Genomic DNA, 144,179 nt, shown 5'->3' with positions numbered 1-144,179 from the left:
GTGAAGGTGAAAGGGGCATCAGGCCATGTGCAAGATGCAAATGTATCTCTTTTAATTTATTTATTTATTTTGAGGCTGTAAGCTTAATAGTTGATCATAAATGTCAATAAAACTGAAACAAATAATTGAAGACAAAGATGGAAATCAATGAAAATGTGTTAACCCTTCTCAACATGAAAAATTCTCATGAGTCTTGTTCCATTTTAAGTTGTAAATATGAATCTTTGAGGTGATTTGATGTCTTTTTTTTCTTTTACTGAAACTACAATGTTTTCCAGAACTGAGTTCGCTGGACACAAATGCCTTCAGGTTCAGAGACACAGACAGCGGTGCCAGTGCCAATGCCCTGTGACTATAGCCTGGTGCCCAGCACTACTCTTCCCTGCTGCCTATTTGATGTGCCTCATCCTCCAAGTTTTTTCAGCTCTCCTAAAGAAATGGCCATGGTTAAGGGCATGTTTTCAGCAGGCCATTTGGGCACACACTACTCCCACTGCCCTCCAGATTTCTCCATCCCTTGCTCTTTGTTCAGTCAGATACCTCCCAATTATCTGTCTGATTTCTGACTTTCAGGGGGATTACTGGAATTTGTTCCATCTCCCCAAAGTCTGATGGAATGTGTTGTCAACTCCTTCACTGTGATTTGATCTATCCCTTCCTATCTATTCTTTTTCTTTTTCTTCTTATACTTTTTCTTTTTCTCAATCACTGTCTCTTTTTTATTAAGGCACGAAGTCTGAAAGATGTTCATTAATGTCAGTAAAAGTGAAAAACAGAGTTGGAGACAAAGATATAAATCAATGAGAATGTGTTAACCCATCTCAATGTGTGAAATACTCACAAGTCCTGATCAATTTTAAGTTGATACCTCTCAACTACCTGGCTGATCTATCTCAGGAAGATTACTGGAATTTGCTCCATCTACCAGAGTCTGATGGCCTCTCTGTGATTCAATCTATCCTATCCTACCTCAGAATAAATCATTTCTTTTAAAAGTATTCCATATGAAAGACAAACTTCAATAGATGCCGCTTGAACATGGCATGCAGTTGATCACTGTGTTTTACTGTTCATTCAATTGCATCACCTTTCTTTCCATTTGCTGGCCAGATAAAAAAGAGAAATCTTTCCTTTTCCATGTGTAGCTGGTTCTCTGAGGAAAGCCAGTGGGAGTTGGTGCAAAGCAGTTTTAACACTGAGCGGATGAATGCAGAGGAGAAGAGTGATGTGAAGAAAAGTGATGCAAGTCCCATAGGTCCAGTGTGAGCAGAAATTGGGTGGGGAGGTTGAGAAGGACCTTTGTCAACACAGTAACAGTACAGAACTCATTGGGACAACCTGGATTGGTATCAGTTGCACAGTGCTGCTTTAATGTCTTCTTTAAACCCAACTATAAATAAATAGACAATAAATTTATACTGGATTCTTTAAGCTCTCTCCAGATATCCCTCCTTTTTGCTGAACAAGTTCTGATAACTTGAAGAAGATAACAAGATGGCATAAGGCACAGGAGATTCTTTAGGTTATAATGGGCCCCAGGGTGCATTTGATGCTGAGTTCATCAGCCTCTAGTGAAGAGAGAAGTTTGCACAAAGTGCTCAACAAGACAAAGTCAGAAGTAACAGTGAAGTTTCTTGGAGTATTAATGGGCCCACTGAGGGCCATTACCAAGTAAGCTTCCCAAGGGACTTGTTAGAGAAGATAACTGGAAGCCATGACTACAGGCAGGCAAAGGCACTGGCATGCTAAGAAACCTCTCCTTTGCCTTACGAAGCAGACAGGTCAAGCCCTGATTGCAAGACCAGTGGTAGAGAGATCCTGTATCTCATGTTGGCTCCTGGCATTTCCTGGGGCAATGGGTTGGAGGTCCGTATGATGTTAAATGAAAGACATGGGGACAGAAGATCCCAGGCTCTACATGTGGTGCAAGGACGCTGTGAGGTTCATGTCCCATATGAGACCTATGTTTCATTGCAGGATGTGAGAAGGGATGTGAGAAGGGCCCAGTCTGAACAAGCAGTCAATCCCTGTGAAACTCTGAACTTCAGATCTCTCGGTTCCAGTGCCCTCGTTTGCACATTCTCCCAGAGTTTGATGTCCTTTATGTTCTGCGGTGCACAATCAGGCACTTGTTCTTGTTATACGTTATGCACTTGGTGCTTAGTACCAACTGGTACCCACTTCTCTGACTTGTCCACATCTCTCTGCAAGTCCTCTCCACCCTCAGTCGAGGCAACAGCACCTCCTCATCTGGTCTCATCAGCAAACTTGCTCAGAACATCTTCTAGTCCTGCATTCAAGTCATCTGCATAAACATGAAAGGAAAGTGGCCCCAAAATGGAACCCTGGGGACCCCGACAGTGACCATCTACCAGCCTGATGAAAAAAACTGACTATAATCCTTTGGGACTGACCTACTGGCCAACTGCTCACCCACCACATTGTGTTTCTGTCTAGCCATATGCAGAACATTCTGTCCAGAAGGTTGTTGTGAGAAACAGTATCAAAATCTCCACTGAAATCCTCAAGGATTACATCAACTGGCTTCCCTTGGTCAACTAAACGGATAACTGTGTCACAGAATGAGCTTAAATTAAACAGGACCTTTGCCTCACAAACTTGTGTTGGCTGCGACCAATGACAGAATTGTCCTTCAGCTGTTTTTCCATAACTCCCACCATCATTTTCTCCATAATTTTACCAGGCTCTGGACTGACAGGTCCATAATTGCCCATGTCATCTTTCTTGCTCTTCCTTACAATGAGACAACATTTGCCAGCTTCCTGTCAGCTGGCATGACCCTAGACTTCTTTAGATGCAATTGAAATGAGAGCCCAGAGCACACTAAGTTTTCATCATTGAAAGAAAGTAGATGTGCCATAGCTTTGCAATGCCTTGAACTCCAGAGTATGCCACAGATGGAGCAGAGGGGAAGATTTGCCTCTTCTGTAGTGAACTCATTCATTTGGTAAGCAGAATAACACTACCTGATACATGGGGACTGTGTCTCTGCTCTGCTCTACTCAGCTCACAGGGCAGCGGTGCAGGGCGTTGCTCTCATGTCAGTGCAGGTAAACTCGCTTTAACCCTTTTTCCTCTGTAAATGCTTCCTCTGTTTGTATGCTCAGATACACTTCCACATTCCCTCAAGTACACTTTCATATATCATTAACAATTACACTTTCTTATACCATCAAAACAGTTCGTCAAACAATAGTTCTTCAGTTCACATAAACTGCCTTAATACAGTCTGTATTCTTCAGTTATAAACACTGTGCCACAGAACCAGCACTGATTGAACCACCTCCCTCACACACTTCCTCGCAAGCAGTACATAGTATTACATAAATGGGTTGACACTCATTGGTCGGGTGGAATGTACACCTCTCCTCAGGACAATCTTACTAATCTACAGAGTACAAACTCCTGTCTTCTTACATACAAGCAGAAAGTACTTATGAGTGGACACACAACACAGTCTTTCACTTTGTCCGTGTCCGGCCATTTCCCTCACAGGAGGAAGGAAACACGGGTCGGGACTCGGCACTCACCCTGCAGCTGTTCTGTGTCTCACTCACACCACACTCACTCTGACATTTAGATCAAAAATCATGGTTTATTCATACTACACAATGCTGACAACGTTTTCTAGCTGGAATCTTAATAACACTCATACTCTGGTCGACCAGTTGCAAACGTTAATGTTTTTCCCAGAGTCGGCTTGACACACGGTACCAAACACTTAAAGCAGATGATAATATTGAACATACAACCTATAAGCCCCACGATTACACCTTGGAGAACCCAGGCTACCATTTGACAGGCTATCCATTATATCCCATACCCGTAGGAGAGACCAACCTAGGTCCCTCCTATTGCCAACCACCTGGGAGAGAGTATTTGTTCTTGTTTCCATTCATATGACATACAGTTCCCTTTCATAGGAACTCACCCAAGGAGTCTTCCTACCCAGCTGGCAACCAAAGCCATGAGCTCACCTCCCTGGGAGCAGCACGTATGGCTGTAAACTGTGTAGGATGTCTCCTCAAGACATATGGGCTCCACTTACCATACACATACCTGGTCCACCTATGGGTGGTCCTTGTCTGTCCCTGCAGTGATCAGGTGAGGAAGGGAGTCCTTCAGAGAAATCTCAGGGTGCGCCAAAAGTGTCTCCCTCTCAGCTGGTCCTGCAGCGAACAGAGCTGGTCCCACCTGGGCCGCCAAATTGACTACAGGAATTGAACTCTATAACCTCTATAACTGATACAGTCTCCCATGACATACTTATACCAAAGCTGAGGAAGTATGGGATAGGTGAGTGGACAGTGAAGTGGGTCGAGAATTGGCTGACTGGCAGAGTGCAGAGGGTTGTCGTTGGCGGTGCAGTGTCTGGCTGCAGGGCTGTAACTAGCAGCGTCCCCCAGGGGTCTGTGCTGGGTCCGGTCTTGTTCAACATCTTCATCAATGACCACCCTCAGCAAGTTTGCTGATGACACAAAGTTGGGAGGATTGGCTGACACACCTGAAGGCTGTGATGCCATTCAGCGAGACCTGGACAGGCTGGAGAGCTGGGCAGTAAGAAACCGGATGAGGTTTAACAAAAGCAAGTGTAGAGTCTTGCACCTGGCTAGAAATAATTGCATGCACCAGTACAGGCTGGGGGATGAGCTGCTGGAGAGGAGCTCTGCTGAGAGGGACCTGGGCGTCCTGGTGGACGACAGATTAACCATGAGCCAGCAGTGTGCCCTTGTAGCCAAAAAAGCCAATGGCATCCTGGGGTGCATTAAAAAGAGCGTGTCCAGCAGGTCGAAGGAGGTGATCCTCCCCCTCTACTCTGCCCTGGTGAGGCCTCATCTGGAATACTGTGTCCAGTTCTGAGCACCCTAGTACAAAAAAGACAGGGATCTCTTAGAAAGAGTCCAGTGGAGGGCCACAAAGATGGTGAAGGGCCTGGAGCATCTCCCCTATGAGGAGAGACTTAGGGAACTGGGTCTGTTTAGCCTTGAGAAAAGAAGGCTGAGAGGGGACCTGATCCAGGTCTATAAATATTTGAGGTGTGGGGGGCAAAGTGGTGAGGCCAGACTCTTTTCAGCAGTGTGTGGAGACGGGACAAGGGGAAACAGACAGAAACTGGACCATAGGAAATTCTGCACTAATGTGTGCAATAACTTCTTTATGGTGAGAGTGACAGAGCACTGGAACAGGCTGCCCAGGGTGGTTGTGGAATCTCCTTCTCTGGAGATATTCAAGACCTGCCTGGATGCTGAGCTGTGCAACGTGGTGTAGGGAGCCTGCTTTGGCAGGGGGGTTGGACTCAATGGTCTCTGGAGGTCCCTTCCAACCCCTACAATTCTGTGATTCTGTGAATATCATGGGGTGGTTTGGATGGGGAAAGACTACCCCTTTGAATGACCTTTTGTCAGGGCATGTCCTGGGATTCCTAGGATCCTCAAAATGCAGCATTGCTTCTGTCACTGAAAAATGGGGCCCTGTGTGGGACGGAGGGAGGGTCCATGAGTCCCTGGCCCACCTGACTGAGTATTTCCATGGTCTTAGCAAAGACATACTTACAACTTGATAATGACAGTTAGCTGCGTTCATGGTGGCATGGCCGCTGCTGATGGCCTTGAACTGTCTGAACATAACTGAAGAGGCTCAGGCTGATGCAAATCAGCTATTGAATGACAGTGTTGAAAAACTGGAAAGACAGGTGGCAGTTTTGATGGGAAAAAAACCTAATTCAATCATTCTCCTATGGAAGATCAGTAACAACTCTCTGGAGGACCATGGGGGCCCTGTACAAGGGAATCTGTATAAAATGGACTCTGTAAATGAAGGCACTAAAAGGTCAGATTTTGAGGTTCCATTTGGACTAGATCTATTTGAGATCTGACTGATTGTAACCCAAAAATGAAAAAAAAAAATTACAGGATAGGTTGGTGGGAGTGCCCTGACCAGTGTCCAACCCCCCAAACCCTGCTGCCCATAATACAGCAGCTGAACTGATGGATATAGTACAGTGGTTTAGACAGAAACCAAGAGAGCATGCCAGCATAGCTGCTCTGGTTATGGGACATGGAGACAGAAAGCGCTGTGGTGAATGGACTGGAAATTTCAAAACTGACATCCATTACTACTAACCCTGCCCTCAGGCAAAGACTTTATGCTCTTGTCTGGAGGGCTTATCGCAATAAAGATTGGCGGATTTGCTGCGTAGACCGGTCAGAACTCAGATCTGCGTTGTGCTTCCTGCGGCACCAAACGCCCAACAGTGGCAGTTCCGTGTATTGGCCAGCAGGTGGCAGCAGAGACCACGGAAAGAACGTCTGCGGGACAGACCCTGGGGATCCGTTCTTTTGATTATAGGGGAAGAACACAGAGATGGAAGAGGAGGGAAGGGGGAAAAAAAAAAGAAAAAAAGAAAAAACCAAACCACAGCAAACAAATAAAACTTCTCCAAACGTAGCAAACGTGAATCTCTGTCAATAAATAAATGAGTAATTGAATTGATGTCCCTTTCCTACCCCCCCCCCCCCCCCCCAACTTCTGAGATGAAAAAAAACCACCTGGTATCAATTGGACAGATGCACACAGTGAAGCCAGGGATGGTCTGAAACGCAAAGCAGCTGAGCAGCTTTTAGAAGAAAACAGAGTAGTAACAACTTCTGTACCTACATTCACCACTCTGAGATCCTGTCTGGGTCACCCAAGGCTTGTAAATAACCACTGGGTCGGTTCTGATGTCGAGTGATTTGTTGTCAGTTCTCTCATGGTTCTCCGGTCAGTTCTCCGGTGCCAGGATCTGCCACAGGGCATTCTGACCACGGGCATCATGTTTCTACGCTGCCGCCTGCATTTAACAGGCAATGGGACTGCCCAGCATGTGCAAGGCAGCACCTCTTTCACACCACCACAATGTTTAAGGCTGTTGGGATTGTTGTTAGCGTCCCATTAACACTGAGGCTAGAGATACCCTTAGGATTGACATTACTATTAGCATTACTTTGATGGTGCCCTATCTGGGTCATTTCCAGGGGATGTCAGGAGTAAGGCACAGTGTCAGGAGAAAAAGAACAGACTCTGTTACTTTATAAAAGTGATAATAGAGAGAGTTCATTGGAAAAAATACAACTCTTAAATAATACAAAGCATGCTTCTGATTGGATGCAGGCATCATCTGGGCTCTGATTAATATTACTCTTAAGGTAAAGATTATTGTTACCATAATGATTTTTTTTTTGGATTATGATCAGGGTAAAGGTTCCTTTTGCTACAAACTTCTAGCATCATTTTTGTTGTTACATTTGGAGTTAGGGACGATTTTAGAATCAGGGTAAGGGTTAGGATTAGAGTTACATTGCGGGTTAATGCTGTTATCTTTACAGCTCCTGTGAGGGTTGGGGTCTGGGTCAGGTGTTTAAAAAATGAAATGAAAAAAGCATAAAAAAAATATATTGAAAGCTTCAGATTTCCTTAATCTTTGTGGAAATCATATAATGTGCAACTCAGATCTACCTCTTCGTGCAGTGACTGCCTGTAAATTTGCTAGAGCCTAATATAATATGGCCTTGTGCTTTCCAGTAACTCACCTTCATTTCATTTTCATTACATTTGCTTGGTAGTCAGATTTTGGTGTGTGGATATTTTAAAACAATCTAACTGACATTGGCAAAAAATTAAAAATAAAGAAATAAATGCACGACAGCATCAATTGTATCAATTTTTATAGATAAGAAGAGCAGTTTTCCTTAGTTTTCTGTGCCTCTTTACTTTCTTACCCTCTCCCCTTGTGTGAGAAACTCTCAAAGTCAAAGATTTCTAGTTAGGCAAAGATGGCAGCGATAGCAGCAGTGCTTATTCATTATTGCAATACTGCGCGCACATCCCCTGTTGGCAAGGGAGAAATTGCACACCAGTCATTGAAATCAATTCTGTTCTATGCCCTAAACCCAATGCAGGTGATGCTCTCATGGCTCTCATTGGTTGAGCATCTCAGGCTCACACACTCCTCAAGACTGTTGCTAGGATTCATTTCCATAGAAGGTCAATTACCAACCTCTTGTTTTTAGGTTTGCCTTGTACTTTTCTGCGGACAGAGAAGGGCAATGTTTCCAAAAGTCAGTACATTCATTCTGTCCTGTGCTGGGCTCTACCCACCCTGTATTTATCTTGTGCTTGTCTCAATTCTCCCCATGTCAGAACGCCCCCAGTCTGAACTTAACTCTGTTCAGCAACTTTCTTGGTGGAAAAACTACTTATACAGCTGTTTTACAAGAGGGTTATACATTCAGTTAGGGCCTACACTATGTACTGAAAATACTGGAAACTTCCACTGCAAAAACACAATCTACCTCTCCCATCTGTGCAGCCTTGCAGACCCAGAGCATGCCAGGTTATTTCTGCTTTCATAGCATTTGCATGCTGTAGGGTGAGCACAAGGTTCTGCTGCTTGATTCTTCTGCAAGAGCTGCCTACCGGCAAATGGTTGCAGGGATGGAGGATGTGACAGAAAGCATTTGTCTCCACAAGAGCAGAGTTACATTCAGTGCAGAGTGTGAGAGTCAGGTTGGTGTGGAAAAGCACTGACACGCTGGGGATGATGCAGTGCTCACATGTCTAACACTCACAGACATTACTGTCAGAAGGATGGTGCTGTGTTGTGCTTCTACCTTTGGCAGCCCCTGGAGAAATGCTGTGGCACACAGAACACCTTTGTATTGCACTGACTGCTGCCATTCAGCATGGATTTAACACACCAAATCCAGAGGAGCATGACTGCATCTAACTGCCCTGAGAAAAACTACTGTAGCTGAAGAGATGAGGAGGCAGCTGCTCATCTGCAGAACAAGCAGCACTGCCAGACATTGGGCCAGGTGAGCACCTCCTGCTGCAGCGTGATGATGACAGGGCTGGAGATGATCTGCAAAGCCAGCTTAAAAGTGGGAGACGTGAGTCAACACGGCAGGAGGACAGAGGTGTTAGGGAGCAGCCAATGCATCAAAGAGTATCAAAAGGCTTTGAAAGGTATCACAAAGTGACAGCCAGGAAGACTGGGATTATCATGAGCAGCAACCTGGATGCTAGAGATTATTTGCTCCCATACAAAATGGTAGAGATCTTGCTGCAGACATCCCAAAGCCAGGCAAAATGGGAACCCAGAGCTCTGCCTGCACGAACCCCACAGCCAGAGTGTTGCAAGCTGAGCTGCCTTGCTGTTTGTTGCATTCATTGCAATCCCTGTGAATGAAGACTCGGAATGCAGTCAAGGCGATGATTGAGCATGAGAGTGACTTTATTCAATAAAAGACAGGAGGGCTTGAGAGGTCAAGGGTGAAGATGGGACCCCTCTTGTCAAGATGAGAGTGGCTCAGAGCTTGTGCTGCTGCCTGGTGCCTGGGACTGGCAGTCTGACTCTAAGTCCCCATCTAAGATGCTCAGCTTCACCTCACTGATGCTGACCTGCTCCTGCATGGTGGTGCTGCTGTTGGGGCACTCGGGCTGTGCTTGGGATGGGCAGCACTGCAAAGGCGCTGGGTCACAATCCAGGCAGGTGACTGCTGTGTCTGGCAGGCTCAGGTCAGGAGCTTCAGCAGAGCCAGGAGATATGAGAGCATGAACGTGGATGAGCCCCTTGTGTCCATCACTGTTACCATGTGGAAGGCTGTCATCCGAATTGCAGCAATTTGTGCTTAATAAGAACTCTCCATTGATGGAAACACACTGCACATCACTACTTGGTTTGGATCTTTGGGGTTGACAAGGGCTCAAATCACCTAGGAAGGCATAGAAACACAAGGTTTAGTGTCAAACGTTTGCAAGTTGAATCATGAAAGAGGCTGTTGATACTTGGTAATAGAGTGGCGGCAGGAAGAAGCAAATAGGCTTCAAGCAACAGAGCCACTGTCTTGAAAGTGATCCTCATGCAGGTCCAGCTCGTGTGTTGTTTCACTGTAATCCGCTTCTTTGGGTCTACCTAGTGGGCAGCAGCACTCGAGCTGTTACTGATATCATTGAAAAGAAATGGAGACAATTGTTCTATTCCTAAGAGCTTCAAGGTGCCTAGAAGCACAAATAGAAACCAGCAGGATTTCATCACTTCACCAAAAGGAAGGTCAAACACCTGAGCTGTGAAGAGCAGTTACAGAACCTATGCATAAGATCACACCAGACATACTTTGTTCTAACAACAGTTATGGCACATAGTCCATTTCCTTCAATATTCCTAAAATGAAATGATGTGGAGCATTACAGGGAAAGAAACACTGCACACAGACACTATGACCCTGATTATACTCAAGCAGCAGACTTAAAACAAGTCAGAGTTTTAGATTCCAGGATATTTCAGGACCTATCATGTGTGAAATTCAGTTACACAACAGTGCCTAAGTGCCTGCGTTTCAAGCTACTTTCAGATCACAGCCATGTAAAATAAAAACAAATTCAGTGCAGAAATAGCAAGCCTGTACCTTAATACTCATGAGATTATCCATTTTTTACAGCACTCTGACTAAGTTCTAAAACTTGCTCATCCCAGTTCACTTCAACAAGTTCCACCAGTTCAAGCAACGCAGTTCTGAGATCCTGTGTATGTTGTGCAGATAGAATTGAACAGTGCAGAAATAATCTCTGACAGCTTTAAGAGCTCCGTTCTGCTTACAAACTCTCAGTCCAAAATTATTCGCAGTTTTAAGGAAATGAACACCTGAAGCAGTTGGATCATCTGCCATTTGCTGCATTCTGCTTCTTGGCATCATGATTAGCACAAAGGGTTTTCTGCTGTCCTGCAGAGATGGACGAAGTCCTGCTTACAAATGGACCAAGTTCCAGTGTACAGCAGAGATTTTACCAGACTAACAAACCACGTCATTCAATTCATTTGCTCAGGTTGTTATGCACTCAGAAAGGAAACAGAACTAACTGTTGAATTCTGAAGGTAATCTGTGGGGTCCTGTAGAGAGTGTTTTTTACAGCTAGTTAGCTGAGAAGGGTCGTAAACACGGTGCGGTTAATCAAGCAGCCATAACACCTGCAAGGACAGTGAGAACATCAGTATGCCTTATGATGGTGAGAAACTAGCCATGGTTCTGGGAACTCAGCAAGGGAGTATCTTTCAGTTGATAACAACAAGCTGTTAAGATACTCGGGGATGGTATGTAATTGGGAACCAATGATGAGCTCCACTTTTGCAATATGTATGAGCTAATTATCCGTATTATAAAGGTACACGCAGCCAAGGAATAAACGAGATTCACTGATCATGTCAATGACAGGTGTGGTCGTCTGCTTTTCTCCCGCCGTTCTGCAACATCGTTGTTGTTTAGTGTCACTGGGTTTGTTAAACTGCTGTTCATTCTCAGATCGTTGGGTTTTTTTCATTTTTTCCCTCCTAGACCCACTCGCAATCTTACTTCCCTTCCCCTCTCGGCCGCGCCGCACCGCGCTGTTAGAGAGGGGAGGTTCTTTGTTCCTTCTCTCCCTGGGTTTGTTCCCTCTGTCACCGAGTGAGCTCTAGAGAGAACTCCGTGACACAAACTCATTGCAAAGTCTAAGCTAGAAGAAGCGTCACCTCAGTGTATCCCAGAAAAAGAACAGCGTTGAGATTTTAATTGGTTTTGGTTTTTTGTTTTATTGGGGGTGGGTTGTTTTTTGTTGGTTTTTTAGGGTTTATTTTTGTTTTTTTTTTCTTTTTTTTTTTTTTGGGGGGGGGGGGGGGGGGGGAGGGGTGGAGGGGTGCAAGGGGAAGGGAGAGGGAGGGGACAGTTGTTTGGTTATTTTTAATATACAATAAAGCTCTGCAGTTCCGCTGTCAGTCGCCTCAGAGAGTTCCCGAAGGAGCTCAACCACGTTCTGCTCAACATCGAGTTGTTCCATTGAGTGGAGCAATGGTAGTCTTGCAGATGGAGCAATGCAGGAATTCTGACAGGATCTCCAGGTGTATCCAGTTCATCAACTGAAAGCTCCGCAACCAAATTGGAAGGGACCAGTCCTCTTGTGCCATCTGTCAGCTCTCCCTGAAACCAGCCATTCTCACCCACATCTCCAAAGACATTACGTTTTGTCCGGCAGTCAGAGGAAGCTCGTTTTCTGGGTCCTCATTAGGACCCTCAACAGGAATGTAGCTGTGTCGAGCTAAGAATCTTCAAACTGCTGGTGATACCTGTCCTGGAGTATGCAGGATGAAGGACAAAAGCTCTGCTCTCACATTCAGGGCCATCCTCTGACAGAAGGCAGCACTCAGGACTGTTCCCAAGGATCTCTTTCATGGCTTTCAGTTCAAGCTCCTGGTCTTCCAGATGACCTTGAAGACTTCGGGCCTCTTCAATGGCAGAATGGAACGGACTGGAGCTATTACGGAGATTCTTGTTTGACTGGGTCAGAGTCTGTCTCGTTGCCTTCCCCAGCTCCATCTGCTGCTTCTGCTGCTCTCTTTTCCCTCTTGCGTGCTCTGTGAGAATGAGTTTCAGAAAGCACTACTCAGTGACAGGAAATAAGGGGAAACTTGAAAGACTTTGCAACCTAAGTCCTGGCAGTGTACTGCCAGCGGCTGATTTGGCCATCCAGGATCCTGGCACCACAAATGCTTCATTGCCAAATGCAGCAATAAGGTGTTCTGGGGAAAGGCCAACTCACAGGTAGTTTTTGAGCACCCATATCACAGTACCAACAGCCAGCACCAGCGCAGGCAGCAGCATCACTGAGACCGTCATCGGAATGCGGCGCTTCCGCACAGATGTGTGAGCAGCATCCTCTGTGCTTTTGCCTGTGTTCATCCCTGGAAGAAATGAGACAATGTCCCACGTTACCTTCAGCTGCGCTACAGATAATCTCTCAGTGTGCTTCATGGACCCAAGAGGTCATTTTGTCAGTGGGTGCCTCCGTCTCTGGTGCCGAAGCACCGGAGGACAAGAAGGATTGCTTCCACCTCTCGTTGGGTATGGAGAGGCTGCACAGGCACTACCCGTGTCCTCCTCTGGGCCGAGAGCTGGGGCTGTACTCTGGGGTCTGGGCTTGGTCCGTGGGGAGAGCTACAGAGCAGAATCCCTCACACTTTTCCCGGCATGTGTGTCCTGAGCTCCCCCTGTGGGACGCCCCCCAGGCTGAAGGTCAGGCTTCAGCCAGCACAGGGCACAGCCAGAGCCAGCCCAGGGGAGAAACACTCCTGCAGGCTCCTACCACACAAGACCCTGCTCATCACCCTCAGGTGGCTTCGTTCCAAAAGGGCAAACTCTGCGATCTGGGAGCGGTGGGAACTGAGCAGGGTCACAGAGGTCTGCAAGTACCTTCCCTGGCACATTGCTGGAACAACTCTCCACACCCCACGAAGGCCAGCCATTTTCAGAGAGCCACCCCTGGCTTCTTTTACATGTGCTCTATGCTCACATGCTCAGGTCTGGCTGCTGACCTGGTGTGCAAGAGCTGGCAGCAAGAGCCTGCAGGCACGCAGTGACTCTGGTTCGTGACACCGTATGATCATAGGACAGAAATTACCTGGCATGCCGGTTGGTGCTGCCTGCATTCCTCTGTCTGGGACAGGCAGTGTGGGATATCCGCCTTCCTGCAGCACATCCGGGACCGGCAGTGTGGGATATCCGCCTTCCTGGAGTGCATCCCTCTCACTTTGTTGGTCCGTTCCTTTAGAAAGAAAGCAGGGCAGTAGGATTGGGATGTCACGTGCCCTCATCGAAAACTGAGCTTCTCCAATCCCGAGCTCAGGTAAAGTCCAGGCCCCCCCCCAAGTACACTGTGAGCCCCTCTGTTACCCAAGGTCATTTGGGCCCTCCCAGCTATTGGACAATGCTGACTCCCTCACACCTCTTGAGAAATCAGCTCCTGTGCAAGGCCCTCACATACTGTGCTGTCACCAGCCCGTCACAGCCAGGTAGCTGCAGGCTGAAATCCAAGATCTAACACACAGTCCAAGCCTTCAGAATTAGCATCTCCACCTCATTTCCAGCATTAGCAAAGGCAGCCAACCCTGCTTAGGACGCTCCTCCTGCCTTGAACTTGCTCAGCTGCACGGAGGGCTTTGGATGAACAGAAGCACAGCGCTTGCCACTTTGCCACTTGCTGCCATCTGGGTGCCAATGACTGCACAAAGCAGCTCTGACAAGTAATGGTTGTGCTGGGGGAGCAGCTGCCTCTGGGTCTTGGCTGGATGCAGACCATCTGGCAGCAGACCAGCTCTGGTGCTTGACAGCACCTGCAAGGTGATACACGGAACACGGCTGCAGCACGGCTCTGACCCATCCCTTCCTGCTGTGCAGGCTACAGCCTGCCCACACCTCTATATCACACCTCAGCTTCCCAGGTCCCACAGTGAACAGACTGAAGTATACCCACCACGCTCTGCCTTCTCCATTTCCTTCAGCAGTCGCTTCAGGAGACGGGATGAGCCCTGAGAGTATTTTCCTCGATTGGATTCATCCTCTTCTCTTTCCGGACCTTAACAGAATGTATGAAGTTAAATATCATGTGCATGAAGATCTGAAGATCAGCGGCGAGTCAGCCAAGTCAGTGAAGACAGAGTACTCACTGCTGGGATTCCAGCTGGGCTCCAGCACAGGAGGAAACCGATGACCAGGCAAGGCCCACACTGGGGGCACTTCTGCAACCAAAGACCCATGAAAAGTTTTAGTCACACACTACAGCATCAACTGAGTAGCAGAGCATACAGGGGACAGGGCCTGCAGACACAAGTGTGATCAGACACAGGTGAGGAGAGCTTCCGGCACATGTGGGGGCCTCCTTTTCCCTGAGTGACCTGTAGGGTCTGGCGGTGGTTGGGGAATGCCACAGCCCAAATACAAAGGTCTGGGCTCCCTCAGCTGCAGAGGGGCAGCGGTAACCTTCCCACTGAAATGTTGCAGCTCTCCGAGAGAAAAAATACTCATGGCTCATCTGTGCAAACCCTTCCGGGCACAAACAGGCTTGGAAGACCTGGAGAGGATCTCCAGTAAAATTGCACCCAGGTAAACCATGAGAGCATGAACGTTTCAGCCTCCAAGGAAACAGACACTCACAACTTACCCCTGGGTTGTCCCCCAGGCACAGGCATGAAGTCCGGATCCAAAGGAGCATCCGGAAAGGGAGCACGAAGCTCATCATCTAGAATCAAGAACAGATGAGAGAAGTTCCCACTTATATGCACTATATGGTGTGATCTCCTTCTCCCTCAGTAACTGGATGTGGAGAATAACTCAGGTCATGATTTCCAAAGTTGCAGGGTGGACGGGATGACCCGTAGGCTGGCACCTAGCAGCGTATCTCCGGGCCACGTGCCACATCTCTCACAGATTACGTGGAAGAAGATGCCCATCACCCCTTACCCAGCAACACCCCCATGGAAGGCAGGCCCCAGGCAAGTGTACTACAGGGCCGTGGGGACACAGCCTGACTTCTTGCTCCCAGCGCTGCTCAGTTTGGGTCCCATCTCTACCCACTCACCTGCTCCCCGTGCTCGCCACGGAGCAGCACAGCTCTCCTGAAAACTCATGGCCACCAATAGGAGGAAGAGGACAAGGCGGGCAGGGTCCATGGCCACCCCCACACTTGCACCACGCTTCCAACACCACCGCTGCAGCCACAGTGAGTGTCGCACTGAGCCAAGCCTGCGGCCAGGCCTTGTGAGCTCATGACGGAGCTCAGCACAGTCATAGGATGGGGCATTGTGACCTCACATCTCTGTGATTCCGGGTGGCGGCTCCCCGCAGGCTGCTGCTCTTGTGATGCACTGCACCAGGGCTGTGTGGGGCTGGTGCTTACATCATAGAAATGCAGAATCATAGAATGGCTTGGCTTGCAAGGGACAGTGAAGAACTCAGAACCCCAGCCCCACTGCCTCGGGCAGAGATGCCACCCACAGAGTCTTGCTGCCCAGAGCTCCATCCAGCCTGGCCTTGAACACCTCCAGGGATGGAGCATCCACAACTTTGCTTGGCAAACTTTTGCAGAGCTTCAACAACCCCAAGAAGGCATTATTTCCAGCCTGGTGCACCACCTCAGGCCACAGAGGTAGTGACGCAATATGCACAGGTTATCCACGCGTGTGAAACGTGCTGCAATTAAGCAAGCCAAGCGGATAAATCCTCTCCAGTGTGGAGGATGATGGCTGAAATACAAACACGGAGAAGCTGACCTTCCCACAGACCCACCAAGTCAAGTGTCACGTGCTTACATTTTTGTTGATAGATCTGCAGTTTCATCTTTTTTTGATGGCTAAGGAAATCCCCTTTCCTGCACCAAGTGTATTTCCCACGTGTAACGTGCTTCCAAGTCTGATTTTAGTAGCAGATATTGAAGGCTTGCTAGTTGGCACCTCCCATCCCCAAAGTCCCAGTGAACTCACCCACTGCTGGCAACTGGATGCTTGGTGGCGAGAGAACCATCACCTATAGGATCCCACCTGGGTTTCCAGAAACTGTTGCACCTTTGGATACATGGCGATAAATACTGTGTCCATACAACACCCTCATTGAATCAGAGCCTGCCACCTTCCCTACAACCAGGCAAAGGGCGCAAAGGAAGCTGAACTGCTGAACCAGGCACCAATGGGGCTTACGTGTTTGCATCAAAAGACAAAATACCAAGCAGAGAGCATGGGAATCAGATGTTGTTTCTGGAGCAGAATTAAGATTAAAAAAATTGATTTCACAGTCTGACATCAACCCTCCTCCACCCCTCCAATTCCCCCCCCCCAGCGCACCCCTCCCTTCCTTCCCTCTTTGTTTAACAAAGACTTTGAATAAAATCATCATATCAATACTACAATTGCTGGCCTGGGATTATTATCACCTCTTTCGGGTTCCTGGACAGGAGAGGTGCACCCCACTGATTTCAGCGGTCCTGCCTGGGTGGTGAGGTGACTTCACAGAATCACAGAATCACAGAATCACAGAATCACAGAATCACAGAATCACAGAATCACAGAATCACAGAATTGTAGGGGTTGGAAGGGACCTCTAGAGATCATCGAGTCCAACCCCCCTGCCAAAGCAGGCTCCCTACACCACGTTGCACAGCTCGGCATCCAGGCGGGTCTTAAATATCTCCAGAGAAGGAGACTCCACCACCTCCCTGGGCAGCCTGTTCCAGTGCTCCGTCACCCTCACTGTAAAGAAGTTCTTGTACACATTCGTGTGGAACTTCCTATGCTGTACTTTCATCCCATTACCCCTAGTCCTATCCCCACGCACTACTGAAAAGAGACCAGCCTCACCACTATGGCTCCCACACCTCAAATATTTATAGACCTGGATCAAGTCCCCTCTCAGCCTTCTTTTTTCAAGGCTAAACAGACCCAGTTCCCTAAGTCTCTCCTCATAGGGGAGATGCTCCAGGCCCTTCACCATCTTAGTGGCCCTCCGCCGGACTCTTTCCAAGAGATCCCTGTCTTTTTTGTACTGGGGAGCCCAGAACTGGACACAATATTCCAGATGAGGCCTCACCAGGGCAGAGTAGAGGGGGAGGATCACCTCTTTCGACCTGCTGGACACGCTCTTTTTAATGCACCCCAGGATGCCATTGGCTTTTTTGGCTACAAGGGCACACTGCTGGCTCATGGTCAATCTGTCGTCCACCAGGACGCTCAGGTCCCTCTCTGCAGAGCTCCTCTCCAGCAGGTCTTCCCCCAGCCTGTACTGGTGCATGCAATTATTTCTAGCCAGGTGCAAGACTCTACACTTGCTTTTGTTAAACCTCATCCGGTTTCTTACTGCCCAGCTCTCCAGCCTGTCCAGGTCTCGCTGAATGGCATCACAGCCTTCAGGTGTATCAGCCAATCCTCCCAACTTCGTGTCATCAGCAAACTTGCTGAGGGTGGTCACTATCCCCTCATCAAGGTCGTTGATGAAGATGTTGAACAAGACCGGACCCAGCACAGACCCCTGGGGGATGCCGCTAGTTACAGGCCTCCAGCCAGACACCGCACCGCCAACGACAACCCTCTGCACTCTGCCAGTCAGCCAATTCTCGACCCACTTCACCGTCCACTCATCTATCCCATACTTCCTCAGCTTTGTTATAAGGATGTCATGGGGGACAGCATCAAAAGCCTTACTGAAATCAAGGTAGACTACATCTACCGCCCCGCCCCCTGTCCACCCAGCTAGTGACATCTTCATAAAAGGCCACCAGGTTGGTCGAGCATGACCTCCCCTTGGTGAACCCATGCTGAGGACTGCTGATAACCTCCTTATCACCCAGTTGTCTGGAGATGGCATCCAGAACAAGCTGTTCCATCACCTTCCCTGGGACAGAGGTGAGGCTGACCGGCCTATAATTACCCGGGTCTTCCTTCTTGCCCTTTTTGAAGACTGGACTGACACTGGCCGTCCTCCAGTCTTCAGGCACCTCCCCAGTTCTCCAAGACCTCTGATAGATTACAGAGAGCGGCTCAGCAACGACCTCCGCCAGCTCTCTCAGCACCCGCGGATGCACCCCATCAGGTCCCATGGATTTATGGACCTTAATGTTTCCTAGGCACTCACAGACCACCTCTTCCCCGACTAAAGGGAAATCTCCCATTCCCCGGACTCTCTCATCAACCTCCAGGGTCTGGGATTGCTGAGGGAGAGTCCTTTCACTAAAGACAGAAGCAGATGACCCTGCGGGGTAAAAGCCCACAAAAGGCAAACCACAATTAGTACCGAGACCCTGTTGCTTTTGTTGTAGAAAATACAGCGGTTTAAATGTGATAATGATCCAGATTAGAGAAACAATAGGGTTGTGTTACCTCCGCTTTAACATGTTAACTTTACAAAATTTGTTTTTGAACATTTGCTCCCCCTCCTCGTGTGTGTAGGAACATAAGGGAAAGAGATACCTAAGAAAATCTCTTAGGATGTACATTGGCATATCAGAGGGATATTGCTGGGGAACCGGGAGGGACTCTAAGCAAGAACACCCTCATCTAATAATGTAATCATTGGTGGTTAGTATATAAGTTGGAGGACGGGTTAAAATGATCCCAAAACCAGGAAAAAGGATAGAGAAAAGATGTTTAAATATTGTGTTAGATATGGCCTAGAGATCCACTACAGGGAAAATCAATATTTGGCCAAAATATGGATCTGATGAAGGTTGGGTTTGTCAGATCTCGAATTTATATGTAAAGAACAAAACCCCTTTTCAAAGGAGGAATCAGAATATGCTGCCTGTTGGATACAAGAAATCAGCCTGTTATTAGTAAAAAGAAAAAGGCCCGGACCAGGAAGGAGAGGAATTAGAAAAAGGAACTAATCAATGGGACCCTCCTGAGAATCTCCCCCCCATATAACCCCAATGTAGCACAAAGGGAGACAGGCACTGCCCCAGTAAGAGGAAATGGTAAAGCACACAGGGACATTTCACAGAAAAGAGGGGCATGCTGGGCTCAGGAGAGAATTAAAACAATGTAAAAGGGACATAAAAATTTCTCCTTTCCCAGACACTAGCTGTACCAGCACCTCAGTGTACCCCTTATGGGAGGTCCCATTGGGACAAGGACAAATATGCTATGTAAACTCCCCACTCACTAGTGGAGAAATTAGAAATTTTAAGAAGGAAATGAAATCTTTAATTGAAGATTCTATAAGAGTAGCAGAACAATTAGATCAATTTCTGGGGCTTTCAAAACTTTGGTCCCATCAGGACCCCCTGGTAAATATAAAAGTGGGACCTGAGGGGGAAGAAGTTGTGGTTTTAGTTGATACTGGGACAGCTCGTTCATCACTGGCCCGTAAGGTGTCAGGACTCAAATTAACAAATGAGGCCTTAAAGATAACAGGGGTAGAGAGAACTGGGATGACAGTACCACTTTTTGAGAATACTGTATTAAAACTAGGGGATAAAGATGAAATTGGGAATCAAGAAAAACATGAAATAAGGCCATAAAGATAAGGGTGGAACAGCCCAAGGAACTGAATGATATGGATTGCTAAGGGAAAGTTATATGGTATTAAGGGTGTTTGTGGAAACTGAAAAATTGTACTGTTTGATCTGCGGGTTTTGAAGGGAATGGGACAAACTGCTTTGATGGTATAAGAAAGTGTAATTGCTATTGGTATACAGAAAGTATAATTGAGGGTGTGTCAAAGTGTAACTGAAGGTACAAATAGTGAAATTGTGTACAAAGGAAAAAGGGTTAAAGAGAAAGTGAGTTTATGTGTGCTGGTATGAGAGCAACCCCCTGAATTGTTTCCCCCCCCCTTGCAAGAACTCTTGGAGTGAGAGAGAGCCGGGTACAGAGACTGTTGCTGTAAGCAGCAAAGGGGGGAGGTGGGGAGGAGGGAGCAATGGAAGTGAGAATAGCCTTCATGTGCAGAGATGTAGGAAACCTGAAATCCCAGTGTTAGCACTGGACACCTGGAGAGAAGGAGGTGAAACTGAAATAGGATGTTAGTAGTTTTTGTAATGATGAGAGTTTGGAAAGTGAGAAAGTTTGGGACAGACACAGGCTGGAGGAGTAAGGACTGGCAAGGTATAACAGGGATGTCAGGACTGAAAAGAGGTGAACGATATGAAAACAAAACAAAACTGATTGACAAACAGATAGTAAGGGAATTGGTGATAATAACAGCTGTTACTGTTGTGGTGCCAGAATAGGGCCGTAGGACCCAGAGATCCCCTCAGGGAGAGGTGGGGGGAGTGGGGGCTTGAAGTGCCCAGGGAGGGCTCCACCCCACTGAAAGGAAAGCAGTGTGCAAACTGCAACGGGAAATTGCATCTAGGAAAGCAGGATAAAGAGATTTATTTTCTGGTGGATATGGGTGCTTCTTACTACTCATAGATGGCTTTGTAACAGTAATAGAAGCTACTGCCCAACAAGAAAAGGTTTACGGTTTTTTTTGGATTAATTAAATATAAACTAAGTAGGAATACAGAAATTCTTGTACCTGCCAGGTTGCTCTGGCAAGAAATTTAATAAAACTGGAGCTAAGGGTCCAACAATATTGACTGTTTAAAAACTGTAAGTCTGGCATTAGCACAAATGGGGAAAAACAATGTTGTACCCCAGGAGTCACAGCAATATCAAACATGATGCACTTAGGGGTGTGGGCATCAGGGCCAAACATGAAGCCCTGAATAGAAGTTAAAAGCAAGAGATTGCCCAGTCAGGGTAAAGTGGTACCCTATAAGGATACATAACTGTAGAAGGATAGAAGACTTTCTGGAGTTTGAACTCCAATTTTGCAAAAATTTTTGATAGCAAGTGCTGTAGTTTGGTACAACACTTGAAGGCAAGTAATAGAATTGTTGAATGCATACACTCAGTGGTGGCAAATCCATGCACTTTATTAACCCAGTTAAGGAATGAATAGGTGGAGTTTACCTTCTGGATTTGAAGGATGTTTCTTCTGCCTGCTTTCTGTATCATGGCTTTACAAGTCGGTGTGCAGGTTTGGAGGAGCTATCCCCCTTGCACCCGGCGCTGCGCAACGCTGGAATAAACATACCTGCTTTACAACCCATCTCTGGATTATAGAGTTTGATTCCGCAAGTCAGCTAAACATTTGTGGTTGGTTTTTCTTTTCCCTAAACAAAGCAACCTGTTTTCTGCACTTGCTGTGCCTTACGAAAATGCACAGGAATTAGGCAAGCCTGAGACTCACCAAACACCACATGTGACATTTTGTAAAAGGTCAGTTTTGCAGCAGAGAACCACATATAATTATACCAAGTGTGCAACTACTTTTCCCATGCAGCAGCAGGCAGCAATGAGGCTGTTCTCATAATAAAAATACCATTTGAAAAGTAGTGTAATTAAGTGTATATCATGATGTACCCAGTAGCAACGAGAGCTCTGTTAACAGCTTCTGGAACAAGTAGATCACTCCCATCCCCTGCAATGACTTTGCCTCCAATATCGCATGGCTGATAAATTGCAGTCTTCTGGATATGAAATATTTGCAAGTAATTTGCAAACTGCAGCTAATCAGAACCGTCTTCCATATTGTCACCAACCACTTCAGGCAGCACTGTTCCATTTTGACATCTGGCTATGAGGCATTCATGCACGGCATTCACATACATAGGTCAATAAATAGGAGGGAGGGTGACTTCAAGTACTTATGCTTCCATCAGTTTCTTCTGTGTACCTGTGCAGTAGCTGCCCATCTCACCTGGTAGGTACGAATGCTGTTTTCTACTCCAGGTCAATAAAAGCCTCCATGTTGACATCCACATGCAGATTTGTCCAGATAACACCATGGAGAAAAGCTTCTAAAAGTCAGTTCAAGTTTTTAATGAGATTGCTGAGCATAAAACCACATGATTCCCATGATTTTTCACAGATTGTTTTCTGCAAACCTGGATCTCACAAGCCTACAAGCAAGGAGAAAGCTTATCGGCACAGCAACAAATAGTACGATTGTGGGTTTTTTTAAATACAATCAGTATATTGTTCTATCACCAGCTGCTTTTAAGGCAATTCACTCCCATCAAACTCTCAAATATTCACCCAAGTCGGCTTTCATCCATGTTTTTACCTCCTGAGCAATTGAATCTATAGGAACTATTGGACTTGGAGACAACACAAGGACATACTGCCAGCTGAGAACCTTTCAGCTAATTCATCCAACAGCATCTAAAGGTTCGAAGCTCACTGAGGGGGAGAACAGTATTTGGGATATTAGAATTCCCCCCAAATGTATTGGGTTTATTTTTCTAAGTTTATTAATTTAAAGCTGAACTTGCACAAGTGAGGGAAAGCACCTTTCTTCCACACTGAGGAATTGGCACCATCTTCTCTCCAAAGAAAATTCTTTAAAAAGGCCCAAAAATTAAGTATACATAAATATTAATGTGTATTCATGCTCTTCTCTCTGCCAGAGTTCTGCTAAGTACACCAGTCACGTGAAAAAAGCAAGCCAGGCCATCCTGAACAAGTACAGTTATTACTGCACAATGGGTAAATAGCAATCAGTCCTAGAGATACTGTTCCTATACAGGGGAGGCAAGACAAAAATAAATAAACCCTTAACCACAATAAAATCCAAACCCAGTTTAAGAAAGCTTGTATTTATTTCAGCCTCAGTGGAGTCAGTTTGAAACTGTCAGAGAGACACTGTACACCTATATACAAATTTAAGAACACAACGGAGTAACTGTTACTGTTTATTAACAACCAGTTTTAATAATACGATAAAAGTATGTCCTGAGAAAGGGGAACAAACACGCTTCTTCAAGGTTTTTTAGCTGTTCTGGATCTCAGCCGTCGCTTGATGATCAGATGATCACTTTCCTTCTTTTGTTCCTCAGATTCCTGAAGAAAACATTTCAAAAGTTACTCATCTTTTCACACAAGACTGATAAGCTCTTCTTGACCCACGCAAACATATTTCTTCCCCTAAATGGATTTCAGAATGGAATTTGCTTATTATATTTTATTCAGAAAACTATGGGATACCGAGATCATTTTAATGCAGCTTAATCACAAGGAACAAATATGGAGAATGTACAAAATCCTGTTTATCTTAAAAAAGCACACACATCTGAGGAAAGCCTGAAGGCAGCTTTCATTTTGAAATACTTGTTTTCAAAAGAGTATTATAATACTTGTTTTGTGAAACATGAAGCGTTCAGAAAACATTTTTAGCCTCAATCCCTGTAGCTATGACTTGCCCAGAATTTCAGTTCTCGGTTCAGTTCCATGTTCTCAGAACTACAGTGAGAAAAGAAATTGTCTCATCTTCTTCATCCTCTAACAAAAAAAATATAACATTTTGGTTTCTGCCCCTATCATTCGTCAAATCATCAAAAAATTCAGAGGGATATTACAGTATGGGCAAATGATCACTTTGCTGAACAGAAAAAGGACTCTAATATAATTAAAAGATGCAGTTCCAACAGAGCAAGAATGTTCTTAGCACAATAGCTGCCGACAGAGTCATGAAACTGGCACATCAAATCCTTTGCAAGTTGGCTTAGACAGGAGATCATAGTTTAAGCATACCTAAAAAGCTGTCTAAGTTGTGCTCTAGAAAAGCGTGTAGTAGAATAATCCCACTCCAACACACTGAAATTATCTATGATTCCAAATTAGAAGACATCTCCATGATTGCTACATCACCTACTTAGTAAACTGTAAGCCAGCCAAACACAGAGATCTTTGAGGACAAAATAAAACAGAACAGCAGGAAGACCAACAAGAATGACTTGGTAGAATAAAGAAATACCTCAGTACTTTCAACCTCCCCCTGCAAATAGATGAAACCTCCAGTCTGTTTGGACTCCTTAGTAGTTTATTTTAAGCCAAGACTACAGTATAATCGCTTACCGAAGAAGCAGGTATATCTAGAGGGCCAGAAACGACAGTGGAATACAGCTTCCTTTTGCATCGTTTTGGCTTGGTCTCTCCTTCTTCGAGACTTTCAGATTCGTTTGATTTAGGAGAACTTACTGCTGACATCAGCTTCTTGGCTAGAAGAAATTTGTTTTGATACATAAACCAATCAACTTACTGGTTTTGTGAGTCTTTAAATCGCTGAATGCAAAAAAAGCTTCGTAACAAACTTGGTTTATAAATGACACCTAAAATTTAAGTGAAAATACTCAGAAATTGTATTTGTTCATCGAGGTTCTTTATTGCTTCTATAGCTGAAACAGTTTATAGGTTCAGGTACGGCAGCTTAAAGCACGCATTAAAATGGAGTATGAAAGACAATCATGGCTCAGAAGTCGCTGGAAGTCAGAAACTTCAGCAGGAGTTAAACAACAGGCCTAACTTTCGTGCTGACAGAAGCACAAGACAGAACCAACTTTCTCTGTATACTTGTAGGTTTTCACAAATGTAATAATGAATCTCTGAAGAGACGAATGAATGCATTTACTTCATAAATCAAAGGACAACTTAGCATGGCAGACAAGTCTAAGAACACATACATTAATAGCCTAGAGCAGAAACAAGCCATTCTACAATGTCTAGAAAACATGGAATAAAACTTATTCTACACCAACCTTTAGAGTGTATAATAGAAGTAGAGCTTTGAATAAAATCTCCAACTTTTTGCAGTGTTTCATCCTTCTTTTTAGTCAGTCTTGAAGCATGTACTCGCTTTCTCAGGAAGTAGTCTTTTCCGGATTTCTGTTCAACAGAGATGTGAACATGTGAAACAAGAGCATTGTTTAAACTTCATTTTAGTTCAACGTTATTTTAAGTTGACATTTTGAGCTTTACTACTGACACCTCTGTTCATTATGCTGATGATACCACAACGGCAAGTAATGTAGACAATTTTATACCCTTTAAGGAGTTGTCAAAATCTCAGCTATTTCAAGGCATACGTTTCTGAAAGTTTCTTAATAAGGCAGTAGTTTCTTTAAAAGTAGCTCCCAAGCTGTGGAGTTGTTTCTTACATAAGCTGTTCTAATTACATAAAATAAACAAACATACAAAACAGAAGACAACAGATGGGAAAAATCTACTACTCATACTCTGACCATGCCAAGGATACTGCTATCACATGTGAACATCTGTTTTTAATAACTGCCATGCATATTAATGATACGAACCTTAGTTTAATACAAGGGCTTCACTTACAAAAGCACACGATAATACACTAAAGCTTCTCTTCCCAACTATTCAGTGTGCAATATCCTTCCCTCCAAATCATTACACAGTACAGCCATTACACGCTCTGGGGACAGACTGACTTGCCCTTTGGTTAGCTTATGGAATTTAATAGGAAGAGCTCATAAGCATGTAAGATTCCCATTCAGGTATACACATAAGGATAAGACACTGCTTCTTTCGTGTGACCACACAATTACAGGAAGTCCGAAGCGAGCTTCAAAACTAGAACAAAAACCAACCATTTTCTCGTCACTTGCAGAGGGTGAATTAAAAGCCATGACAGATTTTGTATTTTTCGTGTTCTCACTTTTCACAAAATCCTGGGAAAATAAGACAAGTTTCAGCCATGATTCTTTTGGAAAGAACAATTGATGTCACAAAAGTGAACACTTTAAACACCTTTGCTAATAGTAGGGAAGAATTTGCTAGTGGTAACTATTCCACTGTAAATCAAATAATAAATAAGCATTCAATTATAAAAACAGGACATTAAGATATCAGTATTAGACACCTCATGATGTCTAAAAAGCTGGTTTATGTCTACAGGTTTCAAAGAAAATACACAATGGAGTTAAGAGAAATTCCCTTCTCTTAAACCATTATCACTGAGGTTGGCTATTAGTTTTGTTCATTAAAGCAGTTCATTAATTAAATTCTTCAACTACTTTACTGAGGTAGAAATAGCATTTTTTAATGCTTGTTTTTAATGCTTTTTTTAATTGTAGAAAGACAAAAAGTAGTCAGAGCCACTTTATCAGGCTCTGCTAAGAATCTGAATGGAGTATCACCACCCACTGTATTTCCAAGAATTAAGTTGGTTAATAAATACTTTGTTTTTAAAATATATGTAACTGCTATTTTATGAAAGTTAGCAATTAAAAACTTATATAGGAATGATTAACATCATCTGCTAACAAAACAATATCCAGAAATCCTGCAGAGGAAGAAAATAAATTCAATTTGCTGTGCCCGTTTCAGTGGCTCCATGAATTTTTTCCAAGTAACTTATCTAATCATGAGCCACTTCATAAGCATTAACATGAGGAGAGTTTTCAACAGCACCTGACAAAAATTCATCACACAATTGTTTCAACAGCTTTTATTCCTATCAAAGGCTATAAAAACAGGTGATCTGATCACCTTGAAAGGGATAAATAAATTAAAACTTGGGAATTGTTTAGAGAACATGAGATCTTTTCCTACTCATTCCTTATCAAAAGCAATACAATCACAACATTTTCAGATCTGAAGTTTCATACTAACCTCAGATTCATTTAATGAAGTGAGGCTCCTAGCACATCGACGTGACAAATAATTGTCTTCAGCTTTGCATCTTAATGGAATACTTTCTCCAGTTTTAGTTTTGCTTTGTTGTTTCCTAGGCTGTAAATATTTAAAAGGAGTAAAGATTAGGCTATGCATTAGACCTCCAAAATATCTCGAGTTTTCTAAAGTTACAGTGTAAAACCTCAAGCTCAGACGCCACATGAACACGTAAGCTGAAACACAGCACAAGTGTGGGAAGGTAGTAACATCTATTCATTGTGTGATCTTCAGATACACCCTACTGGGTCTCACTAACAGTCTCAGGCAGTATTCTGCCTCCAAAAGAGAGAAAGCGAGACATTATTTAGGGACAAAATCTGTAACGCTGGTCATTTTGTCATCCATTCCCCCCATACTCTGCACGCTCACAGCTGCTATGTTAGAACACCAAAGGCTAAACCTCTGCCTAATCTTCAGCATCCACATACGAATACATGGAAAACTGCATGGAAAAGTTCCATAATGTACACAGAGAGATGGTGTTCTAGTAAATAAAATAGTTTTGAGAAGATGAGAGCTCATGTTTGAGTGGAAGACAAAAAGAACCAACAAGTACTCATCACTGAATATGTAGTTAAAGGACTATATGCTAAGAAAAATGATTCCAGCTCCAGTATCTCCTAGGAAAACAGAAGAACAAAAAGGGGTTAACAAGATGTTAAGTACTGACTTTCTATAAATATAATCATACCTTTTCATTTACAGAGTCATTCCTTCTACTTTGTCTTTCTTCAAGTAAAGGTATTTCTGGCAAAGTCTGAGGGCTACTGTGGTTAATGCGTTGTTTTAATTCCTTTATAAAGTCATGTTTGTCAGCCAGTTCTTTTCTTAACTCTTCTATCACAGTTGCATTATCCTAATAAACAGTAAAAACTGCTGAGTTGTGGGATTGGCAAAAGGAATTAACACACACAAGCAGTATTGCAATTACTTAGTAGCATCAGTTTTAGAATTGCAGGCTAGAACACTTAACTATTCAAGAACAGTAACATTTCACGGATTTGTACGGTCACTGTTACAAGTGCAGTAGTCACAGAATTGCCTGGGAAGTTGTAATACAATATATTTTGATTCTTCTATTTTACTTATGTGCTTCAGCCTTCATCTCCCTTAAGATATAATAACCCGAGCTTTTATTTGTTCCCAAATCCTCGGTACTGTGAGAAAGTCGGCAGTTGTAGGGGAAGTTTTGCTATGAGAACATCTTTCTTCTCAGAGAAAGTGAATCCAAACATTCTCAAAGAAGCACAACTCATTTAGTCTTCTGTTTAGCTTCTGAAATTCTATGCTACGGCTTAGATTGGCTATCCTGATTAAAAGCTGGATGTTGAAATAAGAAATGCAACTTCCACAGATCATCCCCCCTCTGCTTTTTGATGCTTCCCTTAATCTCTCTCCACGTCCCCTTCTGTCTTTTCATGCCATTGTAGATACTACCTCAGAGAAAGCAAAGAAAGTAAGAAACCTGAGACAGAACTACTGTCTGAGTATTGAGCCTAGCTTGGGATCCGGAAATGCTGTGAATTATCGGAAAAAGCTACAGATGTCCAGTCTGACTGTAGGATCATAAGCATCAAACTGACATCTGCTTATCTGAACTACTGAAAAAATTGAAATTTTAGTAATTAACAGAAATTCTGTTTCTGAAGAACAAAAATAAAAGCTGGTGCTTTTTTTGGTTAGTTGCACATGATGTCAGTACAACAGTGTTCAAGAACAGAAGCACACCCAGAATACAAAGAGCAGGTACAGGAGTCTTACAGAATTTATGGGTAGCTAATCAGGTAGGAGGAAAGGAGAGCTGACCTTGCTTGAATCCTTTAAGGCAGATTGTCTCAGTTCTGCTATTTCTGTCTCTTTTTGTATGGCATTAGAAGCCAAAGTTTTGAGCTGTTTTTCCAAAGCTTCAACTAACTGATCTCTCTCCTCACGCCACTTTTGAAGATTATGGTCCCTTTCCTCCAGCTCCTATATTTCATGTTGAAAGAAAAGCATACACAGTAGAAACAAGCAGAATCTTTAAGACAGCCTAGAATTAATAAGTTTTTCATATAGCATAAATAAGGACTCAAGCTGATAGAAAGAGTTTATGGTAAGACATTTCAATTAACATATCGTGATGTCACTCAACAAGATCAGGTTACATGCATGTATTACATATGTATTTACTATGCAGATTATTGTATTTAAAGCAATCTGCCAGTGCTCTGTAGTGACTAATTATTTGAATATCTTTCATGGTCTACCGCTAATTTCAGTTGGCCACTATCATTTTGCTCCAATTTTTTTTTTTTTTTTGACCTTTTTCCTGTTGCTTGGAAAACCTGCATCATTCATTTAATAAAAATTAAGAGCAAGAAAAATACCTGTTTAAGTTGTTGGATAGTATAGTCTTTATAATCCAGCTCATCCTTAAACTGATTACTAATCCTTTCAAGTTCATCCATCCTGTTCCTGAGGGATTCCTCCACAGAACGCATCGTGGACACCTGTAATGTAAGCACAGCTCACGGTTCATTAAAAGACTTCTGTAATCCAACCTGGCCAAATACTTCTTTGTTAAATAAAGAGGAATTCACAAACAAGTGCTGAGTAGGAAAACGACAGCAAGTGCAAGGTTACCAAGGAAGACATGAATTCATTTTTAAGCTTCAATTTTCCACCCCAAGCACACCCAATAAACTTTCAGACTAAGATCCTGCAAAATGGGTTTTAAAATATCTTCTTGTTTAATAATTAAATTTTAAGTATTAACATCACTGAAGCTGAAATAGAAGAAAAAAAATATACATGCTTATATTAAAGAGCCTCTGGAAATTAGTCTATTTCTCTTCAAGTAAATAGCATTCCTCTTCCCAGTTATCAGCGTTTTTTCACAAGACTTAGGTTTTAGGCTTTGGAGTTACCACGGATACCAATGGCAAGTCACCAGTAACTTAGAGATAATAACAAGTCCCCTCCAGAGGCAGATTAGCTATTCTCTTCACAAACCTTATTCTAGACTACCAACCAACTTTACTTTCTTCTGTTCATTATCTATGTGAAACCATGTTTTAACTTCTGGTCCCCTCTAGAGCTTCAATGGCAACTTTACCTAAGATTTGCTGCTAGCCACACTAGTGTGAAATTTCCAGCTTCATAGTTAAAGTTTGAGAAGTTTTAACAGCAGAAAGCCAAGCATAATCTTACAGAAAAAAATAGCTCAGTTGACTACAAACCTCGCTTTGTACTTGCTGAATTTGTTTCTCGGCATCAGAATGTTTGTCTTTTAGATCTGCATACTCTTCTTCTTTCTGCTGCAAATCTTTTTTCAAATTCAGTACAAGGGCAGAACTCTCAGAAAGAATATTTTCTAGCCTTATGTTAAAAATAAAGACACAAAGAACATTACTGTTACACATCTCATGGAAACAGCAATTACAGCTTAATCCATGCCCTGCCTGTTGGTTTCTATTTGTAAATAGACTCTTAAATCTATCTAGACCAATGACAAGATTTAAACAATTACTTTTGAATTTCAGCTTGCTTCTCATAATCAGATGCTGAAGCAATAAATTATTCAGATGCTATTCTGAGGGATGTACAACAAAACCACCAGAAATCCCCATATTATTCTTTATTTCCTTGCACACTCCTGTTTTCCCTTGGAACTCAAGTAGCATACCAAAGCATCCTAAAGTAGTAGTTTGGCCATTGATAAGCATGCAGATGCATTAAGTCGAAGGGATGTTCCCATTAACTATTTTTAACTCTAGTTCATTCTCAAAGGGCTCTAAGTTAACTCAGTGGTTACTTACGATTCTATACGTTGCACTTTCTCCATTTCACTCTTTTCCTTTTCCCGAAGAGAGTGTTTCATCTGCTCCAAGCTGTTTTTCAGCTGCATAACTTCTTGAATCAGATTTGCTTCTTTGCTACTTAACTCTTCAACCTTTTTGTCTGCATTTGCAGACTTCTCCTGCAGAGTTGCTGTAACTGTCTCCAGATTAACAATAATAGATTCTTTTTCTTTAAGTAATTCATTGAGTTTTGACACATTGTCTTCCATTGTCTTGTAAGCCTCCAGGCGATATTCAAGCTCTCTTATTTTTACCTCACAGTTGGCAACTTCCTCCTGAAATTGTGCAATCACTCTCTGATCTTCTGCAGTCTTTTCTTCAAAGTCCTGAGTTTTCTTTTCTATTTGCTCATGTAACTGATTCACAAGATCATCTTCCTGACTAGTGTGAGTTGTAATCTCACATAGCTTCATTACAAGTTGACGATTATGATTTTCAGCATTATTCAGTCCCGCCTTTAGGTTTTCATTGTCTTGAAGCAGTGCTTTGATGTGCTGACTTTTTTGTGAGGAAACATCAACAATACTTCTGCATACTTCCCAAATCCTTTCAAGACTATAGTTAAAGGAGAGGTCCTGCACAAGATCTGAGATGGAAGAAGTCTGTGACTGAATGCATGCAGAACTAATTTGAGATGTCCCTGTCTCATCTTTTTCAGAGTCTGAGGAATCCTTTACACTGACAAAGTCAGTACCGATGGCGTGAAACTCTAAGTGACATTTGTATAATTCATCTAATTTGGTCCGCATTTCTTTTACTTGTGACACTTTATCAATTATACATTCTTTGGCAACTTCTATGTTGTTAGTTAGTTGGGCATTTTTGTCTTCTAGTGTCATATTTATAGATTTCTGTTCATCCAGTTCAGAAGCAATTTCCCGATAGTCAGCTTGACCCTGCAGAATTTGTTCACGGAGGGCATCAGCTGTTTCTTCAGAAAAAGAAAGCTCAATACGCAGGCTTGTTACCTGCTTACTGAAATCTTCTTTTTTATTTTGTTCTCTTCTGCATTGTTCTTCAAGCAGAGCTAAATGACGTTCCAAGATTTCAGTTCTTTCCCTCAGTGCTAGTACTTCCTGTCGGTACGTGGAGCACTTTTGTTTCATGTGTTCAATTGTCCTTTGCTCTACAGTGTTCTTTTTCTTTCTCTCATTTACAACTACGGTAAAACAAACAAACAAACAAACAAAAAGGGAAAAGGAATGTAGCTCAGATTGATTAAAATCATTATTACATAGCAGTTCACAACACCAAGTAGCAATTTCTAAGTGAAAAACTGTCGTAATATGCAAGCCATGCCCTCACATCACATAGTATTTGATACTAGTGAAGGAATTAAAGTCCTCTGAACACGTAATCAGGTGCCTCAGATTTCTATACAGAATTAACAGCAAAAGGTTTTCTGTCTGGAAGAACACTTTTACCATGGCACTACTCAAACCTTCCACTCCACACCAGTAGAAAATCTAATTAGATTTAAGAAACATGGGAACGAGATAGATAATTCACAGCTATATTCTTTCTATCTTCCCTGCTTCAGCAATCCCTATAAGGCAGCCAGGAATCACTCCATCTACATCTAAATGGTAGATAAACAGTTCTCTAAGAAATTTCATTCCAACTCACAGTCCTCTTACTTTCAAAAGAAAGATAAAACCCTGGACAAGTTGATCACTTAAGTGTTGATATCTGTCTCTCTTATTCAGTTGATCTCTAAACAAAATATGAGGATTCCTACTTCTGTCCACACTTACTCTTTTGCATATAAAGTTCACTCATAAAATGTACAAATTTGCAGATTCAAGTTTCCATAAATATTCCATTAGCTTGGGGCTGTTTTTTCTTTAACTGGTGAGCAATTAGCTAAAATCACATGCATTTTCTTTCTATCAAAAGCGACTTCTGCTGTATTTCATCATTGCTTTAGAATCCAGTTATGTCCATTCCATAATATGCATACTTTAAGTATTAGAAAAATAAATATAAGTCAAGACTTACTAGGGATTGTGTCACCACAACAATATATTCCATGGTGATTCTTGTACAGTCCTTTTATTACTACAACTACAGAAATGCAGAATTTTATAGTGCCCACGTGCAGCCTGCATTACATACAGATTCACATGTACTGCATGGAAACAGCCTCTTAACTCATCTAAGGAGTTTTATATACAGCCCTCAACTGATTTAAAAGTCATACTGAAGAAACAGCAGTGGCATATTCCACCCCAAACCAGGTTTTGGGTTTGATTGCTGCTCCCAGCAACACTAGTGAGGGGAATATGATTTATAAGTAATCTAAACACTTTATGCTGAAAACAACAAGCAAGCACTAAAGCAAGATAAATAAGACTAGGGAGAAGATGTGTAATGTTCAGTCTAGAAGCTCCTTACACAGGAAGTAGGGAAAAAGCATTATTACAGAGCATAGGAAACAAGACCTAAAAGCTCAGAGAATGGTGTAAATACCCTGAACTTGAAGCTGAGATAACCTAGCATCGCCTAAAACACTTTTGCTCGTGCTACTTATATAACTAATTCTACAAAAGAACCAGCACAACATACCTGTGCTCATTGTTCTACTGTGTATATTTAACATAGCTAAAGAATATATATTAAGCAGTTTTTGAAATTGGATGCTATTAATACTCACAAATAGAAGAAAATTTTAACATGATTGAATACTCAGTACTTCTTAACAGAAAACTTCACGCTGACATTGTGACTATCAGCTACCCATTTTAATTCCTATGTGGAGCATTGCTGTCATTAATTTTTAAATGAGAGCTTTGGTCATATGATTAGAACAAACCCACTACTATTTGGAGTATGGAGGAGTCCACATCCCTCCCTCAGTCTCTGGTAAGATGCTTATATGTGAAGCCATTCAGTGGTCACATTAGGATTCAATATTTATGCCAAATAAAGGCAGCAGGGACAAATCATCCAAGAACAGTATCTCATCCAAAGAAGGCCTTGACTTTCTCCCTTGCACATATTTTGCAAGAGGAATACAAGAAAGGAAGGGACTACAGCTAAGTTTTAGATTTTCCCTTCTACATTGTATATGCCTTCCGTAATTCTAGGAACACTGATGCTCAGCTGTGCCCAGAAGTGAAGTTAAATGCATCAGAGCTTATCCAAACCATTTTGCTCAAATATTGCCCATGAGCGAGCAATTGGCAGGTCGTCAACAATTTTGATAGTTGCTTCAGGAAAAACAAAACAAACAAACAAAAAAAGGCACTTGAGCAGCCGATGCTACTCAGAAGATCAGCAACAGCAGTTGAAACAATCCTAAAGAAACTGCTTTAAAACTATTACCAAATCTGCAAGTGCATCAACAGATGAGGAAAAAGCAGCAAAAAGGAAAAAAATAGTGCAAAAAACTTTTATTCTTAAGCATTCAAAAATGAACAGCATAGGACCTTCTGAAAAAGGGATATTTACATAACAGTTACTTCTATTTACAGTTTAACACAGTGGCTTTTCTCCTTATATCATAAGGTACGCGCTTCACAGCCTTTTGCTTCCTATCCGGAATAGGAAGCAATTTATTGTTTTGGAAGACACCCTGTTCAACGATGGAAGAAACTGTACCTTTCTTTGAAGGTGGCTCTTCCACAGTAGGCTTATCCTCGTCAGTACTGTGCTTTCTTCCCACTTCCAACTCAGTTTTCTCTTGTTTCAGTGCTTTAACTGAAAGCACTGAAAATTGGCTGCTTTCAGTTCCTTTATTAGTGTTCTCTTCTGCCGGTTCTGCTTTAATGGTAGTTAAATGGTAGGCAGTCTTTTCCTGTATTGATATAAGATCAGTTACATTGAAGCTTAACAAAAGGAGCACTTAAGTCTCAGTAATCTTCTGTAGGCAAATATTTACACAAAACCATACAGCTAAAATATTTACCCGGTGACTCTATAGACATCAGTTACAAATTTCAATAGCAGACAGAACAAGTACACCTTCAGATAATGACAAGTGCAATACTCGGTAGAGTATACAAGGGAAAGCAAGAGCCTAGCAGGTTACAAAGTAAAAGACTTGCACACAATCAAGAGTTTACCAGTTTATCAAAGAATTTCCTGTTTCCAAGAAGTCAACAAAATTACAAACATGGTCAAAGAGCAAATGGTCAGCTCTCATACAAGTTCATCACATCACACTTCTGCTAAGCTGCTAAAATCACTTTCATCGTGACAGATATAATCCAACCTTAAAGCTTAGTCAGCTCTGTCACGCATATTTTAGATTGTGTCCTTGACCACAAGTGAAGCTTCCTTACTTACAAGATGACGATTGTTAAGCCATGCTGGCACTGCCAAGGACTGATTATTCATCTTTAGTAGCTTATGAAAAGAAAAGCCTCAGAAGTGTTCAGGCCACACAATCTCACAGATAGAGTTGGAGCCTTGTTCTTGGAAGAAGTAATAGGTGAGGACATGACTACTCATCACAGTCAGCTTTAATACCATGGAAATACTAAGTTGCAGTGATGCAGACAGTCAAAGATTAAGAAGGGTCAAGTTGCTAAGCTTACAAGGTTAGAGATCTGAGTGACAGAATTAACTATAAATGTTTTCAGAGCTACTTCAGGCTACCAAACATCAAAAAATGAACAAAAACCACCAGAAGTGGTATGCACACATACTTAATCAAGCTAGTCTTCACATATTCAGTAGCTGGCAGTACATTAGTCAGGATAAAGTTTTATGGACTGCATAGAACGTGTAGATATCCTGACCATTCATACTCGTACTTCCAACTCTACTCAACATACTTTTACTGTTGCTCTTCCTCTGATGTAGGAGTGTGAGGCAGGAGTTAGTGGAACACACTGATATTTTTGTTGTTTGTGTTAACAACAACTACCTTCAGATAAATTTGAATTGCTTACAATTTCAAGCGAGTACCAGCTACATACAGAAAATCAGTTTTCCAAAAATGTGTTGATTACAAGCATAGAATTAGTGTTTTTCTTTTTTTGTATAAGGATACGGAGATGTGTAAAACTCACATAATCTTTTACTTTTTCTTCTAAATGAGATTTTAAGTCTTGTAGCTCTGTAATAATGTCATCTTTCTGCACCACGATGTCCATTAGCTCTCGAATCCTTTCATTTTGTGCATTCATTTTCTTGGAAATAAAAAATAAAAAAAAATCAGTCATCAGTTTCTAATGTAGTGTTAAGTAGCTGAATTACACAATGCATTAAAGGCAAATTCAGTTAATCTAAGCTCGGTAAGAAATCTATTAATGGAGCCTACTGGAATAGCATTTTAAGCTACCACAAGTTGGTATTAAAACAATTTTACACAACATCTTCTTGATAAAGTTACCTCAGTTGCTTCTTTAAGTTGCTCAACAGACTCATCCAATTTAATCACCTGCATTTCAAAGTCTGTAACACACAGAAAAGGTTGTATTACATAAGTAGCCAATAAATAGTTTATTAAGTAATCAATTTTTCCAGATATTCTAATGTTTAGGTAGCTTTTGAACAGATTAATTAATTTGCATGTGGTCTTCACTTATTGGGAGTGATTCAAAAGTTTTCTAAATTTCTTGGAACGAAAACATTGCATCAACAAGACATAAAGAAGAGTAGAGATTACAATATAAAAGTAAAAATCAAGATATAGATATATAAGATATATTTAACCCCATACTTACGAAAGCGTAAAGCTGCTAGTTGCAGTTTAAAGGAGAGGGGGGAAAAAAGAAAAGAAATAACCAAAAACCGTGGAATTGCTGAACCTGAATATACACAAGGAACAAACTATCACTTATCTACAGGCTATGGTTCCAAAGGTAGAACATCTCCTCTAATTCCTACTCAAACTGGTTATTTCTCTTTTAGATTAATGAACTATTTCTGTCTTCTACCTTTCACATCGCATAACTCACCTTTGTTCTTCTGCATCAGCTCTTCTTCAGTTTTAAGTAGTTTGGTGTTTTTCTCTGTTAGCTCTTCTTTGGTCTCCATCAGTTCAAAGTTAGTTTTCTCCAGCTGCTTTTCAAACCAGCCAGTATCTTCCTTCGGGTCCCCCAGGGATACAATGGAACTATGTGCTGCCTCAGCTTGCTCTTTAATATCCATGACATCATAATGCACAGAATCAAGAATGCCCTCAGGATCAACACAAGTGTCAGGCACTATGCTATGTTCTCCACCCTGAAACGTAATTTATAATCAGTTAAAACTGGTGAATAGCTGACTACATAATAGCTGTTATTTCTACAGATAGTCTGGATAGCCTCTATGAAGACAGCCATACAAGAAGTTTTTAATTTCAGCTTCAAAACCCACCTCACAAATTCACATACAACATAACAGTGATTCCTATGGGGGGAAGATAAGTGGCATTCTAGTAACAGCTAATATATTTTATAGTATTTGATGACCACGCTCCCTTTTTTTTTTTTTTTTTTTTTTAAATATTACCCCAGATTGATCTCCTTCAAATTTAACGTACAAGTTCGGACTCCCCTTTTCTTTGTATACAGCGTAAATTTTCATTTTGTGTTGCAGAAACAAGGAAAATGCCCAAATTCCCAAAGCTTTCTGAAACTGTTCTTAAGGCTCAGCAACTATTCCTGCTAGATGAAGAATAGATGTATCTTGCTCATCATACAGCAACACAGCATGCACTTCTTTGTAAACAGCCTTGTGTTTCTACAAGATGTGCCCATAACATTGAAATAGTAAAAAGGAAAATATTTAAGAAAAAAAAAAGAAAAATACCAGGGTGTCATGGTTTAATAATTTTGTAATTTTGCTATCAGTATTCCACATCATAACGTCATATAAAGCATGAATAATTTTACTGCTCCCGAACACTTGCAGTATATTGATGATATTGTCGTGTGGGGCCATACAGCAGCAGAGATTGTCAAGAAAAGAAAACAGATAGTCCAAATTCTTTTGCAAGCTGGTTTTGCCATTAAGCGCAGCAAGGTGAAGGGGTCTGCACAGGAAATCCAGTTCTTAGGTGTAAAATGGCAAGATGGGCATCGACACATCCCAGCAGATGTGATTGAAAAAATCACTGCTATGTCTCCTCCCACCAACAAGACAGAGACCCAATCTTTTCTGGGAGTAGTGGGCTTTTGGAGAATGCATGTCCCAAACTACAGCCACATAGTAAGCCCCCTCTATCAGGTAACACGGAAGAAGAATAATTTCTCATGGGGTCCTAAGCAGCAGCAGGCTTTTGAGCAGAGAAAACAAGAGATAGCCCGTGCCGTGGCCTTGGGGCCAGTACGGACGGGACAGGATGTAAAGAACATCCTCTACACTGCTGCTGGAGAGAAAGGTCCCACTTGGAGTTTGTGGCAAAGAGCTTTAGGAGAAACCCAAGGCCAACCCCCGGGACTTTGGAGTTGAGCATATAAAGGGTCTGAGGAGTGCTACACTCCAACTGAGAAGGAGATCTTAGCCGTGTACGAGGGGGTTTGGGCTGCTTCTGAAGTAGTTGGGACAGAGGTTCAGCTCCTTCTAGCACCTCACTTGCCTGTGGGCCCCCCTGTCACGGACACAGGTAGATTTTTGTTTAAACCGTGACAACTACCCAGAATGCAGCATAAGGGAATTTTTGCCTAGAACTCTGGAGGACTATTTTTAACTCAGAAAGGTCAGAGATAGAAAGTTCACACTGATTTCTGGGTCACCAGCCTCACCGTACATCAGCATTTTTGGTTTTTAAATGATACATAAAGTTCTCAATAGCACTGCTCTAGTCGGTAGTTCTTTCCCTTTCCGTGCAGCTTGCTCTGTGCATGGCTTGTGAACCACTATTCAGGCCAGACAGCTGCAGCCCCAAAGACCTGCCATAAATGTACAAATTCTACCAGGATAATGTCTTGGTAGTGGAGAAACAGGATGCGCAGTCATATGGCTCTCACACATACCTTGTACAACCAGCTTGGCTCTGGACTGGGCATCACCAATGTCACAGGTGTACACGTCACTGTCACTTTTCTCCAGATTTTTTATGCTCAGCTGCAGGTCTCGTCCTTTCTGTGCCCTCTTGTATTTCCTGCCAGGCCTGAGCTCAGCAATGCCTTTCCTCCATATGACGAAGGATGCGGCTTTCTCGCTCTGACATGTAAAAATTGCACTTCCACTTTCTTCAATTTTCACATCTGAAAGTTCCTTGATAAAGTAATTAGGTTTTTCTGGAAGGAAAAAAAAAAGGATGAGGGTGTAGGACAAAGGGATTTGTTACCACAACAAGTCCCAAGCATACAGAGGTGTCCTGAATCTCATTTGCCCTCATTTCAGAATATCACATAGAGATGCAAAGAGTCTAAGAAGACCACAGAGTCCACCCATTTACATAGGTTTGATAATTCCAGTAGGTATCTGGAAAGTTCAATACCATTATACATGCGCTGGTAGGATATCATCTGATAAACTGCATATAGTTTTGATTACACATATTCAATAGAGACTAATTCAGATTGACATCTTTTCTTGGCTCACTAACAACCAAGATCATAGAACCATAGAATGATCACAGAATCATAGAGTGGCCTGAGTAGGAAAGGACCTCAAAGAGCTTCTAGTTTTAAACCCCCTGTCAAGGGGCCACCAACCACTAGACCAGGCTGCCCAGATCCACATCACACTGGAGAATCATTCGGTTTCCAGATTATTTTAAGGAAAAGATTTTAATCCACTGTATTTTCTGAAAACTAAGAATTGATCCTGCTCAAGGAAACAGAAGAGAAAAACATCACCCACAGGCTGCAGATATTTACCTCGACTTCTCTACATGCCATCCCCAGTGTGCTTTTCAACTCACCTTGCACAGTGACCCTGGCTTTTGTTTCAGAGTCCTCTGTCTCACAGGGGTACACCCCACTGTCCTTGGCAGTAGAGTCATGGATGATCAGAATGGTCCCACTTCCCTCCTGCTGCAAGTCGTACTTCTGGCTTTTTCTGATTGCTTTGCCATCCTTGTACCACCTGATGTTCAAATCCGGTTTTGACAGCTCACAGCTCAGGCTGATGTCCTGCCCTGCTGCTGCTGTCTTATCCTCCAGCTGTTTTGAAACCTCAGTAGGTTTTCCTGGAAGAAAACATGCTTTTTGAGTAACATACACTTAGGGTAGGATGCCTCTCTCAAAATACATGCATCTACATGCTGGAGATAAGTTAGAGAGGCACTTGCAACAGACGCCATCCTACAGCCAGCAGTAATCTGCAAAGTACAGACAATAGAATTCCAGGCAGCATTTATTCTCTCTTAAATCTACCCAATTGAGGATGATGAACCATGTCTGAAAACTGCCTCTTTCTTCTCTCCACTCATCACACTGGGAGCCTCGGATGATGCTCTCAGATGCACATGCTCTAGATAGGAATTTGTTGTACAGCTAGATGATGTGAAGGCCATCCCTTCAGCTTATACTTAGAGGATATTTGCTCCCACAGTTCCCTCAACAGATCATTCCTGATTTACTGGTAATGGAACAAGCTGTAGCGAGATGCCCATTTCCAACACTACCCCAGTGCTTTGGGTAGTTCTCACATTTGTGTAAAATGTTTTGTCATTTTACTTATTTTTAAGAGAAATTCTCAGTGCTTCGAGGTTCAAGTAGAAGGTTGCTATTCACTTTAACCATATTATGAGTTAGCTCTCACGACAATCTTATCAGAAGACAGTTGAAGGAATCAGACCCCAGAATCTCTCCCATCTCATTACCTTTCACAGACAGAGAGGCTTTGGAGGTTAGACCACGGGCAGTAAAAACGACTTCCCCAGTGTCAGTAGGAGTCACACTTTTGATAATGAGAGTATATTTCCGACTCACGTTAGAAGCTTTAAATCGCCCACCACTTTCCACTCTGCTTCCATTCAGTGTCCAGTTGAACTCATCAATGCTTTCATGGGACAGAATGCATTCAAAAGTACAATCTTCTCCCTCCTGGATTTCAGTGGTTTTCAGCCGTTTGGTAATGCCACTATTCAGCTCTGGAAGGTAAGAGATAGGTTAGTATGAGGTTTATATGGAGAAAAGGCATTTGTGACATATGTGAGTAGCAGCACTGGTGTTTTAACTCAGGATTTGCAGAACATGGCTGCATTCCTTACTGATGTATTCTCTAAGACATTCTCCACTCAGAATTACCAGAAAGCTATAAAAAAAAAAGAGACGTGAATCTCTTGTCTTTGCTCTGGAAGAACTACAAGGCGAGCAGCTCAGTCCATGGAGCAGAATGAAGATTCAATGAGCTACAGAGGGAACAACCTAACAGAGAGGACAACTCTAGGATGCTGCGTGAGAAAAAGGGTTTTGCCTATGACAAGAAATTGAATGTTTCTATTAGCTAATTTGTTACCATCCTACCCCTACTGGTGTTCAAACCATTTCTCCATTTTAGGGATGTTTAGAAAGGAAATATTTCCAGGACATTCTTGATGTGTTTGGTGATTTTCATGGCAAAATGAGATACATTTACATCAAAAGCAATGGGAATTTTCCAGACATCACTGTGCTAAATTGCAGTAATACACTTCTATTGTAGAAACTATTAAGGCTCGTGGGGGAATAGGTGTAAGACATAGTGACCACACTGAATGTGCTTTCAGCACTCCTTTACTTTCCACAGTACTTACCCTGAATGCCGACCTTTGATTTGGCAACATCACTGCCAATATCACAGGTATAGAAACCTGCATCTGACTTCTCGAAGTCATGGATAAGGGGACATAGGGTCTTCCCAGACTGTACCAGCTCATACTTGTTGCCAGAAGTGAGCAGAACACCGTCCTTCTTCCACACTGGTTTGACCTTCTCTTTAGAGACTTCGCATTCCAATTTAATCACACCCCGCTCCTCAACAAAAACATCATCCAAGGACTTCACGAAGACAGCAGGCTTCTCTGCAATTAAAAGGGCAAAACAGAACAATGTGATACAGAAGTTGAGACATTTCCAGTTGCTTTCAGATTTTTAAAGAGGGATAAATAAATCTTTACCAGCACTGACGACACCAATATAGAACATAAATCGGTTTCATGTGTGTTGACTGAATGCACTTTATGGAATTCTGAACTAATCAGTAGGAGAATACAGGGAACAGGAGGGACAGCCTGCATTGCCTTGGGTGGGACTGATATCATATGAAGTAATTGGGATGCAGCTCTTCTAAAGCTGGAGAGCTGGCATTGCCCTCACATGGAGCAGAGCTCATACAGCAGGCCACAGGATTAAGAGGATAAGCTGCTGAACACTTTTGATTTTCCTGTTTTATTGACTCCTTTTATCTATCTTCTACTTCACACATCAGATGTTTATACTAGGGAAAAAACTTCCACCAAATGCAAAAGAAAGGAGAAAGAGGAAATCCTTCAAACTCTGAGCGCACAGAGTAAAAGAGCTTAATTGCTGGGGAGAGCAGATTAGAATCACAGTACCCTTAGAATTGGAAGAGACCCTTAAAGGCCATCTAGCCCAGCTCCCCTGCAATAAAAAGGGACATTCACAGCTAGATCAGGTTGCTCACAGCCTGGTCATTAGTCATCCCAGAGGCAAAACACACACTGAATGATCTCTCCCTGCAGTCATAAATCCTTGGAGACAACAGCATTGACACTGCATGGCACTGAAGCAGTAAAAGAAATTGCTCTTGTAACTCTTCTTGTGTTAAGTAAAATGATGATAAAAAGCAATGGAATGCTTTGGCAGGACACCAAAACCATCCTCCTTCGTTGATATCTGCTGCAATGGAACCTTCCACTGGAAGAAAGCCTCTGATGACTTTTCACCCCAGAGAGGTGAGCTTTAGAAGCAGGATTGCTGCACAATAGAATGAACTGGAGCTCCTTAGCATCTCTTACATCCAGGAGGGGTGTGATCAGACCCACCTATCACCTTCAGGCACGCGCTTTCTGACACCTTGTCTGACTTCACTGTCACTGTGCCAGCATCCTCAGGCTTAACCTGCTTCATTGTCAGTGTGCAGCAATTGCCAACGTTCTTGATGTCATTGTAATTGTTGGTGTAAAGGAGGTTGCCATTCAGGAACCATTCCACGTCCTCGTCATTATGGGACAGCTCGCAGGAGAAGACAGCAGAGCTCTCTTCTTCAATTTCCACATCCTGCAGGTGCTTCGTTACTTCTACATTGCGGGCTGTGGGGAAACAAGGTGAACTGTTACCACTGTTACTATAAATCATACTGGGATGTGGTAGAATGGTTGGACTAGATGATCTTTGTGTAATCTTCTCAGTGGAGATTATACATTTATAAAGTTAGCAGGAGAGAACGGCAGAAATCAACCTCAAGAAGAGAAATCTGAGGTGAAATAGGACATGGAAGAGGCCACCCTCCCTGCTCATACCTTCAGCTGTCAGCGTGGCCTCAGTCTCTGCAATTCCTGCCTTGCACTTGTACACACCAGCATCATCGGGCTTCAGCTTCAGAATCATGAGCTCTGCTGAATGCTTATCCCTCTTGATCTTGTACTTCTCAGAGGGCTTGATGAGTGTGTAGCCCTTGAACCATTTCACAACCTTTGGAGAAGGCCTGAAGTCACAGGACAGGATGACAGAATGATGTTCCAAAGCTGTCTTGTCCTCCAACTTCCTGGTGATTTCTATATGGTAATCTGCAAAGCAGGGGTGGAAGAGAAGAAAGGATGAGGACAATTGGAAGAAGAGGAAAGTCTCTTGCATGTATTCCATTCCAATTAATGTCAAGTTCACAATGGTTCTTTGAACGACTCTAAAAATAAAACAAACGATTGTCTATAGGGAATGCCATTGACTACATTTCTATAAAGTAATGCTGTATATTATCTACCAAATGCAAGGTCCAGCTCTTGTTCTGTGCTTATTAAATTGCTCCCAATTGTTGAGGCTTTTATTCAAATAAGAGTGAGTTTAAAATATAACAAGTACTTTAGGATGTGAATGGAGACTCTTATGCTGGGGACAACAGCAGATAAAAAGCCTGGAATTTTCTTTCAGGTGAAATCAATGACAAACTGCATCAAATTTAGGTGCTACCAAACTCAAACTTGTCTACTTCAGAAATACAATTAATTTCACCTGATTTGACTTCTTTGGTATAGCCAAGGACAAAACCTCAGCTCTGTAAATCTGAATAGTAAGCACATCACAACTATTCAAACAGATCTTTTACTGAGATGCAGCTGTCTCATTTAGTGTCCAACGACTTTGAACTGGAAATGGAGCAGACCCTCCAGACACACACACAATATTTCAAAGACCCCAGTGAAGGAAGGCTGTACGTTAATTAATTCTTCATCTTCATGATGTAAACCAAGCCTGGATATGTTACCTCTGACAAGCAGATTGGCTGTGGATTTGGATTTGCCAATTGAGAACTGAATGGTGCTTGTCATATCAGTGGTGGTTTTCGGTATGGTCAGCTGGTGGATGGTGCCTTCTTGCTGCATAATCAAGTTTCTGCCAGCCTGTAAGACTTCCCCACGTAGGAATACCACTTGGGAGGTTTCACAGAAGGAATGGATAACTCGCATTCAAATTTGGCTTTTTCAGTCTCAGTCACATAGTCATCACACAGCTCCTTTACTAGATTAATGGATTGCTCTTTAAGAAGGATGGAACAAGAGAAAGCAGAGATTTAGAAGGAATGTAAAAAACCCTTACATTATCACCCCACTTACTCACGTCAGCATTACTGCACATGAACACTACACCTATCAGCTCAGAATGCCTTGAAACAACATTAAAAAATAATAGAAAGAAAAGAATGTTGTTAAGAAGTCAGACAATAAGACTGACAATCTGAAAAGAGCCCAGATCTTCTGATTCCCAGTCCAACATCTAAATCAAACCATGACCTTCCCATCCCGATATCAAACTCCTCGCATTACGAAATGGAAAAGAGGTTCATTGAAACACGGACATTGATAATTACTTTGGTTAAATACAGCAACTTAGCTCTGAACAACAAGTTTTCACCTAGTAAAGGTCTCTGTAGCTCAAATGTAATGACTCTACTTAGGAGAAATTCATTTTCCAGGATTTTCTTGCCCTTATAATGGTAACAGTGGCAAAGCTGGGGACTGAACTCTTGAGTAGTGTGCTAACTCAAATGTCTCCCTTTTCTTTATCACACTTAACATCATATATATACCCTAACATTGTATATATTAAAAAAAAAAACCAAAACCCTGTGTTCTTTTCAAACAGCAAGAGAAAATGAAGAAAAGGTCAAGCTATGTTTTTTATCCCTCAACGTTCAAACACAAATCTGAAGTCTAAACGTAGAAAATCAACCTCCTAAGAAAATAATCTGTTTTACTTAGCAAAAGTAAATTCCAAAAGAGAAGCTGGATATTTTGTGGGCAGAAAGGTAGGTAGGTAGGAGTTTTTATTTCTGTGAAAGGTCCTGGTGGTGTTTAACTTCCTTGACATTAAAGCAAAGGATGTTAGCTCGTTTATAACATAAGATAATTTAATCAAAATCGTCATCAGAAGCATAATTACCTTTAACTGTAAGATGGGCACGAGATTCTGCCTTTTCTGCTACAGATTTTATTTCTGCTGCATCCTTGACTTGGACACGTGTGTAAGTCAGCGAGTAGCTCTTTCCTGAAGCAGAGAACCACAGAGTCACTAAGGCTGGAAAAGACCACTAAGGTCATCTAGTCCAGCCACCAACTCATCCCTACCAAACTGTGCTCTTGAGAGCAAACCCACAACTACACTTGGCTTCCTTGAGCAAAGAGCTCTGAGGCACATAGCCAGGCTGAGCATCATCCATCTGGTTTCACAGCATCACTGCCTGTTCTCTCATGTCAATGAAACCACCCATTCCCCCACGTCCACATCCCCACCAAAGCGTAATCTAAACATGGCTTCTACAAGGACTGACCGAATGTGGCTGTCGTCACCTTCAAAGTACCTGATACAGAAGGATCACACTCACTGTCAGACAAAACCTCTTTGGAGAGGTGAACTGACTGCTCTGTTCACCCACACTTTGGAAATAACTGTACTCATTTCCTACCTGCTCCCAGCAGTGTGGGATGGTGGGATAGCATCACACTTCCCACACTAAGCATCCCACCATGTCACTTGTTCCACCTAAACCTCAGTGCCAAAACAAAAGGGGAACTCGCTTCTGAACCCTCTTCATTTCAGATGTCTTATATGCTTGATCTCCAACCCACCCCCCACTCAGGAGAAAGATCCCCCTCTTACACCCTACCATCTTGCTGCATTCTAATGTTGTCATCAGCCTTCAGCTTGTTGTCATCTTTGTACCACTGGGTCTGAACCTCATCGTGTGAAATCTCACAGACAAAAGATGCACTCCCATATTCATTCACTTCCACATCTTCCAGTGCTTTAACAATCTTGATATCTCCAGCTGTGAAACAGTAGAGATATATTTGTCAGGGTATTTCCAGAACTGAGTGCAGCATCTTTTCCTTACACATATTTGCATAGAAAATAAGTAGGATTATGTTTTATTCTAAACCATCATCCATTCCTGAGTCATTTCTCTCTTCAACACAGTCAATGCATTATTGCCCTTGAACTTAAAGATAGACTTACTAGCTACAATGGAGCTCCCTGCAAACAGTTTTCATGGAAACCAGAATCTCATTTATTCTAAAACCTTTCAAGCAAAATTAAGTATAGAAAAACAATAGAACTGACTGAATCTTTAAGGTCATTTTGTTCCAGTCCCCCTGCTATAGGCAGGGACACCTCCCTCCACACCAACTCTTCTCCTCAGGGTCAAGGCTTCTCTCAAATCATTCTCCTCTAAGCCTGTGCCTGTGCTTGGGATTGCCCTGACCCAGGTGCAGGGCCTTGTACTTGGCCACACTCAAGTTCATGAGGCTGCCAAGGGCCCACCTCTCCAGCCTGTCCAGGTCCCTCTGGGTAGCATCCCTTCCCTCTAGCACATCAACAGCACCGCTCAGCTTGGTGTCATCTGTAGACTTGCTGAGGGTTCATTTGATTCCACTGTCCATGTTGCCTACAAAAATATTAAATAACACTGGTCCCAACACCACCCTCCACCTGGACACTGAGCTATTGACTGCTGCTCTCTGAGTGTGACCATCCAGACAGTTCCCTATCCTGCAACTGGTCCATCCATCAAAACCATTTTTCTCCAGTTTGGTGACCAGGATGTCATGCAGGACGGGATCAAATGCTCTGCACAAGTCCAAGTAGATGATGTCAGTTGCTCTCCCATTATCCACTGATGCTGTTACTCCATCATGAAAGGCCACCAAGTTTGTCAGGCATGGCTTGACCTTGAGGAAGCCATATTGGTTACCACCATCACCTCATCTTCATTTTCCAAACTATGCCAAGGAGAACTAGACAGAACTCTACAATGCCGTGTCACTACAAACCTGTCTGAACCATTGGCTTCTCTGCATGCTCATCACTAGTCTCTCCTTAGCTTGTGTGCCCACAATGTTCGGGGATTGTCAGCCACAAATCTTACCTAGGGGACATCTTTGCTTCAAAGTCCCTTGAACATCACACAATCCCTTTTAACTCTCCAGGTCTGCACTTATTTATGTCAGAATCAGACCATATTTCTGTGCTGCTATTTCCCTTTCCTTCTGAAGGGCCTGGATACAACTTGGATTAACCTCAGGAGCAGAGTTCCTGCATAAAACAGCCAGTACTGAAACAGCAACCCAACCTGGTTGCAGACTGAGAGAGAAAATGAGAGTTCACCGCCTGTGAATAATGAGACTTCTCTTATTTCCCTGGGAAGTAATGCCCACTTTTTTACTTTGACAGAGCTCCTTCCCATCCTAGAAGGGAAAATATCAAGTCAAATCTACATTAGTCCTTCCATCTCTGCACTGGGCAAAGGCAGCCTTCAGATCTATGCTTAATTCACCCAATTCCCTAGAATTAATGGAACTGTACTTACTGGAACATATGCTGAAGCTTAAGCACAGTGCAGTGTTTTCAACATGTAGGAATGGCTATAGAACATGCATAAATTCTGGCTGACATATGACAGCTTAAAGCACTGTGGAGGACTGTTAACAAGCCCGTTTGGACATCACCTTGAATAAATGATGTTATCCCCAAGTAAGGGAAGGAACAGCTGAGCACCGGGGAGGTACACAAAGGGCCAGAGCAAATTCTCACACTGTCAGGTGCAAAGAAAACTGAGATTTCACCCTAAAACCCAGTTCACAACAAGGCTACAAAATCCTGGCTGAGAATTTCTGAATGCTCACCAGTTGTTTCCAGCTCGAAGGTCATCTTCTGGCCAGCAGCCTCGCAGATGTATTCTCCAGCATCTTTCTTTTCCAGCTGCTCCACAACCAGACGCCGTGTTTTGCCCACAGATTCCATTCTGAACTTTCTGGAGGAGGCAAGCAGTCTTCCATCCTTGAACCATTTTACTCCAGTTGGATCCTGTGCTACTTCACAGCTGAGGGAGGCACTTGCTGCCAGGGCAGCACTCACCTCTTTCTGCACCTGCTCCTGGTTTATAAACACAGGTTTTGGCTCTGAGGGAAGAAAAGAAAAACAGAAGGACTGAAATGAGACCATCTTGCAGGTTTGTATGTACAGGTTGGAACAGGTTTAGGTTACCACTTGTGCCCAAACTAATAGCCTTCATAGAGAATATCAGCTCTTCTGTTGAAACTAAGTGTCAAATCTAGGCAAGAAAGAACCTAGGAACTGAAGGAACCAAGAGGGTCCTTGAACACCAGTCCCGTGGTTGCAAGTCACTATGCAAACATATTGAACCCAAAAGAACATCTGTCCTGCAGGCAACCAAAACCTGAGTTCCTTTTGCTTAAGACCCACTGTGAAACATCAAAACACATAAACATGTGATAGTCAAACCACTGGCTGCCTTTTCATGACCCAGAACAGTACTCCTGGCTTCCTGAACAGACTCCTCATGGCCTCTACCATTGCCACAACTGTGACTGTCAAAGGCACAAAGGAAATATGCTCACCAACGCAGTCCTTTGTTCTTTGTGTGTGATTTGCAGATATCAATCTTAATTTGAGCTCTGGGAATAGTCAGCTCTACCAGGTCTCTTACTGTGAGTAGCAGACTCACCTATCCAGATGCAGCCTCCAACATAAAGGCATAGTAAAAAGTCAGTGTACTACTAGGAGAAGTTCCTGCTTCTCCTGCCACGAAAGGCTGCACGTAGAACATGCACTCCAGCCTCACTGCACATACTTATCTTAGTCAAATGTTTCGGTGAACAAGAATTACAGTTTGGGATCTCAGGCACTGGAGAGATTTGAATAATATCTTGAATATTGCTTCCACTGTACATATATCAGTAATTATTATTCTACAGACAGACTGAAACAGGTCTTTGTGCCATACTAAAACCACATACTTGCTACAAACCCAGGCAATCAAGTATAGGGGAAAAACCTCAGCACAGACTACTGCACCTGGATCACAGTATAATAGAAACTAGATTTTACCTTAGTGATCTCTGCTGTCACCTGTCTTACCAGACACCCCTTACCAGGAGCCACCAGTCAGTGGCTCCTGGCTGGCTCGCCAAAAGTATTGGCAGTAACTATGCTGGTACTAACAAGGATAACAATTACAAGCAAAATGGTAGAAATACAGAAGATATAAGGAAAAGGGAACTCACCAGAGCTGAGGCAATCCTCCCTGGTGAGCAATCTCCAAGAGATGCTGCCTCAGTGAGGGTCAGCCCTTAAATGAGGTCTCAGAGGAGGTGGAGTCGAACTCCACCCCTCCAGGGAGCACAGCTACATAACTTTCACCTGTGCTCCCACAGCTGACCCCACACTTGCCTCAGCTGATCAATCAGTGGTTCACATTGTGATCTCCCATCCAGAACTGAATGCCAACATCTGAACTATATCAATTGCCAGTGAAGAACTTCCTCCCTGCCAGACCAAAACAGCTTAGATAGCCCTAAACTTGTTTTCATTTCCACCAGTATCATGTTCCAAAATCTTCAAAAATTAAAAAACACCCCTTTCCCCACTGTCCAGCAGCACACCAGCATACGCAGTCATTGAAAAGTCTGTTTCATACAAGGGGACAGGCATTAAATTGTCCAAACAAGCTGACAGCTGTAAGTTGCTTTGCCAGCAAAAGCCAGGTGAGGGTCAAGGTTAAATTCTGTTTGTGATTAAGTCATAGTGAGGAAATGTATTTTTCTCACCTACTTATTTCTGAAAACAGTTCTAATATCTCCTGAGTTTTCAGAGGCAGTAATAAAATGGTTTCCCCTATGGAATCATAGAACGGTTTGGGTATAGAAGGAAGCTTTAAAGATCATCCAGTCCAACCTCTTGCCGTGGTCAGGGACATCATTCACTAAATGAGGCAGCCCAGGGTCCCCATCCAGCCTGCCCTTGGACACTCCAATGATGACTCACCCACAACCTTCACTGGACAATCTGTTCCAGTGTATCACCACCCTCATCATAAAGAACTTTTCTCATGTCCAAACTGAGTCTACCCTCTTCACTTTTGAAACCATTGCCCCTTCTTATGTTGCTATAGACCCTGGTAAAAAGCCTTGTTCCACTTTCTTATCAGACTCTCCTAATAAATGAACGCCTGTCTTCCTCCATTTCTGGAAAGAAAAGCACCAGCTTGAAGGCTTTCTATTTTTAAGCATTTCTTTTGTACCTGCTATAGAGAAGAAAACAAAAGAAAATACGGGAAAACCTTTTTAGTTGAAGGTTTCTTTAATTTAATAGAAACCACCAGTGCCGCCGTCTAGCATTGTGACCAAATGCTGTCTCTGAGACTATTTAGGAAGAAGCATTTGCAGGGGTGTGCTTGTGCCCTGAAGATATCTTTAATAACCTTTAATTTCCCCTGTAATTATTGACTTCTCATTTTGCTATCATTGCATCTACTTGAGATCCCCAGGGAAATTCCCAAATTATTTCCAGCCTGTCTTAAGCTGAGGCTACACAAGTCCTAAGTGTTCATAGCTTCGGAAGGCAAACAGAAAAGCACACGAATTAAACAGAATTTAAGCACCGTCTACATCACTGAATGCTGGGGTTGAATGTGTCAAACCACTTAAATTTCCCCTCCTTCTTTGTTGGGGGGTTCAATACAGTCGAAACAATTTCTCTCACCTGTGACATGAATCTTGAAGGTGAGTTTCTGGCCAGCAGCCTCGCAGCTGTACTCCCCTGCATCTTTCTTCTCCACCTGGCTCACCACCAGCCGACGCTGTTTGCCCTCTGACTCCACCCTGAACTTCTTGCTCGAGGTGATCAGTTTCCCCTCCTTGTACCACTTCACCTCCGTCTTCTCCTGGGCCACCTCGCAGCTCAGCGTGGCATTTTCTGTTGGTGCAGCCTTCACCTCCTTCTGCACCTTCTGCTTGTTGATAAAGGCATCCTCTGCTTCTGGAACTGGAAAACATTGGGTAAAATATACATTAGATATGAACAGCTTGTGACTAGAAGACATTAAAAGTTGCTTCTATGTTGTATTGGACCATTTCCTGGAGCAACACTGCTTCACAGTGTTTATCACACATTATAATGCATCCTCAGCACAGTCCCTGTGGTCATCCCATCCCTCTGGGTAGTCTTTACTATCAGCTAGGACTCCTAATTTTCAGTTTTCTTCTAATGAAGACAATGACAGATCTTCATCTGTCTGTCTTTTTGATATTGCTGCACTCTACACTGGATATCAGCCAAGTACAGCTCAGTTATGAAGACCTCAAAATCAGGAAACCATAGAAATTTAAGAGCAGAAAACCATCTTTTGACTCTACACTATGGTAATGATATAGCCCTTAATATGGTGAATATTTGGCCTACATTAGGTTTTGTAGCTTGGTTTTATGCATAAAGCATGGTTTTCTACTCTCAGCAACCTCTGATTCTTCAGAGAACTGGCTGAGGTCATCTCCTCTTAATACCTAACACATAAAGAAGAAAGTGTTTAAAGCCCACCTTACCCTTTGTGTCAACAAATGGAGTTAGCATCAGAAAGATATCAAGTGTAATTAGTTAGGCATACACACTTCAGTTAAGGTGATTCAGTTAATCACTTTGCTAAGTGGGATCGATTGATACATTGAATCTTTTATTGATTACTTTAATGACTGTTTTATCTGATTCTCCTTTTACCAACAACTGGTTGCTGAGAGCATTCATGCTAGTTCCTATTTGAGGCGTGGGAGAACAGATAAACCCTAAATAAATGGGCTTCCATTGACATTGCCTTTTATTTGCAGTGGAGACATGGAAGACCACTCATTCAGATCATTCATGCAAGCATATTCAGGCATACCCAGCTCAGGTGACTGGGAAGGCTCCTGCTCCCCAGCAGTCATGGCAAACCCTTCCAGGACCTGTCCCCTATCTCCTTCCTCCCCGCTGTCACTCTGTGAAGCCTTCTGCTGCCATCCCTTTCCTTTCCTTCATGACTTTCTCCTCTGCATGCTGTCTGAATTCTGAGTGGCAGCAGCTGCCCAGGAGGGTAAGTTCAGCTCAAGTTCCTGTGCTGCTGACCGTTGCAGTATGTGCAATCCCAGGATTCACACCACAGCTCTACCACCAGCACTGCAGTCCACTGAAGGCGAGGGAGCAGGGCAGCAAGCCAATGCAAGAATGCAGTTGACACACTCTACATTTGATCTCCCTGCTTGTACTGACTGTAGAAGCATCATTCTCTCCGCCCATCTTCAACAGCCCCTGTTTTGACTGATGATTTTCAGAGAAGGTTCAAGTTGGATGTTAAGAAAAACTTCTTCTGAAGAGGAGTGGTGATGTGGTGGCACAGCTTTGCAGGGAGGTGGTGGGGTCACCATCCCTGGGAGTGTTCAATAACCATGGAGATGTGGCACTGAGGGACGTGGGCAGTGTGCATGGTGGGATGGGGTGAGGCTGGATGTGGGGATCTTTGTGGTCTTTTCCAACCACAATGATTTGATGAAGATCAGAAGGCTTGCTTATTAGCAAGACAACAAACATGGCCTAGACCAACCAGGTGATGCAAAACTTCTCACAAATGCAATGGAGCTTTGGCCCACTTCAAATAAGGATTTCAGCATGCACCACAAATACTGAGATAATGAGATGGCAGAATCAGCCCTTTTTACTCTAGTTTTCTATAGGTTTCCAAGGTGTGCAGCACTTGTTTCTTTTAAGCAAGAAGGTCTAATCTGCATCCCATAATGCTCAACACTCAGCACCTAACATTCAACATGTCCTTAAAATGGGATTGTTCTGTGCTACCAGTGGAACCCTGGGGTAGAGGAACCCTGAAAAGCTTTCTGAGTGCAATGGTAAGAGGAGAAATTAAGACTCAGAAAGCCATTGCACTTTGGGAGAAGCTAGTAAGATGAGGATTTCTGTAGTGAAAGAGCCAACCACTCCAAGAGTACTCATAATCCCTCCTGACTTTCACACCACATCATTCTGCAGTGAGGGCTGGACCTGCACGTCATGTTACAGTGGTACACATGAGAAACGGTAGCTAAGCAAGCACTCTCCATGTATGGCAGAGGAGGAGGTATTACATTACCCTGTGCAGCCATGAGCTCATCCGGTCTGAAAGAGAACAGAAAACCTTTGGTTTCTGAGGCAAACAGCTAATAATAGCCCTCAGCTAGCAAAATTCAAGTGTAAAAGCACTACATTTCTGGGTTTTCTCCCTACACCTCTGCAATAAGACGTGGGCTGGCTTTGGCTGCTGAGGATTAACTTGGTTGATTCCAGCTGTTGCCATAGTCTTTCTGTCAACGTTCATGTTTCATTTGCTCTGACAGATACCTCCCAAATCTACCCTTTCTGTAATCCACTATTTGCTGAAACTGCCAGTTTCCTGAGCCAAAAGCATGAGCGACACAACTCACGGAACAGATCCAAAGGCCCCAGAATCACATCCACGTGGTGTGGGAACAGTAAGAGCTGATAGTTTAGAGTCTACACCACAGGCAGCAGCAAAACTGTCTACTACAGGAGCAGAGATATATTGCACACCAGGGACTGAAGGAGCAGAATGCCCCAAGACGGAGAGAGCAAAGACTGTGACCTTTACAAGGGAACAGAATGCAAACTATGCCCTGCAAGGACACCAGGTCTGTGTGAGCAGAAAGGCAGTAGACTCCCAGTACAGTTGCTCCTCCACATAGCTGACCAAATGCCAAACCTTGACCAGGATTAAGCTCCAATGTGTTCACTGCCATAAGAAAGAAGAGGAGAAAACAGATTCCCTGTCCTAATCAGCTCAGAATACAAGATGAGAACTGTAAAGTTAACAGAGAACAAGATGACTTATGAGCAAAAACCTGTAGAGTGCAGCTACAAATAAAACAGAAGACAAACCCTCGTCATCAGCCAGCTCACTAATGGTCACTCAGAATGCAGCTGATGTGCCCATGGCTATCTGGAGTCTAAGTTAAAATTTACCAGATCTTGTGCAAAATATACTGACACCAGAGGAATCTCTACTGCAGCTGGAGTGAGAGATCTACCTCCGTGCTAAACTCTCAGACTAATGAGAAATGTACAATTAGAAAGGTATCAATGGATTCACGAATGATCATTACATTTACAGAACATGGAACGAATGGTCGTCAACGTGGGATTCAACAAACCAAAGGCAAGTGCAATGCCTCTGACTAAAAGTTCTTAGGACACCGACAACCAAACCTTCTCAGTGCAGCCACAGTAGAGATCTGTAACTACTACTGTTGAAATATCAACTGGCAGAGCAGTGTTGCACATTGTACAAATCACAGTTGGACATCCATGGACAGCTGATGATAAAAGTAGTCCTAGGGGAAGAGCTGGATGAAACACTGTTAAAAACAAATAATCATTTTAGCTGCATGTTTGTAAGCATTTATTTTCATCCTCCCCAAAACAGTTTCATGGCAGAATAAAGAGGACACGTTCACACAGACGTTTCCACAGCCAGACTATGGAATAATCAAAGAATATCAACCAAAATGTGTTTCCTACCAGTTACATGAATCTTGAAGGTGAGTTTCTGGCCAGCAGCCTCGCAGCTGTACTCCCCTGCATCTTTCTTCTCCACCTGGCTCACCACCAGCCGACGCTGTTTGCCCACTGACTCCACCATGAACTTCTTGCTCCAGGTGATCAGTTTCCCCTCCTTGTACCACTTCACCTCTGTCTTCTCCTGGGCCACCTCGCAGCTCAGCGTGGCATTTTGAGTCAGTACAGCCTTCACCTCCTTTTGTACCTTGTCCTTGTTTGTAAACACGTCTTCTTTCTCTGCAGGGACATCACAACAGTCACACCGTTTTGCTGTAGTCTGCTGCAGAGCTTACTCCAGCTCCCCGTTTTCACTATACTTGCCCTTCACATTGAGCATTGTGATGCCTCATTAAGACAGGAAAATACTTTCCCCTCTATTTTGCTTTGGGAAATGATAGGCATATCACTTCATATCATATCATATCCTATCATATCACATCATAGCATATCAGAAAGCTAAACATTTCGCAGTCTGATAGCAGATTTGGACATGAGATTTAGAACACATGCATGCACTGCTGAACCTCCTCCCTTCTCTTTTTTTCTTCTGATGTCTCTCTACATTTCCAGAAAATCGGAAGGGAATGGCCCTCTAGAACAGGTTGCCCAAGGAGACTGTGGATGCTCCATCCCTGCAGGCATTCAAGGCCAGGCTGGATGTGGTTCTGGGCAGCCTGGGCTGCTGCTTGGCAACCCTGCACATAGGAGGGGGCTGGAACTGGATGAGCACCGTGGGCCTTTGCAACCCAGGCCATTTATGAGTCTGATTATTGGCATTTTCCACCTAATTGTGTCATTCAAATTTTGTAACCAGATCTCTTCAAACACCTCCCCTTTTCTCACTCCTTGCATGCCTGGTGTGCTCTTGCACTGTAACCCTGCAGACACCAGCTGACTATAAGAGCTGCACAAGTTACCCTCCTTGCCTATGGTTTGTTGCAGTGATTCATTCCTGGATGGAAAAGCACATGTAGAAAAGTGTTGCTATGACACTAGATGACAAAGAAAGTCCTATAGCCAAAGTGTTTTGCATCAGAGAGGCTGTCAGTTGATCCTCCAAATGCAAGACACACCAAATGAAGCGTTCCTTTATCTCCGGGATTTCAAGCATTTTCTCACCTCTGATTTTCACTTGGAATGTTGCTTTGTCATCTTTTGTTTCACAGCTGTAGCTCCCTTAGTCTTTCAGGGTCACATTTTTGACCATGAGCTTGCGGTGCGTCCCCTGGGAGATGATGGTTGTCTTCTGGTCCTGCTTCACCTCTGTTTGATCTTTCTTCCATACGACAGCTCCGCTTGCAGCTGACACCTCACACACCAGCTCCAGGTCTTCAGAAGGACTGACTGATATTTCTGGAGTCGTATTGGGCTTGTTGACAGAATTAATGGCTTCATCTGAAAAAAAAAGAGAAAGTGGTTTACATCCTGACTCAGGCTTATTCAGCACAGCAAGAAGATACAGTTAGAACTGATTGTAATGTCTCTGCTCATTACATTTGGGTGATCGAGTTTCACCTCTGGGGGTACTCACATACAAACGTCTGTTTGATTCTCCTGTGTAAGGAAAGAGTAAGTTCTATGCAGACATTTCTTATTTCTTTTAATCATTTCTGTATTCTGCACATGTTCTTCTGAATCTAAAATGAAGGTAGCTAAGTAACGTGTTTGCAATACATGAACAAACCTATTCAACACTTTATCTCTAAGCTAACAAGCAGAGTTTGATGAGCACATCAGTATTTCATGCCCTTCATTCCATCCACACAGAACCTGCCTGAGGAGCAAGCTGATGGCTGTCAGCTACAGGCAGAACTAGCTTAGTATTGCATTTCTTAGAGCAACAACTGTTGCTTTCAGTCACTGAATATAACAAGGCCAATTGCTATGCCAGGCACATTTATGGCATCAGTGAACAAATAATTCGTTAAAAATTGTAATAGACAGGAGCCATCTATTCTTTTAAAACTAGGTGACCAAAGAAGAACAGTCCCTCTAGAGTCAAGCTTTGAACAACAAATAGCACCAACCAATATCACATAGATAGATTACTTCCCTGCCCTAAGACCATCTTGTGACCATTTGGTGCTCCTAATTAAGCCCTCTTGATGGCATTTTGTCTGAGCCATGTGACATTTTGTGATAGGAGTTACTGCTAGTGTTCCCTTAACCCAACACCAAAGTAGGAGGTATCCATTCTCAGGGAATCATGCAGGCTTCCTCTGTATTTGATGCTCAGAGACAGCCCCAGAACTTTTAAAATCTTAGCTTAGCTCTCATCCAATAATGTTCATCAAACAGTGCAACTTGTCCTTTGGGGATGCCTTTGTTCTGCATCAGCCAGTTCCAACGGAGTCTTCTTGGCTTGTTTTAGATCAGTTTTTCAACAGGTAAAGCCAGGGTCTTTGAATTACAAAGTGAAATTGCAGAATGCATGATTCTCAACCAAACAGAGCAGGAGGTGGGATGCAGGGTGAATACCTGAGCCAACACCACCTGCAAGCAATCCTTCAATATCTTAGGAATCTCTAGCCATCCCAAATCCAGTGTTGTGCTTGATCTATCATCTCTGCTGAGTTTTTAGCTAGCTGATGGTGAGCATCATGGTGGTGATGGGTGAGCAGTCGGACTAGAGGGTCTTAATCAACCTTAAGGATCCTGTGATCAGAGGAACGTGAATGTGCTGTTAGAGGTCACAAGCGCTGCGCTGCAGCATGAGCATACACAGCGAAAGGTTTTCAGTAGAGCTTCAGTTCATAAATGAGGACTGGGTTATGGAAAATAGGCTCAAGATAGAAACCAGAAAACAGATCTTAACGCCAGGTTCTGTGAATGCAGCCAGCTGAATTTCACAGATCTTGAATTTCAATGACAATTTCTTGTGTTATTTTACCCTACAGCTCCACCCTGAACAGGAACATGTCAGTGACAAGCATTACTCCTCCAGGCTTGACCTGACAGTGCTTGACTTGTACTATGAGCTAATGCCAGGAAGAGCAGGAAAAGAGTTTCATCCACGTGCCTTCTCCTTCCTTAGTAAAACCAGTGTGAAACTGCAGCCACGTCAGGCTGAAGGAGGCGTCTCAGATGTCCTGCCTGGATGCAGGAGGTCACGTGTCAGAGGATGTCTGGCAAGTCAAGTCTCATGGCAGTGCAGTGCATGACAAACTGCAACAACACTTTCCTGTGGGCTCCTTTGGGCACGAGGCCCAGCGGGTGACACACCTCTGGCTGCAGCTCTTCAGAGCCTCCCAGCAGCCACGTGATGCCCATGGGAGAGACACAGCTGACCCGCACAGCAGATGATTTACCAGCTCGCTCTGGTTTACAGGAAGAGAAGATACAAGTGGCGATGCTGAATGGTGAAATACTGCGAGTGTGTGGCATGGGTATAAGATTGGTGAGCCTGAGGATGTTCAAAGTCAGGCTGGACAGGGCTCAGAGCACCTGATGGAGCTGCGGTGCCCCTGTTCATTGCGGGGGGAGTCCAACTAGCTGACCCTTAAGGGTCTCTTCCCTATCTATGAGATACACGAAAGCTGATTCTGCAGTAACCAAGCTACCAACAGCAGTTGTTTGTCTTAAAGTTTGCCAGCACATATATTAAAATAACAGCATTGATTACTCATTTGATAGTCACATTACAGTGCAAAGCACATGGAAACGTCCACCAGCTAATTCAATTAATTCTGGGGGCAGACCTGCCAGTATGAAATATTATGCTAACATGACAGAGAGAAGAAAAGCAAAATTAAGACTAGCTGACAAGCCTTGGCAGGAAGTTCTGCTCTCCATCAATTTAGTCCCATTATTCAATTCTGTTGGGAGATGTCTCCATGCCTCTCTGGAGTTTGTTCTTTGAGAAGAAGCAATTAAGTAAGCTCTCCAATGCCAAAGTGCATACACTACTCTAGGGCTTTGTTGTTTCTCCATGGACCAACAAGGGTGACAAGACAGCAGAATATGATGAAGAGCCTCATGCATACTCAGTGTGAAAAAAAAAAAGGCAATTGTTGCTGGGAAGAAGGTGCATTTGCATTTGTGTCATCTGCAGAGGGTACTGCAGAAATGGAAAGTCTTCCACTGGAGCAAACAAAGGGCTCTCATTTATTGCAATCAAGGCCCAGCGTGTGGATCTCAGAGATCAGACCTACACCCTGCAGCAAAACAGAGACCTGCGTGGGAAAGTTCAGTTTCTCTCTACATCCGTGTCAGAAAAAGCCCACCATGGAATGACAGCTAAGTAAACATCCCTGTGACTCTTCACAGGTCTCTTCTACATTTGGGATCACTGCTACAAAAAGAGCATTTTACATCATCTCTCGTGGCCACCCTGAGAGAAGAGCAGGAAGGCTGGGATGCTCTTTTTCCTCTCTTTCCCTTGACTTCCTCTATATCTTAGGGACGAATCACAGCAGAGAACACAGAAATCAAATGGCTCTACAAAGCAGATTGGCCAGTTCAAGTCAAAACAGCCACTGAAAACACCCCAGATGCTGTCTGACAACAGCTGGACTGTCGGGGAGTCAGGTGAATGCAGTCTGCTGGCCCTGGGCAGGAAGAGGACAGCCCAGACTGTCACATACCTTTCACTGAAAGCTGATAGAGCATTTTATCCCCCTCACAGATGCACTGACAACTTCCAGCATCATCCATTGAGACGCTGTGAATTTTCAGGGTGTGTTTTTTCCCCTCAATGTGCAGTTCATAATTTTCACTGGCCTTGAGCTCCTTCCCATCCTTCATCCACTCCACAGTAGCACCTGTGTCTGAAAGCTCAGCCTGCAGTTTGGCTTCCTCACGCAGCCGAGCGCAGATCTTTTCTACATCTTTGCTCTTCTTGGTAAATCTCACTGCAGCACCTGTCAGGAGCAAAGGCCTCGTTATTTCAATTGATATCAGGCTAACGTGGTCAATGTTTGCTGCAACATCTCTGAAAAAGTATCACCTTCTGTTCCTGCACTCATCATTGTGTCAGTGCTGAGCAATTCAAGATATTTCATTTGCTCTTCTTGCCGGATTTACTAAGTAAAAATCAACCAAACATCTCCTTCTACTGATTAAGAATGCTCTAAACATGCTTCTGCAGAGGTTTCCACCCAATGACAAACAGCTCCTCCCATCATGAATGTTTATTTGTTCTATTTTGTCATGCAAAGCTGATTGATAGAGATATTATTGGAATGATTGCTCCCCTACTTCTAAACTATTCCAGTGCAATCAGAAAGGCTGTCTGAACCTGGAGCTGAAAGTACTGCCCTATGGTGATGCAGTGGTAAACCTGCTGACTGAATGCACTGGCCAAGAGCTGTGAACTGCAGACATTCATCAGCTGGCATGAAGCAATCTGGTTCAGATACCAAGCAGCTGGGTAGATTGGCTTACCCTACACTCAGTGCTATCATGTTTAGGTCATTACCAGGACTCACGTCAGTCCATGGGATGCAATTTCAGGTGTTTGGTACAGTCAGTGAATGCCTACAGCCCCACTTCTAATCATCAGATCACAGCAACTATGCCTTGACTGTAAGTGGAAAGGAGAAGGATCAAAGCAAATACCTCTCACTCTCATCTTGCTGCTGACATCAACATTTTTGGCAACAAATTTCACTTCTGCTCCATCATCGTTCTTGGTGACGTTCTTTATCATTAGGCTGTGAGTAGTTTGGGTTCTCTTGATGATGCAGGTCTCGCTTTCCTGTAAGACTTTACCATTGAGGCATCAAGTGCCGCAACACGTTGTTGTAAGGTCAATAGTAAACATGGCATCCCCTCCAGGTACAGCTTCACCAGCTGTTAGGGGGGATTTCACAGCCAGGACTGGGTCTGAGGAAGAACAACATGAATGTCTTAATGCTCTTTAGATGCAAGTCTGGTATCTCATTTAGAGATGGAAGATTAAATCATAGGTACATTTCTACTTCTCCCTTTGCATGAGTGCTGGAAGAAGCACTTCTGTGCTTAAGATCTGTTACAGAAAGTTCTGCCTCTTGCACATGTGACATATCAAAAGATAAGGATATTCATCTCTCTGTCACAGAAACATAACTCGTATCACTTTAGTGGTATCTGGAGGTTGATAGGAGATAGGAGAACTGGGAATAAAGGAAAGCCTTTGGTGTGTTAATGCACTACTATCCTTAAAGTCAAAGGAAACATCTTTAGGGAAACAACACAGCTGCTCAGCACACACTGACCCATTTCCATTGGGGTTTTTGTGCTTACCAAGGTGCACACTCCCTGGGAATTCCAGAGACGGGCTCTGTCCATGCGCATTGACTGCAGACACTCGGAACTGATCATCAGCCTCTTCAGACAGATTGCTCACCGTGAACTCTGGGATGGGGACATGAGACTCGTGGCACTCACCCAGGTGAAGCCAGTTAGTTTATTGGGTTCCACATGTAGCCATGGATTGGAATGGGGAGGTGCATCTTCAGAGGGGACCATGCCAGCGTCACTGAGCTTTCTGTTTTATTTTTCACCACGGGGTCAGCTGGGGGCTGGGTGGGAGGTTTTCTGGGAGCTGAACAGAAATAAATACAGAAATATTAGCAGAAGGTCATGTAGGCTGGAAAAGACCTTCAAGATCAGCAGACTCAACTTGCAGCATGACCTACTGAGTCCCACCATTAACTACTGTGCTACCTGAGGACATACATGACAAGCTTATTCCTGCAGGTATTTGCATAGTGAATATATTCACCCTCTGGTTGCTTTGGAACATTTTATAGGTTAAAATCCCATCAGACTTTTTCACTGTGTGCAGCCACTGATACAGGCAGGAGGCTGGGAATTACCTGATAAGCTCTAGTTACAGACTACTGACACAGTAAAGGATTGATTTCATTTAATTTTGGCCATCAGAAAGTTTGGTGTCTGGTTTAAGTCATTCATCTAGACTCCAATTATAATCATATGGAGAACAGCACATTTAGAAGAACTCATCTCATCTTAATAAACCTGAAAGAAATCACAGAATCATAGGATCACAGGAGGGCTTGGGTTGGAAGAAAACATCAAGATCATTAAGTTCTAAACACCCTGCCATGGGCTGGCTGCCCACTAACCAGCTCAGGCTGCCCATCACCCATCCAACCTCGCCTTCAACACCAAGGACAGGCATCCACAGCTTCTCTGGGCAGCCTGAAATGGAAGCAATGAGCCACATGTTGAAGATACTCAAATATTCATGACTGTAGAGAGAGCCAAATACTCCATACATATTGCCTGCCTGGTAAATGGCATTAAAATGCCAACAACAGACTCATCCAGCTCATTGAAAATGGTGTGAACATGGCGTACAGGATTCTTCCAGCAGCTAGTTAGATCTGCAAAGTGTAAAAACATGAAATCTCAATGCGATACCATTTTCCCTCATAACATAAACAGACACATAACTGCTTTGGGGTGCACTGTTACCAGCCTGTCAGTTGCTGTTGGTCAGTAACTGTAATTCAATCTTCCCAGATGGTGAATGGAGTTGATGTTCACATGCAGACTGGTGCTGAAGCAGAGCCAGAAACCACTCATTTGGGAAACACAGCACCAAGAAAATAATGGGAATAGCTTCATAAAATCAGGCAGCTTCACCCAAATTTCATGTCAGGTCCATTATTCTTCCTATTTTCAGGAAGAAATATTTTCCCTTTTTCTTGTAGTATCATTTTCTTTTCCTTTCATGCAAGCAGCTTTGTAGCTTACAAATTGTTTTCTAATCACCTCCTGGTGTGGACAAATCACACAGGTTTGACTCCATGCTTTACATAGTTAGCATTTTATATTTGTTCCAGTATGGAACTGTACAGCCATAGAATGGCCTGGTTTGAAAAGGATCCCAAAGATCATCCAGTTCCAACCCCCTGCTATGTGCAGGGTCGCCAACCACCAGACCAGGCTGCCCAGAGCCACAATCCAGCCTTTCCTCACAGGAGAGCTGCTCCAGCCCTCTGATCATCACAGTGGCCCCTTCTCTGGACCCACCCCAACAGCTCCACATCCTTCCCCGGCCTGGACACAGTGCTGCAAATGGGGCCTCACAAGAGCTGAGCAGGAGGGGACAATCCCCCTCTGCCCCCCCACAGCCCCACACCCCCCTGTCCTCCCCGCACTCCCCATCAGCCCATCCCACCTCAGTGCTGCCTCTGTCTCTTCTCTCCTCTCCCCGTCCCAGCGCCGGCCTCCCCCGGCCTCCCATTGGGCAGCGGCAGCTCCGCCGGCTCCGATTGGCTGAGCCGCAGTGGGCGGGAGTGGCCGTTGTGGGGGGGGCAGAGGGGGATGTGGGGCTGCAATGTGTCAGCGTCAGGAGCACAGGTGAAGGCAGCTGAGCTGTGTGAGCAGTTGTGTTTGAGTCTGGCTGCAGCTCTCTTAGACCCCACTGAAGGGCTGAGTGCCACTGGGAAAGGATCTCTGTGTGGAGATTGCTTCTACTAGAGGTAGTTCTATCAGACTGTTCTATAGAGCTGTGGAGGGGCTGTAAAAGGAGCTGAGGGGGACTCTAGGGGGGATATGGGGCTGTGGTGGGCCATAGGAGGACTAGGGGCTCTAGGGGGCTCTGAGGGTGTGTAGGGGTTGTGGGGAGCTATTGGAGGATATGGGCAGGTCTGGGGCTTTAAGGGGTGGTGTATGGAGAGATAGACGGTTGTGGGGGCCTTAGGGTGATATGGGGCTACTGGGGGCTGTTGGGGGCAAATATGGGAAGGAATATGGAGGAGTACTGCTGCCCTGCAGCCAACAACAGCCTGAATGAGATCCTGGAGTCCCAGACGCTGGAGGATGAGCTGGGAAAGAGCAGAGGCTCCCCACAGAAGGGCAAATCACGTCTGATAACGTGAGTGTGGAGCACAGCCAGCCCCTTCCTCACATGTGTGGGGCTTCCATGTTCCTCTGTGCCCATTGCAGTGTGCCACCCCAATCCTGCTGCCCAGCCAGGAGTGGATGGGATGAGCAGGTTGGGATGCACAGAGCAGTGCTCAGACATTGCTGGGACATTTGTGCACTGCGGTTGAGCTTCCCTTTGTGCAGCAGGGGAGAGGATGGAGGTTTACAGGTGGATGGTTGTTCTTTCTGTGGCATTGCACAGGTGGTAGAACCTTGTCCATTCCCAAACTTATTCCAGGGCATGCGGGAATTTGTGCAGTTGTAGTTCCTGAATTGTGCTATTTAAAACCCTCCTGTAAATGGGGATGTTTTGTAATGCCTGCTGGGGCTGCAGGCAGCATTGCCTTCCTCCTTAGGTGGCAGGTTTAATCACAAGCCTCCCTATTTCCTCTCACAAACATCCTACAAACCATGTCTGGGCATTGCTGTCTCGGCCTGGATCTCAGCTCCTGAGACTGTCAGATGTGAAGCAGCAGCAGCTGGGACAGGGCTGGCTCTGTGTGCCCTCTGTGGGTCTGTGGGCACAGAGTGGGACAGAGGGATGACTGTGAGAGGGAGGAATTGCCCAGCCACTAGAAAGAGGAAATCAGCTGAAAAGGGGAGATTTTAGAAGCACTGAGGCTGTGGCTGCTTTGACAGTAAGAAGAAACCAAGCTGTCACTGTGCAGATGGGAACTCCAGTAGGAGAGCTGTGGTGGAAAGTTTGGATGTTGTGTTGAGGGATATGATTTAACTGGGAAGTATTGGTGATGGTTGGTCTGGATGATCTTATAGGTCTTTTCCAACCTTGATAATTCTATGGAGTTGTAGCAGATTGTGGGGGTGTAGGTGTGGTATATATATGTACATCTATGGGAATATACGTATGAAAAAGATAGATCCATGCACATAGCAGGGGGTTGGAACTGGATGATCTTTGAGATCCTTTTCAAACCAGGCCATTCTATGACTGTACAGTTCCATACTGGAACAAATATAAAATGCTAACTATGTAAAGCATGGAGTCAAACCTGTGTGATTTGTCCACACCAGGAGGTGATTAGAAAACAATTTCTAAGCTACAAAGCTGCTTGCATGAAAGGAAAAGAAAATGATACTACAAGAAAAAGGGAAAATATTTCTTCCTGAAAATAGGAAGAATAATGGACCTGACATGAAATTTGGGTGAAGCTGCCTGATTTTATGAAGCTATTCCCATTATTTTCTTGGTGCTGTGTTTCCCAAATGAGTGGTTTCTGGCTCTGCTTCAGCACCAGTCTGCATGTGAACATCAACTCCATTCACCATCTGGGAAGATTAGGACTTCCCTTCTCCCACCAGCACCACTGAATTACAGTTACTCAGTGGTTAAACAAAGGAATCCTTAAAGAATGGTTTACAGCTGTCGTGTTATCTGAAGTGCTTGGGGCATTCTGATGCTATTAATCTCTATGTATTAACAAGTTCAAATAGAAAAGGTAGGCATCTGATTGTTGTGCCAGTTTCTAAGTGATTTGGAAAGCTGTACCACCCAACCACTCCTTCTATTTGATGGAGGTGACAAAGCTCAGTTTAATTTCTGACTGCTGTTTAAATTCTGAAGCTGGAGCTGGTTCCTGGAGCAGAAAAAGCTCGGAAGCTGTCCCTCCTACAAGCAGGCACCTCTGAGCAAAATATGACATCTCAATTTCTGATGGTAAGGTCAGGAGATCTGATTCCAGCGTCTAGCTTTCGGCTTCATGCTATGTTAGTGGGACCTTTGGCATCTAGCACTTAATGATCTTGAAGGTTTCCTCCAACCCAAGCCCTCCCGTGATTCTATGATTCTGTGATTTCATCCAGGTTTATTAGGATGAGATGAGTTCTCCTGAATGCGCTGTTCTCTATATGCTTATAATTGGAGTCTAGATGGGTGACTCAAACCAACCACCAAACTTTCTGATGGCCAAAATGAAATGAAATCAATCCTTTACTGTGTCAGTAGTCTGTAACTAGAGCCCATCAGGTAATTCCCAGCCTCCTGCCTGTATCAGTGGCTGCACACAGTGAAAAAGTCTGATGAGATTTTAACCTGTAAAATGTTCCAAAGCAACCAGAGGGTGAATATATTCACTATGCAAATACCTGCAGGAATAAGCTTGTCATGTATGTCTTCAGGTAGCACAGTAGTTAATGGTGGGACTCAGTAGGTCATGCTGAAAGTTGAGTCTGCTGATCTTGAAGGTCTTTTCCAGCCTAAATGACCTTATGCTAATATTTCTGTATTTCTTTCTGTTCAGCTCCCAGAAAACCTCCCACCCAGCCCCCAGCTGACCCCGTGGTGAAAAATAAAACAGAAAGCTCAGTGACGCTGGCATGGTCCCCTCTGAAGATGCACCGCCCCATTCCAATCGATGGCTACATTGTGGAACCCAATAAACTAACTGGCTTCACCTGGGTGAGGTGCCACGGGTCTCATGTCCCCATCCCAGAGTTCACGGTGAGCAATCTGTCTGAAGAGGCTGATGATCAGTTCCGAGTGTCTGCAGTCAATGCACATGGATAGAGCCCGTCTCTGGAATTCCCAGGGAGCGTGCACCTTGGTAAGCACAAAAACCCCAATGGAAATGGGTCAGTGTGAGCTGAGGAGCTGTGTATGTTCCCTTAAGATGTTTCCTTTGACTGTAAAGATAGTAGTGCATTAACACACCAAAGGCTTTCCTTTATTCCTAGTTCTCCTATCTCCTATCAACATCCAGCTACCACTAAAGTGATACAAGATATATTTCTGTGACAGAGACATGAATATCCTTATCTTTTGATATCTCACATGTGCAAGAGGCAGAACTTTCTGTAACAGATCTTAAGCATAGAAGTGCTTCTTCCAGCACTCATGCAAAGGGAGAAGTAGAAATGTACCTATGATTTAATCTTCCATCTCTAAATGAGATACCAGACTTGCATCTAAAGAGGATTAAGACATAGTAATAGTAATAGTCTCGTGCGGGTTGGAAGGGACCTTAGAGATCATCGAGTCCAACCGCCGGGATTCGAGCCTCTGTGCTGCAGACCGGCACTTCTACCACTTGCGCCACAGGGGGGATTCGAACACGGGGCCCTGGTGTTGGAAGGAAGCATTCCTACCACTTGCGCCACCGGGGCACACTACATGTTGTTCTTCCTCAGAACCAGTCCTGGCTGTGAAATCCCCCCTAACAACTGGTGAAGCTGTACCTGGAGGGGATGCCATGTTTACTATTGACCTTACAACAACGTGTTGCGGCACTTGATGCCTCAATGGTAAAGTCTTACAGGAAAGCGAGACCTGCATCATCAAGAGAACCCAAACTACTCACAGCCTAATCATAAAGAACGTCACCAAGAACGATGATGGAGCAGAAGTGAAATTTGTTGCCAAAAATGTTGATGTCAGCAGCAAGATGAGAGTGAGAGGTATTTGCTTTGATCCTTCTCCTTTCCACTTACAGTCAAGGCATAGTTGCTGTGATCTGATGATTAGAAGTGGGGCTGTAGGCATTCACTGACTGTACCAAACACCTGAAATTGCATCCCATGGACTGACGTGAGTCCTGGTAATGACCTAAACATGATAGCACTGAGTGTAGGGTAAGCCAATCTACCCAGCTGCTTGGTATCTGAACCAGATTGCTTCATGCCAGCTGATGAATGTCTGCAGTTCACAGCTCTTGGCCAGTGCATTCAGTCAGCAGGTTTACCACTGCATCACCATAGGGCAGTACTTTCAGCTCCAGGTTCAGACAGCCTTTCTGATTGCGCTGGAATAGTTTAGAAGTAGGGGAGCAATCATTCCAATAATATCTCTATCAATCAGCTTTGCATGACAAAATAGAACAAATAAACATTCATGATGGGAGGAGCTGTTTGTCATTGGGTGGAAACCTCTGCAGAAGCATGTTTAGAGCATTCTTAATCAGTAGAAGGAGATGTTTGGTTGATTTTTACTTAGTAAATCCGGCAAGAAGAGCAAATGAAATATCTTGAATTGCTCAGCACTGACACAATGATGAGTGCAGGAACAGAAGGTGATACTTTTTCAGAGATGTTGCAGCAAACATTGACCACGTTAGCCTGATATCAATTGAAATAACGAGGCCTTTGCTCCTGACAGGTGCTGCAGTGAGATTTACCAATAAGAGCAAAGATGTAGAAAAGATCTGCGCTCGGCTGCGTGAGGAAGCCAAACTGCAGGCTGAGCTTTCAGACACAGGTGCTACTGTGGAGTGGATGAAGGATGGGAAGGAGCTCAAGGCCAGTGAAAATTATGAACTGCACATTGAGGGGAAAAAACACACCCTGAAAATTCACAGCGTCTCAATGGATGATGCTGGAAGTTGTCAGTGCATCTGTGAGGGGGATAAAATGCTCTATCAGCTTTCAGTGAAAGGTATGTGACAGTCTGGGCTGTCCTCTTCCTGCCCAGGGCCAGCAGACTGCATTCACCTGACTCCCCGACAGTCCAGCTGTTGTCAGACAGCATCTGGGGTGTTTTCAGTGGCTGTTTTGACTTGAACTGGCCAATCTGCTTTGTAGAGCCATTTGATTTCTGTGTTCTCTGCTGTGATTCGTCCCTAAGATATAGAGGAAGTCAAGGGAAAGAGAGGAAAAAGAGCATCCCAGCCTTCCTGCTCTTCTCTCAGGGTGGCCACGAGAGATGATGTAAAATGCTCTTTTTGTAGCAGTGATCCCAAATGTAGAAGAGACCTGTGAAGAGTCACAGGGATGTTTACTTAGCTGTCATTCCATGGTGGGCTTTTTCTGACACGGATGTAGAGAGAAACTGAACTTTCCCACGCAGGTCTCTGTTTTGCTGCAGGGTGTAGGTCTGATCTCTGAGATCCACACGCTGGGCCTTGATTGCAATAAATGAGAGCCCTTTGTTTGCTCCAGTGGAAGACTTTCCATTTCTGCAGTACCCTCTGCAGATGACACAAATGCAAATGAACCTTCTTCCCAGCAACAGTTGGCTTTTTTTTTTTTCACACTGAGTATGCATGAGGCTCTTCATCATATTCTGCTGTCTTGTCACCCTTGTTGGTCCATGGAGAAACAACAAAGCCCTAGAGTAGTGTATGCACTTTGGCATTGGAGAGCTTACTTAATTGCTTCTTCTCAAAGAACAAACTCCAGAGAGGCATGGAGACATCTCCCAACAGAATTGAATAATGGGACTAAATTGATGGAGAGCAGAACTTCCTGCCAAGGCTTGTCAGCTAGTCTTAATTTTGCTTTTCTTCTCTCTGTCATGTTAGCATAATATTTCATACTGGCAGGTCTGCCCCCAGAATTAATTGAATTAGCTGGTGGACGTTTCCATGTGCTTTGCACTGTAATGTGACTATCAAATGAGTAATCAATGCTGTTATTTTAATATATGTGCTGGCAAACTTTAAGACAAACAACTGCTGTTGGTAGCTTGGTTACTGCAGAATCAGCTTTCGTGTATCTCATAGATAGGGAAGAGACCCTTAAGGGTCAGCTAGTTGGACTCCCCCCGCAATGAACAGGGGCACCGCAGCTCCATCAGGTGCTCTGAGCCCTGTCCAGCCTGACTTTGAACATCCTCAGGCTCACCAATCTTATACCCATGCCACACACTCGCAGTATTTCACCATTCAGCATCGCCACTTGTATCTTCTCTTCCTGTAAACCAGAGCTAGCTGGTAAATCATCTGCTGTGCGGGTCAGCTGTGTCTCTCCCATGGGCATCACGTGGCTGCTGGGAGGCTCTGAAGAGCTGCAGCCAGAGGTGTGTCACCCGCTGGGCCTCGTGCCCAAAGGAGCCCACAGGAAAGTGTTGTTGCAGTTTGTCATGCACTGCACTGCCATGAGACTTGACGTGCCAGACATCCTCTGACACGTGACCTCCTGCATCCAGGCAGGACATCTGAGACGTCTCCTTCAGCCTGACGTGGCTGCAGTTTCACACTGGTTTTACTAAGGAAGGAGAAGGCACGTGGATGAAACTCTTTTCCTGCTCTTCCTGGCATTAGCTCATAGTACAAGTCAAGCACTGTCAGGTCAAGCCTGGAGGAGTAATGCTTGTCACTGACATGTTCCTGTTCAGGGTGGAGCTGGAGGGTAAAATAACACAAGAAATTGTCATTGAAATTCAATATCTGTGAAATTCAGCTGGCTGCATTCACAGAACCTGGTGTTAAGATCTGTTTTCTGGTTTCTATCTTGAGCCTATTTTCCATAACCCAGTTTTCATTTATGAACTGAAGCTCTACTGAAAGCCTTTCGCTGTGTATGCTCATGCTGCAGTGCAGCGCTTGTGACCTTTAACAGCACATTCACGTTCCTCTGATCACAGGATCCTTAAGGTTGATTAAGACCCTCTAGTCCAACTGCTCACCCATCACCACCATGATGCTCACCATCAGCTAGCTAAAAACTCAGCAGAGATGATAGATCAAGCACAACACTGGATTTGGGATGGCTAGAGATTCCTAAGATATTGAAGGATTGCTTGCAGGTGGTGTTGGCTCAGGTATTCACCCTGCATCCCACCTCCCGTTCTGTTTGGTTGAGAATCATGCATTCTGCAATTTCACTTTGTAATTCAAAGACCCTGGCTTTACCTGTTGACAAACTGATCTAAAACAAGCCAAGAAGACTCCGTTGGAACTGGTTGATGCAGAACAAAGGCATCCCCAAAGGACAAGTTGCACTGTTTGATGAACATTATTGGATGAGAGCTAAGCTAAGATTTAAAAAGTTCTGGGGCTGTCTCTGAGCATCAAATACAGAGGAAGCCTGCATGATTCCCTGAGAATGGATACCTCCTACTTTGGTGTTGGGTTAAGGGAACACTAGCAGTAACTCCTATCACAAAATCTCCCATGGCTCAGACAAAATGCCATCAAGAGGGCTTAATTAGGAGCACCAAATGGTCACAAAATGGTCTTAGGGCAGGGAAGTAATCTATCTATGTGATATTGATTGATGCTGTTAGTTCTTAACAGCTTGACTCTAGAGGGACTGTTCTTCTTTGGTCACCTAGTTTTAAAAGAATAGATGGCTCCTGTCTATTACAATTTTTAACGCATTATTTGTTCACTGATGCCATAAATGTGCCTGGCATAGTAATTGGCCTTGGTATATTCAGTGACTGAAAGCAACAGTTGTTGCTCTAAGAAATGCAATACTAAGCTAGGTCTGCCTGTAGCTGGCAGCCATCAGCTTGCTCCTCAGGCAGGTTCTGTGTGGATGGAATGAAGGGCATGAAATACTGATGTGCTCATCAAACGCTGCTTGGTAGCTTAGAGACAAGGTGTTGAATAGGTTTGTTTATGTATTGCAAACACGTTACTTAGCTGCCTTCATTTTAGCTTCAGAAGAACATGTGCAGAATACAGAATTGATTAAAAGAAATAAGAACTGTCTGCATAGAACTTACTCTTTCCTTACACAGGAGAATCAAGCAGATGTTTGTATGTGAGTACCCCCAGAGGTGAAACTCGATCCCCCAGATGTAATGAGCAGAGACATTACAATCAGCTCTAACTGTATCTTAATGCTATGCTCAGTAAGCCTGAGTCAGGATGTAAACCACTTTCTCTTTTTTTCTTCAGATGAAGCCATTAATTTTGTCAACAAGCCCAAAACGACTCCAGAAATATCAGTCAGTCCTTCTGAAGACCTGGAGCTGGTGTGTGAGGTGTCAGCTGCAAGCGGAGCTGTCGTATGAAAGATCAAACAGAGGTGAAGCAGGACCAGAGGACAAGCATCATCTCCCAGGGGACGCACCACAAGCTCATGGTCAAAAATGTGACCCTGAAAGACCAAGGGAGCTACAGCTGTGAAACAGAAGATGACAAAGCAACATTCCAAGTGAAAGTCAGAGGTGAGAAAATGCTTGAAATCCCGGAGATAAAGGAATGCTTCATTTTGTGTGTCTTGCATTGGGAGGATCAACTGACAGCCTCTCTGGTGCAAAACACTTTGGTTATAGGACTTTCTTTGTCATCTAGTGTCATAGCAACACTTTTCTACATGTGCTTTTCCATCCAGGAATGAATTACTGCAACAAACAATAGGCAAGGAGGGTAACTTGTGCAGCTCTTGTAGTCAGCTTGTGTCTGCAGGGTTACAGTGCAAGAGCACACGAGGCATGCAAGGAGTGAGAAAAGGGGAGGTGTTTGAAGAGATCTGGTTACAAAATTTGAATGACACAATTAGGTGGAAAATGCCAATAATCAGACTCATAAATGGCCTGGGTTGCAAAGGCCCACAGCGCTCATCCAGTTCCAACCCCCTTCTTCCTATGTGCAGGGTTGCCAAGCAGCAGCCCAGGCTGCCCAGAACCACATCCAGCCTGGCCTTGAATGCCTGCAGGGATGGAGCATCCACAGTCTCCTTGGGCAACCTGTTCTAGAGGGCCATTCCCATCTGATTTACTGGAAATGTAGAGAGACATCAGAAGAAACAAAGAGAAGGGAGGAGGTTCAGCAGTGCATGCAGGTGTTCTAAATCACATGTCCAAATCTGCTATCAGACTGCAAAATGTTTAGCTTTGTGATATGATGTGATATGATATGATATGATATGATATGATATGATATGATATGCCTATCATTTCCCAAAGCAAAATAGAGGGGAAAGTGTTTTCCTGCCTTAATGAGGCATCACGATGCTCCCTGTGAAGGGCAAGTATAGTGAAAACGGGGAACTGGAGTAAGGTCTGCAGCAGACTACAGCAAAATGGTGTGACTGTTGTGATGTCCCTGCAGAGAAAGAAGACCTGTTTACAAACAAGGACAAGGTACAAAAGGAGGTGAAGGCTGTACTGACTCAAAATGCCAGGCTGAGCTGCGAGGTGGCCCAGGAGAAGACGGAGGTGAAGTGGTACAAGGAGGGGAAACTGATCACCTCGAGCAAGAAGTTCAAGGTGGAGTCAGAGGGCAAACAGCGTCGGCTGGTGGTGAGCCAGGTGGAGAAGAAAGATGCAGGGGAGTACAGCTGCGAGGCTGCTGGCCAGAAACTCACCTTCATGATTCATGTCACAGGTGAGAGAAATTGTTTTGACTGTATTGAACCCCCCAACAAAGAAGGAGGGGAAATTTAAGTGGTTTGACACATTCAACCCCAGCATTCAGTGATGTAGACGGTGCTTAAATTCTGTTTAATTCGTGTGCTTTTCTGTTTGCCTTCTGTAGCTATGAACACAGAGGACTTGGGTAGCCTCAGCTTAAGACAGGCTGGAAATAATTTGGGAATTTCCCTGGGGATCTCATGTAGATGCAATGATAGCAAAATGAGAAGTCAATAATTACAGGGGAAATTAAAGGTTATTAAAGATATCTTCAGGGCACAAGCACACCCCTGCAAATGCTTCTTCCTAAATAGTCTCAGAGACAGCATTTGGTCACAATGCTAGACGGCAGCATTGGTGGTTTCTATTAAATTAAAGAAACCTGCAACTAAGAAGGTTTTCCCATATTGTCTTTTGTTTTCTTCTCTATAGCAGGTACAAAAGAAATGCTTAAAAATAGAAAGCCTTCAAGCTGGTGCTTTTCTTTCCAGAAATGGAGGAAGACAGGCGTTCTATTTATTAGGAGAGTCTGATAAGAAAGTGGAAAAAGGCTTTTTACCAGGGTCTATAGCAACATAAGAAGGGGCAATGGTTTCAAACTGAAGAGGGTAGACTCAGTTTGGACATGAGAAAAGTTCTTTATGATGAGGGTGGTGATACACTGGAACAGACTGTCCAGTGAAGGTTGTGGGTGACTCATCATTGGAGTGTCCAAGGCCAGGCTGGAAGGGGACCCTGGGCAGCCTCATTTAGTGAATGATGTCCCTGACCACGGCAAGAGGTTGGATTGGATGATCTTTAAAGCTTCCTTCTATACCCAAACCATTCTATGATTCCATTGGGGTAACCATTTTATTACTGCAGCAAACAGCATGGGCTGGTGGTGAGCCAGGTGGAGAAGAAAGATGCAGGGGAGTACAGCTGCGAGGCTGCTGGCCAGAAACTCACCTTCAAGATTCATGTCACAGGTAAGACAGGTGTTGTATGAAATACAGCAGAGAACAGTAAAGTAAAATCTAGTTTCTATTATACAGTAATCCAGGTGCAGTAGTCTGTGCTGAGGTTTTTTCCCTAGACTTGATTGCCTGGGTTTGTAGAAAGTATTTGGTTTCAGTATGAAACAAAGACCTGTTTCAGTCTGTCTGTAGAACAATAATTAGTAATATATGTACAGTGGAAGCAATATTTAAGATATTATTCAAATCTCTCCTGTGCCTGAGATCCCAAACTGTAATTCTTGTTCACCGAAACATTTGACTAAGATAAGTATGTGCAGTGAGGCTGGAGTGCATGTTGTACGTGCAGCCTTTCATGGCAGGAGAAGCAGGAACTTCTCCTAGTAGTACACTGACTTTTTACTATGCCTTTATGTTGGAGGCTGCATCTGGATAGGTGAGTCTGCTACTCACAGTAAGAGACCTGGTAGAGCTGACTATTGCCAGAGCTCAAAGTAAGATAGATATCTGCAAATCACACACAAAGAACAAAGGACTGCGTTGGTGAGCATATTTCCTTTGTGCCTTTGACAGTCACAGTTGTGGCAATGGTAGAGGCCATGAGGAGTCTGTTCAGGAAGCCAGGAGTACTGTTCTGGGTCATGAAAAGGCAGCCAGTGGTTTGACTATTACACGTTTATGTGTTTTGATGTTTCACAGTGGGTCTTAAGCAAAAGGAACTCAGGTTTTGGTTGCCTGCAGGACAGATGTTCTTTTGGGTTCAATATGTTTGCATAGTGACTTGCAACAATAGGACTGGTGTTCAGGACCCTCTTGGTTCCTTCAGTTCCTAGGTTCTTTCTTGCCTAGATTTGACAATTTGTTTCAACAGAAGAACTGATATTCTCTAGTGAAGGCTATTAGTTTGGGCACAAGTGGTAACCTAAACCTGTTCCAATTTGTACATACAAACCAGCAAGATGGTTTCATTTCAGTCCCTCAGTCAATACTTTTTCTTTTCTTCCCTCAGAGCCAAAACCTGTGTTTATAAACCAGGAGAAGGTGCAGAAAGAGGTGAGTGATTTTGTTCATCTTCGCACGCCTAATCACCTGATCTGTGTCAGTGACCAGTAGCTGAAAGCAGGCATGGGACGTTCTAAAGAGCAGAGAAAGAGATAGGGAGGAAGGTGATTAAGACAATCCCCTCTGCTGCTGTGTGTCCCAGAACTGCCCAGTTCTGTGGCAAAGCGTTGTACAAGATGAGGAGGCCAAGAGAACGGGAGTAGAATGAATAGAAAATATGCCTTAGTTAGGCCATGCTCAGCATATTAATACATCTTATCTCTTCCTAAAGCATTTGGTAGGATGTGTTCAGAGCCTCAGCTCTTCCTGGCTCTGCTAAGACATTGGAAGGTAGTCTTTCAGCCTCTTTAAGGCACTGTTCTTACATTGCAGAAATATGATAATATAATTCCATGCTGATAATATCTCCAGATTTCTGTCTTTTGGGTTTCTTTCAGCCTGCCCTGATCCCTGAGTCTGTCTGTTCATGGGGTTTTTTATTTGGTTTTGTAGAACATGTTTCTTAGCTTCTGCATTCTCATAGTTCCTTTCTTTTTTCTGCGTCTTTAGAAATCGCAGTAAAGTTCACTAAGAAGCTCGAAGCTGTTAATGCTGAGATTGGAGGCACAGTCACTTTAACCTGTTAAGTGAGCCATGCCAAAGGGAAGGTGGTGTGGAGCAAGAATGCAGTTGAGGGGGGTTGGACTCGATGATCTCTAGATGTCCCTTCCAACCCCTACAATTCTGTGATTCTGTGAGATCAAACCAAGCAAAGGTTTCCAGGTTGATGAGGAAGGGGTCAGAAGAACCCTGACAATAACAGGGATCCGGGCTGAGGATGAGGGAGAGTACTTGTGTGAGTCCAGAAATGACAAGAGCAGCATTACCATCACCCCCAAAGGTATGTCTCTGGAAATGAAGGCTGACAGTGTGGAAGGATCCTTGGCTTTCCTCATCAGCCATTACAACACTGCAAAGCTGAGTTCATTTGTGTGTTTATGCTGTTCTTTGTGTTAACAACCAAGTACAAAACTTGTCTTTCTCTCTAAATAACTGTGGAACAACTGCTTCTGAAGAGCACAGCTGTTAAGTGGGCAAATCAGCCTTCAAGGCTGGAATTAAGCATCCCAAATGTAAGATGGGATTTATTTTACCCCTTCTTTGCCTCTTTTCTTCTTGCATCTTTGTAGATGCAAGGAGGATCTCCTCTACAGGCAGGAGATGTGAGTGTGAGTTATGGTGATCACTTCCTGCGAGTCATAAAATCTGATGCTTCCAATGAAATCATTGACTCTGTTGGCTCTTTGAAGGTGCTCATATATAATATGATAGCAGGCTTTGAGTATATAAAAGGCTCTTAGAAAGTGGAAGCAAACAATCTGTTCTCTGTGCAGAAATAAGGGACTTCAATTGCAATAACAAAGATGCAAGTTCTACAACAGAAAAGCTTTTTAATGGCTGGATGACTGGATAAGTCATTTGGAGGGGCTTTGAAGCCTTCACGGTGGATTTCAGAAAAGGTTAGTGAAATATCTGGGGCACAAAGAGCTGAGCATGTCCTGGAGCAATGGAGAAGGGCTGGATGATTTTTGCGGGTATTTTCAGCCATAGAATTTTGTGTTCTGGTGGTGTCAGTACATTCCTTCGTACTACATGGACGGGTTGGTTTGTTGCATTGGTTCAGACTTTTGTACTAGGAGCTCAGCAGTGGTTAAAGCTCACACTTCTGCAAAGTAAACAAGCTCCTGCAATTCGTCTCTACTCTGTTTTAGCTGTGGATTAGCTTGACAGTTCCCTTCCATAAGCTTTATGGTTCCCTTCTGTAAGTCTGCTTACATAGAGTGAGTTGCTTAACTTGAAGTCTTGCTCCAGGACTTTAAGCATATTATTAGCAAAAAATATCACAAATAATTTCACCAACAATTCTCCCCACCCATCTGTAGCTTTCTTTTTTTTCACTGGAAGGGTTTACACTGGCAGATAGGGTGGGCATGTAGAAACAACCGCATTAATTCTGACGAAGCTCTGATTTCTCTGACTGGCCTTTGTTTTGTGATTCTGCATGCATGCCCTGTAGCTAAAGCCTGGATGTCTTCCCCAACACCTTCAGTCTCCCATCCTTACTTAAGTTACTCCATTGTAAATCTCTCTGCTAGTCCAAGAGAGTTTTTATTTTACCCCTTCTGTGAGGCAGCAGCTGGATGGGAAGGATGAGATGAGGACTAGGTTGTTTGGGTGGCTTTTTTTTTTTTTTTGCCTAAGAGCCAACTGGGAATCAAAGATACCAAAAATTGAAGACAAACTGTGTCATACCGAGCAGGGTTTGTCAAATCACTGGCATGCACTGTTAGGACAACTTCATCATCAACATATTCCTGGCTGACAGTTGTCACAAAATTCTGCTTCTGTGTCCCAAAATGTGCACTTATCACTTCTATTGGCAGTTGCTCATCTTTTCTCCAAACTGAATGGTTGTAGGAAATAAAACAGACAAGCAAACAAACCAAACAACCCGCAGATATTAACTTGCAGCTGATTGTCAGTGCTGATCGTTGGGCCATGTGCATCACTTCACATACTTCTGCGGCCAACAGAGATTGGAAAATACAAAGACCTTCAGAGACTACTTGAATTTCTAGATGCACTGAATTACCCTCTAGAGTGTATTTCTGAATATATAAGGAACCACGGGTGACTATGATCCTGATTTATATCTAGGTTCAGGCTTACTGTTTCAGTTAGGTTAGAAGAATAATAGTTCCAGAGAAGATAGGGAAATACAGCACTTCATTGATACCACATGTCGGAAGAATGCAGCTCAGTGCTGGGCAGTTTGCTGCTTCATTCCCTCTTACAAGTTGGACCCAAGGCTGGAAAAGACCACTGAGATAGCTGAGCCCAACCCAGCCCACCCTCACTGGACTTACTAACCACGTCCCCAGTGCCACATACCCGTGGCTCTTGAGCACCTCCAGTGACTGCGGTATATCAGCGTGGTTGCTTCAGCTGTGTGAGTTTTCACCACTGGATGTTGTTCTAGCGAGGCAAAAAACCCAAACTGATGGAAAAGTGTCTATACAGGAAGCAACTGGCTGTCCTGATGGCTGCCAACAGTTTTACACAAGGTGTGTCATGCAAGCTTGCATGAGTCTAGTTTAAAAACTTGCTGTTCTGATGGAAGGAGAGGATGTTGGTACAGGATAACTGCGGGATTTGTGCTCTCCCGACATCCAGTTGCAATCACAGCTTATTGTTGCTATAGAAAACAGCTTATCTGTAGACAAACTGAGTTAGTACCATTAAGTGGCTGAATCCCTAAGTGATCCAAGGTGAAGCATGATCCAAACTGGAATTTAGCTAATTGTAGTAGGAAATCCAAGCCTTAATGAGCTGAGTTATTTAAAGTATGAGTCTTCCATCTAAAACAGCATTGAACTGTTACCCTGGTTGATGATAGAAGTGAGAGTTCAACAGCAGAAGTCTGAAGTTATGCTCCATATTTCTCATCACTCAAGAGAATATTTGAATATGTGAATTCCTTTGGCTATGTTAGAGCTCATAATGAGGTAAGCTGATGTTCTTTAAATGCTCGGAGTCTAGCAATGTGGGCAAGTGGACTGCTATTTGCTGTTGAGCTTTAGGCTAAGAAGCCTGATTTTAGAGGACAGTGGACTTCCCCTTTCCCTTCCCCTCTCCTCCCCTTCTCCCTGGACTGATCCTGCATGGTTTGTGAATGAGTTCAGAGCAAGGTAAATGAGGAATAGCCATGTGAAAACCTGTTGTTTTACTGCACTGTAAAAGACACTTAGTCAAAAGTCAAGTGTGTGTTCCAAGCTTGAGATTGCAGGAGATCCTAGAAACAACCCAGCTGCTCAAACCTGTAGTCTGGCTGAATATTTTATTGTCAGTTTTGGTCAGGAGGAGATGCTTGAGTAAGACAAATAAAAGGTCATGGGTAAGTTGGTCCTTCTTGTGATATACTTCTAGGCTTTCATCAGGGAAAAGCTTAATTAGTCCAAATAATTATAGGAGAAACCACACCAAGAACATGTGAGTGATATTTCAAATTTCTTGACGTGACGGTAAATTTTACCCCATTCTGCCATTCCCCAAATGTTTGTTTCCTTATGACAAGAAGAACTTTGCAAAAGTAATTTATTTTCAGTCTTGTGTGCAACACAAAAAGGGGTAAAATCTAGGAGGCCACCTGAAATGTTTTTTCCATCTGGAAGAATCCATTTAAGAGCACCCATGGACCTGGTTATGAACAAGTTTTCTTCTTTGCAAAGGCTGTTGCTTAATTAGCAGATACTGTACCTGGGAGAGGAAGAGGGAAGTAACTTGTTTAGGAAGTCCTGATGCTATTCAAGCATTCAAGGCCAGGCTGGATGGGGCTTTGTGCAATCTGGTGTAGAGGGAAGCATCCCTGCCTACAGCAGGGGGTTTGGAACTGGATGATCTCAAAGGTCCCTTCCAACCTACACCTTTCTCTGATTCCTTTGATGATTCTATTTCTCAGCTGCTGGTGTGAGATCTCCAACCTGTCCCCATTGTCTTTCAGTGTGGCAGATGAAGCTGGTGAAAGGTCTGCAGCCCCTGGAATTCCCTGAGAAGGGAACTGTCACCTTTTCGGTGGAGGTGTCCCATGAGGATGTGGAAGGGACTTGGCAGAAGGACGGCGTGCGGCTGAAGCCTGCACCAAATATCACAATGGGTGTCCAGGGGAAGAAACATTCCTTGACACTTTCTTCTGTGACCCTTGAAGATGCAGGACTCATTTCCTTTAAAGCAGAAGGCATTAATTCATCGGGGAGGCTCACTGTGACCGGTATTGGTTGGTGCAAGGTGTCATTATCTGCTCCTGTCCCAGATTACTTGAACAGCAGAACCAGCTTTCCTTCCAGCTGCAAAGAATGTTATGCACTGGGCCATTGCCACCAGAATATCCCTCCAATATGAAGAGGATTGTTGTAACATGATTGTCCCTAGCACAAGTAATGATAATGGGCTCAAAACTGCAGGTTTTATTGTTGTGAATTACAAGTTCTAGTAAGCATGGAGAGTAGGCACTGCCTTTCATTATTCTTTATGCCAGATGCTCCTAGAGACCTCATTCCCAACTAAATCCACATCCTTCTTTCTACTTCTCAGAATTGCCTGTGAAAATCAGCAGACCATTGGCAGACATTAGCATCACTCAGAAGGACAAGGTCACATTTGAGTGTGAGCTGTCCAGGCCCAAGGTGGACATCAAGTGGTTCAAGGTATGGCATGTAATGGAATTTTCCTTTCTGAGCTGTTCCTTCCCTTACTTGGGGATAACGTCATTTATTCAAGATGATGTCCAAACGAGTTTGTTAACAGTCCTCCGCAGTGCTTTAAGCTGTCATAGGTCAGCCAGAATTTCTGAATTTTCTATAGCCATTCCTACATGTTGAAAACACTGCACTGTGCTTAAGCTTCAGTATATGTGCCAGTAAGCACAGTTCCATTAATTCTAGGGGAGTGGGTGAATTAAGCATAGATCTGAAGGCTGCCTTTGCTCAGTGCAGAGATGGAAGGACTCATGGAGATCTGACTTGATATTTTCCCTTCTAGGATAGGAAAGAGCTCCATCAAAGTAAAAAAGGGGGCATTACTTCCCAGGGAAATAAGAGAAGTCTCATTATTCACAAGTGGTGAACTCTCATTTTCTCTCTCAGTCTGCAACCAGGTTGGGTTGCTGTTTCAGTACTGGCTGTTTTATGCAGGAACTCTGCTCCTGAGGTTAATCCAAGTTGTATCCGAGCCCTTCAGAATGAAAGGGAAATAGCAGCACAGAAATATGGTCTGATTCTGACATAAATAAGTGCAGACCTGGAGATTTAAAATGGATTGTGTGATGTTCAAGGGATTTTGAAGCAAAGACGTCCCCTAGGTAAGATTTGTGGCTGACATTCCCCATACATTGTGGGCACACAAGCTAAGGAGAGACTAATGATGAGCATGCAGAGAAGCCAATGGTTCAGACAGGTTTGTTGTTTGGAAAATAAAGATGAGGTGATTGGTGGTAACCAATATGGCTTCATCGAGGTCAAGCCATGCCTGACAAACTTGGTGGCCTTTCATGATGGAGTAACAGCATCAGTGGATAATGGGAGAGCAACTGTCATCATCTACTTGGACTTGTGCAGAGCATTTGATCCCGTCCTGCATGACATCCTGGTCACCAAAGTGGAGAAAAATGGTTTTGATGGATGGACCAGTTGCAGGATAGGGAACTGTCTGGATGGTCACACTCAGAGAGCAGCAGTCAATAGCTCAGTGTCCAGGTGGAGGGTGGTGTTGGGACCAGTGTTATTTAACATTTTTGTAGGCAACATGGCCAGTAGAATCAAATGCAGCCTCAGCAAGTTTGCAGATGACACCAAGCTGAGCGGTGCTGTTGATGTGCTAGAGGGAAGGGATGCTGCCCAGAGGGACCTGGACAGGCTGGAGAGGTGGGCCCTTGGCAGCCTCATGAACTTGAGTGTGGCCAAGTACAAGGCCCTGCACCTGGGTCAGGGCAATCCCAAGCACAGGCACAGGCTTAGAGGAGAATGATTTGAGAGAAGCCTTGACCCTGAGGAGAAGAGTTGGTGTGGAGGGAGATGTCCCTGCCTATAGCAGGGGCATTGGAACTAAATGACCTTAAAGATTCATTCCATCCTATTGTTTTTCTAACCTTAATTTTGCTTGAAAGGTTTTAGAATAAATGAGATTCTGGTTTCCGTGAAAAGTGTTTGCAGGGAGCTCCATTGTAGCTAGTAAGTCTATCTTTTAGTTCAATGGCAATAATGCATTGACTGTGTTGAAGAGAGAAATGAATCAGGAATGGATGATGGTTTAGAATAAAACATAATCCTACTTATTTTCCAAGCAAATATGTGTAAGGAAAAGATGCTGCACTCAGTTCTGGAAATACCCTGACAAATATATCTCTAGTGTTTCACAGCTGGAGATATCAAGATTGTTAAACCACTGGAAGATGTGGAAGTGAATGAATATGGGAGTGAATCTTATGTCTGTGAGATTTCACACGATGAGGTTCAGAGCCAGTGGTACAAAGATGACGACAAGCTGAAGGCTGATGACAACATCAGAATGCGGCAAGATGGTAGGGTGTAAGCGGGTGATCTTTCTCCTGAGTGGGGGGTGGGTTGGAGATCAAGCAGAAAGGACATCTGAAATGAAGTGAAGAAAGTTCAGAAGGGAGTTCCCCTTTTGTTTTGGGACTGAGGTTATGGTGGAACAAGTGACATGGTGGGAAGCTTAGTGTGGGAAGTGTGATGCTATCCCACCATCCCACACTGCCAGGAGCAGGTAGGAAATGAGTGCAGTTCTTTCCAAAGTGGGGGTGAACAGAGCAGTCAGTTCACCTCTCCAAAGACCTGTCTTTATACTCAGCTGTTCCTGTGTGTAATGCTCCACACTTGGACCCTGCAGAGCCCAAAGGCCTCCTTGGCTGCTGTTACTCACCTGGACATTGAGGGTGCTGTGTCTCCAGTCTTGGAACTGCAGTCAACAAACACAAATGTGAAAGAAATAAGAAAGGATTCTTTCATTTCACAGGCTTTCATCTCCATTGAAAGATGTTCTGCTGTGCAGCACAGCTGGGAGCATTTCATATGTGCAAAAAAGGGGGATAGGCCCTGGCTGTGCCGGGCCCCCTTCCGGCCCAGGCCCCAAAGCAGCCCCGACTGTGCTGGGTTCCCCTCTCACCTGGGCCCTGCAGTGGCCTCAGCTGTGCCTGCTCCCCCTCTGCTCTGAGCCCTGAGCTGGCCCTAACTGTGCCAGGCCCCCCTCTGGCACAGGCCCTGCCTCAAGCCCCGCCCCCTGTGGGCAGCAGTGCTAGTGCCTGTTGGTTTTGCTCTCTTCCCTCTTCTTTCCCTGTTCTCTTCACAAATGCTTTCAGATCCCCCAGGATGACGTGTACTGATACTGCTGCCTTCTTCCTGCACAAACTTTCTGGGCAGCTCAGCTTTTTCTACAGAGCAGCGTGCCTTTGGAAGTGCTTGGAGGATGTAAACTAACAGCAAGAGAACACTGAGCTCTTCTGGGTCTTTCTAGACATGGCAAAGGGACAGGAGAGAGTGCTCAGCCTCGAGTGGTTGCTTGTATGCAGAAATCACAGTTGTCAACATCTGTGCTGTTTTGCTGTAGGCAGTAGTGTGTGACAAGAAGCCTACAATTACCAATTTAGTGAACGTAATTAATTGTAACAGTTCCCCTTCCTTCTTCCCTCGACACTTGGGTTATGGAGTTCTCCTATGCTATGTGCCGGTGTAATACCTCTGAGCCACAGCACTGTTGCGTTTAGCAAAGCTCATGGCAACAGGCTTTGGCCAACCTCAGAGCTACGTAAATGATGAGAAGATATCCGATGATAGGAGAGAAAATGAACAAGCTCCAAGGTAAGTGTTGTTTTTTCCTTCTAGTCAGCACGCCATCGCTAAATCTTCCATGCTGTGACTTTTATCGTGACAGTGATGATCCCTTAACCTCACACCTTTAGCACAGCACTTTCTGTGGAGATTCCCACCAGTGACAAAGTATTAGTGCCGCTTTTCTGCCTGTTTCTTTTTTGTCTGTATTTTCCAGAATGTGGGTATTTCTTTCATTGCCCACAAACACTGCCCAGTGCAGGAGGAGGCAGGGACAAGAGTCAGGAGCAAGGGCAGAATAGTTTCTCTGTTAGTGAATGGAATGCCAGTGTTTTCTGCATATGGACTTGCCATAGTGCTTCTTACAAGGCCTATCAGTGGGATGAAATGTGCCCTGAAGCAGGTGTGCTTTTTAGGAAGGCAAAAGAGAAATGCAGATAATGCTAAGGGGGGCCAGTAAGATGATCAGAGGGCTGGAGCACCTTTCCTATGAGAACAGGTTGAGGGAACTGGGCTTGTTGTGCTTGGAAAAGAGAAGGCTCCAGGGAGACCTCACTGTGGCCTTCTAGTATTTGAAAGGAGTGTATAAACAGGCAGGGGAATGGCTGTTTACAAGGGTGGATAGTGATAGAACAAGGGGGAATGTTTTTAAAGTGATACGGGGACGTTTAGGTTGGATATTAGGTTGATGTTTTTCACACAGAGGGTGGTGACACACTGGAACAGGTTGCCCAGGGAGGTTGTGGATGCTCCATCCCTGGAGGCATTCCAGGCCAGGCTGGATGTGGCTCTGGGCAGCCTGGTCTGCTGGTTGGAGACCCTGCACACTGTGGTCCTTTTCAACCCAGGCTATTCTATGAGTCTATGGCTGTACGATTGTATCAGACCTCAGGGAAGTCACGTGGAAGAGACAAGCATTTGAAATTAAGCTTGATTCGCTTTGCCCCTCATACACCTGATCACTGCATCCCTTACATGGCAAATGGTCTTTCTGCGGGGTGTAGATGAGGAAAGGGGAGGAGGAAAATAAAGCAGCTGCTTTGTCTTAGAGCTCTTGTTTCGTTGGGGTCTGGCCATATTTTCTGAAACTAAAAGATGATGTGTGAAAGAAGGACAGGGAAAGGCACAAGGAGGTTTTGGTTTTGGTGCTGACTCCAGCTCGCTGCTTGCTGCTGGGAAAGGCACACTTAGCTCCAAGGAAGGATGCATGCGTGGAAATCCAGTGGCCAGGGGCAAGGGGTACCCAGCAATAGAGGGCAACAAGAGCTGGGGTGATTTGCTTTTAAACTGCAGCCAGTGAAGTCCTGTCCCATTGGATCTGACATATGTCTCCCCATTCCCTTCCATATGCACATGGGAGGCTGTGCAGGGAAGGCTCCATCCTGGCCAGTTCAGCCAGCAGCTGTATCCAGCTGGCAGAAGCCCCAGCCCATGAGGCCGGCACTGGCCCTGGGCCATAAAGCCACAGTAAGGGAAGCCAACATCAGCTCTGGAGCCTAAAGCCACAGTAAGAGAGGCGAGCACCAGCCTCAGGGCATACAGATGTGAACCCCTATTCATTCCCACTATCTCCCCTGGGACTCCATTGAGCGCTATGAGGCCACATTAGTCTTGACTGGTTTTTAATGAAAATTACAAAATCATGACATCTGCACAAGAGTCACCTTCACTTCCCTGTTGTCTTTTAGTCTTGCTTTTCCCTTTCACTGCTGCTTTTCCCTTTCAGTCTTGCTTTTCCCTTTCACTGCTGCTTTTCCCTTTTAGTCTTGCTTTTCCCTTTTAGTCTTGCTTTTCCCCTTTTAGTCTTGCTTTCCCCTTATAGTCTTGCTTTTCCCTTTTAGTCTTGCTTTTCCCTATTTATTCTTGCTTTTCCCTATTTATTCTTGCTTTTCCCTTTTAGTCTTGCTTTTCCCCTTTTAGTCTTGCTTTCCCCTTATAGTCTTGCTTTTCCCTTTTAGTCTTGCTTTTCCCTTTCACTGCTGCTTTTCCCTTTTACTCTTGCTTTTCCCTTTCACTGCTGCTTTTATCTTTTAGTCTTGCTTTTCCCTTTCACTGCTGCTTTTCCTTTTCACTGCTGCTTTTCCCCTTAACTGCTGCTTTTCCCTTTCACTACTGCTTTTCTCTTTTAGTCTTGCTTTTCCCTTTCACTACTGCTTTTCTCTTTTAGTGTTGCTTTTTCCTTTCTCCTGAGAGTGTTTTTTACAGCTAGTTAGCTGAGAAGGGTCGTAAACACAGTGCAGCTAAACAAGCAGCCATAACACCTGCAAGGACAGCAAGAACAACAGGATGCCCTGGGATGGTGAGAAACTAGCCATGGTTCTGGGAACTCAGCAAGGGAGTAGCTTTCAGTTGATAACAACAAGCTGTTAAGATACTCGGGGATAGTATGTAATTGGGAACCAATGATGAGCTCCACTTTTGCAATATGTATGAGCTAATTATCCGTATTATAAAGGTACACGCAGCCAAGGAATAAATGAGATTCGCTGATCATATGTCAATGACAGGTGTGGTCGTCTGCTTTTCTCCCACCGTTCTGCAACATACACCTATATACAAATTTAAGAACACAACGGAGTTACTGTTACTGTTTATTAACAACCAGTTTTAATAATACGATAAAAGTATGTCCTGAGAAAGGGGAACAAACATGCTTCTTCAAGGTTTTTTAGCTCTTCTGGATCTCAGCCGTCGCTTGATGATCAGATGATCACTTTCCTTCTTTTGTTCCTCAGATTCCTGAAGAAAACATTTCAAAAGTTACTCATCTTTTCACACAAGACTGACAAGCTCTTCTTGACCCACGCAAACATATTTCTTCCCCTAAATGGATTTCAGAATGGAATTTGCTTATTATATTTTATTAAGAAAACTATGGGATACCGAGATCATTTTAATGCAGCTTAATCACAAGGAACAAATATGGAGAATGTACAAAATCCTGTTTATCTTAAAAAAGCACACACATCTGAGGAAAGCCTGAAGGCAGCTTTCATTTTGAAATACTTGTTTTCAAAAGAGTATTATAATACTTGTTTTGTGAAACATGAAGCGTTCAGAAAACATTTTTAGCCTCAATCCCTGTAGCTATGACTTGCCCAGAATTTCAGTTCTCGGTTCAGTTCCATGTTCTCAGAACTACAGTGAGAAAAGAAATTCTCATCTTCTTCATCCTCTAACAAAAAAAATTAACATTTTGGTTTGTGCCCCTATCATTCGTCAAATCATCAAAAAACTCAGAGGGATATTACAGTATGGGCAAATGATCACTATGCTGAACAGAAAAAGGACTGTAATATAATTAAAAGATGCAGTTCCAACAGAGCAAGAATGTTCTTAGCACAATAGCTGCCGACAGAGTCATGAAACTGGCGCATCAGATCCAACTTGCAGTTGGCTTAGACAGGAGATCATAGTTTAAGCATACCTAAAAAGCTGTCTAAGTTGTGCTCTAAAAAAGCGTGTAGTAGAATAATCCCACTCCAACACACTGAAATTATCTATGATTCCAAATTAGAAGACATCTCCGTGATTGGTACATCACCTACTTAGTAAACTGTAAGCCAAGCAAACACAGAGATCTTTGAGGACAAACTAAAACAGAACAGCAGGAAGACCAACAAGAATGACTTGGTAGAATAAAGAAATACCTCAGTATTTTCAACCTCCCCCTGCAAATAGATGAAACCTCCAGTCTGTTTGGACTCCTTAGTAGTTTATTTTAAGCCAAGACTACAGTATAATCGCTTACCGAAGAAGCAGGTATATCTAGAGGGCCAGAAACGACAGTGGAATACAGCTTCCTTTTGCATCGTTTTGGCTTGGTCTCTCCTTCTTCGAGACTTTCAGGTTTGTTTGATTTAGGAGAACTTACTGCTGACATCAGCTTCTTGGCTAGAAGAAATTTGTTTTGATACATAAACCAATCAACTTACTGGTTTTGTGAGTCTTTAAATCACTGAATGCAAAAAAAGCTTTGTAACAAACTTGGTTTATAAATGACACGTAAAATTTAAGTGAAAATACTCAGAAATTGTATTTGTTCATTGAGGTTCTTTATTGCTTCTATAGCTGAAACAGTTTATAGCTTCAGGTACGGCGGCTTAAAGCACGCATTAAAATGGAATATGAAAGACAATCATGGCTCAGAAGTCGCTGGAAGTCAGAAACTTCAGCAGGAGTTAAACAACAGGCCTAACTTTCGTGCTGACAGAAGCACAAGACAGAACCAACTTTCTCTGTATACTTGTAGGTTTTCACAAATGTAATAATGAATCTCTGAAGAGACGAATAAATGCATTTACTTCATAAATCAAAGGACAACTTAACATGGCAGACAAGTTCTCTAAGAACACATACATTAATAGCCTACAGCAGAAACAAGCCATTCTACAATGTCTAGAAAACATGGAATAAAACTTATTCTATACCAACCTTTAGAGTGTATAATAGAAGGAGAGCTTTGAATAAAATCTCCAACTTTTTGCAGTGTTTCATCCTTCTTTTTAGTCAGTCTTGAAGCACGTACTCGCTTTCTCAGGAAGTAGTCTTTTCCGGATTTCTGTTCAACAGAGATGTGAACATGTGAAACAAGAGCATTGTTTAAACTTCATTTTAGTTCAACGTTATTTTAAGTTGACATTTTGAGCTTTACTACTGACACCTCTGTTCATTATGCTGATGATACCACAACGGCAAGTAATGTAGACAATTTTATACCCTTTAGGGAGTTGTCAAAATCTCAGCTATTTCAAGGCATACGTTTCTTAAAGTTTCTTAATAAGGCAGTAGTTTCTTTAAAAGTAGCTCCCAAGCTGTGGAGTTGTTTCTTACATAAGCTGTTCTAATTACATAAAATAAACAAACATACAAAACAGAAGACAACAGATGGGAAAAATCTACTACTCATACTCTGACCATGCCAAGGATATTGCTATCACATGTGAACATCTGTTTTTAATAACTGCCATGCATATTAATGATATGAACCTTAGTTTAATACAAGGGCTTCACTTACAAAAGCACACGATAATACACTAAAGCTTCTCTTCCCAACTATTCAGTGTGCAATATCCTTCCCTCCAAATCATTACACAGTACAGCCATTACACGCTCTGGGGACAGACTGACTTGCCCTTTGGTTAGCTTATGGAATTTAATAGGAAGAGCTCATAAGCATGTAAGATTCCCATTCAGGTATACACATAAGGATAAGACACTGCTTCTTTCGTGTGACCACACAATTACAGGAAGTCCCAAGCTAGCTTCAAAACTAGAACAAAAACCAACCATTTTCTCGTCACTTGCAGAGGGTGAATTAAAAGCCATGACAGATTTTGTATTTTTCGTGTTCTCACTTTTCACAAAATCCTGGGAAAATAAGACAAGTTTCAGCCATGATTCTTTTGGAAAGAACAATTGATGTCACAAAAGTGAACACTTTAAACACTTTTGCTAATAGTAGGGAAGTATTTGCTAGTGGTAACTATTCCACTGTAAATCAAATAATAAATAAGCATTCAATTATAAAAACAGGACATTAAGATATCAGTATTAGACATCTCATGATGTCTAAAAAGCTGATTTATGTCTACAGGTTTCAAAGAAAATACACAATGGAGTTAAGAGAAATTCCCTTCTCTTAAACCATTATCACTGAGCTTGGCTATTAGTTTTGTTCATTAAAGCAGTTCATTGATTAAATTCTTCAACTACTTTACTGAGGTAGAAATAGCATTTTTTTAATGCTTAAATGAGAATGGTAAAAAGGCATCAGATATTTTGTTTTCTGTTGGGTCTAGGTCATACCTCATCCATGTCATCACTTCTTTTCTTTTTTGCCTTAGGCATTTTCACTCCTAAAGGTATCATGCTGCCGTGCTGCTTTATCTCCATCTTATCAGGTTGCAGAGGTGTCAGTGGGATTTCCAGCTCCGGTTTTGGGAACCGACTAGTTTTGCCATTTTCTGCGGACACTCCAGAAGAGTCGAGGACAGTTTCCAAATGCTCCTGATAGCACAGAAGAATTTTAAGTGCAAGTGTTAAGGTAGCCATGAGATTAAAAAGCTATAAAGCATCTGGAAAAGGATATGTAAGCATTCGATTTTCCTGCTGTAAGAACACTTGTAACAGAAGGAGTCTATTTCAGTTACAGCAGAGTTTTACCCTTCTTTCCTAGAACTTGTTACATTTAAAATCATTTCCAATCTATGATCACAAAAAAAGTTCTCCATGTTAAACTGAGCCTGATACTTTACAAGTCATTTTTTCTCAAGGGCACAGACAACTACACTTTTTTTTAATAGAGAATGGTGGTAGAACTGACACGATTTTCTTCATCTCAACTCTGCTGCGTCAGAACTGGGCAGGAACAGGAGCATTTGATTCAAGTGTTCGATTAACTTCCAGCTTAATCTTAGGGAATTTGCCCTTCCTCTTCTACACTAGAGATGTTATTTACATAAGTAAGGTCCAGCTGGCAAGGTGCAAGCCCAGTACAAGTCATTAAAGAACTCCATTGCTATCTTTTCCCTGGAGAGAATACAGACATTCAAGCAATGACACCGTACTTAAGCTGAAGGCTATCATGTACCTGCTCATGGTCAAATGGCAGCAAATGCACAGCTAAGTGACAGGGAAATGTCAGTATGCATTTCCCCAGCAGCACTTACTGTCCACAATCCACCCAATCCTGTTTTTCTCAACAGGAACAACAAAGTCAGAACTGAGATCACCTGCACTCCTCCTTCTCTATGGCAGGAATTCAGCTAGCATATCAAAAATGAGTTCAGATGCTGGTTGAACACATGGAAGACAGGCTGCTGGGGACATCAGAAAATGGTAGATGGCTGCTTCTACTGCTGCTAGTAACTAGCAAACTCCAGTGTCCCAAACACAGACTAGCAGCTTTTACTACTTACACTGTTCCGACCCCCTGAGGGGAGTCTTCTTCCTCTCAAAAAGTTACCAAAGATTGTAGAAAGACAAAAAGTAGTCAGAGCCACTTTATCAGGCTCTGCTAAGAATCTGAATGGAGTATCACCACCCAGTGTATTTCCAAGAATTAAGTTGGTTAATAAATACTTTGTTTTTAAAATATATGTAACTGCTATTTTATGAAAGTTAGCAATTAAAAACTTATATAGGAATGATTAACATCATCTGCTAACAAAACAATATCCAGAAATCCTGCAGAGGAAGAAAATAAGTTCAATTTGCTGTGCCCGTTTCAGTGGCTCCATGAATTTTTTCCAAGTAACTTATCTAATCATGAGCCACTTCATAAGCATTAACATGAGGAGAGTTTTCAACAGCACCTGACAAAAATTCATCACACAATTGTTTCAACAGCTTTTATTCCTATCAAAGGCTATAAAAACAGGTGATCTGATCACCTTGAAAGGGATAAATAAATTAAAACTTGGGAATTGTTTAGAGAACATGAGATCTTTTCCTACTCATTCCTTATCAAAAGCAATACAATCACAACATTTTCAGATCTGAAGTTTCATACTAACCTCAGATTCATTTAATGAAGTGAGGCTCCTAGCACATCGACGTGACAAATAATTGTCTTCAGCTTTGCATCTTAATGGAATACTTTCTCCAGTTTTAGTTTTGCTTTGTTGTTTCCTAGGCTGTAAATATTTAAAAGGAGTAAAGATTAGGCTATGCATTAGACCTCCAAAATATCTCGAGTTTTCTAAAGTTACAGTGTAAAACCTCAAGCTCAGACGCCACATGAACACGTAAGCTGAAACACAGCACAAGTGTGGGAAGGTAGTAACATCTATTCATTGTGTGATCTTCAGATACACCCTACTGGGTCTCACTAACAGTCTCAGGCAGTATTCTGCCTCCAAAAGAGAGAAAGCGAGACATTATTTAGGGACAAAATCTGTAACGCTGGTCGTTTTGTCATCCATTCCCCCCATACTCTGCACGCTCACAGCTGCTATGTTAGAACACCAAAGGCTAAACCTCTGCCTAATCTTCAGCATCCACATACGAATACATGGAAAACTGCATGGAAAAGTTCCATAATGTACACAGAGAGATGGTGTTCTAGTAAATAAAATATTTTTGAGAAGATGAGAGCTCATGTTTGAGTGGAAGACAAAAAGAACCAACAAGTACTCATCACTGAATATGGAGTTAAAGGACTATATGCTAAGAAAAATGATTCCAGCTCCAGTATCTCCTAGGAAAACAGAAGAACAAAAAGGGGTTAACAAGATGTTAAGTACTGACTTTCTTTAAATATAATCATACCTTTTCATTTACAGAGTCATTCCTTCTACTTTGTCTTTCTTCAAGTAAAGGTATTTCTGGCAAACACTGAGGGCTACTGTGGTTAATGCGTTGTTTTAATTCCTTTATAAAGTCATCTTTGTCAGCCAGTTCTTTTCTTAACTCTTCTATCACAGTTGCATTATCCTAATAAACAGTAAAAACTGCTGAGTTGTGGGATTGGCAAAAGGAATTAACACACACAAGCAGTATTGCAATTACTTAGTAGCATCAGTTTTAGAATTGCAGGCTAGAACACTTAACTATTCAAGAACAGTAACATTTCACGGATTTGTACGGTCACTGTTACAAGTGCAGTAGTCACAGAATTGCCTGGGAAGTTGTAATACAATATATTTTGATTCTTCTATTTTACTTATGTGCTTCAGCCTTCATCTCTCTTAAGATATAATAACCCGAGCTTTTATTTGTTCCCAAATCCTCGGTACTGTGAGAAAGTCGGCAGTTGTAGGGGAAGTTTTGCTATGAGAACATCTTTCTTCTCAGAGAAAGTGAATCCAAACATTCTCAAAAGAGCACAACTCATTTAGTCTTCTGTTTAGCTTCTGAAATTCTATGCTACGGCTTAGATTGGCTATCCTGATTAAAAGCTGGATGTTGAAATAAGAAATGCAACTTCCAGAGATCATCCCCCCTCTGCTTTTTGATGCTTCCCTTAATCTCTCTCCACGTCCCCTTCTGTCTTTTCATGCCATTGTAGATACTACCTCAGAGAAAGCAAAGAAAGTAAGAAACCTGAGACACAACTACTGTCTGAGTATTGAGCCTAGCTTGGGATCCGGAAATGCTGTGAATTATCAGAAAAAGCTACAGATGTCCAGTCTGATTGTAGGATCATAAGCATCAAACTGACATCTGCTTATCTGAACTACTGAAAAAATTGAAATTTTAGTAATTAACAGAAATTCTGTTTCTGAAGAACAAAAATAAAAGCTGGTGCTTTTTTTGGTTAGTTGCACATGATGTCAATACGACAGTGTTCAAGAACAGAAGCACACCCAGAATACAAAGAGCAGGTACAGGAGTCTTACAGAATTTATGGGTAGCTAATCAGGTAGGAGGAAAGGAGAGCTGACCTTGCTTGAATCCTTTAAGGCAGATTGTCTCAGTTCTGCTATTTCTGTCTCTTTTTGTATGGCATTAGAAGCCAAAGTTTTGAGCTGTTCTTCCAAAGCTTCTACTAACTGATCTCTCTCCTCACGCCACTTTTGAATATTATGGTCCTTTTCCTCCAGCTCCTATATTTCATGTTGAAAGAAAAGCATACACAGTAGAAACAAGCAGAATTTTTAAGACAGCCTAGAATTAATAAGTTTTTCATATAGCATAAATAAGGACTTAAGCTGATAAAAAGAGTTTATGGTAAGACATTTCAATTAACATATCGTGATGTCACTCAACAAGATCAGGTTACATGCATGTATTACATATGTATTTACTATGCAGATTATTGTATTTAAAGCAATCTGCCAGTGCTCTGTAGTGACTAATTATTTGAATATCTTTCATGGTCTACCACTAATTTCAGTTGGCCACTTTCATTTTGCTCCAATTTTTTTTTTTTTTTTGACCTTTTTCCTGTTGCTTGGAAAACCTGCATCATTCATTTAATAAAAATTAAGAGCAAGAAAAATACCTGTTTAAGTTGTTGGATAGTATAGTCTTTATAATCCAGCTCATCCTTAAACTGGTTATTAATCCTTTCAAGTTCATCCATCCTGTTCCTGAGGGATTCCTCCACAGAACGCATCGTGGACACCTGTAATGTAAGCACAGCTCACGGTTCATTAAAAGACTTCTGTAATCCAACCTGGCCAAATACTTCTTTGTTAAATAAAGAGGAATTCACAAACAAGTGCTGAGTAGGAAAACGACAGCAAGTGCAAGGTTACCAAGGACGACATGAATTCATTTTTAAGCTTCAATTTTCCTTTCCAAGCACACCCAATAAACTTTCAGACTAAGATCCTGCAAAATGGGTTTTAAGATATCTTCTTGTTTAATAATTAAATTTTAACTATTAACATCACTGAAGCTGAAATTGAAGAAAAAAAATATACATGCTTATATTAAAGAGCCTCTGGAAATTAGTCTATTTCTCTTCAAATAAATAGCATTCTTCTTCCCAGTTATCAGCGTTTTTTCACAAGACTTAGGTTTTAGGCTTTGGAGTTACCACGGATACCAATGGCAAGTCACCAGTAACGTAGAGATAATAACAAGTCCCCTCCAGAGGCAGATTAGCTATTCTCTTCACAAACCTTATTCCAGACTACTAACCAACTTTACTTTCCTCTGTTCATTATCTATGTGAAACCATGTTTTAACTTCTGGTCCCCTCTAGAGCTTCAATGGCAACTTTACCTAAGATTTGCAGCTAGCCACACTAGTGTGAAATTTCCAGCTTCATAGTTAAATTTTGAGAAGTTTTAACAGCAGACAGCCAAGCATAATCTTACAGAAAAAAATATCTCAGTTGACTACAAACCTCGGTTTGTAGTTGCTGAATTTGTTTCTCGGCATCAGAATGTTTGTCTTTTAGATCTGCATACTCTTCTTCTTTCCTCTGCAAATCTTTTTTCAAATTCAGTACAAGGGCAGAACTCTCAGAAAGAATATTTTCTAGCCTTATGTTAAAAATAAAGAGACAAAGAACATTACTGTTACACATCTCATGGAAACAGCAATTACAGCTTAATCCATGCCCTGCCTGTTGGTTTCTATTTGTAAATAGACTCTTAAATCTATCTAGACCAGTGACAAGATTTAAACAATTACTTTTGAATTTCAGCTTGCTTCTCATAATCAGATGCTGAAGCAATAAATTATTCAGATGCTATTCTGAGGGATGTACAACAAAACCACCAGCAATCCCCATATTATTCTTTATTTCCTTGCACACTCCTGTTTTCCCTTGGAACTCAAGTAGCATACCAAAGCATCCTAAAGTAGTAGTTTGGCCATTGATAAGCATGCAGATGCATTAAGTCGAAGGGATGTTCCCATTAACTATTTTTAACTCTAGTTCATTCTCAAAGGGCTCTAAGTTAACTCAGTGGTTACTTACGATTCTATATGTTGCACTTTCTCCATTTCACTCTTTTCCTTTTCCCAAAGAGACTGTTTCATCTGCTCCAAGCTGTTTTTCAGCTGCAGAACTTCTTGAATCAGATTTGCTTCTTTGCTACTTAACTCTTCAACTTTTTTGTCTGCATTAGCAGACTTCTCCTGCAGAGTTGCTGTAACTGTCTCCAGATTAACAATAATAGATTCTTTTTCTTTAAGTAATTCATTGAGTTTTGACACATTGTCTTCCATTGTCTTGGAAGCCTCAAGGCGATATTCAAGCTCTCTTATTTTTACCTCACAGTTGGCAACTTCCTCCTGAAATTGTGCAATCACTCTCTGATCTTCTGCAGTCTTTTCTTCAAACTCCTGAGTTTTCTTTTCTATTTGCTCATGTAACTGATTCACAAGATCATCTTCCTGACTAGTGTGAGTTGTAATCTCACATAGCTTCATTACAAGTTGACGATTATGATTTTCAGCATTATTCAGTCCCGCCTTTAGGTTTTCATTGTCTTGAAGCAGTGCTTTGATGTGCTGACTTTTTTCTGAGGAAACATCAGCAATACTTCTGCATACTTCCCAAATCCTTTCAAGACTATAGTTAAAGGAGAGGTCCTGCACAAGATCTGAGATGGAAGAAGTCTGTGACTGAATGCATGCAGAACTAATTTGAGATGTCCCTGGCTCATCTTTTTCAGAGTCTGAGGAATCCTTTACACTGACAAAGTCAGTACCGATGGCGTGAAACTCTAAGTGACATTTGTATAATTCATCTAATTTGGTCCGCATTTCTTTTACTTGTGACACTTTATCAATTATATATTCTTTGGCAACTTCTATGTTGTTAGTTAGTTGGGCATTTTTGTCTTCTAGTGTCATATTTATAGATTTCTGTTCATCCAGTTCAGAAGCAATTTCCCGATAGTCAGCTTGACCCTGCAGAATTTGTTCACGGAGGGCATCAGCTGTTTCTTCAGAAAAAGAAAGCTCAATACGCAGGCTTGTTACCTGCTTACTGAAATCTTCTTTTTTATTTTTTTCTCTTCTGCATTGTTCTTCAAGCACAGTTAAATGATGTTCCAAGATTTCAGTTCTTTCCCTCAGTGCTAGTACTTCCTTTCGGTACGCGGAGCACTTTTGTTTCATGTGTTCAATTTTCTTTTGCTCTACAGTGTTCTTTTTCTTTCTCTCATTTACAACTACTGTAAAACAAACAAACAAACAAACAAAAAAAAGGGAAAAGGAATGTAGCTCAGATTGATTAAAATCATTATTACATAGCAGTTCACAACACCAAGTAGCAACTTCTAAGTGAAAAACTGTCGTAATATGCAAGCCATGCCCTCACATCACATAGTATTTGATACTAGTGAAGGAATTAAAGTTCTCTGGACACGTAATCAGGTGCCTCAGATTTCTATACAGAATTAACAGCAAAAGGTTTTCTGTCTGGAAGAACACTTTTACCATGGCACTACTCAAACCTTCCACTCCACACCAGTAGAAAATCTTATTAGATCTAAGAAACATGGGAACGAGATAGATAATTCACAGCTATATTCTTTCTATCTTCCCTGCTTCAGCAATCCCTATAAGGCAGCCAGGAATCACTCCATCTACATCTAAATGGTAGATAAACAGTTCTCTAAGAAATTTCATTCCAACTCACAGTCCTCTTACTTTCAAAAGAAAGATAAAACCCTGGACAAGTTGATCACTTAAGTGTTGATATCTGTCTCTCTTATTCAGTTGATCTCTAAACAAAATATGAGGATTCCTACTTCTGTTCACACTTACTCTTTTGCATATAAAGTTCACGCATAAAGTTGTACAAATTTGCAGATTCAAGTTTCCATAAATATTCCATTAGCTTGGGGCTGTTTTTTTCTTTAACTGGTGAGCAATTAGCTAAAATCACATGCATTTTCTTTCTATCAAAAGCGACTTCTGCTGTATTTCATCATTGCTTTAGAATCCAGTTACGTCCATTCCATAATATGCATACTTTAAGTATTAAAAAAAATAAATATAAGTCAAGACTTACTAGGGATTGGGTCACCACAACAATATATTCCATGGTGATTCTTGTACAGTCCTTTTATTACTACAACTACAGAAATGCAGAATTTTATAGCGCCCACGTGCAGCCTGCATTACATACAGATTCACATGTACTGCATGGAAACAGCCTCTTAACTCATCTAAGGAGTTTTATATACAGCCCTCAACTGATTTAAAAGTCATACTGAAGAAACAGCAGTGGCATATTCCACCCCAAACCAGGTTTTGGGTTTTGACTGCTGCTCCCAGCAACACTAGTGAGGGGAATATGATTTATAAGTAATCTAAACACTTTATGCTGAAAACAACAAGCAAGCACTAAAGCAAGATAAATAAGACTAGAGAGAAGATGTGTAATGTTCAGTCTAGAAGCTCCTTACACAGGAAGTAGGGAAAAAGCATTATTACAGAGCATAGGAAACAAGACCTAAAAGCTCAGAGAATGGTGTAAATACCCTGAACTTGAAGCTGAGATAACCTAGCATCTCCTAAAACACTTTTGCTCGTGCTACTTATATAACTAATTCTACAAAAGAACCAGCACAACATACCTGTGCTCATTGTTCTACTGTGTATATTTAACATAGCTAAAGAATATATATTAAGCAGTTTTTGAAATTGGATGCTATTAATACTCACAAATAGAAGAAAATTTTAACATGATTGAATACTCAGTACTTCTTAACAGAAAACTTCATGCTGACATTGTGACTATCAGCTACACATTTTAATTCCTATGTGGAGCATTGCTGTCATTAATTGTTAAATGAGAGCTTTGGTCATATGATTAGAACAAACCCACTACTATTTGGAGTATGGAGGAGTCCACATCCCTCCCTCAGTCTCTGGTAAGATGCTTATATGTGATGCCATTCAGTGGTCACATTAGGATTCAATATTTATGCCAAATAAAGGCAGCAGGGACAAATCATCCAAGAACAGCATCTCATCCAAAGAAGGCCTTGACTTTCTCCCTTGCACATATTTTGCAAGAGGAATACAAGAAAGGAAGGGACTACAGCTAAGTTTTAGATTTTCCCTTCTACATTGTATATGCCTTCCGTAATTCTAGGAACACTGATGCTCAGCTGTGCCCAGAAGTGAAGTTAAATGCATCAGAGCTTATCCAAACCATTTTGCTCAAATATTGCCCATGAGCGAGCAATTAGCAGGTCGTCAACAATTTTGATAGTTGCTTCAGGAAAAACAAAACAAACAAACAAAAAAAAGCACTTGAACAGCTGATGCTACTCAGAAGATCAGCAACAGCAGTTGAAACAATCCTAAAGAAACTGCTTTAAAACTATTACCAAATCTGCAAGTGCATCAACAGATGAGGAAAAAGCAGCAAAAAGGAAAAAAATAGTGCAAAAAACTTTGATTCTTAAGCATTCAAAAATGAACAGCATAGGACCTTCTGAAAAAGGGATATTTACATAACAGTTACTTCTATTTACAGTTTAACACAGTGGCTTTTCTCCTTATACCATAAGGTACGCGCTTCACAGCCTTTTGCTTCCTATCCGGAATAGGAAGCAATTTATTGTTTTGGAAGACACCCTGTTCAACGATGGAAGAAACTGTACCTTTCTTTGGAGGTGGCTCTTCCACAGTAGGCTTATCCTCGTCAGTACTGTGCTTTCTTCCCACTTCCAACTCAGTTTTCTCTTGTTTCAGTGCTTTAACTGAAAGCACTGAAAATTGGCTGCTTTCAGTTCCTTTATTAGTGTTCTCTTCTGCCGGTTCTGCTTTAATGGTAGTTAAATGGTAGGTAGTCTTTTCCTGTATTGATATAAGATCAGTTACATTGAAGCTTAACAAAAGGAGCACTTAAGTCTCAGTAATCTTCAGTAGGCAAATATTTACACAAAACCATACAGCTAAAATATTTACCCGGTGACTCTATAGACATCAGTTACAAATCTCAATAGCAGACAGAACAAGTACACCTTCAGATAATGACAAGTGCAATACTCGGTAGAGTATACAAGGGAAAGCAAGAGCCTAGCAGGTTACAAAGTAAAAGACTTGCACACAATCAAGAGTTTACCAGTTTATCAAAGAATTTCCTGTTTCCAAGAAGTCAACAAAATTACAAACACGGTCAAAGAGCAAATGGTCAGCTCTCATACAAGTTCATCACATCACACTTCTGCTAAGCTGCTAAAATCACTTTCATCGTGACAGATAGAATCCAACCTTAAAGCTTAGTCAGCTCTGTCACGCATATTTTAGATTGTGTCCTTGACCACAAGTGAAGCTTCCTTACTTACAAGATGACAATTGTTAAGCCATGCTGGCACTGCCAAGGACTGATTATTCATCTTTAGTAACTTATGAAAAGAAAAGCCTCAGAAGTGTTCAGGCCACACAATCTCACAGATAGAGTTGGAGCCTTGTTCTTGGAAGAAGTAATAGGTGAGGACATGACTACTCATCACAGTCAGCTTTAATACCATGGAAATACTAAGTTGCAGTGATGCAGACAGTCAAAGACTAAGAAGGGTCAAGTTGCTAAGCTTACAAGGTTAGAGATCTGAGTGACAGAATTAACTATAAATGTTTTCAGAGCTACTTCAGGCTACCAAACATCAAAAAATGAACAAAAACCACCAGAAGTGGTATGCACACATACTTAATCAAGATAGTCTTCACATATTCAGTAGCTCGCAGTACATTAGTCAGGATAAAGTTTTATGGACTGCATAGAACGTGGAGATATCCTGAGCATTCATAGCATTTTAAGCTACCACAAGTTGGTATTAAAACAATTTTACACAACATCTTCTTGATAAAGTTACCTCAGTTGCTTCTTTAAGTTGCTCAACAGACTCATCCAATTTAATCACCTGCATTTCAAAGTCTGTAACACACAGAAAAGGTTGTATTACATAAGTAGCCAATAGATAGTTTATTAAGTAATCAATTTTTCCAGATATTCTAATGTTTAGGTAGCTTTTGAACAGATTAATTAATTTGCATGTGGTCTTCACTTGTTGGGAGTGATTCAAAAGTTTTCTATATTTCTTGGAACGAAAACATTGCATCAACAAGACATAAAGAAGAGTAGAGATTACAATATATAAGTAAAAATCAAGATATAGATATATAAGATATATTTAACCCCATACTTACGAAAGCGTAAAGCTGCTAGTTGCAGTTTAAAGGAGAGGGTGGAAAAAAGAAAAGAAATAACCAAAAACCGTGGAATTGCTGAACCTGAATATACACAAGGAACAAACTATCACTTCTCTACAGGCTATGGTTCCAAAGGTAGAACATCTCCTCTAATTCCTACTCAAACTGGTTATTTCTCTTTTAGATTAATGAACTATTTCTGTCTTCTACCTTTCACATTGCATAACTCACCTTTGTTCTTCTGCATCAGCTCTTCTTCAGTTTTAAGTAGTTTGGTGTTTTTCTCTGTTAGCTCTTCTTTGGTCTCCATCAGTTCAAAGTTAGTTTTCTCCAGCTGCTTTTCAAACCAGCCAATATCTTCCTTCGGGTCCTCCAGGGATACAATGGAACTATGTGCTGCCTCAGCTTGCTCTTTAATATCCATGACATCATAATGCACAGAATCAAGAATGCCCTCAGGATCAACACAGGTGTCAGGCACTATGCTATGTTCTCCACCCTGAAACGTAATTTATAATCAGTTAAAACTGGTGAATAGCTGACTACATAATAGCTGTTATTTCTACAGATAGTCTGGATAGCCACTATGAAGACAGCCATACAAGAAGTTTTTAATTTCAGCTTCAAAACCCTCCTCACAAATTCACATACAACACGGCAGTGATTCGTATGGGGGGAAGATAAGTGGCATTCTAGTAACAGCTAATATATTTTATAGTATTTGATGACCACGCTCCCTTTTTTTTTTTTTTTTTTTTTTTTTTAAATATTACCCCAGATTGATCTCCTTCAAATTTAACGTACAAGTTCGGACTCCCCTTTTCTCTGTATACAGCGTAAATTTTCATTTTGTGTTGCAGAAACAAGGAAAATGCCCAAATTCCCAAAGCTTTCTGAAACTGTTCTTAAGGCTCAGCAACTATTCCTGCTAGATGAAGAATAGATGTATCTTGCTCATCATACAGCAACACAGCATGCACTTCTTTGTAAACAGCCTTGTGTTTCTACAAGATGTGCCCATAACATTTAAATAGTAAAAAGGAAAATATTTAAGAAAAAAAAAAGAAAAATACCAGGGTGTCATGGTTTAATAATTTTGTAATTTTGCTATCAGTATTCCACATCATAACGTCATATAAAGCATGAATAATTTTACTGCTCCCGAACACTTGCAGTATATTGATGATATTGTCGTGTGGGGCCATACAGCAGCAGAGATTTTCAAGAAAAGAAAACAGATAATCCAAATTCTTTTGCAAGCTGGTTTTGCCATTAAGCGCAGCAAGGTGAAGGGGCCTGCCCAGGAAATCCAGTTCTTAGGTATAAAATGGCAAGATGGACGTCGACACATCGCAGCAGATGTGACTGACAAAATCACTGCTATGTCTCCTCCCACCAACAAGACAGAGACCCAATCTTTTCTGGGAGTAGTGGGCTTTTGGAGAATGCATGTCCCAAACTACAGCCACATAGTGAGCCCCCTCTATCAGGTAACACGGAAGAAGAATAATTTCTCATGGGGACCTGAGCAGCAGCAGGCTTTTGAGCAGAGAAAACAAGAGATAGCCCGTGCCGTGGCCTTGGGGCCAGTACGGACGGGACAGGATGTAAAGAACATCCTCTACACTGCTGCTGGAGAGAAAGGTCCCACTTGGAGTTTGTGGCAAAGAGCTTTAGGAGAAACCCAAGGCCAACCCCCGGGACTTTGGAGTCGAGCATATAAAGTGTCTGAGGAGTGCTACACTCCAACTGAGAAGGAGATCTTAGCTGTGTATGAGGGGGTTCAGGCTGCTTCTGAAGTAGTTGGGACAGAGGTTCAGCTCCTTCTAGCACCTCGCTTGCCTGTGGCCCCCCTGTCACGGACACAGGTAGATTTTTGTTTAAACCGTGACAACTACCCAGAATGCAGCATAAGGGAATTTTTGCCTAGAACTCTGAAGGACTATTTTTAACTCAGAAAGGTCAGAGATAGAAAGTTCACACTGATTTCTGGGTCACCAGCCTCACCGTACATCAGCATTTTTGGTTTTTAAATGATACATAAAGTTCTCAATGGCACTGCTCTAGTCGGTAGTTCTTTCCCTTTCTGTGCAGCTTGCTCTGTGCATGGCTTGTGAACCGCTATTCAGGCCAGACAGCTGCAGCCCCAAAGACCTGCCATAAATGTACAAATTCTACCAGGATAATGTCTTGGTAGTGGAGAAACAGGATGCGCAGTCATATGGCTCTCACACATACCTTGTACAACCAGCTTGGCTCTGGACTGGGCATCACCAATGTCACAGGTGTACACGTCACTGTCACTTTTCTCCAGATTTTTTATGCTCAGCTGCAGGTCTCGTCCTTTCTGTGCCCTCTTGTATTTCCTGCCAGGCCTGAGCTCAGCAATGCCTTTCCTCCATATGACGAAGGATGCGGCTTTCTCGCTCTGACATGTAAAAAGTGCACTTCCACTTTCTTCAATTTTCACATCTGAAAGTTCCTTGATAAAGTAATTAGGTTTTTCTGGAAGTAAAAAAAAAAGGATGAGGGTGTAGGACAAAGGGATTTGTTACCCCAACAAGTCCCAAGCATACAGAGGTGTCCTGAATCTCCTTTGCCCTCATTTCAGAATATCACATAGAGATGCAAAGAGTCTAAGAAGACCACAGAGTCCACCCATTTACATAGGTTTGATAATTCCAGTAGATATCTGGAAAGTTCAATACCATTATACATGCGCTGGTAGGATCTCATCTGATAAACTGCATATAGTTTTGATTACACATATTCAATATAGACTAATTCAGATTGCCATCTTTTCTTGGCTCACTAACAACCAAGATCATAGAATCATAGAATGATCACAGAATCATAGAGTGGCCTGAGTAGAAAAGGACCTCAAAGAGCATCTAGTTTTAAACCCCCTGTCAAGGGGCCACCAACCACTAGACCAGGCTGCCCAGATCCACATCACACTGGAGAATCATTCGGTTTCCAGATTATTTTAAGGAAAAGATTTTAATCCATCGTATTTTCTGAAAACTAAGAATTGATCCTGCTCAAGGAAACAGAAGAGAAAAACATCACCCACAGGCTGCAGATATTTACCTCGACTTCTCTACATGCCATCCCCAGTGTGCTTTTCAACTCACCTTGCACAGTGACCCTGGCTTTTGTTATGGAGCCCTCTGTCTCACAGGGGTACTCCCCACTGTCCTTGGCGGTAGAGTCATGGATGATCAGAATGGCCCCACTTCCCTCCTGCTGCAAGTTGTACTTCTGGCTTTTTCTGATTGCTTTGCCATCCTTGTACCACCTGATGTTCAAATCCGGTTTTGACAGCTCACAGCTCAGGCTGATGTCCTGCCCTGCTGCTGCTGTCTTATCCTCCAGCTGTTTTGAAACCTCAGTAGGTTTTCCTGGAAGAAAACATGCTTTTTGAGTAACATACACTTAGGGTAGGATGCCTCTCTCAAAATACATGCATCTACATGCTGGAGATAAGTTAGAGAGGCACTTGCAACAGACGCCATCCTACAGCCAGCAGTAATCTGCAAAGTACAGACAATAGAATTCCAGGCAGCATTTATTCTCTCTTAAATCTACCCAATTGAGGATGATGAACCATGTCTGAAAACTGCCTCTCTCTTCTCTCCACTCATCACACTGGGAGCCTCGGATGATGCTCTCAGATGCACATGCTCTAGATAGGAATTTGTTGTACAGCTAGATGATGTGAAGGCCATCCCTTCAGCTTATACTTAGAGGATATTTGCTCCCACAGTTCCCTCAACAGATCATTCCTGATTTACTGTTAATGGAACAAGCTGTAGTGAGATGCCCATTTCCAACACTACCCCAGTGCTTTGGGTAGTTCTCACATTTGTGTAAAATGTTTTGTCCTTTTACTTATTTTTAAGAAAAATTCTCAGTGCTTCGAGGTTCAAGTAGAAGGTTGCTATTCACTTTAACCATATTATGAGTTAGCTCTCACGACAATCTTATCAGAAGACAGTTGAAGGAATCAGACCCCAGAATCTCTCCCATCTCATTACCTTTCACAGACAGAGAGGCTTTGGAGGTTAGACCACGGGCAGTAAAAACGACTTCCTCAGTGTCAGTAGGAGTCACACTTTTGATAATGAGAGTATATTTCCGACTCACGTTAGAAGCTTGTCATGGTTTTGTAATTTTGTAATTTTGCTATCAGTATTCCACATCATAACATCATGTCAAGTATGGATACTTCTGTTGAATGTGCAGTCCACAGAAGAAGACTACATATCCCAGAGAACAACAGGAGTAACAATAAGTCACGGGACCAGGACTCTATATAATCTCGTTCCCAGGCTGGAGTGCCCTCCTTCTTCTCTCGAACTTCTCGGAGAGTGGGAAGCGTTCCAGCCGTGTCGCCTAGAGTTCACAGTAGGCCTCTCGGTTTTCGGAGACTCTCTCTCTCTGTTTCGTTCGATTTGTTAGTTTTAATTATATTATATTGTGTTAGCTTGTATTTCGATATCATATTTAGTAAAATAAGTTTTTCCTCCTTAGATTGTCGCTGTTTTATCCCACTCCCCTTTTCCCCCTCCTTTCCGGGCCCCGGGGGGGGGGGCGTGGGGTGGCTTCCCCTGTCACGGGCATAGGTAAATCTAACTAACCCGTGACAGATTTTTTGGTGGAGAATGCGGGCATAGAGCTTTTTAGCTTTTAGAACAACTCTCTCTTTGCTCTTAAAGAGCTTCGTTACGGGAGTGTTGGGAGTGTTATCTTTCCGTAGCTGCTCACGGAGAACGTGACCTTGAAATACCAGACAAATTGTCAACATTAAGGGCTGCTGTACATTCTCAGCACTGCTATCTAACTTTTGTGTAGAAAACAAAGGGATTTCTTTCTCCCTTAGAGCAAAGCTAGCTAGCTCTGACTTTTACAGAGCCTGCCAGCTATGAATCCACTCTTCATCCCAGTTGCTCTGTTTAAGGGATTGAAAGCAATTATGATCTTCTTAAAGTATTGGTCAACTATTAACACCATAATTTGGTGTTGTGGAATTGTGCAGATATATAGCCTAGTAAGGTGGATACTGATGGAGACACCTGCCTGGTACTTTTACGAGATGTGGTATGGTCAGAATTTTGGCATCTACACCCCAGACGGAATTGTGAATCTTACAAACACTTGCATCCCAGATGGAACAGGCAATTTTACAAATACTTGCATCCCAGATGGAACAGGCAATTTTACAAACACCACCATGTTTAATTCATTGTACAGGCTAAATAAACCCTTTTTATTTAGGTTGTACTCTCAGATTTCCACACGCTTTTCAATAACTGAGATAGGGTTCATACTTGCATTCATGTTATCACTATCAATGCATGCATATATGTTCCTATGCATTCGTTCTATGCGGAAGTCTCCTCCAGAACCAGAGAATGATGACTGGCAGGGAATATGGAAAGGTTTAGGAAAAGTCTTAGAAGCATGGGGACCCGCAGTGTCATGGGATTTCACTCTTGAACACCTAAGGGACCCTAAGAAATTAAGTGAGTATTTGGGTCAGAAATCTAAGGAGGTAAACCTTATGTGGGGTTTGGCTTATGCATACCGTGCTTTGTATCATACTATTCTGGAGAGAGAGAGTTTCCGATCTGAGATTCAAGCCCAAGTTAATTCTGATCAGTCACAGGAGGCATCAGTAGCAATATCAGTTGCCCCTGTGGAAGGCAAGAAATGGAAACGGGTGTCCATGCGTCTAGAACGAAAAGAAGGAGAAGCACAGGGGGGGGCTGCAGAAGACCCAGGTGCCGGGCATGGAGCAGTACCAAAAAAAGCAAAGGCAAAAACCAAGAGGCATGAAGAAGAGACTGATGATGAGGAGGAAATCACCTACTGTCGACCTCTGAAGCTGACTGAAATCCAAGGCTCAAGAAAGGAGTTCACACGGCGTCAAGATGAAGGTATCCTTGCTTGGTTGCTTCGCTGCTGGGACAACGGGGCCAACAGCTTGTCTCTAGATGGTAATGAAGCTCGCCAACTAGGAAGCATTGCCCAAGATGCAGGTATCGACAGAGGGATTAGCAGATGTTCGGATGGAGCTGCCACTCTCTGGTTGCGGCTGTTAGAAGCCGTGAGAGAAAGGTACCCCTATAAGGATGCTTTGAAGCCTAAATTTGATAGTTGGAATACCGTCCAAAAAGGCATTCAGCGCCTGAGGGAATTGGCCATGGCGAAAATGTTGTACAGCCCTGATCCAAGCGAACTTGACCCTGAGAGAGTGAGGGCCGATCCTGACATGTGGCAGAAAATCACAAGTACAGCACCAGAGAGAATGGCACAGTCATTGGTAACAGGATCTAAAGGATTCGTGGACAGATGGCCCCGAGTTGTTGAGCTGATTATAATGCTTCAAACCACCGATCAGCAGCTCCCCCAACTGCATGCCGCAGTTTCTGCCATCTCACGGCTAGAAAACCGAGTAGATGAAATGTGCAAGAAATTGTTTCCATCAACTAATTGTAATGATCCCGTAATAGTATCAGAAACAACTGATGAAGGTCAATCCTCGTACGGGCCACCAGGTCTAATGAAGGATCTGATCAAACTAGTCCAGTCCTACTCCCCACCTGCATCATCAAAAGTCTCAGCTGTTAAACGCACACGCTTCCCAGCTCGAGCAAAGAACAACAGTACGATTGCACCGCGTGTTTCCATGTGGCGCTACCTACGTGACCGTGGAGAAGACATGAGGAAGTGGCATGATCAGCCCACTTCTGCACTACGAGCACGGGTGAAAGAACTACTAGACATACCAACCACCAGTGGAGTTGCTCCAGTCATCACAGGTAACCAATAGAGGGGCCCTGCCCTCAGTCAGGGGAGGGAAAGGGATAATAGAGTTTATTGGACTGTGTGGATTCGATGGCCTGGCACATCAGAACCACAGGAATATAAGGCGCTGGTGGATACCGGTGCACAGTGTACCCTAATGCCCTCCAGTCATGAAGGGACAGAATCAATCCATATTTCTGGAGTGACTGGGGGCTCTCAAGAATTGACTGTGCTGGAGGCTGAAATAAGCCTCACTGGCAAAGACTGGCAAAAACATCCTATTGTGACTGGCCCAGGGGCTCCATGTATACTGGGTATTGATTACCTCAGAAGGGGGCATTTCAAGGATCCTAAGGGGTATCGATGGGCCTTTGGGATAGCTGCTGTAGACATGGACAACATTAAGCAGCTGTCTGTTTTGCCTGGCCTGTCAGAGGACCCGTCTGTTGTGGGGCTGCTACGAGTAAAAGAGCAGCAGGTACCGATTGCTACAAAGACAGTGCACAGACGGCAGTATCGCACCAACAGGGATTCCTTGCTCCCCATTCATGATTTGATTCGCCAGTTGGAGAATCAGGGAGTGATCAGTAAAACTCACTCACCTTTTAACAGTCCCATATGGCCAGTGCGTAAAGCCAGTGGAGAATGGAGGCTGACAGTAGACTACCGTGGCCTGAATGAGGTCACACCCCCATTGAGCGCTGCTGTTCCGGACATGTTGGAACTCCAGTACGAGCTGGAGTCAAAAGCAGCCAAATGGTATGCCACCATTGACATTGCCAATGCCTTCTTTTCTATTCCTTTGGCCGCAGAATGCAAGCCACAGTTTGCCTTCACCTGGAGGGGCATTCAGTATACTTGGAACCGTTTGCCCCAGGGGTGGAAACACAGCCCAACCATTTGCCATGGGTTGGTCCAACTGTACTGGAACAGGGTGGTGCTCCTGAACACCTGCAGTACATTGATGACATTGTTGTGTGGGGCGATACAGCAGAAGAAGTTTTCACGAAAGGAGAGCAGATAATCCGGATTCTTCTACAAGCTGGCTTTGCTATTAAGAGAAGCAAAGTAAAAGGACCTGCCCAGGAAATTCAGTTCTTAGGTATAAAGTGGCAGGATGGACGTCGTCACATCCCAGCAGATGTGATCGACAAAATCACTGCCATGTCTCCACCAACTAGCAAGAAAGAGACACAATCTTTCCTGGGTGCAGTGGGCTTTTGGAGGATGCACATTCCAAACTACAGCCTCATTGTAAGCCCCCTTTATCAGGTAACGCGGAAGAAGAATGATTTTGCATGGGGCCCTGAGCAGCAGCAGGCTTTTGAACAGATTAAACAAGAGATAGCCCGTGCTGTAGCCCTGGGGCCAGTACGGACTGGACAGGATGTAAAGAACATCCTCTATACTGCTGCTGGAGAGAAAGGCCCCACTTGGAGTTTGTGGCAAAGAGCCTCAGGAGAGACCCGAGGCCGACCCCTGGGATTCTGGAGTCGATCATATAAGGGGTCTGAAGAGTGCTACACTCCAACTGAGAAGGAGATCTTAGCCGCGTATGAGGGGGTTCGGGCTGCTTCCGAAGTAGTCGGGACTGAAACACAGCTCCTTTTGGCACCTCGACTGCCAGTGCTGAACTGGATGTTCAAAGGACAGGTTCCCTCCACCCATCATGCTACCGATGTCACCTGGAGCAAGTGGATTACGCTGATTACACAGCGAGCGCGAATGGGAAACCTCAATCGTCCAGGAATCCTAGAGGCAATCATGGACTGGCCTGAAGATAAAAAGTTTGGAACATCACCAGCAGAAGAGGTATCACGTGCTAAAGAGGCCCCACCATACAACGAATTACCAGAAAATGAAAAGAAATATGCCCTATTCACTGACGGATCATGTCGCATTGTAGGGAAGCATCGCAAATGGAAAGCTGCTGTGTGGAGCCCCACACGACAGGTTGCAGAGGCCACTGAAGGTAAGGGAGAATCAAGTCAGTTTGCAGAGGTAAAAGCTGTCCAGCTGGCCTTAGATGTTGCTGAACGGGAGAGGTGGCCAATGCTGTATCTTTATACTGACTCATGGATGGTGGCAAATGCCTTATGGGGGTGGTTACAGCGGTGGGAACAAAATAACTGGCAACGGAGGGGAAAGTCTGTTTGGGCCGCTGAACTATGGAAGGACATTGCTTCCCGAACAAAGAATATGGTTGTAAAGGTGCGTCATGTGGATGCACATGTGCCCAAAAGTCGGGCTACTGAAGAACAACAAAACAACCATCAGGTAGATAAAGCTGCTAGAATTGAGGTGGCTCAAATCGACTTGGATTGGCAGAATAAGGGCGAATTATTTCTAGCTCGATGGGCTCATGAGACCTCAGGCCATCAAGGAAGAGACGCAACATATAAGTGGGCCAGAGACCGAGGGGTGGACTTAACCATGGACGCTATTGCGCAGATTATTCATGATTGTGAAACATGTGCCATAATTAAACAAGCCAGAAGGATGAAACCTCTCTGGGAGGAAGGGCGATGGCAAAAGTATAAATATGGGGAGGCGTGGCAGGTTGATTATATCACCTTGCCACGATCTCGCAGTGGTAAGTGTTATGTACTCACTATGGTAGAGGCAACCACTGGGTGGCTTGAAACATACGCAGTACCCCATGCAACTGCTCGAAACACCATATTAGGTCTTGAGAAACAAGTCCTGTGGCGACATGGCACCCCAGAAAGAATTGAATCTGATAATGGGACACATTTCAAAAATTCTCTTATAAATACTTGGGCCAAAGATCATGGCATTGAGTGGATTTATCATATTCCCTACCATGCACCAGCTTCTGGTAAAATTGAACGATATAATGGGTTGTTGAAAACTATGTTGAAAGCAATGGGTGGTGGAACATTTAAGCACTGGGAGAAGAATCTGGCAGAAGCCACTTGGTTGGTCAATACTAGAGGATCTGTCAATCGTGATGGTCCTAGTCAATCTAGCCCCCTACACACTGTAGAAGGAGATAAGGTCCCTGTTATACATGTAAAGAACATGTTGGGAAAAGCTGTTTGGGTCCTTCCAGCTTCTGGAAAGGGCAAACCTATCCGTGGAACTGTCTTTGCCCAGGGACCTGGGTGCACTTGGTGGGTAATGCAGAAGGATGGGGATGTTCAATGTGTGCCACAAGGGAATTTGATGCTGGGGGAGTGCAGTCAATAATTTTATGTATCTGTCTATATATATATATATGTTTGCATGTGTAGTGTATTTTAGTTATTATAGTTGTACATTTAGTTATGTTACATGCAATTCTACTATTTAGCTATCACAATTTTACATACGTGTATATATATGTATATATATGTATATATTAACCATGATGTAATAATGTAGAATAAGGGGTGGAATGTCATGGTTTTGTAATTTTGTAATTTTGCTATCAGTATTCCACATCATAACATCATGTCAAGTATGGATACTTCTGTTGAATGTGCAGTCCACAGAAGAAGACTACATATCCCAGAGAACAACAGGAGTAACAATAAGTCACGGGACCAGGACTCTATATAATCTCGTTCCCAGGCTGGAGTGCCCTCCTTCTTCTCTCGAACTTCTCGGAGAGTGGGAAGCGTTCCAGCCGTGTCGCCTAGAGTTCACAGTAGGCCTCTCGGTTTTCGGAGACTCTCTCTCTCTGTTTCGTTCGATTTGTTAGTTTTAATTATATTATATTGTGTTAGCTTGTATTTCGATATCATATTTAGTAAAATAAGTTTTTCCTCCTTAGATTGTCGCTGTTTTATCCCACTCCCCTTTTCCCCCTCCTTTCCGGGCCCCGGGGGGGGGGGCGTGGGGTGGCTTCCCCTGTCACGGGCATAGGTAAATCTAACTAACCCGTGACAAAGCTTTAAATCGCCCACCACTTTCCACTCTGCTTCCATTCAGTGTCCACTTGAACTCATCAATGCTTTCATGGGACAGAATGCATTCAAAAGTACAATCTTCTCCCTCCTGGATTTCAGTGTTTTTCAGCCATTTGGTAATGCCACTATTCAGCTCTGGAAGTTAAGAGATACGTTAGTATGAGGTTTATATGGAGAAAAGGCATTTGTGACTGACATGAGTAGCAGTACTGGTGTTTTAACTCAGGATTTGCAGAACATGGCTGCATTCCTTACTGATGTATTCTCTAAGACATTCTCCACTCAGAATTACCAGAAAGCTATAAAAAAAAAGAGACGTGAATCTCTTGTCTTTGCTCTGGAAGAACTACAATTAGAGCAGCTCAGTCCATGGAGCAGAATGAAGATTCAATGAGCTACAGAGGGAACAACCTAACAGAGAGGACAACTCTAGGATGCTGCGTGAGAAAAAGGGTTTTGCCTATGACAAGAAATTAAATGTTTCTATTAGCTAATTTGTTACCATCCTACCCCTACTGGTGTTCAAACCATTTCTCCATTTTAGGGATGTTTAGAAAGGAAATATTTCCAGGACATTCTTGATGTGTTTGGTGATTTTCATGGCAAAATGAGATACATTTACATCAAAAGCAATGGGAATTTTCCAGACATCACTGTGCTAAATTGCAGTAATACACTTCTATTGTAGAAACTATTGAGGCTCGTGGGGGAATAGGTGTAAGACATAGTGACCACACTGAATGTGCTTTCAGCACTCCTTTACTTTCCACAGTACTTACCCTGAATGCCGACCTTTGATTTGGCAACATCAGTGCCAATATCACAGGTATAGAAACCTGCATCTGACTTCTCGAAGTCATGGATAAGGGGATATAGGGTCTTCCCAGACTGTACCAGCTCATACTTGTTGCCAGAAGTGAGCAGAACACCGTCCTTCTTCCACACTGGTTTGACCTTCTCTTTAGAGACTTCGCATTCCAATTTAATCACACCCTGCTCCTCACCAAAAACATCATCCAAGGACTTCACGAAGACAGCAGGCTTCTCTGCAATTAAAAGGGCAAAACAGAACAACGTGATACAGAAGTTGAGACATTTCCAGTTGCTTTCAGATTTTTAAAGAGGGATAAATAAATCTTTACCAGCACTGACGACACCAATATAGAACATAAAGCGGTTTCATGTGTGTTGACTGAATGCACTTTATGGAATTCTGAACTAATCAGTAGGAGAATACATGGAACAGGAGGGACAGCCTGCATTGCCTTGGGTGGGACTGATATCATATGAAGTAATTGGGATGCAGCTCTTCTAAAGCTGGAGAGCTGGCATTGCCCTCACATGGAGCAGAGCTCATACAGCAGGCCTCAGGATTAAGAGGATAAGCTGCTGAACACTTTTGATTTTCCTGTTTTATTGACTCCTTTTATCTATCTTCTATTTCACACATCAGATGTTTATACTGGGGAAAAAACTTCCACCAAATGCAAAAGAAAGGAGAAAGAGGAAATCCTTCAAACTCTGAGCGCATAGAGTAAAAGAGCTTAATTGCTGGGGAGAGCAGATTAGAATCACAGTACCCTTAGAATTGGAAGAGACCCTTAAAGGCCATCTAGCCCAGCTCCCCTGCAATAAACAGGGACATTCACAGCTAGATCGGGTTGCTCACAGCCTGGTCATTAGTCATCCCAGAGGCAAAACACACACTGAATGATCTCTCCCTGCAGTCATAAATCCTTGGAGACAACAGCATTGACACTGCATGTTACTGAAGCAGTAATAGAAACTGCTCTTGTAACTCTCCTTGTGGTAAATAAAATGATGATAAAAAGCAATGGAATGCTTTGGCAGGACACCAAAACCATCCTCCTTCGTTGATATCTGCTGCAATGGAACCTTCCACTGGAAGAAAGCCTCTGATGACTTGTCACCCCATAGAGGTCAGCTTTAGAAGCAGGACTGCTGCACAATAGAATGAACTGGAGCTCCTTAGCATCTCTTACATCCAGGAGGGGTGTGATCAGACCCACCTATCACCTTCAGGTGCGCTTTCTGACACCTTGTCTGACTTCACTGTCACTGTGCCAGCATCCTCAGGCTTAACCTGCTTCATTGTCAGTGTGCAGCAATTGCCAACGTTCTTGATGTCATTGTAATTGTTGGTGTAAAGGAGGTTGCCATTCAGGAACCATTCCACGTCCTCGTCATTATGTGACAGCTCGCAGGAGAAGACAGCAGAGCTCTCTTCTTCAATTTCCACATCCTGCAGGTGCTTCGTTACTTCTACATTGCGGGCTGTGGGGAAACAAGGTGAACTGTTACCACTGTTACTATAAATCATACTGGGATGTGGTAGAATGGTTGGACTAGATGATCTTTGTGTAATCTTCTCAGTGAAGATTATACATTTATAAAGTTAGCAGGAGAGAACGGCAGAAATCAACCTCAAGAAGAGAAATCTGAGGTGAAATAGGACATGGAAGAGGCCACCCTCCCTGCTCATACCTTCAGCTGTCAGTGTGGCCTCAGTCTCTGCAATTCCTGCCTTGCACTTGTACACACCAGCATCATCGGGCTTCAGCTTCAGAATCTTGAGCTCTGCTGAATGCTTATCCCTCTTGATCTTGTACTTCTCAGAGGGTTCGATGGGTGTGTGGCCCTTGAACCATTTCACAACCTTTGGAGAAGGCCTGAAGTCACAGGACAGGATGACAGAATGATGTTCCAAAGCTGTCTTGTCCTCCAACTTCCTGGTGATTTCTATATGGTAATCTGCAAAGCAGGGGTGGAAGAGAAGAAAGGATGAGGACAATTGGAAGAAGAGGAAAGTCTCTTGCGTGTATTCCATTCCAATTAATGTCATGTTCACAATGGTTCTTTGAACGACTCTAAAGATAAAACAAACGATTGTCTATAGGGAATGCCATTGACTACATTTCTATAAAGTAATACTGTATATTATCTACCAAATGCAAGGTCCAGCTCTTGTTCTGTGCTTATTAAATTGCTCCCAATTGTTGAGGCTTTTATTCAAATAAGAGTGAGTTGAAAATATAACAAGTACTTTAGGGTGTGAATGGAGACTCTTATGCTGGGGACAACAGCAGATAAAAAGCCTGCAAGTTTCTTTCAGGTGAAATCAATGACAAACTGCATCAAATTTAGGTGCTACCAAACTTAAACTTGTCTAGTTCAGAAATACAATTAATTTCACCTGATTTGACTTCTTTGCTATAGCCAAGGACAAAACCTCAGCTCTGTAGATCTGAATAGTAAGCACATCACAGCTATTCAAACACATCTTTTACTGAGATGCAGCTGTCTCATTGATTGTCCAACGACTTTGAACTGGAAATGGAGCAGACCCTCCAGACACACACACAATATTTCAAAGACCCCAGTGAAGGAAGGCTGTACGTTAATTAATTCTTCATCTTCATGATGTAAACCAAGCCTGGATATGTTACCTCTGACAAGCAGATTGGCTGTGGATTTGGATTTGCCAATTGAGAACTGAATGGTGCTTGTCATATCACTGGTGGTTTTCGATATGGTCAGCTGATGGATGGTGCCTTCTTGCTGCATAATCAAGTTTCTGCCAGCCTGTAAGACTTCCCCACATAGATACCACTTGGGAGGTTTCACAGAAGGAATGGATATCTCGCATTCAAATTTGGCTTTTTCAGGCTCAGTCACATAGTCATCACACTGCTCCTTTACTAGATTAATGGATTGCTCTTTAAGAAGGATGGAACAAGAGAAAGCAGAGATTTAGAAGGAATGTAAAAAACCCTTACATTATCACCCTACTTACTCACGTCAGCATTACTGCACATGAACACTACACCTATCAGCTCAAAATGCCTTTAAAACATCATTAAAAAATAATAGAAAGAAAAGAATGTTGTTAAGAAATCAGACAATAAGACTGACAATCTGAAAAGAGCCCAGATCTTCTGATTCCCAGTCCAACATCTAAATCAAACCATGACCTTCCCATCCCAATATCAAACTCCTCGCATTACGAAATGGAAAAGAGGTTCATTGAAACACGGACATTGATAATTACTTTGGTTAAATACAGCAACTTAGCTCTGAACAACAAGTTTTCACCTAGTAAAGGTCTCTGTAGCTCAAATGTAATGACTCTACTTAAAAGAAATTCATTTTCCAGGAAGTTCTTGCCCTTATAATTGTAACAGTGGCAAAGCTGGGGACTGAACTCTTGAGTAGTGTGCTAACTCAAATGTCTCCCTTTTCTTTATCACACTTAACATCATATATATACCCTAACATTGTATATATTAAAAAAAAAACCAAAACCCTGTGTTCTTTTCAAACAGCAAGAGAAAATGAAGAAAAAGTCAAGCTATGTTTTTTATCCCTCAATGTTCAAACACAAATCTGAAGTCTAAACGTAGAAAATCAACCTCCTAAGAAAATAATCCATCTTACTTTGCAAAAGTAAATTCCAAAAGAGAAGCTGGATATTTTGTGGGCAGAAAGGTAGGTAGGTAGGAGTTTTTATTTCTGTGAAAGGTCCTGGTGGTGTTTAACTTCCTTGACATTAAAGCAAAGGATGTTAGCTCGTTTATAACATAAGATAATTTAATCAAAATCGTCATCAGAAGCATAATTACCTTTAACTGTAAGATGGGCACGAGATTCTGCCTTTTCTGCTACAGATTTTATTTCTGCTGCATCCTTGACTTGGACAAGTGTGTAAGTCAGCAAGTAGCTCTTTCCTGAAGCAGAGAACCACAGAGTCACTAAGGCTGGAAAAGACCACTAAGGTCATCTAGTCCAACCGCCAACTCATCCCTACCAAACTGTGCTCTTGAGAGCAAACCCACAACTACACTTGGCTTCCTTGAGCAAAGAGCTCTGAGGCACATGGCCAGGCTGAGCATCACCCATCTGGTTTCACAGCATCACTGCCTGTTCTCTCATGTCAATGAAACCACCCATTCCCCCACATCCACATCCCCACCAAAGTGTAATCTAAACATGGCTTCTACAAGGACTGACCGAATGCGGCCACTGTCACCATTAAAGTACCTGAGACAGAAGGATCACACTCACTGTCAGACAAAACCCCTTTGGAGAGGTGAACTGACTGCTCTGTTCACCCCCACTTTGGAAAGAACTGCACTCATTTCCTACCTGCTCCTGGCAGTGTGGGATGGTGGGATAGCATCACACTTCCCACACTAAGCTTCCCACCATGTCACTTGTTCCACCATAACCTCAGTCCCAAAACAAAAGGGGAACTCCCTTCTGAACTTTCTTCACTTCATTTCAGATGTCCTTTCTGCTTCATCTCCAACCCACCCCCCACTCAGGAGAAAGATCCCCCGCTTACACCCTACCATCTTGCCGCATTCTGATGTTGTCATCAGCCTTCAGCTTGTTGTCATCTTTGTACCACTGGCTCTGAACCTCATCATGTGAAATCTCAGACAAAAGATGCACTCCCATATTCATTCACTTCCACATCTTCCAGTGGTTTAACAATCTTGATATCTCCAGCTGTGAAACAGTAGAGATATATTTGTCAGGGTATTTCCAGAACTGAGTGCAGCATCTTTTCCTTACGCATATTTGCATAGAAAATAAGTAGGATTATGTTTTATTCTAAACCATCATCCATTCCTTAGTCATTTCTCTCTTCAACACAGTCAATGCATTATTGCCCTTGAACTTAAAGACAGACCTACTAGCTACAATGGAGCTCCCTGCAAACAGTTTTCATGGAAACCAGAATCTCATTTATTCTAAAACCTTTCAAGCAAAATTAAGGGTAGAAAAACAATAGAACTGACTGAATCTTTAAGGTCATTTAGTTCCAGTCCCCCTGCTATAGGCAGGGACACCTCCCTCCACACCAACTCTTCTCCTCAGGGTCAAGGCTTCTCTCAAATCATTCTCCTCTAAGCCTGTGCCTGTGCTTGGGATTGCCCTGACCCAGGTGCAGGGCCTTGTACTTGGCCACACTCAAGTTCATGAGGCTGCCAAGGGCCCACCTCTCCAGCCTGTCCAGGTCCCTCTGAGTAGCATCCCTTCCCTCTAGCACATCAACAGCACCGCTCAGCTTGGTGTCATCTGCAAACTTGCTGAGGCTGCATTTGATTCCACTCTCCGTGTTGCCTACAAAAATGTTAAATAACACTGGTCCCAACACCACCCTCCACCTGGACACTGAACTATTGACTGCAGCTCTCTGAGTGTGACCATCCAGACAGTTCCCTATCCTGCAACTGGTCCATCCATCAAAACCATTTTTCTCCAGTTTGGTGACCAGGATGTCATGCAGGACAGGATCAAATGCTCTGCACAAGTCCAAGTAGATGATGTCAGTTGCTCTCCCATTATCCACTGATGCTGTTACTCCATCATGAAAGGCCACCAAGTTTGGCAGGCATGGCTTGAATTTGAGGAAGCCATATTGGTTACCACCAATCTCCTCATCTTCATTTTCCAAACTATGCCAAGGAGAACTAGACAGAACTCTACAATGTCGTGTCACTACAAACCTGTCTGAATCATTGGCTTCTCTGCATGCTCATCACTAGTCTCTCCTTAGCTTGTGTGCCCACAATGTATGGGGAATGTCAGCCACAAATCTTACCTAGGGGACATCTTTGCTTCAAAGTCCCTTGAACATCACACAATCCCTTTTAACTCTCCAGGTCTGCACTTATTTATGTCAGAATCAGACCATATTTCTGTGCTGCTATTTCCCTTTCCTTCTGAAGGGCCTGGATACAACTTGGATTAACCTCAGGAGCAGAGTTCCTGCATAAAACAGCCAGTACTGAAACAGCAACCCAACCTGGTTGCAGACTGAGAGAGAAAATGAGAGTTCACCAAAGTCATGGGACAGGACACATGTTCATGTTCATGCTAACACTGAACCCAAGTGGCCACATGAGGACAGCAGCTAGTAGGAAATCAGAAAAAAGCATCCTTTCAGACGTCCCTTGGGAAGGTGGCATCTACCAGGGCACAGCAGACCCGTGTGTTCAGTAACCATTCTGATGCTTCAGAGCCCGATGATGAGCTACAAACTGGGGCTTAACCAATGCAACACATGGAGGGAAAATATGTCTTGAGCATAAAGAAGAAAGAGAAAGGTATCCAAAAGGACTAACCAAGAAGTGCCCAAACTGCCCATGAAGCATTTCTTCCCGTGGTGCAAAATACCACAAGAGGATTTATTTGCTCTTTCAATTAAACATACCATGAACCTTTAGGGTAGCTGATGTCTTGTCTTCAGCTGCTTGGCACGTGTATGTTCCCTGATCTTCAAATTCACACTAGTGAATAATAAGACTTCCCTTATTTCCCTGGGAAGTAATGCCCACTTCTTTTCCTTCTTTTCTTTTGATGGAGCTCCTTCCCATCCTAGAAAGGAAAATATCAAATCAGATCTCCATGAGTCCTTCCATCTCTGCACTGAGCAAAGGGAGCTTTCAGATCTATGCTTAATTCACCCACTCCCCTAGAATTAATGGAACTGTGCTTACTGGAACATATGCTGAAGCTTAAGCACAGTGCAGTGTTTCAACATGTAGGAATGGCTATAGAACTTGCATAAATTCTGGCTGACCTATGACAGCTTAAAGCACTGTGGAGGACTGTTAACAAGCCCGTTTGGACATCACCTTGAATAAATGACGTTATCCCCAAGTAAGGGAAGGAACAGCTGAGCACCGGGGAGGTACACAAAGTGCCAGAGCAAATTCTCACACTGTCAGGTGCAAAGAAAACTCAGATTTCACCCTAAAACCCAGTTCACAACAAGGCTACAAAATCCTGGCTGAGAATTTCTGTGTTAGAGTTGAAGCTCAAGACTGTGCTCCAATATTTTGTGCAGCATGACCTCAGGAGTTCACAAGAAACCCAAAACAAACTTCCATTTCTACTTGATAAATGAACTCAGGACATAATAACAAAGAGTGCTGATCTGGGCAAGTAAAAGAGCACAAAGAAAAGAGAGCAATGCAAAAGCTATCAAGCAAAAGCTCAGACTCGCATCCCTTGGAAGTGAAATTAAAGGCTCTCATTCATTTCCAGAGATGTCAGAAAGGAAAATACCATTACAAGCCATACCTTGAACCACTTGACGTCCACGTTGGGCCTGGACAGCTCACACTCAAATGTGACCTTGTCCTTCTCAGTGACGCTAATTCTGAGAAGGAGAAAGAAGGATGTGGATTTAGTTGGGAATGAGGTCTCTAGGAGCATCTGGCATAATGAATAATGAAAGGCAGTGCCTACTCTCCATGCTTACTAGAACTTGTAATTAACAACAAAAAAACCTATTGTTTTGAGCACATTATCATTACTTGTGCTAGGGACAATAACGTTCCAACAATTCTCTTGATATTTGAGGGATACTCTAGTGGCAATGGCCCAGTGCAAAACATTCTTTGCAGCTGGAAGGGAAGCTGGTTCTGCTGTTAAAATAATCTGGGACAGGAGCAGATAATGACACCTTGCACCAACCAATACCTGTCACAGTGAGCCTCCCCGATGAATTAATGCCTTCTGCTTTAAAGGAAATGAGTCCTGCATCTTCAAGGGTCACAGAAGAAAGTGTCAAGGAATGTTTCTTCCCCTGGACACCCATTGTGATATTTGGTGCAGGCTTCAGCCGCACGCCGTCCTTCTGCCAAGTCCCTTCCACATCCTCATGGGACACCTCCACCGAAAAGGTGACAGTTCCCTTCTCAGGGAATTCCAGGGGCTGCAGACCTTTCACCAGCTTCATCTGCCACACTGAAAGACAATGAGGACAGGTTGGAGATCTCACACCAGCAGCTGAGAAATAGAATCATCAAAGGAATCAGAGAAAGGTTTAGGTTGGAAGGGACCTTTGAGATCACCCAGTTCAAAACCCCCTGCTGTAGGCAGGGATGCTTCCCTCTACACCAGATTGCACAAAGCCCCATCCAGCCTGGCCTTGAATGCTTGAATAGCATCAGGACTTCCAAAACAAGTTACTTCCCTCTTCCTCTCCCAGGTACAGTATCTGCTAATTAAGCAACAGCCTTTGCAAAGAAGAAAACTTGTTCATAACCAGGTCCATGGGTGCTCTTAAATGGATCCTTCCAGATGGAAAAAACATTTCAGGTGGCCTCCTAGATTTTACCCCTTTTTGTGTTGCACACAAGACTGAAAAAAATAATAAAAATTTACTTTTGCAAAGTTCTTCTTGTCATAATGAAACAAACATTTGGGGAATGGCAGAACCAGGTAAAGTTTACCTTCACGTCAAGAAATTTGAAATATCACTCACATGTTCTTGGTGTGGTGTTTCTGCTATAATTATTTGGACTAATTAAGCTTTTCCCTGATGAAAGCCTAGAAGTATATCACAAGAAGGACCAACTTACCCATGACCTTTTATTTGTCTTACTCAAGCATCTCCTCCTGACCATAACTGACAATAAAATATTCAGCCAGACTACAGGTTTGAGCAGCTGAGTTGTTTCTAGGATCTCCTGCAATCTTAAGCTTGGAACACACACTTGTCTTTTGACTAAGTGTCTTTTATAGTGCACTAAAACAACAGGTTTTCACATGGCTATTCCTCATTTACCTTGCTCTGAAATCATTCTCAAACCATGCGGGATCAGTCCAGGAAGAAGGGGAGGAAAGGGGAAGGGAAAGGGGAAGTCCACAGTCCTCTAAAATCAGGCCTCTTAGCCTAAAGCTCAACAGCAAATAGCAGTCCACTTCCCCACATTGCTAGACACCGAGCATTTAAAGAACATCAGCTTACCTCATTATGAGCTCTAACATAGCCAAAGGAATTCATATATTCAAATATTCTCTTGAGTGATGAGAAATATGGAGCATAACTTCAGATTTCTGCTGTTAAACTCTCACTTCTATCATAAAACAGGGTAAGAGTTCAATGCTGTTTTAGATGGAAGACTCATATTTTAAATAACTCATCTTGGATTCCCTACTACAATTAGCTAAATTCCAGTTTGGATCATGCTTCACCTTGGATCACTTAGGGCTTCAGTCACTTAATGGAACTAACTCAGTTTGTCTACAGAGAAGCTGTTTTCTATAGCAACAATAAGCTGGGATTGCAACTGGATGTCGGGAGAGCACAAATCCCGCAGTTATCCTGCACCAACATCCTCTCCTTCCATCAGAACAGCAAGTTTTTAAACCAGACTCATGCAAGCTTGCATGACACACCTTGTGCAAAACTGTTGGCAGCCATCAGGACAGCCAGTTGCTTCCTGTATAGACACTTTTCCATCAGTTTTGGTTTTTTGCCTCGCTAGAACAACAGCCAGTGTCTGAAAACTCACACAACTGAAGCAACCACGCTGATATACCACAGTCACTGGGAGGTGCTCAAGAGCCACGGGTATGTGGCACTGGGGACGTGGTTAGTAAGTCCAGTGAGGGTGGGCAGGGGTTGGACTCAGCTATCTCAGTGGTCTTTTCCAGCCTTGGGTGCAACTTGTAAGAGGGAATGAAGCAGCAAACTGCCCAGCACTGAGCTGCATTCTTCTGACACGTGGTATCAGTGAACTGCTGTATTTCCCTATCTTCTCTGGAGCTATTCATCTAACCTAACTGAAAAAGTAATCCTGATCCTAGATATAAATCAGGATCATAGTCACCCGTGGTTGCTTATATATTCAGAAAGACACTCTAGAGGGTAATTCAGTGCATCTAGAAATTAAAGTAGAAGTTCCTTAGTCAGAAGTATTCCACAGCCAGGTTTTCAGCTCGCTACCACTACATTAAAAAGGAGAATCCAATTAGTGGTGTGGGTCATTGATATTGTTCCAGGGGGAACTGTGGCTGTTCCATGCCCACAGGGTAGAAGACAGCCAGTCTTCCTCTAAGCCACATAAACAGCTGCTTAGTGCTCCCAAAGCGAATGCTCACCAGTTGTTTCCAACTTGAAGGTCATCTTCTGGCCAGCAGCCTCGCAGATGTATTCTCCAGCATCTTTCTTCTCCAGCTGCTCCACAACCAGACGCCGTGTTTTGCCCACAGATTCCATTCTGAACTTTCTGGAGGAGGCAAGCAGTCTTCCATCCTTGTACCATTTTACTTCGGTTTTATCCTGTGCTACTTCACAGCTGAGGGAGGCACTTGCTGCCAGGGCAGCACTCACCTCTTTCTGCACCTTCTCCTGGTTTATAAACACAGGTTTTGGCTCTGAGGGAAGAAAAGAAAAAGTATTGACTGAGGGACTGAAATGAGACCAACTTGCAGGTTTGTATGTACAGGTTGGAACAGGTTTAGGTTACCACTTGTGCCCAAACTAATAGCCTTCACTAGAGAATATCAGCTCTTCTGTTGAAACAAAGTGTCAAATCTAGGCAAGAAAGAACCTTGGAACTGAAGGAACCAAGAGGGTCCTTGAACACCAGTCCCATGGTTGCAAGTCACTATGCAAACATATTGAACCCAAAAGAACATCTGACCTGCAGGCAACCAAAACCTGAGTTCCTTTTACTTAAGACCCACTGTGAAACATCAAAACACATAAACATGCGATAGTCAAACCACTGGCTGCCTTTTCATGACCCAGAACAGTACTCCTGGCTTCCTGAACAGACTCCTCATGGCCTCTACCATTGCCACAACTGTGACTGTCAAAGGCACAAAGGAAATATGCTCACCAACGCAGTCCTTTGTTCTTTGTGTGTGATTTGCAGATATCTATCTTACTTTGAGCTCTGGCAATAGTCAGCTCTACCAGGTCTCTTACTGTGAGTAGCAGACTCACCTATCCAGATGCAACCTCCAACATAAAGGCATAGTAAAAAGGCAGTGTACTACTAGGAGAAGTTCCTGCTTCTCCTGCCACGAAAGGCTGCACGTAGAACATGCACTCCAGCCTCACTGCACATACTTATCTTAGTCAAATGTTTCGGTGAACAAGAATTACAGTTTGGGATCTCAGGCACAGGAGAGATTTGAATAATATCTTGAATATTGCTTCCATTGTACATATATCAGTAATTATTATTCGACAGACAGACTGAAACAGGTCTTTGTGCCATACTAAAAACAAATACTTGCTACAAACCCAGGCAATCAAGTATAGGGAAAAAACCTCAGCACACGCTACTGCACCTGGATCACTGTATAATGGAAACTAGATTTTACTTTACTGTTCTCTGCTGTATTTCAGACAACACCTGTCTTACCTGTGACATCAATCCTGAAGGTGAGTTTCTGGCCAGCAGCCTCGCAGCTGTACTCCCCTGCATCTTTCTTCTCCACCTGGCTCACCACCAGCCGACGCTGTTTGCCCTCTGACTCCACCTTGAACTTCTTGCTCCAGGTGATCAGTTTCCCCTCCTTGTACCACTTCACCTCTGTCTTCTCCTGGGCCACCTCGCAGCACAGTGTGGCATTTTCTGTTGGTGCAGCCTTCACCTCCTTCTGCACCTTCTGTTTGTTGATAAAGGCATTTTCTTCTTCTGGAATTTAAGGCAAATGGGCACATTTAAGACATGAATTTTTTCTACACAGCCTTCCCCAAATGCCCAAATTAGTCTTTGGACTGTACCGTTGAGGACAGCTTTCCCACTCACATTTCCTGACAGTGCTATGAACTGAATGAGAACATCTGAACTATATCAATTGCCAGTGAAGAACTTCCTCCCTGCCAGACCAAAACAGCTTAGATAGCCCTAAACTTGTTTTCATTTCCACCAGTATCATGTTCCAAAATCTTCAAAAATTAAAAAACACCCCTTTCCCCACTGTCCAGCAGCACACCAGCAGACGCAGTCATTGAAAAGTCTGTTTCATACAAGGGGACAGGCATTACATTGTCCAAACAAGCTGACAGCTGTAAGTTGCTTTGCCAACAAAAGCCAGGTGAGGGTCAAGGTTAAATTCTGTTTGTGATTAAGTCATAGTGAGGAAATGTATTTTTCTCACCTACTTATTTCTGAAAACAGTTCCAATATCTCCTGAGTTTTCAGAGGCAGTAATAAAATGGTTTCCCCTATAGAATCATAGAATGGTTTGGGTATAGAAGGAAGCTTTAAAGATCATCCAGTCCAACCTCTTGCCGTGGTCAGGGACATCATTCACTAAATGAGGCTGCCCAGGGTCCCCATCCAGCCTGGCCTTGGACACTCCAATGATGAGTCACCCACAACCTTCACTGGACAGTCTGTTCCAGTGTATCACCACCCTCATCATAAAGAACTTTTCTCATGTCCAAACTGAGTCTACCCTCTTCACTTTTGAAACCATTGCCCCTTCTTATGTTGCTATAGACCCTGGTAAAAAGCCTTTTTCCACTTTCTTATCAGACTCTCCTCATAAATAGAACGCCTGTCTTCCTCCATTTCTGGAAAGAAAAGCATCAGCTTGAAGGCTTTCTATTTTTAAGCATTTCTTTTGTACCTGCTATAGAGAAGAAAACAAAAGAAAATACGGGAAAACCTTTTTAGTTGCAGGTTTCTTTAATTTAATAGAAACCACCAATGCCGCCTTTTAGCATTGTGACCAAATGCTGTCTCTGAGACTATTTAGGAAGAAGCATTTGCAGGGGTGTGCTTGTGCCCTGAAGATATCTTTAATAACCTTTAATTTCCCCTGTAATTATTGACTTCTCATTTTGCTATCATTGCATCTACTTGAGATCCCCAGGGAAATTCCCCAATTATTTCCAGCCTGTCTTAAGCTGAGGCAAACCAAGTCCTAAGTGTTGATAGCTTCAGAAGGCAAACAGAAAAGCACACGAATTAAACAGAATTTAAGCACCGTCTACATCACTGAATGCTGGGGTTGAATGTGTCAAACCACTTAACTTTCCCCTCCTTCTTTGTTGGGGGCTTCAATACAGTTGAAACAATTTCTCTCACCTGTTACATCAATCCTGAAGGTGAGTTTCTGGCCAGCAGCCTCGCAGCTGTACTCTCCTGCATCTTTCTTCTCCACCTGGCTCACCACCAGCTGACGCTGTTTGCCCTCTGACTCCACCTTGAACTTCTTGCTCCAGGTGATCAGTTTCCCCTCCTTGTACCACTTCACCTCCGTCTTCTCCTGGGTCACCTCGCAGCTCAGCGTGGCATTTTCTGTTGGTGCAGCCTTCACCTCCTTCTGCACCTTCTGCTTGTTGATAAAGGCATCCTCTGCTTCTGGAACTGGAAAACACTGGGTAAAATATACATTAGATATGAACAGCTTGTGACTAGAAGACATTAAAAGTTGCTTCTATGTTGTATTGGACCATTTCCTGGAGCAACTCTGCTTCACAGTGTTTATCACACATTATAATGCATCCTCAGCACAGTCCCTATGGTCATCCCATCCCTCTGGGTAGTCTTTACTATCAGCTCGGACTCCTAATTTTCAGATTTCTTCGAATGAAGACAATGACAGATCTTCATCTGTCTGTCTTTTTGATATTGCTCCACTCTACACTGGATATCAGCCAAGTACAGCTCAATTATGAAGTGAAGACCTCAAAATCAGGAAACCATAGAAATTTAAGAGCAGAAAACCATCTTTTGACTCTACCCTATGGTAATGATATAGCCCTTAATATGGTGAATACTTGGCCTACATTAGATTTTGTAGCTCGGTTTTATGCATAAAGCATGGTTTTGTACTCTCAGCAACCCCTGATTCTTCAGAGAACTGGCTGAGGTCATCTCCTCTTAATACCTAACACATATAGAAGAAAGTGTTTAAAGCCCACCTTACCCTTTGTGTCAACAAATGGAGTTAGCATCAGAAAGATATCAAGTGTAATTAGTTAGGCATACACACTTCAGTTAAGGGGATTCAGTTAATCACTTTGCTAAGTGGGATCGATTGATACATTGAATCTTTTATTGATTACTTTAATGACTGTTTTATCTGATTCTCCTTTTACCAACAACTGGTTGCTGAGAGCGTTCATGCTAGTTCCTATTTGAGGCGTGGGAGAACAGATAAACCCTAAATAAATGGGCTTCCATTTCTATTCCATGGTTTGCCCTACAAAAGGCTGTAGAAGTGCAGAATATTTCTGACACACTTACATCATGGACTTCTCTAGTGCTAGCCAGCTTCTAACAGCAGAGCAATTTTGAATAAGCTTCCTATGCTTGTTTGGGTCCCAGGAAAGATCCCAGGGTCCTGATGTTGATACCAAGACAGAGGCTCCAAGCATGAATGCAGGACTAGCAGGTGTGAGGGGGATTGACATTGCCTTTTATTTGCAGTGGAGACATGGAAGACCACTCATTCAGATCATTCATGCAAGCATATTCAGGCATACCCAGCTCAGGTGACCGGGAAGGCTCCTGCTCCCTAGCAGTCATGGCAAACCCTTCCATGACCTGTCCCCTATCTCCTTCCTCCCCGCTGTCACTCTGTGAAGCCTTCTGCTGCCATCCCTTTCCCTTCCTTCATGACTTTCTCCTCTGCATGCTGTCTGAATTCTGAGTGGCAGCAGCTGCCCAGGAGGGTAAGTTCAGCTCAAGTTCCTGTGCTGCTGACCGTTGCAGTACGTGCAATCCCAGGATTCACACCACAGCTCTACCACCAGCACTGCAGTCCACTGAAGGCGAGGGAGCAGGGCAGCAAGCCAATGCAAGAATGCAGTTGATACACTCTACATTTGATCTCCCTGCTTGTATTGACTGTAGAAGTATCATTCTCTCCGCCCATCTTCAACAGCCCCTGTTTTGACTGATGATTTTCAGGGAAAGTTCAAGTTGGATGTTAAGAAAAACTTCTTCTGAAGAGGAATGGTGATGTGGTGGCACAGCTTTGCAGGGAGGTGGTGGGGTCACCATCCCTGGAAGTGTTCAATAACCGTGGAGATGTGGCACTGAGGGACGTGGGCAGTGTGCATGGTGGGATGGGGTGAGGCTGGATGTGGGGATCTTTGTGGTCTTTTCCAACCACAATGATTTGATGAAGATCAGAAGGGTTGCTTATTAGCAAGACAACAAACATGGCCTAGACCAACCAGGTGATGCAAAACTTCTCACAAATGCAATGGAGCTTTGGCCCACTTCAAATAAGGATTTCAGCATGCACCACAAATACTGAGATAATGAGATGGCAGAATCAGCCCTTTTTACTCTAGTTTTCTATAGGTTTCCAAGGTGTGCAGCACTTGTTTCTTTTAAGCAAGAAGGTCTAATCTGCATCCCATAATGCTCAACACTCAGCACCTAACATTCAACATGTCCTTAAAATGGGATTGTTCTGTGCTGCCAGTGGAACCCTGGGGTAGAGGAACCCTGAAAAGCTTTCTGAGTGCAATGGTAAGAGGATCAATTAAGACTCAGAAAGCCATTGCACTTTGGGAGAAGCTAGTAAGATGAGGATTTCTGTAGTGAAAGAGCCAACCACTCCAAGAGTACTCATAATCCCTCCTGACTTTCACACCACATCATTTTGCAGTGAGGACTGGACTTGCACATCATGTTACAGTGGTAAACATGAGAAATACAGCAACGGTAGCTAGGCAAGCACTCTCCACATATGGCAGAGGAGGAGGTATTACATTACCCTGTGCAGCAATGAGGTCATCCAGTCTGAAAGAGAACAGAAAACCTTTGGTTTCTGAGGCAAACAGCTAATAATAGCCCTCAGCTAGCAAAATTCAAGTGTAAAAGCACTGCATTTCTGGGATTTCTCCCTACACCTCTGCTATAAGACGTGGGCTGGCTTTGGCTGCTGAGGATTAACTTGGTAGATTCCAGCTGTTGCCATAGTCTTTCTGTCATTGTTCATATTTCATTTTCTCTGACAGATACCTCCCAAATCTACCCTGTCTGTAATCCACTCTTTGCTGAAACTGCCAATTTCCTGAGCCAAAAGCATGAGCTACACAACTCACGGAACAGATCCAAAGGCCCCAGAATCACATCCACGTGGTGTGGGAATAGTAAGAGCTGATGGTTTAGAGTCCACACCGCAGGCAGCAGCAAAACTGTCTACTACAGGAGCAGAGATATATTGCACACCAGGGACTGAAGGAGCAGAATGCCCCAAGATGGAGAGAGTGTCATGGTTTAATAATTTTGTATTTTTTTGCTATCAGTATTCCACATCATAACATCATATAAAGCATGAATAATTTTACTGAATCTGCAACTTACAGAAGAAGACTACATCTCCCAGGGAACAACACGATAGGTCACGGGACCTGGACTCTATATTAACTCTGTCGCAGAACATACTGACGTCTTTCGAGTTCTGGCGTTCAGGGGAGTGTGTGGGAGCCTTCAGCCGTTCGCCTAGATTCACAGTAGGCCTCTCGGTTACGGGACTCATTCTCTCTCCTATTTTGCTTGATTCGTTAGCTCAATTTTCAATTTTCAATTATATTGTATTATATTGTGTTATCCTGTATTTCGATATAGTATTTAGTAAATAAGTGTGCCTCCTTAGATCGTTGCCGCTGTTTTCTTTTCCTAATTAACTTTTTCCTTTCGGCCTAGGGCCCCTCCGGGGCCCACGGCCCCTGTCACGGACGCAGGTGGATTTTTAGTTCAAACCGTGACAGATTTTGGTGGAGAATGCGGGCAGATTGAGTTGCTGTTTTTCTGTGTTTTCTTCTGTTGCTCTTTTAGCTTTTAACAGAGCTACGAGTTTTTTTCCCTGTTAAGGAGCTATCTCGTGTTTGCGATTCTGCACCTGCGAGCTTGACCTTGAAAGTCCAGGCGGGCTGCCAATACTCCGGTATATTTTATAAACACTGCTGAGCTTTGTTTTCTTTTACTTTTTTCTCTCTATTGGAGGAAAAAAAAAATGTTTTCTCTACTAAATTTGTTTTACCAGGGACTGTGTGCCATTGGTTCCTTTTTTGAGACGCTCCGAACATATTGGGCCATGTTTAAGCTAGCCACTTTTTCTTATGGAGCTATACAATTGTATAATGGATTGAAAGCATGGTTAGCAAAGCTCACTTCGTATCTGTATACAGCTCCAGAGGGAGCAACTAATGCAACTAATTATACAGAAATGGTGATTTTTAAGCGTGCTCCTCTTTCTTTCTATGAATCCTTTATGCAGTTTTTGAATGATCAGTGGGTCACACTCTTAATCTCCCTGATCTTACTGTTGATTATTGTAATAATCTCACTCAGTATCTGGATTTATAACATCCGGAGGAAGTCTTCTCTAGAACCAGAGAATACTGAGTGGCAGGGAGTGTGGAGAGGCTTTGAAGAGATTCTCAAAGGACAGACATCTTCAGTGTTATGGAGCTTCACTCCTGAACACTTGAAGAATCCTGAGAGTTTGATTGCATATTTGAGGCAGGAATGTTGTGGCTCAGGCAGATCTCAGGAGGCACAAATGATTTTGGGCCTAGCTAATGCTTATCGGGCCTTATTCAATACCATTCCTGAGAGGGAAGTTTTTGAAGCTGAGAGAGAGAGTCTCAGGGCCGAGAAGGAGAGTCTTAGAGATGAGGCAGAAAAACTTTGGACTGAGAAGGTAGAGAGAGAAAAAGCTTTTGAAGCTGAGAGAAAAGATCTCTTGTACCAACGAGACTCAATCTGGTACGAGAAAGAGAGTCTTAGAGCTGACGCAGAAAAACTTTGGGATGAGAAGGTAGAGAGAGAAAAAGTTTTTGAAGCTGAGAGAAAAGATCTCCTGTACCAACGAGACTCAATCTGGTACGAGAAAGAGAATCTTAGAGCTGACGCAGAAAAACTTTGGGATGAGAAAAGCTCCCTGCAATCCCAACTCAACACTCTCCAGTCCGAGCACAGCGCCCTCCGGTCCGAGCACGACACTCTCCAGTCCGAGCACGGCGCCCTCCGGTCCGAGCACGACACTCTCCAGTCCGAGCACGGCGCCCTCCGGTCCGAGCATGACACTCTCCAGACTGAGCGCGATGCCCTCCAGTCCGAGCACGACACTCTCCAGTCCGAGCACAGCGCCCTCCGGTCCGAGCACGACACTCTCCAGTCCGAGCACAGTGCCCTCCGGTCCGAGCACGACACTCTCCAGTCCGAGCACAGCGCCCTCCGGTCCGAGTACAACACTCTCCAGACTGAGCGCGATGCCCTCCGGACCGAGCACAATGCCCTCCAGACCGAGCACAACACTCTCCAGTCCAAGTATGACGCCGTCCAGTCTGAGTGCGGCACCCTCCAGGCCAAGCATGATGCCTTCCAATCCAACTGCGACACCCTCCAGTCCGAGCACAACACTCTTCAGTCTGTGCATAATGCCCTCCTGTCTGAGCATAACGCTCTTCAGACTGAGCACAATGCCCTCCGGACCGAGCACAACACTCTTCAGTCCGAGCATAATGCCCTCCAGTCCGAGCATAACGCTCTTCAGACCGAGCACAATGCCCTCCAGACCAAGCTCAACACTCTCCAGACTGAGCACACTGCCCTCCAGGCTGAGCATAACGTCCTCCGGCTCGGGTACAACACTCTCCAGTCCAACTACAACAGCCTCCAGACTGAGCTTGGTGCTGTCCAGTTTGAGCGGAACGCTCTCCGAGACCAGCTATGTGCCCTCCAGGGTGAGTTGAATGTATTTAACCAACTACCAGGGGCACATGTAGTCCAATTTGGCCAGCCATTGGGGGCACATGTAGTCCAATCTGACCAGCCACCGGGGGCACAGGTAGTCCAATTGGACCAACCATCTGGGACACCAGATACAATGTTGGTTGCCCCTGTAAGAGGGCGAAAGACAAAACAAGTTTCAACTCAGTTAGAGAAAATGCAGAAGGAGTTAGAAGAGCGGAGGGAGTTAGGAGAGCAGGACTCAGGAGACTCAGGGGAGCAGGGGGAGTCAGAAGACCAGAAGAAGTTGGAGGAGCAGAGGATGTTAGAGGGGTATAAGAAGATGATAGAGGAGCAGAAGATGATAGAGGAGCAGAAGATGGTAGAGGAGCAGAAGAAGTTAGAGGAGCAGAGAAAGTTAGGAGAGAGGAAAAAGAAGGAGGGTTACCTGGAGGAAATAACACAAGCATCAGGGTCAGGGTCAGAGTCAGAAGAGGAGCCAAAAGCTCCTTTTTCTTTACGAGAATTTCTCAAGTCCAAACTCGTAGATGGGGCAGCCTCATCAACACAGTTGCCACCATCAACACCTGGGACTCTTGATAGAGCAAAAGGTGAGCAAAGTATTACGACCATTATTGATCGATCTTTTAAACTGAGTGAAATTCGAGATCTAAGAAAGGATTACACACGTCAGCCAAAAGAAAATATGGTCACTTGGTTACTTCGCTGCTGGGACAATGGTGCCAACAGTGCATGGCTCGATGGCAGTGAAGCTCGCCAACTGGGTAGCATTTCCAGGGACCCACGTGTGGACAGAGGTATTGGCACATGCCAAAATCGGTCCTACACCCTCTGGAAGCGGATGTTGATAGCAGTAAGAGATAGATTCCCCTTTAAACGGGACTTGGAGCCTGAGAGAAAGAAATGGACTGATATTGAGAAAGGTATCCAGTTTTTGAGAGAAAATGCTCTGGTGGAAATGCTATACAGCCGCGAGTTCAATCGTAATGATCCAGACCAATTACATGATCCCGAAGCAGTCCGCGTTCCACGACAAATGTGGCGTGACTTTACAAAAGCAGCTCCAGAAAAGCATGCCAGTGCACTTGCATTAGTATATGGCAAAGGGGACAGGAAACCCTTTGTGAATGAACTAATTGGCAGACTTCAGGAACTTGAATTATTTATAAGCGCCACAGAAGTTAATCTGTATACTTCAGCCATTGTCAAAATTGTGGAAAGGTTAAGCGAAGTGGAGGGAACACAAAATGATATTATTGACAAATTGGCTAATGTGCCTGATGTAGATGAATCCACGGTGGTACAAGATGATGGAAACCAGGATTTCCACAATCGCCTATTGAGGAAGCTAAACAACATGAGTTCCTCTCGACCTGTATCATCGAAAATCTCAACCATTAAAAAGAGACGTCCTCGTATTCAAGCAAATGACGATGATAAGTCACCTTGAATCAACAATGAGACTACACGTCTTGCCTTGTTGCTTTTCCTCTGTAGTCATGGGGAGGACATGAAGAAGTGGTGTAATTCATCCACTTCTGCACTTCAGGCACGAGTGAAAGAATTACAAGGTGAAACAACTACCAAGGTGAACTCTTCCAAGAAGGGGAGAGTTCCAGTTGCTGCAAGTCAACGAGGTAAACAATAGAGGGGCCCTGCCCCCAGCCAGGGGGGGGAAAGGGACAACAGAATATACTGGACTGTGTGGATTAAGTGGCCTGGCACATCTCAACCACAGAAATATAAAGCCTTGGTGGACACTGGTGCACAATGCACCCTAATGCCCTCAAGTCACCAAGGGACACAACCAATATATATCCATGGAGTGACTGGGGGTTCCCAAGAATTGACTATGTTGGAGGCCGAAATAAGCCTCACTGGTAAAAACTGGCGAAGGCACCCTATTGTGACTGGTCCAGAGGCTCCATGTATACTGGGAATCGATTACCTTAGGATGGGATATTTCAAGGATCCCAAGGGGTATCGATGGGCCTTTGGGATAGCTGCTGTAAACACAAATGGTGTTAAGCAGCTGTCAACTTTACCTGGTCTGTCAGATGATCCTTCTGCTGTGGGGTTGCTCCAGGTAAAAGACCAAGAGGTACCAATTGCCACCAAAGTGGTTCACAGACGGCAGTACCGCACCAATAGGGACTCATTGCTCCCCATTCAAAAGCTAATTCGCCAATTAGAAAATCAGGGAGTGATTAGCAAAACGCACTCGCCTTTTAACAGCCCCATATGGCCAGTGCGTAAAACCAGTGGGGAATGGAGGCTGACGGTAGATTACCGTGGCCTGAATGAAGTCACACCTCCATTAAGTGCTGCTGTACCAGACATGCTAGAACTCCAGTATGAATTGGAGTCAAAAGAAGCTAGGTGGTATGCCACCATTGATATTGCTAATGCCTTCTTTTCCATCCCATTGGCTGCAAAATGTAGGCCACAGTTTGCTTTTACCTGGAGAGGTATTCAGTATACCTGGAACCGTTTACCCCAGGGGTGGAAGCACAGCCCAACAATTTGCCATGGATTGATCCAAGCTGTTTTGGAACAGGGTAATGCTCCTGAGCACTTGCAGTATATTGATGACATTGTGGTGTGGGGCCATACAGCAGCAGAGGTTTCCAAGAAAGGGAAACAGATAATCCAAATTCTTTTGAAAGCTGGTTTTGCCATTAAGCGCAGCAAGGTGAAGGGGCCTGCCCAGGAAATCCAGTTCTTAGGCATAAAATGGCAAGATGGACGTCGTCACATCCCAGCAGATGTGATTGACAAAATCACTGCTATGTCTCCGCCCACAAATAAAACAGAGACCCAATCTTTTCTGGGAGTAGTGGGCTTTTGGAGAATGCATGTCCCAAACTACAGCCACATAGTGAGCCCTCTCTATCAGGTAACACGGAAGAAGAATAATTTCTCATGGGGTCCTGAGCAGCAGCAGGCTTTTGAGCAGATAAAACAAGAAATAGCCCGTGCCGTGGCCTTGGGGCCAGTACGGACGGGACAGGATGTGAAGAACATCCTCTACACTGCTGCTGGAGAGAAAGGTCCCACCTGGAGTTTGTGGCAAAGAGCCTCAGGAGAGACCCGAGGCCGACCCCTAGGATTTTGGAGTCGAGCATATAAAGGGTCTGAGGAGCGCTACACTCCGACTGAGAAGGAGATCTTAGCCGTGTATGAGGGGGTTCGGGCTGCTTCTGAAGTAGTTGGGACAGAGGTTCAGCTTCTTCTAGCACCTCGCTTGCCAGTAATAAACTGGATGTTTAAAGGACAGGTTCCCTCCACCCATCATGCTACTGATGCCACTTGGAGTAAGTGGATTTCATTAATTACTCAACGAGCTCGAATGGGAAAACTCAGCCGTCCTGGAATTCTAGAAGTGATCATGGACTGGCCTGAGAGTAAAAAAATTGAAATACCACCTACAGAAGAGGTATCACGTGCTAAAGAGGCACCACCATACAATGAGCTACCAGAAAACGAAAAGAAATTTGCCCTATTCACAGATGGATCATGTCGTATTGTAGGGAAGCATCGCAGATGGAAAGCTGCTGTATGGAGCCCCACACGACAAGTTGCAGAGGCCACTGAAGGTAAAGGAGAATCAAGTCAATTTGCAGAGGTAAAGGCTGTTCAGCTGGCTTTAGATGTGGCTGAACGGGAGAGGTGGCCAATGCTTCATCTTTATACTGATTCATGGATGGTGGCAAATGCCTTATGGGGGTGGTTGCAACAGTGGGAAAATGATAATTGGCAACGAAAGGGTAAACCTGTTTGGGCTGCTGAACTGTGGAAAGACATTGCTGCCCGAATAAGGAACATTGTTGTAAAGGTGCGCCATGTAGATGCTCATGTGCCTAAAAGTAAGGCTACTGAAGAACATAAAAATAACCATCAGGTTGATCGAGCTGCCAAAATTGAGGTGGCTCAAATAGACTTGGACTGGCAGAACAAGGGTGAGTTATTCCTAGCTCGGTGGGCCCATGAGACTTCAGGTCATCAAGGAAGGGATGCAACATATAAGTGGGCCAGAGACCGAGGGGTGGACTTAACTATGGACGCTATTGCTCAAGTTATTCATGATTGTGAAACATGCGCCATAATTAAACAAGCCAAGAGGATGAAACCTTTTTGGGGGGAAGGGCGATGGCAAAAGTATAAATATGGGGAGGCATGGCAGGTTGATTATATCACCTTGCCACGATCTCGCAATGGTAAGCGTTATGTACTCACCATGGTGGAGGCAACCACTGGGTGGCTCGAAACATACGCAGTACCCCATGCTACCGCCCGAAACACCATATTAGGGTTGGAAAAGCAAATCCTGTGGCGGCATGGCACTCCAGAAAGAATTGAATCAGATAATGGGACCCATTTTAAAAATTCCCTTGTAACCACTTGGGCCAAAAATCATGGCATTGAGTGGATTTACCATATTCCCTATCATGCACCAGCTTCTGGTAAGATTGAACGATTCAATGGGTTGTTGAAAACTATGTTGAAAGCAATGGGTGGCGGAACATATAAAAACTGGGAGAACCATTTAGCAGAAGCCACCTGGTTAGTCAACACTCGAGGATCTAGTAATCACAATGGTCCTAACCAATCCAGCTCCCTACGTACCGTGGAGGGAGATAAGGTTCCTGTAGTACACATAAAGAGTGTGTTGGGAAAGACGGTTTGGGTCCTTCCAGCGTCTGGAAAGGGCAAACCTCTCCGGGGTACTGTCTTTGCCCAGGGACCTGGGTGCACATGGTGGGTGATGGACAAAAATGGGAATGTTCAATGTGTACCACAAGGGAATTTGATGTTGGGGGAGTGCAGCCAATGATTTTCCTGTAAATATATAGGTAGAGTCTCAGAAAATATTTCAATTAGATACAGAATAGTTCAATTAGGTATAGGACTTAAGATAGAGTGGATTAATGTTAAGGAAACACTTTTTCTCTATATACCTTAATTAGGCATTCTGTAAGCAAGTTTTCCATCTGGACTCTATATCCTGCACTGGCCATGCATGTGTAGAGCACACATGGAAAGAAGTATAAGTCAAAAGGAAATCTGCTGTGGTGGCTGGGAAAGGATGAGTGCACCTTGATGTGGGGGACGCCCTACTAGCGCTGCCTTTCCCCTCTACCGCTGACATGTTTTCCTTTTTCTGGCAGTTTTGCCATTTTCTCAAAATTAATAAATAGTAGGTTAGGTTATAGAGTTTTGTTCTCAACTTAGGGATTTGTATGGAATAAATATAAAATGTTGAGAAAAATAAGGTTGCTGATTATTCACAATTATACATATGAGTGTGTATGTATGTATAAACATAATGTAATGATGTAGAATAAGGGGTGGAATGTCATGGTTTAATAATTTTGTATTTTTTTGCTATCAGTATTCCACATCATAACATCATATAAAGCATGAATAATTTTACTGAATCTGCAACTTACAGAAGAAGACTACATCTCCCAGGGAACAACACGATAGGTCACGGGACCTGGACTCTATATTAACTCTGTCGCAGAACAGACTGTCGTCTTTCGAGTTCTGGCGTTCAGGGGAGTGTGTGGGAGCCTTCAGCCGTTCGCCTAGATTCACAGTAGGCCTCTCGGTTACGGGACTCATTCTCTCTCCTATTTTGCTTGATTCGTTAGCTCAATTTTCAATTTTCAATTATATTGTATTATATTGTGTTATCCTGTATTTCGATATAGTATTTAGTAAATAAGTGTGCCTCCTTAGATCGTTGCCGCTGTTTTCTTTTCCTAATTAACTTTTTCCTTTCGGCCTAGGGCCCCTCCGGGGCCCACGGCCCCTGTCACGGACGCAGGTGGATTTTTAGTTCAAACCGTGACAGAGAGCAAAGACTGCAACCTTTACAAGGGAACAGAACGCAAGCTATGCCCTGCAAGGACACCAGGTCTGTGTGAGCAGAAAGGCAGTAGACTCCCAGTACAGTTGCTCCTCCACATAGCTGATAAAATGCCAAACCTTGACCAGGATTAAGCTCCAATGTGTTCACTGCCATAAGAAAGAAGAGGAGAAAACAGATTCCCTGTCCTAATCAGCTCAGAATACAAGACGAGAACTGTAAAGTTAACAGAGAACAAGCTGACTTACGAGCAAAAACCAGTAGAGTGCAGCTACAAATAAAACAGAAGACAAACCCTCGTCATCAGCCAGCTCACTAATGGTCACTCAGAATGCAGCTGATGTGCCCATGGCTATCTGGAGTCTAAGTTAAAATTTACCGGATCTTGTGCAAAATATACTGACACCAGAGCAATCTCTACTGCAGCTGGAGTGAGAGATCTGCCTCTGTTCTAAACCCTCAGACTAATGAGAAACGTACAATTAGAAAGGTATCAATGGATTCATGACTGGTCATTACATTTACAGAACATGGAACGAATGGTCGTCAACGTGGGATTCAACAAACCAAAGGCAAGTGCAATGCCTCTGACTAAAAGTTCTTAGGACACCAACAACCAAACCTCAGTGCAGCCACAGTAGAGATCTGTAACTACTACTGTTGAAATATCAACTGGTAGAGCAGTGTTGCACATTGTACAAATCACAGTTGGACATCCATGGACAGCTCATTATAAAAGTAGTTGTAGGGGAAGAGCTGGATGAAACACTGTTAAAAACAAATAATCATTTTAGCTGCACGTTTGTAAGCATTTCTTTTCATCCTCCCCAAAACAGTTTCATGGCAGAATCAAGAGGACACATTCACACAGACGTTTCCACAGCCAGACTATGGAATAATCAAAGAATATCAACCAAAATGTGTTTCCTACCAGTTACATGAATCTTGAAGGTGAGTTTCTGGCCAGCAGCCTCGCAGCTGTACTCCCCTGCATCTTTCTTCTCCACCTGGCTCACCACCAGCCGACGCTGTTTGCCCTCTGACTCAGCCTTGAACTTCTTGCTCGAGGTGATCAGTTTCCCCTCCTTGTACCACTTCACCTCCGTCTTCTCCTGGGTCACCTCGCAGCTCAGCGTGGCATTTTGAGTCAGTACAGCCTTCACCTCCTTTTGTACCTTGTCCTTGTTTGTAAACACGTCTTCTTTCTCTGCAGGGACATCACAACAGTCACACCATTTTGCTGTAGTCTGCTGCAGAGCTAACTCCAGTTCCCCATTTTCACTATACTTGCCCTTCACAGGGAGCATCGTGATACCTCATTAAGACAGGAAAATACTTTCCCCTCTATTTTGCCTTGGGAAATGATAGGCATATCATTTCATATCATATCATATCATATCATTTCATATCATATCATATCATATCATATCACATCATATCACAAAGATGTTTTTCGCTCAGAGGGTGGTGACGCACTGGAACAGGTTGCCCAAGGAGGCTGTGGATGCCCCATCCCTGCAGGCATTCAAGGCCAGGCTGGATGTGGCTCTGGGCAGCCTGGTCTGGTGGTTGGCATCCCTGCACATTGCAGGGGGTTGGAACTGGATGATCTTTGGGATCCTTTTCAACCCAGGCCATTCTATGACTGTACAGTTCCATAGTGGAACAAATATAAAATGCTAACTATGTAAAACACGGAGTCAGACCTGTGTGATTTGTCCACACCAGGAGGTGATTAGAAAACAATTTGTAAGCTACAAAGCTGCTTGCTGGAAAGGAAAAGAAAATAAAACTACAAGAAAAATGGAAATCATTTCTTCCTGAAAATAGGAAGAATAATGGACCTGACATGAAATTTGGGTGAAGCTGCCTGATTTTATGAAGCTATTCCCATTATTTTCTTGGTGCTGTGTTTCCCAAATGAGTGGTTTCTGGCTGTGCTGAAGCACCAGTCTGCATGTGAACATCAACTCTATTCTCCATCTGGGAAGATTAGGACTTCCCTTCTCCCGCCAGCACCACTGAATTACAGTTACTCAGTGGTTAAACAAAGGAATCCTTAAAGAAGGGTTTACAGCTGTCGTGTTGTCTGAAGTGCTTGGGGCATTCTGATACTATTAAGCTCTATGTATTAACAAGTTAAAAAAGAAAAGGTAGGCATCTGATTGTTGTGACAGTTTCTAAGTGATTTGGAAAGCTGTACCACCCAACCACTCCTTCTATTTGATGGAGGTGACAAAGCTCAGTTTAATTTCTGACTGCTGTTTAAATTCTGAAGCTCGAGCTGGTTCCTGGAGCAGAAAAAGCCCGGAAGCTGTCCCTCCTACAAGCAGGCACCTCTGAGCAAAATATGACATCTCAGTTTCTGATGGTAAGGTCAGGAGATCTGATTCCAGCGTCTAGCTTTCGGCTTCATGCTGTGTTAGTGGGACCTTTGGCATCAGGCACTGACCAACAGCAACTGACAGGCTGGTAACAGTGCACCCCAAAGCAGTTATGTGTCTCTTTATGTTATGAGGGAAAATTGTATCGCATTGAGATTTCCTATTTTTACTCTTTGCAGATCTAACTAGCTGCTGGAAGAATCCTGTACGCCTTGTTCACACCATTTTCAATGAGCTGGATGAATCTGTTGTTGGCATTTTAATACCATTTACCAGGCAGGCAATATGTATGGAGTATTTGGCTCTCTCTACAGTCATGAATATTTGAGTATCTTCAACATGTGGCTCATTGCTTCCATTTCAGGCTGCCCAGAGAAGCTGTGGATGCCTGTCCTTGGTGTTGAAGGCGAGGTTGGATGGGTGATGGGCAGCCTGAGCTGGTTAGTGGGCAGCCAGCCCATGGCAGGGTGTTTAGAACTGAATGATCTTGAAGGTTTCTTCTAACCCAAGCTCTCCCGTGATCTTATGATTCTGTGATTTCATTCAGGTTTATTGAGATTAGATGAGTTCTCCTGAATGTGCTGTTCTCCATATGATTATATTTGGAGTCTTAAATTATAATTGGGTGACTTAAACCAGACACCAAACTTTCTGATGGCCAAAATGAAATGAAATCAATCCTTTACTGTGTCAGTAGTCTGTAACTAGAGCCCATCAGGTAATTCCCAGCCTCCTGCCTGTATCAGTGGCTGCACATAGTGAAAAAGTCTGATGGGATTTTAACCTCTAAAATGTTCCAAAGCAACCAGAGGGTGAATATATTCACTGTGCAAATACCTGCAGGAATAAGCTTGTCATGTATGTCCTCAGGTACCACAGTAGTTAATGGTGGGACTCAGTAGGTCATGCTGAAAATTGAGTCTGCTGATCTTGAAGGTCTTTTCCAGCCTACATGACCTTCTGCTAATATTTCTGTATTTATTTCTGTTCAGCTCCCAGAAAACCTCCCACCCAGCCCCCAGCTGACCCCGTGGTGAAAAATAAAACAGAAACCTCAGTGACGCTGGCATGGTCCCCTCCGAAGATGCACCGCCCCATTCCAATCAATGGCTACATTGTGGAACCCAATAAACTAACTGGCTTCACCTGGGTGAGGTGCCACGAGTCTCATGTCCCCGTCCCAGAGTTCACGGTGAGCAATCTGTCTGAAGAGGCTGATGATCAGTTCCAAGTGTCTGCAGTCAATGCGCATGGACAGAGCCCGTCTCTGGAATTCCCAGGGAGCGTGCACCTTGGTAAGCACAAAAACCCCAATGGAAATGGGTCAGTGTGTGCTGAGCAGCTGTGTTGGTTCCCTCAAGATGTTTCCTTTGACTTTAAGGATAGCAGTGCATTAACACACCAAAGGCTTTCCTTTATTCGTAGTTCTCCTATCTCATATCAACCTCCAGCTACCACTAAAGTGATACAAGTTATGTTTCTGTGACAGAGACATGAATATCCTTATCTTTTGATATCTCACATGTGCAAGAGGCAGAACTTTCTGTAACAGATCTTAAGCACAGAAGTGCTTCTTCTAGCACTCATGCAAAGGGAGAAGTATAAATGTCCCTATGATTTAATCTTCCATCTCTAAATGAGATACCAGACTTGCATCTAAAGAGCATTAAGACATCCATGTTGTTCTTCCTCAGAACCAGTCCTGGCTGTGAAATCCCCCCTAACAACTGGTGAAGCTGTACCTGGAGGGGATGCCATGTTTACTATTGACCTTACAACAACGTGTCGCGGCACTTGGTACCTCAGTGGTAAAGTCTTACAGGAAAGCAAGACCTGGATCATCAATAGAACCCAAACTACTCCCAGCCTAATCATAAAGAAGGTCACCAAGAACGATGATGGAGCAGAAGTGAAATTTGTTGCCAAAAATGTTGATGTCAGCAGCAAGATGGGAGTGAGAGGTATTTGCTTTGATCCTTCTCCTTTCCTCTTACAGTCAAGGCATAGTTGCTGTGATCTGATGATTAGAACTGGGGCTGCAGGCATTCACTGACTGTACCAAATACCTGAAACTGCATCCCGTGGACTGACGTGAGTCCTGGTAATGACCTAAACATGATAGCACTGAGTGTAGGGTAAGCCAATCACAGAATCACAGAATCACAGAATTACCCGGATTGGAAGGGACCTCAAGGATCATGTAGTTCCAACCCCCCTGCCTAGCAGGGCCACCAAACATACACATTTACTAGATCAGGTTGCCCAGGGCCCCGTCCAACCTGGTCTTGAACACCTCCAAGGACGGGGCATCCACAACCTCACTGGGCAGCCTGTTCCAGGACCTAACCACTCTCCTAGTAAACAACTTCCCCCCTAACATCCAACCTAAATCGTCCCTCTTTCAACTTAAAACCATTTCCCCTAGTCCTGCTATTATCAGCCCTTTCAAAGAGTTTACTCCCCTCCTGGGAGTAAGTTCCCTTCAGGTACTGAAAGGCTGCAATGAGGTCACCCCGCAACCTTCTCTTCTCCAGGCTGAACAAACCCAACTCCCTCAGCCTGTCCTCATAGGGGAGGTGCTCCAGCCCCCTGATCATCTTTGTGGCCCTCCTCTGGACCCTTTCCAAAATCTCCATATCTTTTTTGTACTGAGGGCTCCACACCTGGACACAGTACTCCAGATGGGGCCTCACAAGAGCAGAGTAGAGAGGGACGATCACCTCCCTATCCCTGCTGACCACCCCTCTCCTGATGGAGCCCAGGATCCCATTTGCTTTCCGGGCTGCCAGAGCGCACTGCTGGCTCATGTTAAGTTTCTCATCTATCAGGACCCCCAGGTCTTTTTCTGCTGAGCTGCTCTCAAGAACAACTCCTCCCAGCCTGTACAGGTGCCTGCGGTTCTTCCGGCCCAAGTGCAAAACCTTGCACTTTGCTGTGTTGAACCTCATTAGGTTCACCCGAGCCCAGCTTTCCAGCCTGTCAAGGTCCCTCTGAATGGCATCCGTTCCCTCCACCGTATCAACTGCACCACTCAGCTTGGTGTCATCAGCAAACTTGCTGAGGGTGCACTTCATTCCCTCAATCTACCCAGCTGCTTGGTATCTGAACCAGATTGCTTCATGCCAGCTGATGAATGTCTGCAGTTCACAGCTATTGGCCAGTGCATTCAGTCACCAGGTTTACCACTGCATCACCATAGAGCAGTACTTTCAGCTGCAGGTTCAGACAGCCTTTCTGATTGCACTGGAATAGTTTAGAAGTAGGGGAGCAATCATTCCAATAATATCTCTATCAATCAGCTTTGCATGACAAAATAGGACAAATAAACATTCATGATGGGAGGACCTGTTTGTCACTGGGTGGAAACCTCCACAGAAGCATGTTTAGAGCATTATTAATCAGTAGAAGCAGATGTTTGGTTGATTTTTACTTAGTAAATCCGGCAAGAAGAGCAAATGAAATATCTTGGTTTGCTCAGCAGTGACACAATGATGAGTGCAGGAACAGAAGGTGATACTTTTTCAGAGATCTTGCAGCAAACATTGACCACGTTAGCCTGATATAAATTGAAATAACGAGGCCTTTGCTCCTGACAGGTGCTGCAGTGAGATTTACCAAGAAGAGCAAAGATGTAGAAAAGATCTCTGCTCGGCTGCGTGAGGAAGCCAAACTGCAGGCTGAGCTTTCAGACACAGGTGCTACTGTGGAGTGGATGAAGGATGGGAAGGAGCTCAAGGCCAGTGAAAATTATGAACTGCACATTGTGGGGAAGAAACACACCCTGAAAATTCACAGCGTCTCCATGGATGATGCTGCAAGTTATCAGTGCATCTGTGAGGGGGATAAAATGCTCTATCAGCTTTCACTGAAAGGTATGTGATAGTCTTGGGCTGTCCTCTTCCTGCCCAGGGCCAGCAGACTGCATTCACCTGACTCCCCGACAGTCCAGCTGTTGTCAGACAGCATCTGGGGTGTTTTCAGTGGCTGTTTTGACTTCAACTGGCCAATCTGCTTTGTAGAGCCATTTGATTTCTGTGTTCTGTCCTGTGATTCATCCCTAAGATATAGAGGAAATCAAGGGAAAGAGAGGAAAAATAGCATCCCAGCCTTCCTGCTCTTCTCTCAGGGTGGCCACGAGAGATGATGTCAACAGCTCTTTTTGTAGCAGTGATCCCAAATGTAGAAGAGACCTGTGAAGAGTCACAGGGATGTTTACTTAGCTGTCATTCCATGGTGGGCTTTTTCTGACACAGATGTAGAGAGAAACTGAACTTTCCCACGCAGGTCTCTGTTTTGCTGCAGGGTGTAGGTCTGATCTCTGAGATCCACACGCTGGGCCTTGATTGCAATAAATGAGAGCCCTTTGTTTGCTCCAGTGGAAGACTTTCCATTTCTGCAGTACCCTCTGCAGATGACACAAATGCAAATGCACCTTCTTCCCAGCAACAATTGCCTTTTTTTTTTACTCTGAGTATGCATGAGGCTCTTCATCATCTTCTGCTGGCTTGTCACCCTTGTTGGTCCATGGAGAAACAACAAAGCCCTAGAGTAGTGTATGCACTTTGGCATTGGAGAGCTTACTTAATTGCTTCTTCTCAAAGAACAAACTCCAGAGAGACATGGAGACAGCTCCAAACAGAACTGAATAATGGGACTAAATTGATGGAGAGCAGAACTTCCTGCCACGGCTTGTCAGCTAGTCTTAATTTTGCTTTTCTTCTCTCAGTCATGTTAGCATAATATTTCATACTGGCAGGTCTGCCCCCAGAATTAATTGAATTAGCTGATGGACATTTCCATGTGCTTTGCACTTTAATGTGACTATTAAATGAGTAATCAATGCTGTTGTTTTAAAATCTGTGCTGGCAAACTGTAAGACAAACAACTGCTGTTGGTAGCTTGGTTACTGCAGAATCAGCTTTCGTGTATCTCATAGATAGGGAAGAGACCCTTAAGAGTCAGCTAGTTGGACTCCCCCCGCAATGAACAGGGGCACCGCAGCTCCATCAGGTGCTCTGAGCCCTGTCCAGCCTGACTTTGAACATCCTCAGGCTCACCAATCTTATACCCATGCCACACACTCGCAGTATTTCACCATTCAGCATCGCCACTTGTATCTTCTCTTGCTGTAAACCAGAGCTAGCTGGTAAATCGTCTGCTGTGTGGGTCAGCTGTGTCTCTCCCATGGGCATCACGTGGCTGCTGGGAGGCTCTGAAGAGCTGCAGCCAGAGGTGTGTCACCCGCTGGGCCTCGTGCCCAAAGGAGCCCACAGGAAAGTGTTGTTGCAGTTTGTCATGCACTGCACTGCCATGAGACTTGACGTGCCAGACATCCTCTGACACGTGACCTCCTGCATCCAGGCAGGACATCTGAGACGTCTCCTTCAGCCTGACGTGGCTGCAGTTTCACACTGGTTTTACTAAGGAAGGAGAAGGCACGTGGATGAAACTCTTTTCCTGCTCTTCCTGGCATTAGCTCATAGTACAAGTAAAGCACTGTCAGGTCAAGCCTGGAGGAGTAATGCTTGTCACTGACATGTTCCTGTTCAGGGTGGAGCTGGAGGGTAAAATAACACAAGAAATTGTCATTGAAATTCAATATCTGTGAAATTCAGCTGGCTGCATTCACAGAACCTGGCGTTAAGATCTGTTTTCTGGTTTCTATCTTGAGCCTATTTTCCATAACCCAGTCCTCATTTATGAACTGAAGCTCTACTGAAAGCCTTTCGCTGTGTATGTTCATGCTGCAGTGCAGCGCTTGTGACCTTTAACAGCACATTCACGTTCCTCTGATCACAGGATCCTTAAGGTTGATTAAGACCCTCTAGTCCGACTGCTCACCCATCACCACCATGATGCTCACCATCAGCTAGCTAAAAACTCAGCAGAGATGATAGATCAAGCACAACACTGGATTTGGGATGGCTAGAGATTCCTAAGATATTGAAGGATTGCTTGCAGGTGGTGTTAGCTCAGGTATTCACCCTGCATCCCACCTGCTGTTCTGTTTGGTTGAGAATCATGCATTCTGCAATTTCACTTTGTAATTCAAAGACCCTGGCTTTATCTGTTGAAAAACTGATCTAAAAC

At 43.4% G+C, this 144,179-nt stretch overlaps 4 protein-coding genes across 6 annotated transcripts; all 4 read right to left on the bottom strand.

Annotated features, from left to right (window-relative positions):
- Positions 1-28,587: 28,587 nt before the first annotated feature.
- LOC146759252 (uncharacterized) lies at positions 28,588-36,113 on the bottom strand. 2 transcript variants are annotated; one of them, XM_085510193.1, is made up of 6 exons: positions 36,056-36,113; positions 34,318-34,513; positions 30,676-31,876; positions 30,097-30,235; positions 29,245-29,367; positions 28,588-28,846 (listed from the first exon to the last, which is right to left on the bottom strand). In XM_085510193.1, exons 1-6 carry the CDS (start codon positions 36,107-36,109, stop codon positions 28,655-28,657), a joined length of 1,905 nt encoding a protein of 634 aa, XP_085366319.1. In that variant the 5' UTR covers positions 36,110-36,113; the 3' UTR covers positions 28,588-28,654. The 2 variants fall into 2 exon arrangements, with proteins under 2 accessions (XP_085366319.1, XP_085366318.1); XM_085510192.1 differs by lacking the exon at positions 36,056-36,113 and adding an exon at positions 35,733-36,000 and having other exon boundaries at positions 28,589-28,846.
- Positions 36,114-39,489: 3,376 nt separating this feature from the next.
- LOC146759251 (obscurin-like) lies at positions 39,490-84,586 on the bottom strand. The gene is made up of 5 exons (XM_085510334.1): positions 84,214-84,586; positions 41,342-41,608; positions 40,427-40,696; positions 39,543-39,790; positions 39,490-39,510 (listed from the first exon to the last, which is right to left on the bottom strand). Exons 1-5 carry the CDS (start codon positions 84,584-84,586, stop codon positions 39,490-39,492), a joined length of 1,179 nt encoding a protein of 392 aa, XP_085366460.1.
- Positions 84,587-85,085: 499 nt separating this feature from the next.
- On the bottom strand, positions 85,086-89,472 carry LOC146759250 (kinesin-like protein KIF20B). Of its 2 annotated transcripts, none has more exons than XM_085510267.1 (4): positions 88,835-89,472; positions 87,461-87,587; positions 86,778-86,920; positions 85,086-85,765 (listed from the first exon to the last, which is right to left on the bottom strand). In XM_085510267.1, exons 1-4 carry the CDS (start codon positions 89,078-89,080, stop codon positions 85,685-85,687), a joined length of 597 nt encoding a protein of 198 aa, XP_085366393.1. In that variant the 5' UTR covers positions 89,081-89,472; the 3' UTR covers positions 85,086-85,684. The 2 variants fall into 2 exon arrangements, with proteins under 2 accessions (XP_085366393.1, XP_085366394.1); XM_085510268.1 differs by lacking the exon at positions 88,835-89,472 and adding an exon at positions 88,316-88,417 and having other exon boundaries at positions 85,100-85,765.
- A 4,319-nt stretch (positions 89,473-93,791) lies between these two features.
- On the bottom strand, positions 93,792-98,190 carry LOC146759249 (kinesin-like protein KIF20B). Its single transcript, XM_085510333.1, has 3 exons — positions 98,053-98,190; positions 94,404-95,607; positions 93,792-93,963 (listed from the first exon to the last, which is right to left on the bottom strand). The coding sequence occupies exons 2-3, from the start codon at positions 95,549-95,551 to the stop codon at positions 93,792-93,794; spliced, it is 1,320 nt and encodes a 439-aa protein (XP_085366459.1). The 5' UTR covers positions 95,552-95,607; positions 98,053-98,190.
- Positions 98,191-144,179: the final 45,989 nt, after the last annotated feature.

The sequence above is a fragment of the Coturnix japonica genome, chromosome 10 (assembly GCF_054131305.1).
Source record: "Coturnix japonica strain WE chromosome 10, WE-NBRP24, whole genome shotgun sequence".
In the NCBI taxonomy this organism is placed as follows: domain Eukaryota; kingdom Metazoa; phylum Chordata; class Aves; order Galliformes; family Phasianidae; genus Coturnix; species Coturnix japonica.
This window is presented reverse-complemented; position numbering and strand designations above follow the sequence as displayed.

Excerpts from the sequence above, each read along its gene's own strand:
- LOC146759251 (XM_085510334.1), bottom strand. The coding sequence starts at position 84,586 with ATGAATAGGGGTTCACATCTGTATGCCCTGAGGCTGGTGCTCGCCTCT. Across the intron at positions 41,609-84,213 it reads GCATCCTTCCTTGGAGCTAA|AGAAGCCTGCTGTCTTCGTG; the intron begins GTGTGCCTTTCC and ends TTTTAATTGCAG. Across the intron at positions 39,791-40,426 it reads AGCCTCTCTGTCTGTGAAAG|GAAAACCTACTGAGGTTTCA; the intron begins GTAATGAGATGG and ends GTTTTCTTCCAG.
- LOC146759249 (XM_085510333.1), bottom strand. The coding sequence starts at position 95,551 with ATGAAACAAAAGTGCTCCGCGTACCGAAAGGAAGTACTAGCACTGAGG. Across the intron at positions 93,964-94,403 it reads AAAGTGCAACATATAGAATC|GCTAGAAAATATTCTTTCTG; the intron begins GTAAGTAACCAC and ends TTTTAACATAAG.
- LOC146759252 (XM_085510192.1), bottom strand. The coding sequence starts at position 35,885 with ATGACTGATTTTTTTTTATTTTTTATTTCCAAGAAAATGAATGCACAA. Across the intron at positions 34,514-35,732 it reads AAGAAAAAGTAAAAGATTAT|GAAAAGACTGCCTACCATTT; the intron begins GTGAGTTTTACA and ends ATATCAATACAG. Across the intron at positions 30,236-30,675 it reads AAAGTGCAACGTATAGAATC|GCTAGAAAATATTCTTTCTG; the intron begins GTAAGTAACCAC and ends TTTTAACATAAG.
- LOC146759250 (XM_085510267.1), bottom strand. The coding sequence starts at position 89,080 with ATGGCTACCTTAACACTTGCACTTAAAATTCTTCTGTGCTATCAGGAG. Across the intron at positions 87,588-88,834 it reads GAAGTGATGACATGGATGAG|AAATCCGGAAAAGACTACTT; the intron begins GTATGACCTAGA and ends TCTGTTGAACAG. Across the intron at positions 86,921-87,460 it reads TTCTATTATACACTCTAAAG|CCAAGAAGCTGATGTCAGCA; the intron begins GTTGGTATAGAA and ends AATTTCTTCTAG.